This window comes from Macaca thibetana, chromosome 11 (assembly GCF_024542745.1).
Source record: "Macaca thibetana thibetana isolate TM-01 chromosome 11, ASM2454274v1, whole genome shotgun sequence".
Lineage (NCBI taxonomy): Eukaryota > Metazoa > Chordata > Mammalia > Primates > Cercopithecidae > Macaca > Macaca thibetana.
Genome location: NC_065588.1, coordinates 41,197,404 through 41,341,582, shown reverse-complemented (window position 1 = coordinate 41,341,582; position 144,179 = coordinate 41,197,404). Strand labels below are relative to the sequence as shown.

At 38.3% G+C, this 144,179-nt stretch overlaps 1 protein-coding gene and 2 pseudogenes across 1 annotated transcript; 2 read left to right on the top strand and 1 right to left on the bottom strand.

Moving 5' to 3' along the window:
• Nucleotides 1-75,411: 75,411 nt before the first annotated feature.
• LOC126931314 (lupus La protein-like) lies at nt 75,412-76,921 on the bottom strand (annotated as a pseudogene).
• A 5,714-nt stretch (nt 76,922-82,635) lies between these two features.
• Nucleotides 82,636-84,508, top strand: LOC126931307 (rac GTPase-activating protein 1-like; annotated as a pseudogene).
• Nucleotides 84,509-103,267: 18,759 nt separating this feature from the next.
• Nucleotides 103,268-142,821, top strand: DBX2 (developing brain homeobox 2). The gene is made up of 4 exons (XM_050749430.1): nt 103,268-103,808; nt 121,487-121,582; nt 134,741-134,928; nt 142,155-142,821. The coding sequence occupies exons 1-4, from the start codon at nt 103,406-103,408 to the stop codon at nt 142,485-142,487; spliced, it is 1,020 nt and encodes a 339-aa protein (XP_050605387.1). The 5' UTR covers nt 103,268-103,405; the 3' UTR covers nt 142,488-142,821.
• The last annotated feature ends 1,358 nt before the right edge of the window (nt 142,822-144,179 follow it).

Sequence of the window (144,179 nt, the reverse complement as noted above, 5' to 3'; positions counted from 1 at the left end):
TCTGGCCTGTGCTCATAGCTTAGCTTTCACCTGGGGCAGACCAATCAGGTCTTTTGCTTTTCAGATCATTCCCAGATGGCTTTCATCTACCACCAGGTTGGATCTCTATTGAACCTGTATGTTGTAATCTTGTGTTTTTATTCTCATTTGCTATGGACGTGAGGCCTTGTGGGTGTGAATACCAGAAAAGCTGGGAGAGAGAGTATCTGCAGTGCAAATTATGGTCAAAAGTAAACACTTCGAAAATCAATTACTCTATCCATTCAGGAAATTTAACCCCACAACTCAAAAGTGGAAGAATCACAATTCTAAGATAAAGTTTCTTACTTTTGGTTTTGTGCTCAGTCTACAAGCAATATCTCATTTTTTAGTGTTTCTTTTTAAACATTTCCTCCTTTTTTTCCAGTTTCTTGATTTCCTAGCCTATTTCTCTTTAGCCTGCAGATGAGATTAGAGAATGCCAGAGGAATTCTAGAGGACAGACATAGGTGAGAATTGCTTTTCTTATATGTTTGAGAGAATTTGTATAAAAGTACTTTAATGGTTGTGTGCACATTCCTTGTTTGATAGGTGCTGTAATATTCTCAATGCACAGTCCCTGATAATTCACATTGGGGTGTGGACAAGTGGGTTGAAACAGAAAGAAGCAGTCTATTTCCTGAAGATTCTTTCTTAACTGGTAAATCTCCCCATGAGAACAGACATTTTTTCCACCTTCCTTTGGGTAGATTCATTGGCCAATACAGTTGACCCTTGAACAACAGGGTTTGAAATGCATGGGTCCAATTATATGCAGATTTTTTTTTTCAGCCAAACATGGATGGAAATACAGTCTTGTAGGCTGACATACATGTATACCAAGGACCGACTGTGAGACTTGAGTATGTGAGGACTTTGGATTGTCCTGGACCCAATCCTCCTCGAACAACAAAGCATGACTGTAATAGTTTTTCAGCCAAACATGGATGGAAATACAGTCTTGTAGGCTATGACATACATGTATACCAAGGACCGACTGTGAGACTTGAGTATGTGAGGACTTTGGATTGTCCTGGACCCAATCCTCCTCGAACGACAAAGCATGACTGTAATACTTTTCCAGCTGGAGGGTCTTAGTGCTAACTTCTGCTTCATTTCCTCATCATCCACACCCTCACCTGAACCCACCTCCCTTAGTTTCAGGCTCAGTCTTGCCCAGTCCCAGAATTATTTTTTTTTAACCATTAACTTTTGAGGAAAAAGTACTATAAAACATTTCTTTTTTTAAATACTTTAAATTCTGGGGTACATGTGCAGAACATGCAGATTTGTTACATAGGTATACATGTGCCATGGTTTACATAGGTATACATGTGCTGTACCCATCAACCCATCATCTACATTAGGTATTTCTCCTAATGCTATTCCTCCCATAGACACCCCCAGCCCCCAACAGGCCCCAGTGTGTGATGTCCTCTCCCTGTGTCCATATGTTTTCATTGTTCAACTCCCACTTATGAGTGAGAACATGGGGTGTTTGGTTTTCTGTTCTTGTATTAGTTCACTGAGAATGATGGTTTCCAGTGTCATCCATGTCCCTGCAAAGGACATGAACTCATACCTATTGCTTGTTTTCCTCAAGTTTGTCAAAGAGCAGATGGTTGTAGATGTGTGGCATTATTTCTGAGGCCTCTGTTCTGTTCCATTGGTCTATATATCTGTTTTGGTACCAGTACCATGCTGTTTTTGTTACTGTAGCCTTGTATAGTTTGAAGTCAGGTAGTGTGATGCTTCCAGCTTTGTTCTTTTTGCTTAGGATTGTCTTGGCTATGTGGGCTCTTTTTTGGTTCCATATTAGCTTTAAAGTAATTTTTTCCCAATTCTTTGAAGGAAGTCAATGGTAGCTTGATTGGGACAGCATTGACTCTATGAATCACTTTGGGCAGTATGGCCATTTTGAGGATATTGATTCTTCCTATCCATGAGCATGGAATGTTTTTCCATTTGTTTGTGTCCTCTTATTTCCTTGAGCAGTGGCTTGTAGTTCTCCTTGAAGAGGTCCTTCACATCCCTTGTAAATTGGATTCCTAGGTATTTTATTCTCTTTGTAGCAATTGTGAATGGGAGTTTAGTCATGATTTGGCTCTCTGTTTGTCTGTTATTGGTGTATAGGAATGCTTGTGGTTTTTGCACATTAATTTTGTATCCTGAGACTTTGCTAAAGTTGCTTATCAGCTTAAGGAGATTTTGGGCTGAGACAATAGGGTTTTCTAAATATACAATCATGTCATCTGCAAATGGAGACAATTTGATTTCCTCTTTTCCTACTTGAATATCCTTTATTTCTTTCTCTTGTCTGATTGCCCTGGCGAGAAATTCCGATACTATGTTGAATAGGAGTGGTGAGAGAGGGCATCCTTGTCTTGTGCCAGTTTCCAAAGGGAATGCTTCCAGTTTTTGCCCATTTAATATGATACTGGCTGTGGGTTTGTCATAAATAGCTCTTATTATTTTGAGATACGTTCCATCAATGCCCAGTTTATTGAGAGTTTTTAGCATGAAGTGCTGTTGAATTTTGCCAAAGGCCTTTTCTGCAACTATTGAGATAATCGTGTGGTTTTTGTCATTGGTTCTGTTTATGTGATGGATTACATTTATTGATTTGCTTATGTTGAACCAGCCTTGCATCCCAGGGATGAAGCTGACTTGATCATACTGGATAAGCTTTTTGATGTGCTGCTGGATTCAGTTTGCCAGTATTTTATTGAGGATTTTGGCATTGATGTTCATCAGGGATATTTGCCTGAAATTTTCTTTTTTGGTTGTGCCTCTGCCAGGTTTTTGTATCAGGATGATGCTGGCCTCATAAAATGAGTTAGGGAGGATTCCGTCTTTCTGTTGTTTGGAGTAGTTTCAGAAAGAATGGTATCAGCTCCTCTTTGTACCTCTGATATAATTTGGCTATGAATCTGTCTGGTCCTGGACTTTGCTTGATTGGTAGGGTATTAATTATTGCCTCAATTTCAGAACTTGTTGTTGGTCTAGTCAGGGATTCAACTTCTTCCTGTTAGTCTTGGGAGGATGTATGTGTCCAGGAATTTATCCATTTCTTGTAGATTTTCTAGTTTATTTGCATAGAGGTGTTTATAGTATTCTCGGATGGTAGTTTGTATTTCTGTGGGATTGGTGGTGATATCCCCTTTATCATTTTTTATTGTGTCTATTGTATTCTTCTCTCCTTTCTTCTTTATTAGTCTGGCTAGCAGTCTACCTATTTTGTTGATCTTTTCAAAATTCCAGCTCCTGGATTCATTGATTTTTTGAAGGGTTTTTTGTGTCTCTATCTCCTTTAGTTCTGCTCTGATCTTAGTTATTCTTCCCTTCTGCTAGCTTTCGAATTTGTTTGCTCTTGCTTCTTTAGTTACTTTAGTTAGATCTTTCCTGCTTTCTCTTGTGGGCATTTAGTGCTATAAATTTCCGTCTATGCACTGCTTTAAATGTTTCCCAGAGATTCTGGTACGTTGTGCCTTTTTTCTCATTGGTTTCAATCTTTATTTCTGCCTTCATTTCATTATTTACCCAGTAGTCATTCAGGAGCAGGTTGCTCAGTTTCCATGTAGTTGTGTGGTTTTGAATGAGTTTCTTAATTCTGAGTTCTAATTTGATTGCACTGTGGTCTGAGAGACTGTTATGATTTCCATTCTTTTGCATTTGCTGAGGAGTGTTTTATTTCCAATTATGTGGTCAGTTTGAGAATAAGTGCAATGTGGTCCTAAGAAGAATGTATATTCTGTTGATTTGGGGTGGAGAGTTCTATAGATGTCTATTAGGTCTGCTTGGTCCAGAGCTGAGTTCAGGTCCTGGATATCCTTGTTAATTTTCTGTCCCATTGATCTGTCAAATATTGACAGTGGGGCATTAAAGTCTCCCACTATTATTGTGTGGGAGTCTAAGTCTCTTTGTAGGCCTCAAAGAACTTGCTTTATGAATCTGGGTGCTCTTGTATTGGGTGCATATATATTACGATAGTTAGCTCTTCTTGTTGCATTGATCCCTTTACCATTATTTAATGGCCTTCTTTGTCTCTTTTATCTTTGTTGGTTTAAAGTCTATTTTATCAGAGACTGGGATTGCAACCCCTGCTTTTTTTCTCCTTTCCATTTGCTTGTAAACATTCCTTCATTCCTTTATTTTGAGTCTATTTGTGTCTTTGCATGTGAGATGGGTCTCCTGAATACAGCACACCGATAGGTCTTGACTCTTTATCCAATTTGCTAATCTGTGTCTTTTAATTGGGGCATTTATCCCGTTTACATTTCAGGTTAATATTGTTATGTGTGAATTTGATCCTGACATTATGATGTTAGCTGGTTATTTTGCACATTAGTTGATGCAGTTTCTTCATAGCACCAATGGTCTTTACAATTTGGTATGTTTTTGCAGGGGCTGGTACCAGTTATTCCTTTTCATGTTCAGTGCTTCCTTCAGGAGCTCTTGTAGGGAAGGTCTGGTGTTGACAAAATCTCTCAGCATTTCCTTGTCTGTAAAAGATTTTATTTCTCCTTTGCTTATGAAGTTTAGTAGGGCTGGATATGAAATTCTGGGTGGAAAATTCTTTTATTTAAGAATGTTGAATATTGGCCCACACTCTCTTCTGGCTTATAGGTTTTCTGCCCAGAGATCCACTGTTAGTCTGATGGGCTTCCCTTTGTGGGTAACCCGACCTTTTTCTCTGGCTGCCCTTAACATTTTTTTCTTCATTTCAACTTTGGTGAATCTGACAATTATGTGTCTTGGAGTTGCTCTTCTCGAGGAGTATCTTTGTGGCGTTCTCTGTATTTCCTGAATTTGAATGTTGGCCTGCCTTGCTAGGTTGGGGAAGTTCTCCTGGATGATATCCTGAAGAGTGTTTTCCAACTTGATTCCATTCTCCCTGTCACTTTCAGGTACACCAATCAAACATAGACTTGGTCTTTTCACATAGTCCCATACTTCTTGGAGGCTTTGTTCCTTTCTTTTCACTCTTGCTTCTCTAATCTTGTTTTCTCATTTTATTTCATTGAGTTGATCTTCAATCCCTGATGTCCTTTCTTCTGCTTGATCAATTTGGTTATTGATAGTTGTGTATGCTTCATGAAATTCTTGTGCTGTGTTTTTCAGCTCCATCATGTCATTTATGTTCTTCTGTAAACTAGTTAGCAATTCATCTAACCTTTTCTCAAGGTTCTTAGCTTCCTTGCTTTGGGTTAGAACATGCTCCTTTAGCTCGGAAGAGTTTGTTATTACCCATCTTCTGTCAATTCGTCAAACTCATTTTCTGTCCAGTTTTGTTCCCTTGCTGGTGAGGAGTTGTGATCCTTTGGAGTAGAAGAGGCATTCTAATTTTTGGAATTTTCAGAGATTTTGCCCTGGTTTCTCCCCATCTTTGTGGATTTATCTACCTTTGGTCTTTGAAGTTGGTGACCTTTGGATGCGGTCTCTGAGTGGACATCCTTTTTGTTGATGTTGATACTATTCCTTTCTGTTTGCTAGTTTTCCTTCTAACAGTCAGGGCCCTCTGCTGCAGGTCTGCTGGAGTTTGCTGTCTCTGGCAGAGGCTGTAGACTAGCAAAGATTGCTGTCTGTTTCTTCCTCTGGAAGCTTCCTCCCTGAGGGGCACCTGCCACATGCCAGCCAGGGTTCTCCTGTATGAGGTGTCTGTCGGGCCCTACTGGGAGATGTCTCCTAGTTAGGATACATGGGGGTCAGCGATCCAATTGAAGAGGCATTCTGTCCCTTATCAGAGCTCAAACGTTGTGCTGGTAGATCCATTGTTCTCTTCAGAGCTACCAGGTAGGGACGTTTAAGTCTGCTGAAGCTGCACCCACAGTTGCCCCTCCCCCCAGTCCCTGACTGGGGCTGCTGCCTTCTTTTTCAGAGATGCCCTGCCCAGAGAGGAGACAGTCTGGCCACAGCTGACTTGCTGAGCTTGGGTGGGTTCTGCCCAGTTCAAACTTCCTTGCGGCTTTGTTTACACTGTGAGGGTGAAACCGCCTACTCAAGCCTCAGCAATGGTGGATTCCCCTCCCCCTACCAAGCTCCAGTATCCCAGGTTGAGCTCAGACTGCTACTGTGCTGGCAGCCAGAATTTCAAGTCAGTGGATAGTAGCTTGCTGGGCTCCGTGGGGGTGGGAACTGCCGAGCCAGACTATTTGGCTCCCTGGCTTCATTCAGCTCCCTTTGCGGGGGAGTGAATGGTTTTGTCTTGCTGGTGTTGCAGGTGCCACTGGGGTATGAAGAAAGACTCCTGCGGCTAGCTCAGTGTCTGCCCAAATAGCTGCCCAGTTTTTTGCTGGAAACCCAGGTCCCTGGTGGTGTAGGCACCCGAAGTAATCTCTTGGTCTGGGGTTGCCAAGACTGTGGGGAAAGTGCAGTATCTGTGTGGGAGTGCGCGGTATAGTCCCTAATGGCTTCCCTTGGCTGGGAGAGGGAGTTCCCGGACCCCTTGCGCTTCCCCACCCTGCTTTGGCTCTTGGGCTGCACCACTGGCCAACCAGTTCCAATGAGATGAACCAGGTAACTCAGTTGCAAATGCAAAAATCACCTGCCTTCTGCGTCGATCTCACTGGGAGCTGCAGATCTGAGCTCTTCCTATTCGGCCATCTTGCCAGCAACCTCCAAGTACTACAAAGCATTTCAAATGCACATAAAAACAGAATAGTACAATAAATCCTCACATACTCATCAGCCAGAATCAACAGTTGTTAAAACTGTGGCACACTGCACTATGTACTTTTTTCTTTGTTGAAATATTTTAAAAAGCGTATCCTACACTTAAAATCATTTCGCCTCTACACACTTCAATGTGGATTGAGGTACAAGCTATTAAATGTCATCAACATTCTTCTAAGAGGTGCAGAATGTATTCTCCAGGTTCCTCACTTTCCAAATTCATTTATACACATCTCACACATTTAGTGTCTAAATGTTGAACTCAACTATATAAATTATAAATTAAACAAATCAATCGATTGTGTTCACTCTAATATCTGGAAGAAAAAAGTCAACATAATTTAAAAATCAATCCGTGAGTCAACAGATTTATTGAGTAGTGAATCAGCTGGATGGAGGGGCTGGGAAACCCAGCTGGGATGGCTGCTGCTTCTCCAATTGGCTGCTGCAGAGCAGGAGACTCTGACTTCCTCCTTCCCCAGCCATGCCAGCAGAATGACTGTGATGGAATCCCTGGTCCCTCCTGCACTGTTTCTACTCAGCTGTGCAGAAATCTGCTGCCTTCCACAATGAAGCCATTCTCTAAGACCAGCCAGAGTCCCACCTGCTGACAGACTTCAGTGAGGTCTTTCCTAATTATGGCTTCCAGTTAGCACTGTCTTCAGCACACAATTTAGCAATTACTGCTTCATGCATACATCTTGCCTTCCTGGGTGGATTGCAAGACATCGAGGGTAAGAACTATGTTTTGCCTTCTATAATGTGACTTAAAATGCCCAGTAACGATGGCACAGCAGGCGCTCAATATGTATTGAGGAAGGGGCAAATGCAGCTCAGCTGAAGTTGCTTAGTGTCAGTTTTTTTCGGCTTAGAATCAACTCATAAGAGAGAGAAAAGAAATAAAAAACCTCGCAAAGGCATTTTTGCCTAAGAATGTGGATAAAAAGACATACTGCATTGTCTTTCATCCATCCACTTGTTCAACCTGCCCTACAAGTCCTCTTAAACCCTGTCCATTTTGTCTTTTCTTGAACAACATAAAATGTCTTTTTCTTTTTCTCCCCTTGTGCAAATGACCAGGGCAATTGTTTGTTGTTGGCAGGTACTGCGGTACGACCACATGTTTAAGAGTCCTAAAACCCTATGTAAGAAGTCAGTCTCTGAACCCATACCCAAAGCAACAGGCTCATTCCTGCAGCAGCACCATGGTGCCACCAAGTGGACAGCTTTTGAACAATTCAGCTCATTGTGAACTGGCAAATCATTTTAGAACTGGAGCATTTATGGCCCACTCACTTAAGTAAGTGAGTTGTAGATTTTATACTCTTTAATCTTATACCTTGTATGTTTGATGAATTCTAACAATTGCTTCACATGTGCTTCTTGAAATTTTATTCTCTTTAACTCCTATTTGTGATTTCTTTAAGAAAATTCTTAATGAAAACATTTATGATGTACAATAACATGAGCACATACCTTTCATTTCACTATATTTTGAGAGAAAGCAAGTTCTTCATTTTATCTGGGTCAGTTTTTAAAAGATTAATTATATTTCCTAGGAAAGTCTACTTAAAGGAGAAGAATGCTTGCTTATATGATAGATATATGGGCTATGTGCAGTTTTGTTGTTTGACATTTTCTACAGTTAATCTTACATCATGCTGTTCAGAACATCAAACAAATGGTGCTGGTGCAATTGAACATCCATCTACAAAAAATAAACCCAACTCTTACCTTGAGTCATAAACAAAAATTAACTTGAAAAAGATCTGATTGTCACAAACACTTTAAGTCCCAGCTGACTGCCCACTTTGAGAAAATCCTTGAAGAAACAAAGGCAGTTCTAGTACATTTTACTCTCTTTTACTTACCTGAAGCTAAAAGTATCTCACCTACATTTTCCTCAATGGAGATCCCATATGATGAATTTTCTTTATTAAAAATAAAAAGGTATTTGTTTATTTCAATATTAAATATTTTCTTTTTTTTTTTTTTTCTGAGACAGAGTTTTGCTCTTATTGCCCAAGCTGGAGTGCAATGGCATGATCTTGGCTCACTGCAGCCTCTGCCTCCCAGGTTCAAGTGATTCTCCTGCCTCAGCCTCCCAAGTAGCTGGAATTACAGGTGCATGCCACCACACCTGGCTAATTTTTTTTTTTTTTTTTTTTTTTTGTATTTTTAGTAGAGACAGGGTTTCACCATGTTGGTTAGGCTGGTCTCGAACTCCTGACCTCAAGTGATCCATCCACCTCGACCTCCCAAAGTGCTGGGATTACAGGCATGAGCCATCGTGCCTGGTCACTTATTAAATATTTCTAAAAGTCTATCTTGGCTCTATATAACTTAGGGAAGTGTATAGTTTTATCTTATATGGGAGGATTGAAAAAATTTTTAATTTATATCGTAAAACATTCATAAAATGTAGGCAAGTGCATTGGACTAGCAGCCATGAGATACAAAGTCTACTCTTAGGGATGGATGTTTCTTTCCTTCTCTTTTCTTTTCTTTCTTTTTCTTTTCCTTCCTTCCTTCCTTCCTTCCTTCCTTCCTTCCTTCCTTCCTTCCTTCCTTCCTTCCTTCCTCCCTCCCTCCCTCCCTCCCTCCCTCCCTCTTTCCTTCTTTTCTTTTCTCTCTCTCTCTTTTTTTTTTTTTTGAGACCAAGTCTCGCTCTGTCGCCCAGGCTGGAGTGCAGTGGCACCATCTCACTGCAGGCTCCGCCTCCTGGGTTCAAGCCATTCCCCTGTCTCAGCCTCCCGAGGTAGCTGGAACTACAGGCGCCTGCCACCACACCCGGCTAATATTTTTGTATTTTTAGTAGAGACGGGGTTTCACCGTGTGTTAGCCAGGATGGTCTCGATCTCCTGACCTCGTGCGTGATCTGCCGATCTGCCCGCCTTGGCCTCCCAAAGTGCTAGGATTACAGGCATGAGCCACTGCGCCCAGCCTTCTTTTCTCTTTTCTTTTTCTTTCTTTTTTTTTTTTTTTTTTTCCTTTTCTTTTGATAGAGGTCTTGCTGTGTTGTCTAGGTTGGTCTCCTGGGCTCAAGCAATCCTCTAGCCTCAGCCTCCCTCCCACCTCAGCCTCCCGAGTAGCTGGGATTACAGGTGCACCCAGCTCCAGGGCTGTTTCAAACTACTAGTTTGGCCACATATAAGACACTTAAGACTCTCTCTTTTGTAAAATGAGGTAGTTAATGCCCCCCTCTAAAAAAATTTGTGTATTCCTAAGAGCATTTGTTATGCTGTTAATAAGGAGGCCGGGCAGGATCTTTTAAATTCTTTCCTTGTCTCCTGTTTGTTTCTCATGACTGTGCGTATTTGCAAGTTATTATCCTTATAAAGTGAACTCTTTACTTAAAAGCTGTTATTCTTGAGACCTGAAACTAATTTGATGGACACTTGTGGCAAATTTCTCAGAGCTATATATTTCTTTCACATTTTCTAAATGCATAGTACGACAAATGTATTTCTATATTTTTGCCAAATTTTGAATATGTTTAAATAATAGCTTCAGAACCGTATATCCGAAATGTACCATTAAAAAATACCTGCACTATTTTCCATAAAAGGAAAGGCAGAGATTCACCTCAGTGCATTGCATATTGAGCCACCACACCAGGGTGAATGCCACCACACACAAGATTTGCAGGTATAAAAGAGGCATGAAGATGTAGTGAGCATGCATTGGACAAGCAATAAGAAGCCTTGGATTTCATTCAGTCTGAATCTACTACAACTAGGCACCTGAGTATGGGGGAAATCACTTAATGGGTTTGAGCCTCTGTTTCCTTACAGGTGAATCTGAGTAAATAGTGTGTGAATATTCTTTGTGCTGGTCTTCCTTGTGCAACTTTTCTGTATGTTTGAATTTATTTTCAAATAAGTTTTAAAAAGTAAAATAAATATTTTAATGAAGGCCTCTGAATGATCAAATATTCTGGCCCTTATATCTTTTAGTTATTAAAACAACATTTAACATCTACATGGCTCTTAGTCATTTATGAAGTACCTTGATATACTTTGTTTTCTTTAATCCTCATTAAGAAAGCCCCATTTCCCTGCACTTTGGGAGGCCGAGGCGGGCGGATCACGAGGTCAGTAGATCGAGACCATCCTGGCTAACACGGTGAAACCCCGTCTCTACTAAAATACAAAAAATTAGCCTGGCGCGGTGGCGGGCGCCTGTAGTCCCAGCTACTCCGGAGGCTGAGGCAGGAGAATGGCGCGAACCCGGGAGGCGGAGCTTGCAGTGAGCCGAGATGGTGCCACTGCACTCCAGCCTGGGACAGAGTGAAGACTCCGCCTCAAAAAAAAAAAAAAAAAAAAAAAAAAAAAAAAAAAAAAAAAAAAGCTCCATTTTACCAATAAGGAAACTGACAATCAGAAATTTCTTGTGAGATTTTGATAAACCATGTTTGTATCTTCATTGCCTCACTTAGTGAATGAAGGAAGGAAGGAAGGCAGGGATGATGAATGGACTTGTCCCAAATCACAGACCTAGACAGTTGCAAAGATAGGACTGAGAACTACAGTTTAGTACCTTTGTACTACTTTGCAGCTGTTAAGTACCACGCAACACACTCAAATCTTTGCAGCTGTTAAATACCACACAACATACTCAAATTGTAGTTCAGGATTAGCCATTATTTAGTTACTCTTTGGTGATTCACAAGTCATATAATCTTACAGTGCCTTAAGATTTAACTTTTATGTAGGCCAGTTATCACCCTGTAGCTAAGGGAAATGCCAGTTGAAAAAATGTTAAATTCTGGAAGAGTGAGACTTATCTTGTAGTAAACTTCAATACATTGCTTTTGTAGGAGATGCTATTTAATCCAACAAGGTAAAATTATTTTATATAGACATTTACCTAAACATGGGAATGAAAAAGATGTTATCAAGGTATCTATACTGCTTATTTTGGTGGTAAACCTTACCCCTAGTATGAAATGTTGTGTACTGTTATGTTGAGCACTTCAATTTTTTTTAAATTTTTTATTCTCAGCATTTGAAATGAAAATCCTAGATAGCTAAAGGAATTTTCTCTCACAGATGAAGAAGAGGCGCATTATCAGCAGCAGAATTGGTTTCTGGGAACTTGTTATCAGGCATCTTTGTTTTAATCAGTGCCAAGTATTTTTTGACATTTGCAGAACTTGATTTCCTTTTAAAGTGGAGGAAGTTGTAGTAATTAAAAGCAATGGCAGCACATAAATGAAGAAAAATGGAAGTATTCAAAATGAGAATGGAATCCTAGGCTGCAGGTGCTGGGAAAGACTGCCTAGTCTAAGCACACATACCTGGGTGGTGAAGAAAATCAGGTATCAGTGACAGCTGTGAGAATATGTCATGACTGAGTCTACATTCATAGGTGAGTCTTAAGTCAACCTGTTGACCCGCCTTTTTGTATTGAATAATGAATCCACTTCTGGATACTCATGTGGAGATGTGTTATAGTTGGGAGATGACAGAAATGTCATCGTGGAAAAATAGCTGGACATTTGACAAGGCTTGAAATGTGATTATCCCAACTGACCACTGCTTGGTAATCAAACTTCAAATGAGCAGTACTTTGGAGCAAACAGACATGGCTCATGACTCCCCAGTCTGCATTCAGCTCTCATCCCTCCTCTGATATATTGTATTGCTCTGCTCACCAGGCAATTAAAAATCAGTGGCCAGCTGATTCTTCTTACTTTTTTTTGAGACAGGGGTCTTGCTATGTTGCCCAGGCTAGTCTGGAACTCCTGGGCTCAAGCTTCTACTTTCCAAGTAGCTGGGATTACAAATGCCCACTAGTGTGCCCGGACTAGTGCTTAGCTAAAAGCAAATGTTTTAAGCAGTATTTTTATATACATTCTTATTTGAGTAATTAATAGCAAAATAATCTTCTCTGGAAAGTTATCCATCCTCTGTGAGTGCTCAGCTTGTAATTAGAAGCTTGTGCCAGTGTGAGCGGATAAGCCTATAGGGCTCATTTTCAGGAGATAAAATTTATTACTTAATTTGGTATACCTTATTCAGTATATTTTTATTATTCAGTAAACATGGCACCTACTGCATGCCATGGATTGAAGATTCAAAGTGAATAAACTAACTCCCTGCTTTTTATAATTGGAAGGACAGATAATTAAACATGATTACATATGGACACAAAACATTATATACACTAAGATAGGATAGAGTGAGCACATGTTTCTATGGGAGAATTTTTGATAGGCACCTAACCTACCCTTTAATAGTCACTTGACCACTTTGCAGATTAGAGAAAGGTCTGGGGGAGAATACAGTTAAGCAGAGCATTGAAGCACACATATAAGCCAGAAAAGGGGAACAGAAGAGAAGAAAAAAATTCCAGGCAGAAGGGCTAAAATGTGCAAAGGTCAGGAGGCAAAACAAAGAGCATGGTAGATTTTTGGAACTGCAAGAAATTGGTGAAGCTGAAGCTAAGGAAGGGCCAGATCATGAAGGTCTTCAAATGCTGTTCCAAGAAGTTTGGATTTTACTCTAATGGTTGTAAGGCAATGCTGAAGGGTTTTTAATAGGAAGGAGAATGAGTGAATGCACGGAGAATGCATTGGCATGTGGGTGAGCCTGGAGGCATGGATTCTAGTTGGGAAGCTATTGTGACAATGCCAGCTGAGGAAGCACAGCGCCTGAAGGACTACAGTTCAAATCCCCAATGTGACACGCCTTCCTGCAGCTGTGTGCTGGGAACTGAAAGTTTGTGAGAGAAAGAAAAGATGAGGATGGAGGAATTTTGAGCTCATCTGTGCTCTTTGCCCTTTTAAGAGTTGTTAAATCACGGCATCTTCATTTTTAAAGGCTCATGCACTCAGAATAGTGTGGTCTGAATACTGTAATTTGATAGAAGAAAACATTTCATGTTTCTCAACACTGAAATAGAGTAGTGACACTTGAATACCTAATAGGCAGATCAAACATGTTAGGGAGATTAACAGAGTTGCCAAATTTCACCAGTTGTTACTAATATACTCTTTTGTGTTTATCTTGTGACTTGTTCATTAAATATTTACAAATAAATACATTCATAGGTTAAAGATTAAAATTTTTCCTTCCTGAATTCTTAGTTTTAGAGGGAAGAAGACTGAATCTTGTTCTTCCAGTACTTCAGACAGGAACTAGCATATAGTAAGCGCTTAATAGGAGGTTGAAAGTCAAGAATTAAAAACATACTCCCTGAAATTAATTTTCTGGGACCTCTAATCATTCTCATAAAAATTATAAGGAATTTCTTTAACATCAAACAAATATTAATTGGATATAAAATAAGCAAACACCATATTCATTCGGTATAAATGTAGCTTCAGTTATATTTGTACAACTTGCAAAAACTCATTGGGAAATGTGTGGGTGCACCTGAGTGAAGAATTTGGTATTTTGAAACTTTGAACTATTTGAAATGAAAAAAGTTGAGTGGTTAAAATAATAGATGGGACAAACTAGAGGCTTAATGGTGATTCACGATTTTCTTCTCAAGGCTTTGACTCCAGAAAAACTATCTTCTAGATTCCTCTAATGCCTACAAAGATGATTCTAGATGAAGGACTGGACAGCTTTTGAATATAAGAATTGGAAAAGCCTATGTGTATACATATACCTAGCTATCAATTGTGTCCAAATCTTCAGACACAATTATAATATTTATATAATGTATAATTATAATTTATAATTATAAAAACCTCTTAGATTTAAGAAAAATCATATACTTAAAAAATTTTAATATTGCATTTTCCTGATCATTTTGAGTGATGATCTCGTAACATGAAACCTTTATTTTGTCTTTGTTTCTCTTTTTTTTTTTTTTTTTTTTTTTTTTGAGACGGAGTCTCGCTCTGTCGCCCAGGCTGGAGTGCAGTGGCGCGATGTCAGCTCACTGCCAGCTCTACCTCCCGGGTTCACGCCATTCTCCTGCCTCAGTCTCCTGAGTAGCTGGGACTACAGGCGCCCGCCACTGCGCCCGGCTAATTTTTTGTATTTTTAGTAGATAAGGGCTTTCACTGTGTGTTAGCCAGGATGGTCTCTATCTCCTGACCTCATGATCCTCCCGCCTCGGCCTCCTAAAGTGCTGGGATTACAGGCGTGAGCCACCGCGCTCGGCCAAAACCTTTATTTTTTCAACAGAAGAAAAATATTGCTGCACTTTATGTATCTGTTCTCTTATATAACAGTACAGGCATGAAAATTTATTATACCAAACAAATTCTGTACTGAATGCATGCTACCATTTTCTTTAAAATGTTCTTTGTATTTTAGTCATGAGAGCGCGCATACAGGAAAAATATTTTCATGGCGACTCCTTTCCAGATATTTAATAAAGATCACTCACTACCAATGATGTTTGTAACACCTTGCCCCAAGAAAATTTGCCTTTGAGTATATTATTCTAGATGCCTTTTTTTCTTACTGATATAGGATGTAATTTTATTTAGTTTTAAATTTAAGTTCTATGCATCCAAGGAGCTTTTCCATTTTTCTTTGCTATTGCCTATATGATGCCTTAGTTTATTTAACAAGAGTTTCCAAGTGGGGAACGTGGAGAATTTTGGTTTAAGTGGAAATAGTGGGTCTTGCATTTTCCTGTTGGTGGCAGCACTTCCTTTGCTTTCTGTGTCCAGGACAGGAAGGGTTTGAATTGAAAGTAATCAGATCAAACTGAGCATTCAGGAAGGGGATCTTTGAGTACAGAATGTCTTGAATCAATTAGGTGAATAATAATGAAAGGATTATGTATGTACAGTAAAGCAACTTCATTTTAAAAAAACAAATTCACAAAAACAAATTAATTTAGAGATGGTATGTTTACAGAACAAAAAAACCCCAGCAAAATCTTTCAGCTAGTGAGCTTTTCTACTGAATTTAAAGTTTGATACTGGCATTAATATTTTTTAATTTTATCAGTTTATTATGTTCTATTTTCTTTCAAGGAATGGCAGATGTTAACAGTAAGAAAAAGTTGTAGACATACCACAGTAAAGTACACTAATTTTGTATGATATAGAATGCTTTGCATTTAACAGCTTTTTGCAGTTCTATAGGCCTATTACTATGCCTCATCTCGTTTTCATTTTCTATCAACTATGTGTAATATCCCCAGCACAGGAAACAAAAGGTTAGAAAGGTACAGCAAACTCAAGGTCACAACTTGATATAGAACCCAGGACTTGTATCATCTAATCCAGCATCACTTCCACAAAACTTCATTCTTAGGAGGGGTTTTTTTGTTTTTTTGTTTTTTGTTTTTTTAGTTTTTTAGTGGAGGCATATGTCTATTACAAATTGTTTTGGACACCTGACTGTATTAAAATATTGTTGCAGAATATTGAGAAATGTCTTTTAAACTTGTAGATAATAGACACTTTTTGTATCACATTTAAAAATATTCCTTTCATTTAAAAATGTTTCAATAAATTTACTATACCCACATATAAATTTAGGATAGATGCTAATCTTCTTAATAAATCAATGAATACGTGACTGATATTTTACCCTACATTCTGAAATAATAATTTGACATTATTTTTCTTTATCATGAAAACTATTCACTCATCAGTTTACATCATGCCCTGATTTCGTTTGAGGAAATATTTTAAATGTGCCTTTGATCCAATGATTTAAAGAAATATACATAAAACACCAGCCAATTAAGTAGAAAATTTATGTGCAACATCTCCGCCTTGATTTAAAAAGAAGGGCAGAATCTAATTTTATTCTGTCAGGAACAAAACAAGGATGGAGATGTGCAGAAGCATCGGGCATCCAGGTGATGCGTACCCAGTATCAGTCTGTTAAACTGAGTAATTTTTAAAACTCCATTTAACCAGAATTTTGTACATAGCTGGTGCTCCATAGCACTGATTGATTAATTAACTGACTTTGGTAACTTACTGATCTGACTGGCTTTTTCCTTATCTGTTTTCCTATTTGCTGCCTACTGGTTCTATCTCTTGTCAATTTGTTTCCAGCTTCAGGCAAGGCTTTTCCCTTAAAACTGATTTTCTTGCTGTTCTTTGGTTTAGCTTTGGAAATGTTCTGAAAAGGGCATTGTTTTTGAGCAGGAGCGATGGCAAATGGTGACTGGACTTCCTGTTAGGTGAAGTGGCTCCTCCGAGCATGGGAGGGGTACAAATGCTGTCAATATAGAAAGACACCTGATTTTGTAGAGATGATTGGCTCCATTTGTCACCGAGTGGTGGCTGAACAGAAGTTCTTTTTCCATTTTTTGTTTTGAACAAAAAAGTTCTTAGTCCAAAGAAAAGTGTGAAATAACTGGTGCTGCTCCGTGGCTCTTACTCTGCTGTATTGCCCAGCTCTGGGATCCTCTGAGCTTGTCAAGTCCCTCCACCTTTCCAGCTTCCCCATATCTCTCAGCAATCTATTTAGCCTAAGCTACTCTGAAGTGGGTCCCATTTTCTAAAACCATTCTCCATGCCTCACCCCTCCAAGAGAAACATTTTAATTTCAATAGGGACTTTGCCAGCTGGTTGTTAAAAGAGCAGTAGTTAAACCAATTCCCACCAATATGTGTAGTAATCTTTATAATAATATTCACATTTTAGAAGGATACACTTTTAAATCAAGAAATTAATTTATAATGACAGAAGTTCATATAGGTAAAGATAGGTTTGAGCCAAGAGTGTACCAGATACTTATTAAGTGGAAATTTATTCTCATCCTTATTAAATCCAGATATTTTGAAGAATGAGAATTTATTGGGATGAAAGCTGACAATTTGCTTATGAACTGGTGCCATGCTTGGTCAAGTTCTGCTTGCATCTGGCTGCCCTGTCAATGGCTAAGTTGCCATGTAGTTTAGTCAAGGACAATCTCAGTAATTTAGTCAAGGACAATCTCACTGCCACTTCTGCCTCCTGAGTTCAAGCAATTCTCCTGCCTCAGCCTCCCGAGTAGCTGGGATTACAGGTACCCACCACCATGCCTGGCTAATTTTTGTATTTTTAGTAGAGATGGGGTTTCACCATGTTGGCCAGGCTGGTCTCGAACTCCTAACCTCAGGTGATACAACCTTCCTTCTCAGATATGAATGAAAGGGTTACTAATGTGTAAAATTTGCACCAGAGGGATATTATAGGCAATTTCTGTCTTTAGCTGGCTATGCGGCTTTGGAAGGCAAGTTATATAACCTTTCTAAACCACAGCTTTCGTATCTACTTCATGTGGCTGATGTGTATTATTCCTGGATAGGGAACATCATTAATATTCCTACATTTGTATGTAAACTTAAAACAATTATCAGAATTTCATTACTGTTATTTTTTCATTTAGACGTAGTTTTGCTCTTGTCACCCAGGCTGGAGTGCAATGGTGTGATCTTGGCTCACTACAACCTCTGCCTCCTGGGTTCAAGCAATTCTCCTGCCTCAGCCTCCCGAGTAGCTGGGATTATAGGTACCCACCACCACACCCGGCTAATTTTTGTATTTTTAGTAGAGACGGGGTTTCACCATGTTGGCCAAGCTGGTCTAGAACTCCTGACCTCAGGTTATCCACTCGCCTTGGCCTCCCAGAGTGCTGGGATTACAGGTGTGAGCCACTGCAGCCGACCATTGTTGTTGTTTTTAACTTGTCAAAATAAAGCTAATGTGAAGGAATAAGTATAGAAATATTGTCAAGAAAACTTTGAAAGAAAACAAATAGTAAAGGGGAGCTTACCATAGAGATTTTATTAAGTTGATGCAAAAGTAACTACAGGTTTTGCAATTACTGGTGTACAGTAATTTGCCAATGGCAAAACCTGCAATTACTTTTGCACCAACCTAATAAAACTCCCTATATGGCTACTACAATAAAAATAATATGAATATTGGCTCAAGAATGAACAAATCAATCAATGGAACAGAACAGAGAGCACAGAAACTGATTCGGGCATTCTTCAAAATAAATACTTAATATATGATGATGCTGACATTTCAATTTAGTGGGAAAAGGAAGAATTACCTTATAAATAGTGTTAACATAATGGAATATTCACCTGAAAGGAAAAAAAAATAGATTGGGAACTTACAGCAAATACAAAGAGAAATTCCAGCTGTATAAATGACCTAAGTAGAAGGATATATAACTAGAAAATATCAAACTATAATGAAAGAGACTATGAATGACCTTGGGGGTAGGATAGGGACCCTCATAGTCAAGGCAGAAAAATCCAGAAACCATTAGAAAAAATGGACAGACTTGACTACATAATAACATAACATTTCTGAACGGCAAAAGACACCATTATAAAGTTGAAAGACAAATGATAGATTAGGAAAGAAATGTGACAAGGTGTTAATTTTCCTTGTAACAGTGACTCTTGCAAATGGATAGAAGAAAAGAAATATAATAGAAAAATAGGTACACAATTTGATCTAGCAATTCTCAGAAGAGGAATAGGAATATAAATAGCCAATAAATATATGAAAAGATGCTGTACCTCAGTATAGTCAGGGATATATATATTAGAGGAGTAAAGAGAGATCATTTTTCATGTATCAGAGAAATAGAAGATTTTAAAAATGGATCAAATTCACTTTGGCAAAAGTGTGGGGAAAATGAATAATTATTAAGCACTATTGGTGAGTGTGTGACATGCTAAAACATTTTTGAAAGTCATCTGATAATATTACATTTAAATTTGCATATATTTGACCTAGAATTGATATTTCTCAGAATCTAGCTTACATAAATAAAAGCACTAGTTTTTGAGGAAAAAGACATGTAAAACTATATTTTTGCATTAAAAAATTGACACCCCCAAACCCTAGATACATCCTGCTTTGGTTTGAATGTGTCCCCCCGAATTCGTGGATTGGAAAGTTAATTCCCAATGCAACAGCGTTGAGAGGTGGGAACTTCAGTAGGTGATTAGGTCATGATGACTCTCATGAATGGATTAATGCCATCATCAGAGGAGTGGGTTAGTTATGTGAGACTAGGTTCCTGATAAAAGAATGAATTTGGCCCCCTTGTCTCTCTCTCATTGCTCTTTTGCTCTTCCACCCTTCTGCCATGGGATGATGATGCAGAAGGCCCTTGCTAGATGTGGCCCCTTGGTCGTGGACTTCGAAGACTCCAGAACCATAAGTCAAATAAATTTCTGTTAATTATAAATTACCCAGTCTCAAGTATTCTGTAATAGCAGCACAAAACACACTAAGACACACCCTGAACACCTGCCCATAGGAAAAGTATTGAATAGATTATGGCTTATTTATGTTATAGAATATTATGCAAATATTTACATAAGTCTATGCTCATTGACTTAGAAAAATATTCGTGATTTAAGGTCGGGGGCAATGGCTCAGGCCTGTAGTCCCAGCACTTTGGAAGGCCGAGGGAGGTGGATCACGAGGTCAGGAGATCGAGACCATTCCTGGCTAACACAGTGAAACCCCATCTCTACTAAAAATACAAAAAAAAAAAAAATTAGCTGGGCGTGATGGCGGGCACCTGTAGTCCCAGCTACTCGGGAGGCTGAGGCAGGAGAATGGTGTGAACCCGGGAGGCAGAGCTTGCAGTGAGCCAAAATCGCGCCACTGCACTCCAGCCTGGGTGACAGAGCGAGACTCTGTCTCAAAAAAAAAAAAAAGAAACAGAAAAATATTCATGATTTACTGTGAATTTAAAAAGCAAGCAGTTAAATAGTATGTATAACATGATTTAAATTTATTTGTTTTTAAAATATTTTGCATATTTTTCTTAAGCCTACAGCACTCAGTATTCCCAGGAGGTCTCCCATCTAAGTACTAACCAGGCTTGCCCCTGCTTAGCTTTTGAGCTCAGATGAGATAGGGATGTTCAGGATGGTATGGCTGTAGATGATTTAATTTTGATAAAAATAAAAAAGACTATACATATATTTAAAGATAAGACTGTATATATGTGTTGTGCATGCCCGTGTGTGTGTGTGTGTGCAGGCATGTGTTTGTGTGTCTGCGTATGTGTGTGTATGTGAGTGGGTGAGTGTGCAGACATAAGAAAGACTTACAGAAAGATACATTCCAAAGCAGGATTCATCTAAGGTTTGGGGGTGTCAATACTTCCAAAGTGTTAAAATTGGTCAAAGCAGAGGAATGAGATTGGATTTGAGGAGGAGACTATTTTTTTAAGCTTAATCTCTTCTAAAAAAATTATTTCCATAGGTTACGGTGAACAGGTGGTGTTTGGTTACATGAGTAAGTTCTTTAGTGGTTTTGTGATTTGTGATATTTTGGTGCACCCATCACCTGAGCAGTATATACTGCACACAATTTCTAGTCTTTTATCCCTCACCTCCTTCCCACTCTTTCTCCATGAGTCCCCAGAGTCCATGTGTCATTCTTATGCCTTTGCATCCTCATAGCTTAGTTCCCACTTATCAGTGAGAACATATAACATTTGGTTTTCTATTCCTGAGTTACTTCACTTAGGATAATGGGAGAATAATATTAGTTTTTTATATCCCTATATAGCTTGAAATATTACAGAGAGTCTTTATTACTGTTATGGATTGAAACTCATACCCCAAAATTCATATGTTTCAGTCTTAACCCCCAATACTTCAGAATTTGACCTATTTGGAAACAGGGTCATTGCAGATATAATTAATTCTGATGAGATAATATCAGAGTAGGTGCCCTTATGACTGGTATTCTATACAAAGGGGAAATATGGACACAGAGTCAGATGTACACAGAGGAAAGATAATGTAGAGACAGTGAGAAGGTAGCCATTTATAAGCCACAGAGAGAGGCCTGGAAGAGATCCTTCTCTCTCAGCTCTCAGAAGGAACCAACCCTGCCAACACCTTGATTTTGGCCTTCAGCCTCCAGAACTGTGAGACAATACATTACTATTGTTTAAACTATCCAATTTGTGGTATTTTGTTATGACAACCATAGCAGACAAATACAATTACTGTTGTAATGAAGAAACAACAAAGTATTTTTCAAAAAGTTGATAAACGAAAAGAACTTTATTCATTCAAGAAACATTCATTAACTATCTACAATGTACAAATGTTCTATTACAAATTTTACTTGATATCCCAGAAATGGTAGAGGGTAAGAATTATATCTGCATTTTACAAATGAAGTTCACAGTTCAGTAACTTTTCCATTGTCACACAGCAAATAAGTAGTGGAGTAGGAGTTGGATCCAGGGTTGGTTAACTTCAGGACTGGTGCTATAGCTGCTTTTCTATGCTGATTCCATTGCTGAATGCTTGATCTCATCATTGTTCATTTCAAATATTTAGTGAGCATTCCTTAAGAAGATAGTTGTCTCCCTCCCTCATGTCGATAATGTCAACATGAGACACAGAATGAAAATGCCAGAATGAGATTGCCCACAATGCATGGTATCAAAGTGAAATTATTTTATGGAATCTTGTTTTATTTTATTGTGTTGAAAGGAAAGGCAGTGAACAATGGTTGTTCTCAACATTTCATGTTCATTTTTATCTTGCCAGTTGTCTAAATTAGAAAGCTAAAAAATAGGAATACAGAAAAAAAGGTATTTCAGAAGTCATTTGACTTAAGGGTGGTTTGGCTTAATGACACATTTCAGAGTTTTGTCAAGGATAAATCAAATAGAAAATAACAATGACCTTGTGATATCAATGTTATACTTTCCAAATCTATTACTGTAGTCAGAAGGTTTCTTTGCTGTTCTAACTACTTGAAAAGGGCACTCTGATTCCCTTGTCTAATAAGTCTAGTGATGGCAATTAGGCATGTTGGATGCTAATTATTTTATGCTGCTATTTGTGAATAAACACTTATTCATACTTAACATCCAGCTCAATTATCACTTTCCATCATACTCTCAGGTCAGTTTCTTGCATCCTGTTTTTGCACCAATAACATTTTTGTATATAGAATGTATAATACATTCTTAACAGCATGTATATTCTTAATAACATATGATTTACATATCAAAATTTCCTGATAAATTATAAATTTGTGAAGTTTTGAGATCACTCTTGTTCATCAGCATCTCAAAACCTGACATATTATAAATGATCAAGAGAGCAGAGAGAATTAGAGGTAGAGGGTGCACTAGGAATGACAGAAAAGCAACTTTGCCATCAAACCTAAGACTGCCTCATTGTTTCTCTCTCCCAAATGCACTACACTTCCAGTTGGCATGGTTTGCAGGTCATTCCCTCTTGCAAATGCATTCTCCTCTTCCCATCCTTCTTCTGTCTCTCTCCCTGGGAAAATACAGTTACCAGCATTAGTAGTAGTACTAGTTCTATTACTAGTACTGGTAATAGCTACGCTGGTAATAGCCAACACTTCTACAACATTTATTGTGTCCGGTGTTGTTCCAAGTTCTTTATATACACTAACTAATTTAATCTTTAAGATAAATCTCTTAGAAAAACTATATTATTAGCCCCCTTCAACAAGTGATAAAACTAAGGTACAAAGAGATTAACTTGACTACTTGCCTGAGGCAACATAGCTCATAAGTGTTGGAACCAGAATTTGACCTATGCAATCTGGTTCCAGAGTCTGTGCTCTTAACCACTACGTCTTCTTAACCAAGGAAATTGGATCTGTATTTGATAGAGTGATCTAACTATCAATTGTCTATCATCTGTCTATTTATTTTATTAATTACCTTTTTCTATATATAAAAATTATTCGTAATTACGGTCAGGCACTGCATGATAATGCTTTGGCCAGTGATGAAGCACATATATATGATGGTGATCCCTCAAGAGTATAATGGAACTGAAAAAGTCCTATTGCCTGGTGATGTTATAATGTCACAGCACAATGCATTACCTTTTCTATGTTTCAATATATAAATACTATTGTGTTACAATTGCCTGCAGTATCTAGTACAGCAACATGCTGTACAGGATTGGTAGCCTAGGAGCAACGGGCTATACCATAGAGCCTTTAAGTACACTCTATGATGTTCACACAGTGATGAAATTACCTAACAGTACACTTCTCAGGATGTATCCCTGTTATTAAGTGATGTATGACCATAGGTTTTTTTTGTTTTTGTTTTTTTAAATGGAGTGTCACTCTGTCACCCAGGTTGGAGTGCAGTGACACAATCTTGACGCACTGCAACCTCTGCCTCCTGGGTTCAAGCAATTCTCCCACCTCAGCCTCCCAAGTAGCTGGGATTACAGGCGCCCACCAACACACCCAGCTAAATTTTTGTATTTTTAGTAGAGATGGGGCGTTTCACCATCTTGGTCAGTCAAACTCCTGACCTCAAATGATTTGCCCGCCTTGGCCTCCCAAAGTGCTGGGATTACAGGTGTGAGCCACTGCACGTGGCCTAGTTTTTAATTATTTTAAATTAAAATGTATAAATATATCATTTCATTGTCAAACTTTCAGTGTGGAGTCAAGGCTTTTTCTTTGCTGATGAACATTTCTGATATGGTTTGGCTGTGTCCCCACCCAAATCTCATCTTGAATTATACTTCCACAATTCCCACATGCTGTGGGAGGGACTTGGTGAGAGATAATTTGCATCACAGGGGCAGTTTCCCCCATGCTGTTCTTGTGGTAGTGAATAAGTCTCATGAGATGAGAATTTTGTCAGGGGTTTTTGCTTTTGCATCTTCCTCATTTTCTCTTGTCGCCTCCATGTAAGAAGTGCCTTTCACCTCCTGCCATGATTCTGAGGCCTCCCCAGCCACGTGCCACTGTAAGTTCAGTTAAACCTCTTTTTCTTCCCAGTCTCGGGTATGTCTTTATCAACAGCATGAAAACAGACTAATACAATTTCTTATAGTTCCTATTGCATTATATGTGTCCTTTTTGCATTGTTCTACAATTTTTAGTTTTGATTTCATTTGATTTCAAGATGAGTGGAAATTTAATGCCCTTGCAAAGTAATATGAGTGCAAAATCCATCTAGATGTTTACAAATTTCTTCCAGTTACTTACAGGTGTCTTACCTATACCTGATGTAACCACAATTTCATTTTTTTTTTATAATGGCTATTATATGAAGTCTTTCCAAAGCATTAGCTTTTACAGACCTTCGGTTATGTTCATTTTCATGCTGAAATAGAACTGGTTTGTATAATATTTAATTACATTGAGTAACTACAATAGTAAGTACAACTGGCATAAACACTGGGGAATCAACACTCTTGACTCTTGAAAAGCACATAAGTTCTCAAGTGAGAGAAGTTTGAGGCATACCAGTGGGTGGGGTCCTACACAAGCAACCACTAGCCACGCTTATCTGGCAGTCTGTTTATAGAGATGACAGAGATTCAGTTAGTCTGGTGTCAAGCGGAGTTGATTGAATGTTGATGTATTTTGTATCCACTGAGGCCAGTTATCTATTTCCGCCTCTGCAAGCCTTCTTTATCCAACTTCCTTCTCTATAGAGAGGTAATCACTTCCTTTTCTGTGACTCTACAGTAGTTTAAAATGTTTCTATTGTATACTTGTCATTTTTAAATGTAATTTAAAAAAATGTAGCTCTTCCCCACTAGAATGTGAACTAAATTTTACATCTCCAGTGGATAGCACATCTCCTGACACATCATAATTTAATGAAGACTTATTCACAGATAACTAAGAAAGACCTACAGCTATGATTATTGTGTGTAATTTTTACCCTAAGAACTTCTCAAACCTCAAGTAAAGTTGCTTTGTGAATTTCACAAAGTTCTTGCCCTACAACATTGCAGTTCTATGACTAAGATCTCTCTCCCTCCTTTTTGCATAGATAATTGTATTTAAATTGTATGACATTTTTCTCTCTACAGCTATGAAGTCTATTTCATTTTCCTAACTATAGATTCCCATATTTAAATTCTAGGTGGCAGAGTTTTCCTAGGAAACTGCAAATTGTCATCAGTTCCTGCTGTTTATTTATAAAGGGAGTCCAAGTCTTTAGAATAAAACATGAAATCTCATAGTTTTATTTAGCCTTTGATGGAAATATTGTGGGGAGCTACTGAATGTTTATGTCAAATAACTGATTGTTACTGCAATTTAAAATATTCAGTTTCCAAAGGAGTAAAAGATTGTATAAAACTTCTGTAGGGAGAGCATATGTTTTAAGGGTTTTGTTGTTGTTGTTGTTGTTTTTAAGAAGCCATTGGTATAGGCACACCACAATTTGGTGAAGAAACATTTCAGAAAAAGGAAGCAAACTTCGATGAGGTTGACCACTGTTTCGGCTAAACTGCTGACCTAGTGAAGTCTGCATTATTAGTGAAGTATTACTAATAAGCTTTTTAATGGGATTAGTCCTATATTTTTTCTCCTTTGCTGGTATTATAAAGTAACTATATATGTTTGGCTTCGGTCATAATATATTAACTATTTTTACAATGACTTCCTTCATATACCTTAGTGCTGGTATAATCTACAATTGATGGTTTGAAAGAGAGTAAAGAAATGAAAAAGACAAAAAAGCTTAGGAAATACAGTAGCATAATATTTACCAGAATTCTTTATCAACAAAATTATTTTTTGTTTTCAATTAGAGTAGTAATCTTGCTGATTGCTTTTCCATTTTAGTTTTATTGGGCTAAGACAACATCCTTTTCTTTATAACTTTACATTTTTTTTGAGACAGTCTCACACTGTCCCCCAGGCTGAAGTACAGTGGCACAATCATGACTCACTGCAGCCTCAACCTCCCCAGGCTCAGGTAATCCTCCCCAGTCAGGCTCCCAAGTAGCTGGGACTACAGGTGTATGCCATCACACCTGGCTAATAGTATTTTTTGTAGAGATGGGAGTTCATCAGGTTGCCCAGGCCAGTCTTGAACTCCTGGGCTCAAGTGATCTGCCTGCCTTGGCCTCCCAAAGTGCTAGGATTACAGTGTGATATAACTTGACATTTTAATATTCAGTAAATAATACTCTCATGTATACATATTTGTAAAGGTAAGAGTCTCATTTTGGTAACGTGGTTATGACAGAGTTCTCTAGAGGGACAAAACAAAGGAGAGTTTATTAAGGAGTATTAACTCACACGATCACAAGGTCCCACAAGGTCTGCAAGCTCAGGAGCAAGGAAGCCAGTCTGAACCCCAAAGCTGAAGAGCTTGGAGTCCGATGTTTGAGGGCAGGAAGCATCCAGCATGGGAGAAAGATGAAGGCTAGGAGACTAAACCAGTTCGGTGTTTTCATGTTCTTCTGCCTGATTTTTATTCTGGCCTTGCTGGAAGCTGATTAGATTGTGCTCACCCAGATTAAGAGTAGGTCTGCCTTTCCCAGCCCACAGACTCAAATGTTAATCTCCTTTGGCCACACCCTCACGGGCACACCCAGGAACAATACTTTGCATCCTTCAATCCAATCAAGTTGACACTCAGTATTAGCCATCACATGACCTCATTCAAGAAAACAAGTGAAGGTGGACCACAGAGGGTGAGGAAGGCCTTTTGAGAGATCCATCAAGTTCTCATTACAGAAAACTGAAGAGGACTGTCTGCAAATATAGTCTTAATTTCTTAGCTTCCAAACCAAAACCTTATGAGAAGATTCCTTTTGTTTCAAGGGTAAACATACAAATCTGGAAAACAGTATTTTTTGGCATTTGTCAGAACTATCCCTGGGCAATGGCAGATTGGGTCATTTTCCTGGATTCCTTGCATTACTTTCTTGCTGATGCTACCATTTCCACCTCCCTAAACACATGTACACAATGCCTGGAATGAGCTGGAGTGGAAAGGATAAATTTACAGACTGTTTATTTACAGAGCTTGTATTCTAGTTGGGGAGATAGCCAAAAAAAAAAAAAAAAAAAAAAAAAAAATACATGACATATATCAGGTAGGAATCAGTGTCTGAAGAAAATTAAATAGGAAGAGGGACTAGATAGTCATAGGGCACATGTCTGTATAGATAAGAATTTATATATGCATGCCTGCATACGTGTGTGTCTTCATGCGTGTGTGTGTGTGTGTGTGTGTGTGTGCAGGGGGTGGCAGTATCTTGTAAGGTGACATTTGAGCCAAGACCTGAAAGAATGAAAGGAGTGAGCTTTGTAATACCACATTCAGACTCAGGCAAGAGTGCAGCTTCCCTGGGCTCAGCACACTAGAGGTCCCCACCTATCACAAACACACACAAACACATTTCTTAAAGAATACATGGTGCTTCTGTTACCCAAGGTCAGGCATAGGTGCTGGCACAGCACAGTTCATGACCTTAAACATCTCTTCTTGTGAATGAAACTTCTCAGGCCCCAGGGAAACGCTTGTCAAAAATCTCTTGTTCTGTGACTTCATAACAAAAGGCAATAGTGTCCTAATGCCATAAAGACAAGTGAGTTGTGCTGAGGTGCTAAAATTAAAGAAAAAAAATAATATATTAAAATTGTAAAAAAATTGTATGTAGTTTATATGTATAAAAATATTTAGTACATTTTAAGTGAATTTTCAAAAAATGAAATAAAATTTTACCTTTATTTAAATAATTTTATTAAGATTTTGATGTTCATTTGTTATTGATAATGTACTTTCTACTTGTAATAAATAATTTAACATTTAAAAAACAACTTCTTTGAAAGCCTGAAGAATAATTTCAATATTTTTACATTTAATTTGACTTTTCATTAAAATTTATTCAAATTTTGTGCATTTTGAATATAATTACATTATTTTTTATCCTTTAGATCAGTATGGTCAATAAAACATGGATTGTTGTGAAAATTTTGATTATAAAACACAGTGATTTTCTGGAAATGAAAGGAAAAAAGAAGTTTAATGGATAAAACATAATAATTTCTGAATTATATAGGTCTTTAAATTATTAAGTCTCTAAACATTGCTGTTCCATCAACAGAACACCTAGAGATGCACAAAAATTATTAAAATTAGTGAACATTGATGTTTGGCCTACTATATTATATAATAACCACAGCTTTAGCCTTAAAAAATTGTCATCATGGGTCCAACAACAGATGAAGGGATAAAGAAAAGGAACTGGAACAACTCCAGTCTACAGCTCCCAGTGTGAGAGATGCAGAAGACGGGTGATTTCTGCATTTCAAACTGAGGTTTCGGGTTGATCTTACTGGGGCTCGTCGGACAGTGGGTGCAGGACAGGGGGTGCAGCCCACCGAGTGTGAGCCGCAGGGTGAGGTATCGCCTCACCCAGGAAGCACAAGGGGTCAGGGAATTCCCTTTCCTAGCCAAACAAAGCAGTGACAGATGGCGCCTGGAAAATCGAGTCACTCCCACCCTAATACTGCACTTTTCCAATGGTTTTAGCAAATGGCACACCAGAAGATTACATCCCGCGCCTGACTCAGAGGGTCCCACGCTCCGGAGCCTGGCTCATTGGTAGCTCAGCAGTCTGAGATCTAACTGCAAGGAGGCAGCGAGGATGGGGAATGGGCGCCCACCATTGCTGAAGCTTGAGTAGGCAAACAAAGCAGCTGGGAAGCTCGAACTGGGTGGAGCCCACTGCAGCTCAAGGAGGCCTGCCTGCCTGCCTCTGTAGACTCCACCTCTGGAGGCAGGGCATAGCTGAACAAAAGGCAGCAGAAACCTCTGCAGATTTAAATGCCCCTGTCTGACAGTTTTGAAGAGAGTAGTGGTTCTCCCAGCACAGAGTCTGAGATCTGAGAATGGACAGACTGCCTCCTCAAGTGGGTCCCTGACCCCCCAGTAGCCTAACTGGGAGGCACCCCCCAGGAGGGGAAGACCGACACCTCACATGACCAGGTACTCCTCTGAGATGAAGCTTCCAGAGGAACAATCGGCAGCAACATTTGCTGTTCAGCAATATTTGCTGTTCTGCTGCCTCCACTGCTGATACGCAGGCAAACAGAGTCTGGAGTGGACCTCCAGCAAACTCCAACAGACCTGCAGCTGAGGGTCCTGACTGTTACAAGGAAAACTAACAGACAGAAAGGACATCTACACCAAAACCCCATCTGTATGTCACCATCATCAAAGACTAAAGGTAGATAAAATCACAAAGATGGGGAAAAAACAGAACAGAAAAGCTGAATATTCTAAAAACCAGAGTGCCTCTCCCCCTCCAAAGGAATGCAGCTCCTTGCCAGCAGCGGAACAAAGCTGGATGGAGAATGACTTTGACAAGTTGAGAGAAGAAGGCTTCAGATGATCAAACTTCTCTGACCTAAAGGAAGAAGTTCGATCCCATCACAAAGAAGCTAAAAACCTTGAAAAAAGATTAGATGAATGGCTAATTAGAATAACCACTGTAGAGAAGTCCTTAAATGACCAGATGGAGCTGAAAACCATGGCATGAAAACTACATGATGAATGCACAAGCTTCAGTAGCCAATTCAATCAACTGGAAGAAAGGGTATCAGTGACTGAAGATCAAATGAATGAAATGAAGCAAAAAGAGAAGTTTACAGAAAAAAGAGTAAAAGGAAACAAACAAAGCCTCCAAGAAATATGGGACTACGTGAAAAGACTAAATCTACATCTGATTGGTGTACCTGAAAGTGATGGGGAGAATGGAACCAAGTTGGAAAACACTCTGCAGGATATTATTCAGGAGAACTTCACCAACCTAGCAAGGCAGGACAACATTCAAATTCAGGAAATACAGAGAATACCACAAAGATACTCCTCGAGAACAGCAACTCCAAGACACATAATTGTCAGATTCACCAAAGTTGAAATGAAGAAAAAAATGTTAAAGGCAGCCAGAGAGAAAGGTCGGGTTACCCACAAAGGGAAGCTCATCAGACTAACAGCAGACCTCTCGGTAGAAACCCTACAAGCCAGAAGAGAGTGGGGGCCAATATTCAACATTCTTAAAGAAAAGAATTTTCAACCCAGAATTTCATATCCAGCCAAACTAAGCTTCATAAGTGAAGGAGAAATAAAATCCTTTACAGACAAGCAAATGGTGAGAGATTTTGTCACCATCAGGCCTGCCCTATAAGAGCTCCTGAAGGAAGCACTAAACAGGGAAAGAAACAACTGGTACCAGCCACTGCAAAAACATACCGAATTGCAAAGACCATCAATGCTAGGAAGAAACTGCATCAACTTACGAGCAAAATAACCAGCTAACATCATAATGACAGTATCAAATTCATACATAACAATATTAACCTTAAATGTAAATGGGCTAAATACTCCAATTAAAAGACACAGACTGGCAAACTGGATACAGAGTCAAGACCCATCAGTTTGCTGTATTCAGGAAACTCATCTCACGTGCAGAGACACACATAGACTCAAAATAAAGGGATGGAGGAAGATCTACCAAGCAAATGGAAAACAAAAAAGGTAGGAGTTTCAATCCTAGTCTCTGATAAAACAGACTTTAAACCAACAAAGATCAAAAGAGACAAAGAAGGCCATTACATAATGGTAAAGGGATCAATTCAACAAGAGGAGCTAACTATCCTAAATGTATATGCACCCAATACAGAAGCACCCAGATTCATAAAGCAAGTCCTTAGAGACCTACAAAGAGACTCAGACTCCCACACAATAATAATGGGAGACTTTAACACCCCACTGTCAACATAGACAGATTAACGAGACAGAAAGTTAACAGGATATCCAGGAATTGAACTCAGCTCTGCACTAAGTGGACCTAATAGACAGCTACAGAACTCTCCACCCCAAATCAACAGAATATACATTCTTCTCAGCACCACATTGCACTTTTTCCAAAATGGACCACATAGTTGGAAGTAAAGCACTCCTCAGCAAATGTACAAGAACAGAAATTATAACAAACTGTCTCTGAGACCACAGTGCAATCAAATTAGAACTCAGGATTAAGAAACTCACTCAAAACCCCTCAACTACATGGAAACTGAGGAACCTGCTCCTGAATGACTACTGGGTACATAACGAAATGAAGGCAGAAATAAAGATGTTCTTTGAAACCAATGAGAACAAAGACACAACATACCAGAATCTCTGGGACACATTTAAAGCAGTGTGTAGAGGGAAATTTATAGCACTAAATGCCCACAAGAGAAAGCAGGAGAGTTCTAAAATTGACACCCTAACGTCACAATTAAACGAACTAGAGAAGAAAGAGCAAACACATTCGAAAGCTAGCAGAAGGTTAGAAATAACTAAGATCAGAGCAGAACTGAAGGAGATAGAGACATAAAAAGCCCTTCAAAAAGTCAATGAATCCAGGAGCTGGTTTTTTGAAAAGATCAACAAAATTGATAGACCGCTAGCAAGACTAATGAAGAAGAAAAGAGAGAAGAATCATATAGATGCAATAAAAAATGATAAAGGGGATATCACCACTGATCCCACAGAAATACAAATTACCATCAGAGAATACTATAAACACTTCTACGCAAATAAACTAGAAAATCTAGAAGAAATGGATAATTTCCTGGACACATACACCTTCCCAAGACTAAACCCAGAAGAAGCTGAATCCCTGAATAGAGCAATAACAAGTTCTGAAATTGAGGCAATAATTAATAGCCTACCAACCCAAAAAAGTCCAGGACCAGATGGATTCACAGCCGAATTCTACCAGAGGTACAAGGAGGAGCTGGTACCATTCCTTCTGAAACTATCCAATCAATAGAAAAGGAAGGAATCCTCCCTAACTCATTTTATGAGGTCAACATCATCCTGATACCAAAGCCTGACAGAGACACAACAAAAAAAGAGAACTTTAGACCAATATCCCTGATGAACACTGATGCAAAAATCCTCAATAAAATACTGGCAAACCGAATCCAGCAGCACAACCAAAAGCTTATCCACCATCATTAAGTCAGCTTCATCCCTAGGATGCAAGGCTGGTTCAACATACGCAAATCAATAAATGTAATCCAGCACATACAAGGGAACCTAAGACAAAAACCACATGATTATCTCAATAGATGCAGAAAAGGCCTTTGAGAAAATTCTACAGTCCTTCATGCTAAAAACACTCAATAAATTCGGTATTGAAGGAACATATCTCAAAATAATAAGAGCTATTTATGACAAGCCCACAGCCAATATCATACTGAATGGGCAAAAACTGGAAGCATTCCCTTTGAAAACTGGCACAAGACAGGGATGCCCTCTCTCAGCACTCCTATTCAACACAGTGTTGGAAGTTCTGTCCAGGGCAGTCAGGCAAGAGAAAGAAATAAAGGGTATTCAATTAGGAAAAGAGGAAGTCAAATTGTCCCTGTTTGCAGATGATGTGATTGTATATTAGAAAACCCCACCGTCTCAGCCCAAAATATCCTTAAGCTGATAAGCAACTTCAGCAAAGTCTCAGGATACAATATCAATGTGGAAAAATCACAAGCATTCTTATATACCAATAACAGACAAACAGAGAGCCAAATCATGAGTGAACTCCAATTCACAATTGCTTCAAATAGAATAAAATGCCTAGGAATCCAACTTACAAGGGATGTGAAGGACCTCTTCAAGGAGAACTACAAACCACTGCTCAATGAAATAAAAGAGGACACAAACAAATGGAAGAACATTCCATGCTCATGGATAGGAAGAATCAATATCATGAAAATCGCTGTAGTGCCCAAGGTAATGTATAGATTCAATGCCATCCCCATCAAGCTACCAATGACTTTATTCACAGAATTGGAAAAAACTACTTTAAAGTTCATATGGAACCAAAAAGGAGCCTGCATTGCCAAGTCAATCCTAAGCAAAAGGAACAAAGCTGGAGGCATCATGCTGCCTGACTTCAAACTATACTACAAGGCTACAGTAACCAAAACAGCATGGTACTGGTACCAAAACAGAGATATAGACCAATGGAACAGAACAGAGCCCTCAGAAATAATACCACACATCCACAACCATCTGATCTTTGACAAACCTCAGAAAAACAAGAAATGGGGAAAGGATTCCCTATTTAATAAATGGTGCTGGGAAAACTGGCTAGCCATAAGTAGAAAGCTGAAACTGGATCCATTCCTTACACCTTATACAAAAATTAATTCAAGAGGGGTTAAATACTTAATGTTAGACTTAAAACTATAAAAAACCTAGAAGAAAACCTAGGCAATACCATTCAGGACATAGGCACGGGCAAGGACTTCATGTCTAAAACACCAAAGCAATGGCAACAAAAGCCAAAATTGACAAATGGGATCTAATTTAACTAAAGAGCTTCTTCACAGCAAAAGAAACTACCATCAGAGTGAAGAGACAACCTACAGAATGGGAGAAAAATTTTGCAGTCTACTCATCTGACAAAGGGTTAATATCCAGAGTCTACAAAGAACTCAAACAAATTTACAAGAAAAAAAATCGAACACCCCCATCAAAAAGTGAGCAAAGGATATGAACAGATACTTCTCAAAAGAAGACATTTATGCAGCCAACAGACACATGAAAACATGCTCATCATCACTGGCCATCAGAGAAATGCAAATCAAAACCACAATGATATACCATCACACACCAGTTAGAATGGCGATCATTAAAAAGTCAGGAAACAATCGAAATGGAAAGGATATGGAGACATAGGAACACTTTTACCCTGTTGGTGGGACTGTAAACTAGTTCAACCATTGTGTAAGACAGTGTGGTGATTCCTCAAGGATCTAGAACTAGAAATACCATTTGACCCAGCCATCCCATTACTGGGTATATACCCAAAGAATTATAAATCATGCTGCTAAAACGACACACACACAACATATGTTTATTGTGGCACTATTCACAGTAGCAAAGACTTGGAACCAACCCAAATGTCCATCAATGATAGACTGGATAAAGAAAATGTGGCACATATACACCATGGAATACTATGCAGCCATAAAAAAGGATGAGTTCATGTCCTTTGTAGGGACATGGATGAAGCTGGAAACCATCATTCTCAGCAAACTATTGCAAGGACAAAAAACCAAACACTGCATGTTCTTACTCACAGTTGGGAATTGAACAATGAGATCAGTTGGACACAGGAAGGGGAACATCACACACTGGGCCTGTAGTGGGGTGCAGGGAGGGGGGCAGGGGGAGGGATAGCATTAGGAGATACACCTAATGTAAATGAGGAGTTAATGGGTGCAGCACACCAACATGGCACATGTATGCATATGTAACAAACCTGCACGTTGTGCACATGTACCCTAGAACTTAAAGTATAATAATAAAAATAAATAAATAAATAAAATTTAAAAATTGTCATCATGAACATTTGTCAGGGCAAGAGAATAGAGTACACTTTATTTGGCAGCTTGTTATCTTGCCTTATCATTTTAAACATAAAATAAGGATCATTTTTTTCACTTTTGCCCTGGGCCCTACAAACACAAGGAGTAAGTCTAGAACCCTGCAAAGATCTGAGGAAAGAATGTTCTGGATTGAGGAAAGAGCAAGCACAAAAGCCCCGTCAGTCCATTTGAGCAAGTGTAACAAAATGCCATACACTGGGTACTTCCACAACAGAAAGTTACTTTCTCACAGTTCTGGAGGCTGGAAGTCTGTGATCAGGGTGCCAGCATGTCTGGGCTTCAGGGTCGGCCATCTTCCTCACTTGCAGATGGCCATCTTTCTTTGTCCTTGCATGGCAGAGAGAGTGTGAGCAAGCAAGCTCTCTGGTGTTTCTTCTCATAAGGACTCTAGCCCCATGACGAGGGCTCTGCCCTCATGATCTCATGTAACTCTTAAGACCTTCCAAGGGCCCCATCTCCAAATAATATTGCATTGGAGGTTAGGGTTTTAACATATAAACTTGAGTTCAGGGCAGGTGGGTACAAAATTCAGTCCCTAGCAGGCCCTGATGTAAAAACAAGCATGGCATCTTTGAAGATCAGCAAAATGGCCACTTTCAGCCAGAGTTAGATGAGCAAAAGATGGTATGAAACAAACCAGATGAGCAGGAGGCCACAAATCCAAGAGGCAGGCAGTGCCAGGTGATCTAGGTGTGCCATTGTAAGAAATCCAGATTTAGTTCCAGTGTGATGGGAAGCCTTTGGAGAATTGAGAGCAGGGAAGTGACAATATGTATATTTTAAAGAAAATCACTTAGGTTGCTACAGAAAGACAAAACTGGAAATGAAAGGAGTCAGTAGTCTACTATAATAATCCAGACAAGAGATGATAGTGGCTTGAATTAGGATCCTAGTGGTAGAGGAACCAAAAAACCAAATAGCCAAAGCAATGCTAAGCAAAAATAACAAAGCCAGAGTCATCACACTACCTGACTTTCAACTACACTGTAAAGCCACAGTAACCAAAACAGTTTGGTACTAGTACAGAAACAGACACATTGACCCATGAAACAGAATAGAAAACTCAGAAATAAAGCCACACACCTACAGCCACCTGATTTTTGAGAAAGTCAACAAAACAGTGGGGAAAGGACTACCTATTCAATAAATGGTGCTGAGATAAATAAATGGCTGACCATATGCAGTAGATTGAAGTTGGACCCCTACCATTCACCATATACAAAAACTAGCTATAATATTTATATAATGTAATAAAAGACCTCAAACTATAAAAAGCCTGGAAGACAACCTAGGAAATACTCTTCTCGACATTGGCCTCGGCAAAGAATTTTTGGCTAAGTCCCCAGAAGCAATGGCAACAAAACCAAAAATAGACAAGTGGGACCTAATTAAACTAAAGTGCTTCTGCACAGCAAAAGATACTATTAGCAGAGCAAACAAATAACTTACAGCATGGGAGAAGATATTTGCAAACCATGCATCTGACAAAGGTCTAATATACAGAATTTATAGGGAACTGAAACAAATCAACAAGCAAAAATACCCACAAATAACCCCATTAAAAAACGGGTGAAGGGCATGAAGAGATACCTCTCAAAAGGAAACATACAGGTGGCCAACAGGCACATGATAAAATGCTTAGCATCACTAATCATCAGAAAGATGCAAATCAAAACCACAATGTGATACAATCTCATACCACCTGGAGTGGCTATTACTAAAAAGTCAAAAAACGACCGGGTGTGGTGGCTCACGCCTGTAATCCCAGCACTTTGGGAGGCCGAGGCGAGTGGATCACAAGGTCAGGAGATCAAGACCATCCTGGCTATCATGGTGAAACCCCATCTCTACTAAAAATGCAAAAAATTAGCTGGGTGTGGCGGCGGGCACCTGTAGTCCCAGCTACTTGGGAGGCTGAGGCAGGAGAATGGCGTGAACCTGGGAGACGGAGCTTACAGTGAGCCGAGATCCGGCCACTGCACTACAGCCTGGGCGACTGAGGGAGACTCCGTCTCAAAAAAAAAAAAAAAAAAAAAAAAAAAAGGTCAAAAAACAACAGATGCTGGAAAGGCTGCAGAGAAAAGGGAACACTTGCACACTGTTGGTGGGAATGTAAATTAGTCCAGCCACTGTGGAAAGCAGTCTGGAGATTTCTCAAAGAACTTAAAACAGAGCTACCATTTGACGCAGCAATCCCATTTCTGGATAAATATCCAAAGGAAGATACATTATTCTACCCAAAAGATACATGTACTCATATGTTCATTGCTGTGCTATTCACAATAGCAAAGACTTGGAATCAACCCAGGTGCCCATCAATGGTAGATTGGATAAAGAAAATGTGGTACATGTACACCATGGAATACTATGCATCCATAAAAAGTGAAATCATGTCCTTTGCAGCAACATGGATGGAGCTGGAAACCATAATCCTAAGCAAATGTATGCAGAAACAGAAAACCAACTACTATTTGTTCTCACTTATAAATGGGAGATAAACACTGAGCATACATGGACATAAATTTGAGAACAATAGACACTGTGGACTGCTAGAGGGTGGAGGGAAGGAGGGAGGGCTGGGTTTAAAAACTACTCATTGGATACTATGCTCACTACCTGGGTGATGGGATCCATACCGCAAACCTCAGCACCATGCAATATTCCCATGTAACAAACCTGCACATGGACCCCCTGTAAAAACAAAACCAAAAACTACTAGAAGATAACACAGGAGAAAAATCTAGATGCTCTTGGGCAAGGTGATGACTTTTTAGCTCTAGGAAATAAATAATTGATAAACTGGACTTTATTAAAATTAAATTTTTGTTCTGTGAAAAACACTGTCAACAGAATGAGACTAGGAGAAAACATTTGCAAAGGATATACCAGACAAAGACATTCAAGATAATACATTTGAGATATCCAGATAACTTTTAGAACATGATGAGAAATGAACAAACTAATGAAGAAATGGGCAAAAGATCTGAACAGGCCAGGCACGGTAGCTCACACCCATAATTGTAACACTTTGGGAGGCCGAGGCGGGTGAATCACTTGAGGTCAGGAGTTTGAGACCAGCCTGGCAAACATGGTGAAACCCAGTCTCTACGAAAATTAGCCATGTCTGGTGGTGCGTGCCTGTAGTCCCAGCTACTCGGGCAGCTGAGGCAGGAGAATTGCTTGAACCTGGGAGGCAGAGGTTGCAGCGAGCTGAGATTACACCACTGTGCTCCAACCTGGGCGACAGAGTAAGACTCTGTTTAAAAAAAAAAAGACAAAAGAAGATACACAGATGGCAAATAAGGATATGAAACGATACTCAACATCATATGTCATTAGGGAACTGCAAATTAGAACAACAAGATTCTGCTACACATCTATTAGAATGGCAAAAGTCCAACACACTGACAACATCTAATGCTTACGACGATGTGGAGCATCAGGAACTCTCATTCATTGCTGATGGAAATGCAAAATGGTACAACCAAGATTGAAGAAACAGTTTGGTGGTTTCTTACAAAACTAAACATGCTCTTACCATATGATCCAGCAATTGCATTCCTTGTTATTCACTCAAATGAATCAAAAAGTTAAGCCCACACAAAAACCTGCACCCAAATGTTTATAGCAGTTTTATTCATAATTGCCAAAACTTGGAAGGATGTCCTTCAGTAGGTGAATACATAAGTAAACTGTGGTACATTTAGACAATGGACTATTATTCAGCACTAAGAGGAAATGAGTTATCAAGCCAGGAAAGACATGGAGGAAACTAAAATACATACTATTAAGTGAAAGAAGCCAATCTGAAAAGGCTACATACTGTATGATTCTAACTATATATCATTCTGGAAAAGGCAAAATCATAAAGATAAGTAAAAAGATCAGTGGTTGCCAGGGGTTGGGGAAAGGGATGATTTTTAGGGCGGTGAAACTATTATCTGTGATACTATTATAGTGGATACATGTCATTAATACATTTGTCAAAACTCCTAGCATATAAAACACCAAGAGTGAACTCTAATGTGAACCATTATGGACTCTGATTTATAATGATGTGTCAGTGTAGGTTCATTGCTTGTAATAAATGTAGCACTCTGGTTTGGGATGTTGACAGTGTGTATTTGTCAGGGGCGAGGTGGGGGAAAGTAGAGGGTATATGGAACTCTGTACTTTCAATTTTGCTGTGAACCTAAAACTGCTCTAAAAATAAACTCTATTAAAAATCATTTCAGTCATCACTGTCCTTCATTTCCTAAAGTTAAATGTCTTGAAAATCATTGTTTTGTGTGTGTGTGTATATATGTGTATGTGTGTGTGTCTGATGGGAGGATAAATCTGGTCCCTATTACTCCATCTTAGCTGGAAGTGGGAGTACCTCTTTTCTAACATCTGTGTGAGTCTCACTTCTAAAAGTATATCAGAAGAAATGAATCACACACTTCTTTTAGAATAAAAACTGCCCCTCTGTATGTTTAAGCCAGGAAGTACAAATCTAAATTCCTAAAAGAGCTTCTAATTGTAGGGAAACATTTAGAAACAGTTTACTAGTAGGCATAACCAGGTATTACGGCCAATTTCAAAGAAGGCAAAGTCTTCAGCACAATGCCACTCTCCTAGGTTGGGTCTTCCTCCCCACAGCCATTGTCTTTGGGGCCTCCTGGCTCTCCAGAATTCCTTTCACATCCTGCTTTACTCAAGACTGTACTCTCTTTTGGTTCAAACAATTTGCTCTGGACCATGTCTTGTTCTTGGCTAATACATATTGGAGAGAAAATGAATATTATTGGGTAAATATATTGTGTCAGCATTTTAATGGACATCTATTAAAAACTGTCTTATTTTTTGACAGAGTCTCACTGTGTTGCACAGGCTGCAGTGCAGTGGCATGATTCTGGCTCACTGCAATCTCTGCCTCTTGGGTTCAAGACACTCTTGTGCCTCGTGCCTCAGCCTCCAGAGTAGCTGGTTCTACAGGCCCCCGCCACTATGCCTGACTAATTTTTGTATTTTTAGTAGAGACGGGATTTCATCATGTTGGCCAGGCTGGTCTCGAACTCCTGTCCTCAATGATCTGCTCACCTCGGCCTCCCAAAGTTTTGGGATTACAGGCGTGAGCCAACACGCCTGACCAAAAACTGTCTTGGTGCGCAGCAATGACTCCAATTACAGAAGTTCTAGATATTCTGGCAGGCTGTTGGAAATGATATTTTTACGTAGATCAGAGTTTTTATTTCCTGTATTACACACATTGGGCTAGCTCCTAGGGTTCTTTCTTTAGGGTCAACCTTATCAACAGATAACCTGCTTTTGGTTTTCTCTTCATTTTTAAAAATTAATTGGCTTCCATTTCTAAATTTCTCTGTATTTCTTTGAAAATGACAAGTAAAGTAAAATAATGTCATTTTCCCCCCATCTTTATTAGTCAAAGAGAAATGATTGCAGTTAACCACAGCACTTAAGAGCTTTGGTGTAGTTTTTGGTTTGTAAATATCCTTGCTTCACGTATTTGAATGTTGAAAGTAGTTATCTGAAACCTGTGAGGTTTTTCATCTAATTGAACCTAGTCTAGTTTTACAAATATGAAAGTGACATTCCACTAACTTCCAAAAATTAGTGGATGGGGCAGACTGCTGGAAACCAAATCAATAACACAAAGTGTAATGGGAAGTTAGCAGTAATCTACTGAAAGTTCGTGAGCATATATGTTAGCTGACCAATTTGACAATGTCCTGCCTGAAATTTATGAGTAAATGCCAATTTTTCACATTTGTGACAATCAAGTCATAGAAAAAGAGGGGATTTGGGAAGTTATGACTAACATTTCCTAAACATATCCATCAGGTGTGGAGTATGTAGACAATACTGTGGCTGTGTCTTTGGTGTTGGGGAATAGAAACATAAAACAGCAGAAGTAGAGACAGAGCCCTGTCCTCAAATAATTTATAACATATTTCAGTCAATTCCAAAGAAAAGTATTTCATTAACCCAGCAAGAAAATAAAAACATGAAAGGTGAACCAGCATACAATATTTTCACTCGTTCATACCCCTAGGCCTTCCCATTCTTACCCGTGAGAGAGTGAGTGGTGATGTTGTTAATGTTAATTTACAAATCAAACCATGGAGTGCAGATTTTTCAGATCCCAGGTCTGCAGCTTTCATTGCATCATCTGAACTGAAGTTCCACTGTAATAAAAGACAAGGGTTATTGTGATGAGCCAACAACTCCATGGATGAGGGAGTCTGGTGAAAGAGTCCTATATTTACACAAGTGGTTCTGCCTTATGATCTCATCTTCAGTGTGGTGATGCTTTACTTATTTCAAAGCAAGAATATCTGTCCTATCCTAAGGAAACCAGACTACAATAAAAGAAAAATCTCTGTTTCATTTTGAGAAAATGTTCATTTAAGTATATAAACTGTATAACCAATATGAAGAATACAATGCATTTTTCTTATATGAGTATTAGATACTAATGGTATCCTAATTATTTATATGGGCAAGAGATTTTCAATATCTAAAAATAATTACAGATTTACAGATAGTCACACAGTTGCATAACTTTCTATTGTAATTTATTATTTGCTGTTGGAAAGCAAATTCATTTATTGTAACCAAAAGATGTGTTACAGGGTTATTTCATACATGGGAGATTTTCAAAGTCCTGCAATGATGACATTGATATAGTGCCACTACTCTGTTATAACCTTTGTATATTATTTAAGTGTAACAAATACTTCATTCATTGCTTGCCCTAAACTTTTCATTTGGTGACATTCTTGCTGCTGTGTTAATATCAGGTCTTTTAAGCGGACCTCATGGTCCATTACCCTTTCTTTAGATTTGACCCCATGAAGTTTAGGGGTCTTGAGCACAGTGTGAAAAAGCAAAGGGTTTCACTCTCACCCAAGGAGCTCATTAGGACTTTATAGAAACACAATAAATACTCACACAGTACTAACATTTGCACTGAAGGATGCTCACCAGACACACAGCCTGGTGTCAGAAGGTGTTCATTGTTCCCTTTATTTAGGCCTGCACACTGATTTAGCCTGCTAACTAAAGAGAGTGCTCATTTGTAAGCTGGCATTTTTTTTTTTTTTTTTTTTTTTTTGCTTTGTAAGAAAAATTCATTTACTGGTATCTTAGCTTTGTGGGATTTTTTTCCACCTTTCTCTATCTTGATCCATTTCTTAATGCTTCTACTTAAATTTTGAATTGCATAACTTAAATCAACCTCCACAATCCATGATGAAATTCCAATGAGAACTGCTGACAGCAATATCTGTACTGGAGACCTTTATTATCTCATAAACTACAATGTATTATAATTCATCAATCCCATTTGTCTTATTAAATACAGTCTTATAATGCAAGTAAATATTACTAGGTTGGTTTAGAGGAGAACTGCCGCCAACAAAGCTACTTTAGCTTTAATTTTAAAGCTCAGTATGCATTAAGTCTCTGCTACACCTTCCAAAATTTTTATATTTGATAGTAAAAAGTTACGTCATTACATAGACCAAGGAAATTTTTATCATATTATTATGCTGAATTACTACCATAACAAAGGTTTCCCTCTTTAAAATATATTTCATTCTGACAGTGTCATGATTTTCTTCCAGGGTTGGGTAGACAGCATGAAATGGGATTTGTCTCCAGAAGTAGAAGCAGCTTGTGAGTGTGAAGTCCTTTTTTCTAGGGATGCCTTTTATGGGTAAGGTTGGAGACTCTAACTCTGCTATTGAAATTAATCAAATTTTCTTGGGCAGAATGCTTCTGGAACCCCCTGTAAAGACTCTTTTCCTCCTCAGCAAATTACTTAATGAAAACACCAGATTACACAAAACAAAAGCGGTTTTCCCATTTGTGTCAATCAAGCTTTGATGGTTTTGCTTTTATTTGTACAACAGGAAAATAATGGGACAATTTTGTTTTACAAAGTCTGGATTCATTGCCTCACCTCTGCATAACTTTCCAAGAAAATTTCACTGGAGGTTTGGGAAAAGTATTGGCAACTCAACAATTTCCAGTTAAAGACCTTGTGATGAGACTCAAATACAAGTTAAAATAATCATCTTATTTTACTAACTAGCTACTCTTTAAAGAGAAAAGTGACTTAGTATATAGGATGTGCTTCTCTGTGGCATATGCCAAGAACATTTACTGATCTTTTGCTACTACTAGAACTCTGCAATTCATAATATGGATCCAAAAATGAACACGACTACTCTAGCTGTCACCAGCCAGGTGGGTAGACCCAACAGACCATCAAATGACAGAGCAACATAGGCCATTAATGGAGACAGGGCTGGAGGTGGAAAAGGTAAAGGGGACAGAAGAAGAAGGGGAGAGCAAAGCTTTGAAAGAGAATTTCCCCGGCTGGGCGCGGTGGCTCATGCCTGTAATCCTAGCACTTTGGGAGGCCAAGGCGGGTGGATAATGAGGTCAGGATATGGAGACCATCCTGGCTAACACGGTGAAACCCTGTCTCTACTAAAAATACCAAAAAAAAAAAAAAAAAAAAAAAAAAAATTAGCTGGGCGTGGTGGCGGGCACCTGTAGTCCCAGCTACTCTGGAGGCTGAGGCAGGAGAATGGTGTAAGTCAACTGGGGCGGCGGAACTTGCAGTGAGCCGAGATGGCGCCACTGCACTCCAGCCTGGGTGACAGAGCGAGAGCGAGGCTCCGTTACCAAAAAAAAAAAAAAAAAAGGGAAAAAGAGAATTTCCCGAACAGTTCGTGGGGAAAAACATTCTGAGCAGGTGACACAGCAGGAGGAAAGACACACAGGTATGAAAGTTCATGATGTATTTAGGGAGTAGCTTGTACGGCATGCTGAAGCAGAAAGCTGGGAATTGGAGAAGTGATGAGAAGTGTACTTGGAAAAGTAGTCTGGGGCCAGAGTGCCAAGGGCTCTGGATACCACGCTAAAAAGGAATTTGGTATTTCCTCTTGATGGTGCTTAAGAATTTTGGGGATCCATGAAAGGGAATGAAAGAAACCACTAACATGGCCAGGTAGATGCTTTAGGAAGACAATTCATGGCAAAGAAGAGGATAATTTGGAGAGGAGCATGATTCATTTGCAGAGAATGATAGACTCCTGCAAGAATCCATGTAGGCAATCCATGAAGGCCTAAACCAAGGAAGTGGAAAAGGATAAGAAATTGTGTATTTAAAAGGCATTTATGAAGTGGAATTAATATAACCTATAATAAACTGCGTATGGAGATGGGCAGCAAGAGAGAAAAGAAAGTGGAGATAAGTCTGCAGTCTCTAGGCTGAGTGATCGTGTAGATAGTAATACCTAAGGCTAGGTTTTATGGGGTATATGGTAAGTAGGGTTTTGGACAAAGCCGAGTTTGAGAAAGTAAGTGGAAAAAGACTATAGGTTATTGGAAGTATGTATCTAGAATTCAGGAGAAATGTCAGGCTGGTGGTAGAGTTTGTGAATCATCTTCACAGAAGTATTATTAAAACTGAAAGTCATAGTAGATGAAATAATCCAGGGAGAGAGGGACAGGGCTCACAGAAAGATTTTATGTCACTTATCATCTCCAAATGATTGATAGCTTTCTCAGGTGCTGTGTTGGGAAAGAATTTATGGCTACCATCAGGCAGAGTGGGAAGGAGTTCCATGAATGATGAGTAGTATATGCCATTGGCTCCAGAGAGGGAAGTGATTGCACCTATATCAGATGTTAGATGTTAGAAGGAAGAAACTTCAGAGCAAACTTCTGGAAAACACCAATCCTTAAGGGATGGTGGGAAAGTTGTGCTGGCAAAAGAGAATAAAAAGAGCAGTCTGAGTCAGCAGGGAAACAAACCGGTATATAGTTCCTATGGATCTCATATTTAGTAAATATTTACTAAAGGAATGGATGAGTTAATAAAATCAAGTGTTGACAGTTGTACTGCAATTGGAGCAACAGAATAAGCCAGCAGCATGATTCATAACAACCAGCAATTACTTAAAGAGTGTAATTGGATTGTTTGTAACTCAAAGGACAAATGCTTGAGGGGATGGATACCCCGTTCTCTATGATGTGCTTATTTCACATTGCATGCCTGTATCATAAATATATACACTTGCTATGTGCCCATAAAAAAATTTAAAAAGTAAAATATCCACTAATTATAATAAATGTGGTGAGATAAGAAAGTCCAGAGAAGGAAGAATTCACATCTATTTTTACTGCAGAAGGGAAGATCACAAAGGCCTCTTCAGAAAAGGTAGGATTTGCATTGAGCCTTAAAGGAAGAACACATATGATTTTAGTCAACCAGTGGGTAGTAGGAGGTTAGGCAGTAGGGATAACTTGAACAGGGGTGAAGGAGGGAAAGTTGTGGCAGGTTCTGGGACAGAATATGAACCAATTGTACCATAGAAGACACTTGGGGAATCTTGAGTCTCTGACTCTGCTTGTCACCACGCTGTCTTACTCAACCTCACCCCTCTATGTCTCCTTGGCTTTGGGTCAGGCATTGACCACTTGGAGTTCTGCCAACAGAGAAAGAAGCATCCCGGCGCCCCCCGTGTCTGTTTCTATCTCTTATGCTTCATAATGCTCTATGATGACGCCAGCAAGAGGTTTAGGAAGCCAGCTTCCCCTAGCTGTTTGAAGGAAGAATTTTCTGATGTAGGTCTGAAAACCTCAGAGGACCTGAAACGAAAGAATGATCACTAAAAATGGGAAGGCAGAAATCAGTTATTTAGCCTGTGTTGTGAGGGGTGCTCAGGAGGGACTCCAATATTTCTGGTCTTTTGGTAGCTTTAATGATTTAAAACCATGATTTATCTTTGGATAAAGTTCTCCCTTTTTTTTTCTAGGAAGCAGACTTTTTTTTTTTTTTTTTGGTAAGCATTTTAATCATACAGATGTGATGATGCGCCCTACTTATTGTTCTAGCGGAAGCCCTGAGTTGGTAACATAAACTCAGCTTAGTAGCCTTGCTTGTGAGGAAATGCTGGACTTTTGACTTTCATTTTCCAGAATTTGGTATAAGCCTCTTGACAGCAAGATTTACATTTTATGCTTCTTTTTATCTTCCAAAAATAACTAGCATTTTACTTTGCTCAATACATTATTCTGTGTTGACTGAATATTGCCTGGCCATCTACTTTACTCAGCATTATTTGACCATATAACACTGAAGTAGATAAGGCTCTTGTATTAGTCTGCTCTCATACTACTAATAAAAACATACCCGAGACTGGGTAAGTTATAAAGGAAATAAGTTTAATTAACTCACAGTTCCACATGGCAGGGTGGAATTCAAGATGAGATTTGGGTGGGGATACAGCCAAACCATATCAGCTCTGAAAAAGGTTTACATCATCTTCTGGGGATAATGGTTTAAATGATAGTTATTTTTTAAAGGTATAAAATTAATACATATTTCACAATAGCCAAAAGTTGGAAACAACTCAAATGTCCATTAATAGATAAACGGATAAACAAAATGTGATAGATACATACAATGGGCTGTTATTCAGCTATAAAAGGAAATGGCATTCTGTTACATGCTATAACATGAATCAACCTTAAAAACATTATTCTAAGTGAAAGAAGCCAGACATAAAAGACTGCATCTTTTATGATTCTATATTTATACAAAATATCTGGAATAGGCAAATCCATAGAGACAGAAAGCAGATTAGTGGTTGCCAGGAACTGGAGAGAATGGAGAATGGGAAGTAAATTCATAATGTACAAGGAGTTTTCCTTTTGAGGTGATGAAGAATTTCTGGAACTAAATAGTAGTGATGGTTGCACAAGATCATGAATGAACTTAATACACTGAACTGTACATTTAAAAATGGTTAAAATAGCATATTTATGTTATGTGTATCTTACTAAAATAAAAAATAAACTGTAAGAGTTAGATTCATGGTCATTTAGAAAATTTATCTCCACAAAATTACATTCCTTGAGAGTTAGGGTTGCCAGATAAAATACTATACATATAGTAAAACCTATTCATTGTTTACCTGAAATTCAAATTTAACTGGATGTGCTATGTTTTTATTTGCTAAATCTGGCAACCCTATTGAAAGTAGAAATATTGTTTTTATCATTACTTTATCCAAGCTCTTAGGACAGTGTCTGGAAAATTGTAGTTCCTCAATAATAGTTACATGGATATAAATTTGAAGAGACATCTAAAAACAGAAACTATAGAAAGGAACTAAAAGCATTCATAGGTCTGTAAACCAAGGAAAATAACTCAGAATTTTTGTTTATTCCCCCCTAGAGCCTTTTTCCATGTTTTTCTTTCCCTCTTGGTTGTTGTCATTGCTATAGCATAACTGCACATCCCACTTTTTTCATTGGTGACTTTAACATAAGCAATCATCATAGCACCAAACTCTCCTAATAAACACAAAATCGTAAAGCTGAACAATAATGTATTTTGTAGATACATTGTAATTTATTTTTATATTGTCAAATCTGTTTTAAAAATTGTCAATGCTTTATAGAGAGTGCCAATAAACATGTTGGTCTCTAAATCTTTGTGTTCTATTTCTGTAAGATAAGTTAACAGAAGAGAATTTGGTTAGGGATACAGCGAAGATTTTACTAGATCAAGGAAAACATACATCTTTTGGTATTGCAAAATTAATTTCCAAAGGGTCAAGTTAATATGCACGTCTACCTGTGATGAATTCAGTGCTCATTTTACCACATTCTGGCTAGACTATTTAATAGTTTACAATCTTTGATAATCTGACAGAAAAAATAGAATCTTGTTGTTTTAACTCACGACATTTTAAAAAATAAAGAAGGAACATTTTCCTACATATTGGCCAATCAATCATTTATTCTCTGGTGACTAGCTTTTGCCAATTTATTAGTGGAAGGTCTTTCTGATCTCATTAATTTGTATGCCCTTATTATAGATCAGAGGTATGAATCCTTTGTCTGCCATTCTTTGAATAAATGTTTTCAGTTCACTTTTTAAATTTTGGTCGTGCCTTTTGTGACAAGGGCTTTATTAAAGGATAAGATTGCTGGTTTATTGTTAATGTTAACCATATCTCATTATTTCCTTTGGTCTGAAACACTGGCAGGGTCAGCATAACCTCAGGGCCTGGGTGTCTTGGGGAAGACAGAGGGAACGACATGGAGAAAAAATAACAGAATTTGGTCATTTGGTCATTGGAGAGAGTCACTATCTAAATTGGCTTTCTTTCTTCCCTTCTAGGTTTTTTGTTTGTTTTTGTTTGTTTCTTGAGACGGGAGTCTCACTCCGTCACCCAGGCTGGAGTGCAGTGGCACCATCTTGCCTCCGCCTGCCAGGTTCAGAGGATTTTCCTGCCTTCACCTCCAGAGTAGCCGAGATTACAGGCACAGGCCACCACGCCCAGCTATTTTTTTTTGGTATTTTTAGTAGAGATGGGGTTTTGTCATGTTGGCCAGGCTGGTCTCAAACTCCTGATCTTAAGTGACCTGCCCACCTCAGCCTCCCAAAGTGTTGGGATTACAGGTGTGAACCATGGTGCCTGGCGCTTTCTAGGGTTGTGTTAGTCCAAGTAAACCACAGCCTGACTCCTTGCTCCACCAACTCAATGTGTATAGCCTTATTCTTAAGAGCCCACCTGTGCCAGCATGTTTGACTTTTTCAAAGATTTTCTTTATTTTTTAAGAAATTCACTTTGCCTAGTTGAGGCTGGTCACTTTTACACTCGTGTGCGTGTGTGTGTGTTTTCATTACAGATCAATTTTCAGGGCACTTATATAATTAAAAGTTTAGTCTTAGAAAATTCATTTTAAAATATGGTTACCAAGAACACCTTATACTAAAAGTCCAGGACTGCCCTTTAGGACAATAAAAATGATGCACTAAGGAAGACTGGACTCAGATGAACTGACTATGTTGTGACAATAGATTAGTGCACAATATGACCTACTGGGGTTTGGGAGGAAAAATTAGAATGTCTGCTTACATTTTATTTATTTATTTATTTATTTATTTATTTATTTATTTAGAGATGGAGTCTCACTCTGTTGCCCAGGCTGGAGTGCAGTGGCATGATCTTGGCTCACTACAACCTTCTCCTCCCAGGTTCAAGTGATTCTCATGCCTCAGTCTCCTGAGTAACTGGGATTACAGGTGCATGCCACCACACCTGGCTAATTTTTGTATTTTTTAGTAGAGACGTAGTTTCACATTACATTTATTTTAGATCATTCTTTAAAGTCTTTATTATTTATTTCATAATATACATATTTTAGTAAATAAACATAAATTGAAGGAATGTATTAATTTTAAAAACAAGGATGCACAATAAAATGCTTACTTTGGAGATGACTGTAAGTAAGAACTATAAAGTATAACCATTCAGTGAAAGGGGTACCAAAGAAAAGAGGAAAAATGCTAAGAAAAAGTAAGTAAAGCTTCATTCACTGTATTAATTATTAGAGCTAAATGGCATCCCAAAGTTACTTTTTGTAAGATGATCTTCACTTCTTTTGAAAGTATTTGTAAATGAAACTGGAATGCATCGAGGAAACTTTGGAGGTCCAAACTCTGCAAGTGGTAAACCATCAGTAATTTTAGAGCAAAAGTTTTATGAGCTAAAATAGACTGATGTTATTTTAAATCAATTCAGCTGAGTTTTACTTCTAACCACTCTCCTGCTTAGTTACAAAGGAAGACAAACCAAGGAATAGTTAGGGTTTATGGGAGGGGAGTTTCTGATATATACTCTAATACGTTTCATTTTGTGAATTAAACTGTTTTTAGTATATTTTCTTATTATTCTTAATTTGCTTGATGACAAGTTTAACAGCAGTGTATGACCAGATATCTAGCATCTCTACTATTTCCTATTCCAAATTTGTGTTAGTCAAAGGGAAACTAGAGAAATGGTGGCTGTGACCACCTGTAGTCTATACGGTTTTTTTTTTTTCAACTTGGAGGTGACCGAGGTGAAAGTAGTCTATACTTTTTGTAGCATCTGCCAAGCTCACAGTGACCCTTACTTTCCTCCCATTCCACTGAGGCCAGGCCCCTGGATGCCATATGGAGAAATATGCCTTGAAGGGTTCCCCCACCCCACTTCAAGAAGAGCTTTCAGTCTCTTCGTGGGACTGAACCCAATATGGTGAGAGGACATATTCCTCCATGAAGATGAGGGAGCAGAGAAAGCTCATGGGGAAAGAGGAAAAAAAAAAAGAATGAAACAACACACAGCGGGAAGGAGAGCTTAGATTTGCCGGAGATTCCCATTTTCATGTGACTCTTCTTTCCTTGAATCATGAGACATCACTAGGTCATTGTAATAAATTCTTCATTTTCATTTTTTAAAGCTAGGCTTGGCTAGCCGCAGTGGCTCATGCTTGTAATCCCAGCGCTTTGGGAGGCCAAGGAAGGAGGATGGCTTGAGGCCAGGAGTTCAAGACTAGCTTGGGCAAGATGTTGAGACCCATGCTCTACAAATAAATAAGTAAACGCATAAAGCTAGCTTCACTTGGTTTCAATTACTAGCAGTCAGAGTCCTAATGAGTGCACGACTTATATCTGGGGCTTCACAGCTTTTGAGTATGGAGCAATATTCTGGCAAATGGAAGGCTGTGCACTCTTCTAACAGAAAGTCCAGGCAGTCTCTGTTCTCCTTAATTTAGTGTCACAGTTTCCCTCCAGTTCCATCACATGTCTGATGATAGTTTGTGTGATTGACTAAACTGCAGTTGCTAAGGTGGCCGAAGTCATTGGTTTAATCCCAACGACATTTATCTTTTCAATATGTTGCATGGCTAGAAACTTACTTCCTGCAATTAGTCAATTATATTACTTTAAATGTGTCTGTGGTTCTGTGGGAGTATTTTTCTGGAGAGGCTGTGGTCTCATGGGAGTCTGTCTACAGAAGTAAAGGAATAGAGGATTTGACAGAGGCCAGACTGGAATATCTTATGGGGTTACTTCTCTAATGGCCTGAAAGAGGATGTAGACAGCACCCTTCTGAGGAGCAATATGTTCCTTATAGGCAACTGGGAGCTCAGCTTATGTGGCATTTGGATAAATATGACATTATTTTTTAGTCAGAATGGTGAGTTCTGAACACATTAGTTACACTTCTACAAATAAGAGATTCTGCTGAACTCATCAGCAGATAGCTGCTTATATAATTTGAATCGAAGAAAACTGTAAGGTTTCTCTATCCAAGAAACAATTCTCTTATGAAACACATCACCCACTCCTACAGGAAATTCCAACCCTTTTTGATCAGACAACGAAGGAGGAGCCAGGAATTATTCCCAGAAGGTTAGTGTTAAACTGCAGATGTTATCTAGGAGCAAAGGAGAATCCTGGGGATTCTATTGATCTCTCATTTTAAGTTGGCAAGCATTGTGGTTTATTATTAGACTAGCAAACTGTTGCCTAGGAAACTGGAAAAGAGAAGAGCTGGGGTTGAGAGGTACGTGTGGGTGGGGAATAAGGTTAGGAGATGTTATTAAATAGCTTGGGGTAGACATGGATCCTCAGGGATGAGCATGGAAGGTTGGCACAACCAGTGCCCACACAATGACCTCGTTGTGGCTGGATGCCAGACAGGCAATAAAAAAGTTCAAGGACAGTGAGAAGAAATGTCCTGGGTGATGATTTAAAGGCAAAATGTTTCAATGACCTCAAAGGTTTACCTTGGCTATCTTGCTGATCAGAACAACTATCTATTTGAAGAAGTTATATTCATATCTGGAATGATAGCCCCTGAGTACCTCAAATATCTACTATGTATCTGTGAGAATATAAGAATCAAGTTAGAAATGACTGCCTTTGTTCTTCTGCTCATTTTCCCCTTTACATTCCCCTTACATGAAGGAATTCACGGTAGCTATACACACATTGCTATAGCAGAATTGGATGGGAACAGATTTATACCTACACAAATTCATTGTTGTCCAGAAGTTAACCATGGCAGTTGTGAAACTGACATGTCTTTGGACTAGGGTTGCCAGATTTATCAAAATAAAACAAAACAAAAGAGGATGTCCACTTGAATTTGAATTTCATATTCAAAATTTTACTGAGTGCCTATATTTTATCTGACAACCTTACTTTGGAACCAGTGAGTAGTACCTTTTTCTCATCGAGGAACTTGTCATATTTATATAGAAAGCAACTAAAATTGATCACTGCATATTCAATTCATGAAACAATTACTCAACACTTTCTTTTTGTGAAATATTGTGCAAGCTGTGGGGAAGCTGAGCATGATTAAAATACGATCACTATTTCACATATTCTCATAATCTAGTGGGAAAAGGCATTTATGTAAATAACAACAGAATGAAGCAGAAGGGAATGTGTCAAGTAGGTTGTTTTAAGACTACAGAGGAAGGAGTAGGATTTTGAAGAATAAGTGGGATCTCTGTCAAGGGAGAGGGGAGAAAGGACATTTGAGGCTCAGGGAACAGTAATTATGAGCAAAGCTTGTAGAAATGAATGCTCACAGCCCCTGTTTGAGGTAAGTAGACCAGTATTTGGAGTAGAAAATGTACACAGAAATGTAGTGGAGTTATGCTGCAAAAGGTAGGTTACAGCTAGGTGGAGAAGGGTCTTGAATATCACACTAATTGCGAAACCTTTATTTAATGAGGACAGAGGTGAATAAGTAGGAAGAGCCTAAAATAATTCTATTATGTGAAGAGCATAATCCATCCTGTGTTTGAGGATGACAACTCTGTAGCAATGTAATGATGGATTGGTGAGGCAAGAGTCTAGAGGAAGGGAGTAAGCTAAGTAGGGTGATGGCAATTATTGCCAAAGAGGAATTGTGCTCATGATTTTAATAAAAATTAATCACTGTCTCTTTAATGTACTGAACATCCTACTTTCTGGTTTTGAAGTGGAGTAAGAGCCACTTCAATACCCCTTCTGTTTTTGATCCTAGCCACTGAAGTCACATTGGCCCAAGCCTGCATTTCTCTCCCTGTAGCTGGCTGCTCCATGGATTGCAGGCTACAACATTCTCCTACATGTCTAAGAAGTGCACAGGATGCTACTTGGGATACCAAATGTCCCTGTACCTCTATAGATTGCGAACTTGAACTTACCACTATGTTCCCAAAGTAAAAGGAAGTGCATGATTGTGATGCTTACAGGAACTGGGGAAAGCATGAATAAATTAATCACCAAAAACTTGCATCCATACATTTTTGATTTGGGGTTCTTGCTAGAAATGACAAGTTTATGTTACTATTAAAAATATAACCTCAGGTCAGGAGCGGTGGCTCATGCCTGTAATCCCAGGACTTTGGGAGGCCAAGACGGGCAAATTGCTTGAGGCCAGGAGTTTGAGACAAGCCTGGCCAACATGGTGAAATCCCCGTCTCTACTTAAAATACGAAAAATTAGGTGTGATGGCACATGCCTGTAATCCCAGCTATTAGGGTGGCTGAGGCACGAGAATTGCTTGAATCTGGGAGGCAGTGGTTGCAGTGAGCCAAGATCATGTCATTTCACTCCAGCCTGGGTGACACAACAAGATTCTGTCTCAAAAAAAAAAAAAAAAAAAAAAAGATAACCTCAGAGTAATGGTAATGTTGTCTTTATTTAAACTGAGTTTCTTTATTGACCACATTTGTATCTGTAATTCAGAGAGATAAAACAAATCAATACCCATAATTATAACTAAAATTCATTAACTGTTATTTAATACTGAAGATTTTCTAGTCAGTGTATTAAGCATTTTATGTGACTTATTTAATTTTTCCATTGACCCTATGAAAGGATTAGAGATGTTATTAAGAGGCAATACATAAAGAAGAACAATGAAAGAATCATAAACATTATTAAAATTATAAAATGTGTCAAAAGCATGCACATTATTTTTTAAAGATGCCATTTTTACTTAATAATTTTGTACAGATTAAGAAGTGATAACATCAAATATTAGTTCTGATACAGTCCCATGTACTTCTGGGAAGACAAAAATTAGTAAGACTTCTGGAAGGCAATTTTAAAAATAAGTCAAATGTTCATGCCCCAATGATCTAGAAATTATTTGTGAGGGAATTTGTACCAGAGAAATAATTAGAAATGTACACATAGATTCTTATCTAAGGATGTTGATTATAATATTATTATTGGGAAATAAAAAATATCTGAATGTTTAACACTAAGAGATTTGTGAATCATTTTTTAATTCCATTTTTTAATCATTTGTCAAGATGTTGTATTCATTCTTCACATTTCCTTGGAAAAATAATATTAAGACATTTTTAAAATGGTCTTCATTTAATTAAGACATTACAGAATATAATATAATATTTTTAAAAATATTCAAATTTCTTTAGTTTATTTTTCTTTATTCTCTACTATATTATATTGATATATTGGAAGAATCAATATGGCTTAAAAGTTTAGCAGTTAACTTTTTGTCTCCTTAATTAGCAATTAATAGTCTTCACAACAAAACATAAATTTAAAGAATTATCATTACATAATAATCCCCGTATTTGTATCCATGTAATTCAATCCATCAGAAAGGTGTTATCATATTATTACTGAATTTTCTCTTTGAGTATTTGTCCACAGGCTTGATTCAGGCTGTAGCAAGCGAATGTTTGCTTTTTTCCTCCCCTTTTAACATCTGCTTTATTTTTGAGTGAGAAAAGAGAAGAGATTTGAGCACCTAGCCAGCCCATCAAAAATTTCCCCGTTTAAATAAAACACAAAAGAAATAATCATCTTGAGGTCTCTTGCTGCTTTAATTTAATTTTATCCTGTAAATTCTTTAGATTTTATTTCTTCTGCAAACTAAAAACTTGGTTCCATTTTGTAAACTCTAGTGGGCTCCCCGTCTAAATTTTTCTATCCACCTGATAGTCACAAGAACTCGTGGTTAGGATTAAGAACTCCTGGTAAGGATTAAGCCAGGAAGCAGTTTTTAACTACAACAAATTGAAACGTTTGCACAAGGAAGTGTTGCTTTTATAAGTGATGGGAAACTTCAAATTTGATTACAAGCAACCTTTGGCTTCCTATCTGTTCAACAATAGGCCATGTTGTTAAGGGCAATTTCCATGCACAGCATGTGGGTCCCATTTTTTCATCCTTAGACATGGTTGTTTACTGTTCAGCACTGTTTATGCATTTTAATCAGGCTTTTTCAGTCTCCCTTAATAAATCACTACAAAGTGAATGTACCAAAACAAGAACTATTATGCAGTATTGGTTGCCCTTACACATTATTTGCTGCCCTGGAGTTTTACTCAGTATCCACATTTTGAAAAATAATGACAGCAAGAAAAAAATCCATATCCAAAAGTGTTATATTTAGAATTGCAACATTTCTGGCTAAATGCCCTCTTTGAGCTCCATTCTTTAACAGTAGGAGCCTGACTTTAAAATTCAGTTCAAGCAAGAATGACTTAACAATTGGAACCTGCCATCGGTCCTTGGGACTGAAAGTCTTTTTGATGGGATGAAGCTGACAGCCTAGTTCCTGCTTGGCAGACATTCACATGAAATGAGCCTGTATTAGTATAGATAAATGTTTAGACATTCAGGTATCTTTCTGTCTGAGAACAGTATTACTGGTTAAGGCAATGGTAAGCAGAAGAAAAAGGAGTTTTCAGGCACTTATGCCTGAATGAGAAAGGACAATGACTTGTTAGCATCATCTGGCAAGCAGGCAAAAGAAAGTTTGATCTCTCTCTTCCCTTTTTAAGGCTAAACTTTCACTAGCTTTTAAATGAACTAAGAATAAAGCACATTTTTTCCCTCCAAATATTTTTTGTCATTAAATTAATGCATTTTCTTAACTTTGGTTTCTATCATCAAAGTCTGATTATTACTAAGCTATGATATTTGAAAGCCCAGGCTAGAGGAAAGAATGCCCTGAATACTGGATCACTGGATCCAGTATTGTTGTAGTGATACATAAGAGTCACTAGAAAATTAATAGCATATGTATGTATTATAATTTGAGGCTCAGGGGAGAGTTCAGCAAATACAGGAATTATAGGAAAATATTTTAAGTGAATGGATAGTTCCCAAACCAAGTAATTATTTGGAAATACCCATGCTAAACTGCATTGCAAAACATCTTGTATTACCCTTTGACATCACTATAAAATCCTCTGGAGGTGCTTTGTATAATTCTCCGCACAAACTCAGCTAGCCAAAGTGCTGTTTTGGATGTATCCTGGAGAAAATAATTCAGGAGTAAGAAACATATTGTTATGTGTTTAATTAAGAGGTAGATACAAGTGCTGGAGGACTTTTTTCTGAAAGTATTTATCATGAAAGCAACAGGCACACTTTTGGAGGTGTTTTCATTTTAATTCCTGCACAACTAATAGTGTAGCACAAAAATATTCCATCTAAAAAATATGAGCTTGGCATTTAATTTATAAGTTTTCTAAACTGTATCCAAATATCCAGAAATTTACCCTTCACCCATTCCTTTTTGCCCACAAATTTGTAATTCTTTTTCTTTTTCAAATTTTTTTCTGCAATCCAGGCTCTCAAGCTTTGATTTCTTTCCTCTAGTGCCTCCTAATGCTATTGGTTGCACTAGGATAAGGTGTCCCAGTAAATGTAATCTTTGCACGACAACTTCATTTAGTCTTTCAATAAATTCATTATAATTCTCTTTATTTCTTAATCCATAGTCCTTTGAGGCATAAACTTTTACGTTAACTCCTAATATTGATTCTCCCTTCCTCCTTAGTGGATAAACACTAATTTTAGCTGGGCACATTTTGCACAGGTAAAGAACCACATTGACCAATCTTTCTTGTGGCTAGGCATGATGATGTGACTACGTTCTGGAGAATAAAATGTAAGAAGTATTGTTTGGGTCCTCCGAAAAGACTTTTTAAGAATAAGGAGAAATGCTCTCTCTTCAACCCTTTTATTCACCTGCAAATCCAACTGCCTGGAATATAGGTGTGACGTTGGAGCTCTAACAGCTGCAGGGACCTTGAGGATTAGGATGACATCCTATAGATGAAGGAATAGTAAGCTGTAAAGAACCTTGACTCTCAGGGAACTTTATGTAGCTGTCATTCCAGTCCTGAGCTATGTTAGTTTTGCCTGTTATACACAACTGAAATAATCCTATACCCTAACCCAAGTATGAGAAAAAGTATGGAGGGTTTGACATGGGCTAGCTTCTAGGACCTGTTGAGGCTGGGGGGCTCTGATAAGCACTTTGAGTTGGGACTCTAAGGGGCTTTGCTTTAAAAAGAAAGGTGAACTATAAATAATCCAGCACTCCCATTTAGGATCTAGAAATATCAGTTATTGAAATTGAATAAAGGTCATTCTGGATTGCTAGCATCTGAAAGTGCCAACAAAAGCAAATGAAAATCCTCACTAGAGAAAGTAACATTATCCTATGTGTCAAATCATTTCACAAACAAATTTTTATATACAATTTGCGGTATGCAATCCAAGATAACCTGATATGTAAGTAGACTAGTTTGCCTAAAGACAATCATCAGAAACTACAAACAATAAAAATAGTACTGTAGGAGCTCCAGATATTAAATTAATAATATATATATATTTTGAGATGAAGTCTTGCTCTGTCACTCAGGTTGGAGTGCAATGGTGCAATCTTGGCCCACTGCAACCTCTGCCTCCTGGGTTCAAATGATTCTCCTGCCTCAGCCTCCTGAGTAGCTGGGATTACAGGTGCCTGCCACCATGCCTGGCTAATTTTTGTATTTTTAGTAGAGATGGGGTTTCACCATGTTGACCAGGCTGGTCTTGAACTCCTGACCTCATTACCTGCCCACCTTGGCCTCCCAAAGTGCTGGGATTACAGGAGTGAGTCACTGTGCCCAGCCGAAAGATTGTTTTAAAATAACTTGCTTGCCAAGTACAAGGAGATAAAAATAATATTCAAAAATTTCAGTTGAAAGCTAGAAACAATAAAAAATGTTATAGCACATTTGATCCCTCCAGAAGACCTTTATCCAAATAGAAATTTTAAAAGTAAAAAATATAATATAATATAAAATGTAATAATCAAAATTAAGAAATTAGTAGATAGATTAAATAGCATACTAGATACAGATGAAGAGAGAATTAGTGAACTGGAAAAGAGGTCAGGATAAAATATCCAGACTTATGATGGAGAGGTAAGACAGAACCCAGGGCAAAAGAGAAAGACAAACAAAACCCATAAAGGATAGAATATAAAGTGTAAAGATTTAATCTCCATTTAATTGGAATGCCAGAAAGAAACAAGAGAAAATGGGAAGAAGCAATGTTTGAAGATAGAATAATTGAATTAACAAAAAATTACTGAAAGACAGCAAATCATAGATTCAAGAGGTTCTACAACTGGATTCAGGAAAAACAAAATTATACCCATGAGGCACATCATGGTGAAACCAAAGAAAAACAATGAAAAAGATGAAAAACAGGAAGAAAGGAGGTTATTATGAAAGAAATAACAGCCTGAGAGCTGATCTCTCAACAGAAACAATTAGGCCAGAAGATAATAGTATGACATTTCTAATTTGCCAAAGTATAATTTTTTTACCCAATCAAAATATACTTCCAGAGTAAAGATAAAATAAATAAAAATGAAGTGATTTACTACCAGCAAATCCCATAGAGAATGAAACCAGAAACATATTCTTCAGGAACAAGGAAATGATACCAAATAGAAAGTGATTAAGGAACGGAAGAAAACAAAAGAAATGGTAAAAATTCAGATAAATATAAATAAATGTTAACTAAATAAAACAATAATATTCATCACGTCTTATGTAGTTTAAAATGTACATATAGAATTAAAGTATATGACAATGATAGCATGTAAATTGGGAGGAGAGTAAATACTGTTAAAGTATTCCGAAGTCCTTTTAAGGAAAAAAAAGGACAAAGCCACAATTATACTAAGTAACTGTTACAAAAAGTAAACCAAACATAAAACAAAAAAAAAATACAGAATATTCAAGCAATACAGTCAATAATCTAGACAAAATGGAAATAGATGTAACACTACCCTACATGATACACATCATTTTCAATAATGTACAAAATGTTTACAAAGATTGACTATCTACTGGACCATAAAGCAAGTCTCAACAAATTTCAAAGGATGTTTTCTGACCCAAATCCAATTAAGCTAGACAGAAATGACAGAAAAAATGTGAAAATCCCAACATATTAGGCAAATAAAAATACACTTGTAAATAATCCATGGGTCAAGGAAGAAATTACACTGGAAATTAAAAAAACTACTCTGAACTAATTCATAACGAAAATCATACAAATAAAAACCTACAGTAAAAAGCAGTGCTTAGGAAATATGTAGTCTGAAATGCAAATACTTAAAAAAAAAAGGTTGAAATTAATGAGCTGAATCTCTATTTCAAGAAGTTAGATGAATAGCAAAATAAAATGAAAGAAAGTAGAGAGCAGGAAATAATAAATATAAGAGCACAAATTAATGAAATAAAAAACAAAAACACTTATTAAGAAGAAAAAAGTAGACATAAATATGTTAAGAATAAAAAGAGCACGTTACAAACCACAGAGATATTTAAAAAATAGGAAGAAGATATCATAAATAATTTTATGCCACTTTATAAAAAATGAGGTAAAATAAATACATTCTTGGAAAAATACATTTAGCTCAATGCTGACCCAAAAGGAAATAGAAAATCTGAATATTCTCGTAGTGTTTAAAAAATTACTAATTTTTTAATTTTAAATTTTTCTACAAAGAAAGTTCCAGCTCAGAGAGATTAACTGGCAAATTCTAAAATATGTTTAAGAAAGAGACACTGCCATACTTTCAAAATAATTCCAAAAGATTAGAAATAAAGGGGATACTCTTATGATTTTTATGAACTCATTTTAGCAAGCCAGCATATCCTCAATCCAAAATCTGGCAAGGCTATGACAAAAAAGTAAAATTAAAGCCCAATCTTATTTATAAACATGATGAAATAGCAAGCCAAATCCAGCAATATCTAAAATAGATGATACACTAAGTATGTCATAAGGAACTTGGGTTTCCAGGAATTTTAGATTGAATAAATTTTGGAAGTTAATATAATGTGTCATATGAACAAAATAATGGAGAAAAATCATATGATTATTTCAATAATATAGAAAAATTCAACTGCCATTTGTGATTACAGAACTATCCCTTAAGTAAATTAGGAATAGGTTTATTGATATAGGGTATCTTCAAAATCCTATATATGTCATCATACTTAATGGTGAAATGTTGAAAACTTTCTCTTGAAATAAAAAACAAAGGTGTCTGCTGTCTTGCATCTATTCAATATTGAATGGAAGAATATATTATTCAATATATTTTTATGTGCAACTTATACCCAATTAAATGTGGTGAAATAACAAGGAACATTTTTTTATCTCACACAACAGGAACCTTGGTAAGAAGTTGTGAGTTTCATTGCCTCTTATTCTGTATTTAATAGGGAGCAAAATCTGTCCGAGAATATCTCTGGCAGACTTTCTTCACATCTCATTGACAGGATTGGAGCACAGGCCAATACCTAACTTCAAGGGAACGCAGGAAAATAGCTGGTATTTTTGGCCTCTCTAGGGGTGTGAAGGCTCTGTGAACCAGAAAAAGACAGAGAAGAATAGGTGAAGAATGTTATTTGTGGAGGGAACAATAGTGTCTGTCTTAGAGAGCTTAAGTAACTCACCCAAGGTCACACTTTTAAGGAAGTGGTAGAGCTGGATTTGAACCCAGGCAGCCTGACTGAAGACCACACTCTGAACTCCTATGCATTTACAGCCTAGTATGTGACTTTGAAAGCAAGGCCTCGCAACTATAACTTAATTTTCCACCCAGAACCATAAAATAATGTGGGTATATTGACTTTTAGTGCTACCCTCAGAGTCTTCATAGTACTCTATTAAAGATTTACAGTAATTAATTGACAATCATTGGGAAGTTAAATAAGCTAAAATTCATCTGTTTTCCACATAAAGTTTTTAATTTCACATAGAATTATTTTAGAAATAATTATTTATAACATTTGGGAATTTAGAAATCAAATCTACCATGGGTGTTTGAAGGAATGTGAGAACAGCTCATCAACTCTGAAAAGCAGTTATATGCATACAAATCATATAAAAGGTTTATAATAAGAAGTTTAAGTATCTCTAAGCAGAAAAAAAACCATAAAATACCAAGACACGTTTAAAAATAAAATAGGCACATCTTAAAATAAATCCTTTCAGCAAAGTAAAAATAGTAAAATATGCTTATTTAGGAAAAAAGTTTCTAAATTGTTAAATCATAATTTTTACTTTATAATGCATTTTAAATTATATACATACGAAAAATTCCATTATAACAAAATAATTTCACCTACCACCTGGTTGTAATAAACTCAGATGCAGTTGATTCAAAATGTACTCAAATAGTTTTAATTATTTAAATAAAAATTTGTTTTTTTAAAAGATTTATTTTATTTTTGTAGATATGGGATCTTGCTTTGTTGCCCAGGTTGGTCTGAAACTCCTGATTTCAAGTCCTCCCACCTCGGCTTCCCAAAGTACTAGGATTACAATCGTGAGCCACTGCACTTGGTCGCAATAATTTGTTTTTATAAATGTGGGTGTATTTAGTATTTATACACAAAATAGCTTTGTGAAATTAAGGTACCCTTGACTGGAGCCATTACTATAAAAGCAGTCTTTTGATCTCCATATTCCATAATTGTATCTTTATATTTTTAAAAAGAGCATGTGAAAACTAGGTTTCTAGTGTTCAGCCCAACTTGGGCAGTATTTTATTTATAAGTCTTGCATGGATACTTTCACAGTTGACAATTAAAAAGTGACTTTTCACAGCCTTAGGCTGTTTATTCCCCAGAAGACACTGGCTGGGCTAGTTTGGGATTGGGGAGAATGAGGCAGAGGCAACAGGTCCTCCTCTATCTGGGTCTTCTATGGGTAATCTTTACCACCATCTTGGACATAGTGCTGAAGTCTGGAGGCCTCAGGGGAAATTAAGCAGACAATTTAATTACTTACATTTCTATTGACCTTTGAGTACAGTTCTAGGTACTATGGAGAGTATGGGCCACCCCATATTTGCAGTTCAGGAGCTCAGAATCTTGTGGGAGAAATAATTATACATAAATGAACAGGTAAATAGCAGAATATGGTAGCAATTATATCAATAGAGGTATACGGAGAGATGCATACTGACTGGGTGAGAATATGGGAAAATTTATTTAGAGGAAGCAGGAGAGAGGAGGGATAAATCCTTATTAAGCAGAAGGATCAGTTTGAACAAAGGTTTATAGGACATATTGGGGCAGCAGTGTATCTGGTGGGTGGAAGATTTTAAATGTAATAGGTGGAGGATTGCAGGGAAGTGTGGCTGAGATCACACTAGAAAGGCAGAGAAATCCCCTACTTAATCCCTTTTATGCAATACTTCCCCATTCAAGTCATTCCAAGAAGTATAAACCCTTAAGGTCTTCCTGCATTGCCTGGACCTCTACTGTCACTGTATATGCAACAATCCAACCCAAATTCCACCTGTCATGGAACCCCAAATCCTTCCAGTACACCCTGTGGAGTTCATTGTCTTTAGCAAAGTCCTCTGTACCCTCAAATTCCTCCTTTGAAAGCTCCCTTCACCTACTTGCTCTAACCAAAATCTAGTACGCCCTTAAGAACACAGCATCACTTGAGTCTTCTCCGGGCCTGAGTATGGGATAGGTGCCTTTTCACTCCTTATTATTGTTTCCCAACCACTGTTCTTACCTCCTTCTCAATTTTTTTCTCTTCTTTTGAAGAACTATATTGGATTATCATCCTTCACTCTACCATGCTGCAGGCATCCACAATCCTTCTGGTCACTTTTCCCTATTCGATGAAGATTAGAATACATCCCTTATTGCTTTTTAGATGACTGCATGTGGCTCATCATTATAATCACTCCCTTCCATCTAACCTCAGCTTCTCTCCCCTCTCTCCCCTAGTGACACTCACTGGCAAAACGTGAACCATGCTTCAGTCCATCCCTCTGCCTTCTCTGGTCTTGTTCCTGGTGTAATTAAACTCAGAGCCATACAGGATGCTCTCATTTTAAACTACAACCACAAACCTTAAGCAGAAGTAGGATCCCCAACTTTTACCAAACCGGTTCCCTTTTTCATTCTCTGAGAAAACAAATTTAACATAATTTTGAATTAAAAAAAAAATAACAATTTTTTTCTTTTCAAATATAACACTACCTCCATCTTGACTCACTCATTGTTGATATTATTTCACTAAACAGAAAAGTAATTGGTTAAGAACTTGATTATTTTCTCACTGACTAATCTACTAACCCACTGATGTCTATTCTCATACCTGTAGTCTCTGCCTTTCTACCTGTTCAAACAGAAGAATTGTCCATTCTCCTGTATAAGGCCAAATAACCTGGCTGTGTGGGTAAGGATCCAGCTATTTCTGGACTTAGCTCCTGCAATTATCTCTCTTTCTCCTAAAATATCATGTTTTCCTTTGTATGGGGTTATTTTTGTTAGTAGACTGACCCAGCCTCCTTCACACGGATCTTATTCATGTAGAGAGGACAGTCATTAAATTTTTTAAAAAATTATTTACACTGAAAAGAAAATCCTCAGGGTGCTTCGACAGTGAACAACATGGGCTTTAACTCTGGCTGGCTATGAAATTGAGAGCTCCCAGGGAAGGCTTCCTGAGGAAGAGACATTCAAGCTGAGACCAGAAAGATAAATGAACATTTTCCAGAGACAAGGGACAGAGACAAGGCTTTGAGGCAGAGGGAACAGTATGTAAAAAGGCTCAGAGATGGGAAGGAACATTCACCCTGGAGGAACGAACAGAGAGCAGTAACCTAGTGGACAACGGATGGAGATGAGATTGGCAAGGTTGTCAGGAGTCATATCATTCCAGGCTTTCAAGAACATATTAATAATTTCAGATTCTATCTGGAAAGTGAAATTAAATAAAAAGAAAGAAAATCAATGAAGGGTTTTAAGTAGGGGAGTTATATGGCTAGGTTTATACTTCATAAAAATATTAATCTGGCTCCTGTTGAAAAATAAAAGTATTTCTATTTCTGAAAATATAGGAGAACTAAATATAATTAAAAACCGACTGGTATAAAACAAAAGTTAAATATTACAGGACAAAATATGACATATTGATTTTAAATACATAGCCTGGGTTTCAGGCAAATTCCTCAATTTGCCTGTTCCCAAAACTTCATCTTTGCAGGGTTGGGCAAATTGTAAGAAGTAGCCACAAAACGTCTCTAGGGTAATACTTGTTGAAGGCAAACTATAGTGGATTTCTACAAGATAAAACTCCATTAAAAATGACTTTACAATCTAAAGTACTTTTAATAAAATTGCAACACATAAGGAAACAACTAACAAAAGCAAATTTTATGACTCATAAAGTAACAGGTATAGAGCCTTAGGCTCTTTAGATAATAGAATTATTGATAGAACCTATAAAATGAGTATGCTTAAATTATTTAAAAACATTAGAAAAGAATTAAACATGGGAAATGATCAATACATTATTAAAATACCCAGGAAGATTTGAAAAGAGAACTAGTAGAACATCTAGAATTAAAATAGGAAATGTAAGCATGTCAGTAAGAGTTCCACTAGTTCAAATTAAACGGCAAATTAAACAGCTGAAGAGAGGAATAGTGTCTTGAATATAGAGATATGGAAATTAACCCAAAGGCTTAAGAGATAAAAATATAAAAAAGAAAATAAGAAAAATGAAAAACAGAGCAAAAGATCTAGAATTGGTCTAATAGGATTTGAATAGAGAGAGACTAAAGAATGGCTGCAAGAGAAGCAATGTTTAAGGAGATAATAGCTGAGAATTTTCCAAAATTACTCAAGTATATGAATCTTTAGATTCAGGCTCTGAAGAATACATTAATGATATGTTCTGAGGAAGTTCTGGGGAAGATTTTTTAAAGGAAAAAGAGTAATCAGTAGATACATCATAGTGAAATAGAGATCTTAAAAGCAACCAAGAAAACATTACCTACAAAATAATAACAATTAGACTTATGGCACACTTTACACCAGCAGCAGCAGAATCCAGAAGACAATGGAATGATACCTCCAAAAGTTTAGAGAAGACTATTGTAAATCTAAAATATATGCACAGCTCAACTATCATTCAAATTCAACAATGACAGCAAACTGAAGACATTTTTAGTAAGAATTGCCACTCATTGAAAAAAAGGATGTACTTCATAAGGATAGACTATAAATATAGAAAAAAGTTAATGATATGCGAGAAGGAATAGTAAGTTAAGAAGTTTGTAGCTAGATGAGTATATGTAAGTAATCATCATATTAAGGGTATAAAAACAAGATAGAAATAACTGCAGAAAGGTAATATGTGAGTAGAATTGTATTTAGAGGTAAATTGTTCAAGACAACTGTAGAGATATGCAATAACTTTAAACTAGTGTTAAAATGTTGAGATTAGCCATTAAAAGAATAGAAATAGAGTACATATCTTTTGGTCTAGTGGAGAAGGAAAAAAGAATAAATAAAACATTAATTTAATAGTAGTCAAGAAAGAAGGAAAGAGAAAGCATAATAAAGGGTAAGTAGAAAAAAATGAAATTATAGAAACAAATTGAAAATATAAGCAATCACATTGAATATAAATGAAATTATTCATTAATTAGAAGACTGACATCATCAGAGTAAATTTTAAAATTCCAGTTATAGCTAAAACATACATCTAAAACATAAGGACACAGGACATTTAAAACTAAGAATATGTAAGAATATACCAAGAAGGTAATAATACAAACAAAACTGATGCAACTGTATTAATAATAGCCAAAACAGATTTAAAGATAAAACATTATGAGAAGAAATATAAATTACAAATTTGTATATACAGTTACGTGTTGCTTGTTCTGAGAAATGCCTTGTTAGGGGATTTCATCATTGTGGGAACATCCTAGAATGTACTTACACAAATCTAGACGGTATAGTCTGCTACACACCTAGGCTATTTGGTATAGCCTATTGCTTCTAGGATGCAAATCTGTACAGCATTTTGCTGTACTGAATACTACAGGCAATTGTGACACAATGGTAAGAGTTTGTGTATCTAAACATATCCAACATAGAAAAGGCACAGTAAAAATATAGTATTACAATCTTATGGGACTACCATTATATATGTGGTCTGCCATTGACCAAAACATCATTATGTGGTACCTGACTGTAGGAATATGTGTGTGTGTGTGTGTGTGTGTGTGCATACACTTTCTTTTGGCCAACCAGAGAAGAAAATGCTCCTGGCCAACACTTCATGTAGTACTGAATTAACCCTTCAAATAAGGTAAAACGCTCTATATCTCAGCCAAAATAAAAGGCAGCCTGGCTATTTAAGATGGACTCAGGGAATAGTTGGGAATTGTCTCCTTAATCACCTCCAGCTGTGGAGAATCTTCTAATCTATTCTTAAGTACATTTATCTTCATGTATTTGTGTCACAGTTTTTCAATGTCTGTTGTTCACTGTCTCAAATACTTTGACACAGCCACTTTTCTGAAAAATGACTTAAATTACTCCAGAGAAACACAGGATAATATCACACTGATCAATGCTCAATCTAAAAATTAGTCCTCCGCAAACCAAGTCTTGAATCAACAACCATAGTAAAATCTGGAAAACCCTTGATTATCTCTTCCATAGCTCTAGATGAATGAGAAACCAAAGAAAGAACTGAGAATTAAAGTTTCCACAAGCGTTTTCTAAGACAGGTCGTTCTGAAACCGTGGTAACAGTTTGAAACCTGTTCAATATGTGAACAATAACTCCCCTCAGTCAACACACTTTTGCAAGTCAAACAAACAGGATCAGCAACTGGCTTCTGAGAGCCACCTAGTCAGGGGCAGATTCACTCCAAAAATGTCACATACCTCAAGTGCCAACAAACCAACCACTGTCTTACCTAAGTAGTCACACTACTACTATAGATGATGTCAACCCACTGATGCCTTGGAAAGTCGGCCCATCCCTGAACTCCATGCTGCAAAAACAGCCACGTGAGATCAACAGTCTCCTGTGCTCTGAGAGACCATACCTGACCAGCAATAAACTCAGCTCTTTGTCTCTTTTTTTGAGAAATGGTCTTGCTCTGTTGCCCAGGCTGGAGGGCAGTAGCACAATCACAGCTTACTGCAGCCTTAACCTTCTGGGCTTAAGCCAATCCTCCTACCTCAGCCTCCCAAGTAGCTGGGACTACAGGCTTATGCCACTACGCTGGCTAGTTTTTGTATTTTTAGTAGAGTCAGGGTTTTGCCATGTTGCCCAGACTGAGCTCTGTCTTTTTATGTCAGATATTGAATGGTGGTGTCATCATGCTTTGATGAAGTAATTTCCTTATATATCATACTATCCATAATTGCTGATGAATTAAATATTTACATGTGAAAAACAGAAAATTTAAACTTTTGTGGGAAAGTATGAGACAACAGTTAATACCTTAGGTTAGTTAAATATTTCATAAATCAGGTTTCAGTCATAAAGGAAAATAAGGATATTTTCATCTTATAAAAATTCAAAACTCACCAATGCAGCACCTCATTTGGATGTATTTGGAGTCTTGGAAGCTTGACTGCCCCATGTTCCCCTACAAATGGACCCTGAGAGCTTGTTTGGAGGTTCTAGCAGGAGAGTACAGCTACTCTTATATCCTTGACTGAAGACTGTCCTCCTCTATCAGGGATGATTGTCCTCTTTGATGGTCATTCTGTTCAACTGAGCATGCAGCTTCAGGAGTGATCCACATGAAATGGTGAGGGAAGAAGGGGACACCCACCTAGCCAGCCAATTCAGCCAAATCAACCCTGGCTATCAACGGGGTGACAGATACCACAGCCAGACAGCCCTCATATCTGACAATTATATTTTGATATAAAAATTTATGTGGTTTGCCAGTCAGAATGGCCATTATTAAAAAGTCAAGAAACAACAGATGCTGGTGAGGTTGTGGAGAAACAGGAATGCTTTTCCACTGTTGGTGGGAATGCAAATTAGTTCAACCATTGTGGAAGTCGGTGTGGTGATTCCTCAAAGATCTAGAACTGGAAATACCATTTGACCCAGCAATCCCATTACTGGATATAAACCCAAAGGAATATAAATCATTCTATTACAAAGATACATACATGCATATCTTCATTGCAACACTATTCACAATAGCAAAGACACAGAATCAACCTAAATGTCCATCAATGATAGATTGGTTAAAGAAAATGTGGTTCATATACACCATGGAATAATATGCAGCCATAAAAAGGAATGAGATCATGTCCTTTGCAGGGACATGGATGAAGCTGAAAGCCATTAGCCTTGGCAAACTAACACAGGAACAGAAAACCAAACACCGCATGTTCTCACTTATAAGTGGGAGTTGAGCAATGAGGACACACGGACAGAGGGAGGGGAACAACACACACTGGCGCCTATTGTGGGGTGGGGTGGTAGAGGGAGAACATTAGGAAAAGTAGCTAATGCATGCCGGGCTTAATACCTAGGTGATGGGTTGATAGATGCAGCAAACCACCATGGCACACGTTTACCTGTGTAACAAACCTGCACATCCTTCACATGTATCCCAGAACTAAAAGCAAAAATTAAAAATTTTTTTAAAAATCTGTGGTTTCTGTTGATACAAGTACTGATAATTCCACTGTGGTTTGTTGCCCATATGTTTTATGAAAGAAAATGCTTGTCTCAAGTAAAGTTTAGTGAAAAGAAAGATGCATATTTTTCCTGTCCAAGTTCATGGACCTCTCTGAATTACACACAAAATTCCAATGGTTCTGTGGACCTCAGGTTAAGAATCAGGTTCAGACAGAAATCTGGACTAGAGATATTTTAGATTCTCATCATGAAGATAGTGAGTAAAGCCATAGGGATAGATATAATTGTACATAATAATTAGAAAGGGAGTTCCTAAGGAACACTAATATTTAAGAGACAGGCAGAGGAAGAGACGGCAGTAAGAGAAAACGAGATGTAATGTTAGAAAAGTAAGAGTAAAATTAGGAGAGACTGGGGTCACAGAAGTTATAGAAGGGAACAGTTTCAAGAGAAGGAAATGGTTATCAGTATCACCAGTGTAAGAGAAATTAAGAAGACAAGGACAAAGAGTGATCCCTTAGATTTAGCAAGGGAGACCACGGATGACTTACACAAGAACTGGTGTCTATAGGGTGGAAGAGGAAGAAGTCAGCAATAGCTTGAGGGATGAATGGGAGAAAGAAGAGACAGAAAGTAGACAACCCTTTCCAGAGAGTTAACCTTAAAGATGCAAAGAGAGAGAAATGGAGTGATTGCTAGAGGAGATCTATAGGGTCAAGAAGGAGAAACTCAAATATGTTTAAATGCAGGTAGAGAAGACCCCATAAAGAGTGACAGATTAAGGTACATGTGGTGGTTAAGTGTGCAGACTCTGGGATCTCACTGTCTTGCTCCACACCACTTTTTATTTGTGTTACTTTGGATAAATTTCACCTTTTGTAAATGGAGATAAAAACAGCACCTATCTCAATAGGATTATTCAGAGGATTTCATAAAAAGTGTATAGAACAGTGTATGGTACATAGTAAGCCTCAGTAAATGTCAGTTATTTCTATTTGTATATTTTAAAAAGAGATTATTGATGATAAGTCCCTGAGGGGGCAGTAGGGATTGATGTTTGGGTCATCTATTGCTGTGCAATAAACTACTGCAAAATTTGGTGGCTTAAAACACAGTTCATTATTATCCCTCATGCTTTTGTGTATTGACTAGGCTCCGCAGAATAGTTCTCTTGGGGTCTCATGCTGTGACCATTAGAATGGTGTCTGAGGCTGTAGCCAACTGAAGGTTCAATAGGATTGGACATTGAAAATGGCTCATTCACATATCCATTGCCTTGATGTGTCTGTCTGTTTCATGATGATACTCAGCCCGCTTTCCCTTCTCTAAGAGGCTCATTCTCCAGAGCCTCTTCATGTGGCCTGGGCATTTCTTAGCATGGTGATCTGTGGGTAGACACACTTCCCATATGGCCACTTGTTCCAAGAGGCAGGAAGCAGAGGTTCCAGACCAGTTAAGGGGCTACTCACAGCACAACTGTCCATCAGCAACATCTGGGGCGACTGCAGAAGAGACCGATTCTAATTCTGATTCTGATTCAGAAAGTGTTGAGTGATGCCTGACATTGCATTTTTAGTAAACTCTACACAGGTGGTCCTAATGCACAGCCAGGCTTTAACATTACAGGGCTAGGAAACTAGAGGGGAACATAAATTGCCCCAGTTAGCTCTCAGCATCAACCTGCTCTTACCCTTCCTCATCAAACTTTCCTTTCCTTTTAAATATTATAAATGTCCTTTTTCAATTTCATGGTTCTTTCCTCACTGTGAATCATTCCTTTATTTTAGTACAATATTTCTAAAAGGAGAACACCCCTTTTTTTCTCAGTAATTTGGAACTATCAAATCAAACAAATTCAAAGTTAAACATGGATTTTTACAGAGTTTGCAAATAAATCAAAACTGCAAAACTCAATAGAATTAGGAAACTAGAAAAAAACTGTAGAAATTAATTTTTGTGTATGTGCTTAAAATGTCTATTGTATTTTACATGACACATTCTTACCAGAGAAATGACACTCTAAAACAAAGAGATTAACACATCCAAATCTGGTTCAGAAAGCCAGGATTCATAGCCTTAGAGTAGAGATTCCCAAAGGATTAACTTTCCTGGGTTTGCTTTATAATTTTGGCAGTAAATGTAAAACATTTAAAGTTCATCTGAAGGGACTATTTTGGTGTAAATATTGGAGAATATGACAAAATTCATGATGCAATATGCATCCTTTTGTTCAAAGCAGTAATTCAGGTCAAATTACAAAATGCAGTAGGATCTCAATATGAATGAGAGGCACCTGTGACTTTGAGGCAACGAAGATAAAAACAGCTGAAAAGACTCCTGCTCAGCAGCATCAGAGTAATTTCCTCAAAATCTTTCAGTAGTCTCACATTTCACTTTGGGCCAAGCAGCAGAATTGGGAAAGTGGTTAGAAATGATCAATGAGCAAGTAATGCCAAGGAAACTGAATGGCCTGGAAGGAAACTGGGAAGTTTCCCAGTAACAGAAGAAAGTCAGTAAAATAGAGTTTGAAGGTAGAATGCAGGGCACGGAGATGAACAATGCCTGGGGCAAGGCAAAATAATGCACAAAAAGTCAAATGGGGCCAGCCAGAAAAGGCATGTGCAAGAAAAGTAGGACAATAAGAGCATGAGTTCTGCCAGATCGAAATGGAAAACATATTTATACATGTCTTTCAGAGGTGAGCCAGGTTTTTAGAATTTATTTTGAAGACCCAAGAGTATTTGGGGGATGGGGTGGGGGGGGGGGTGGAGGGAATAGAAGAATATTTAAGAAAGTACAGAATTATAGAAATTTAATTAAGCAATGATTATTGAAGTGGTAGAATAAATTTCTTAACATGTTATTGTACTTTCTTTAAAAAATAAAAGGTTTTTTCTCTTTGAAGAGAAAATAACTCAAGGATTAAGACATAATCCGCCCAAGGCTCTGAGTTGTGAGTGGGTGTTAGGCTGCAGAGAGAATCCACAGAGTTAGCAGCTATTGGGAAATATTTATTTCTCCCTGAGTAATCATGCACCAGCCAGATTTCCAGCAGGTTACTAAAAAGGCTGCAATGATTCTCTAGAGTCTTCTCCTTTCAGTTGAGAAAAGAACCTAGCTCCTCACCATCTCCTTTTTAAAGGTGTCTGAATGTTGAAGCAGGATCTCAGATTACAGCTGATTGCAGCAGTGGGAGGTCAGCTATTCACTCCTGGAGTTCACCAGCCTGAGTTCATACTACAGGAGCTGTTGCTCTCCACCAAGCACAAAGATGTCTCCTGCCAAAGGGAAAAATTTAGCTGACTATGGAGCAACAGGGAAGAACTTCTTTAGACTCCATTGCAGAAGTCCAATTCTTAGTGGAACTATTGTAAGTACAGGCTGTTTTATTAAAAAAAAAAATGCCTGCCTGTTGTTATTTAAATTTTTAATAAAAATTTTTGTTGATACATACTAATGGTATATATTTATGGGGTATACATTGTGTTGATTGGTCACTTACAGGATTTGAGGAGGCACACTAAGTGGATACACATATTACCGCATTACAGAACCATCAAAGTAACATAAAATATCTAAAGTCAAATAGAGAGAGGGTGAAAATGAGAGAAATACAAACTAAGAATTGTTACGATAGAGCTCTTAAATTAGCTCAACTTCTTGGCAGCCAAAACATGATGGGCTATGTCATTCTCATCATGGCCTGATAAAATTAAGCACACTAGTTCCTCAGGAAAGACAAGATTTCCTCAGACTCTAAATTCACAGTAGAATAGACTCCACCTCCTAGATAACTCTCAAATTCTCCTGCTCCTATCCTCAGTGTCACAGATCCAGTCCAAAATACCAGCAGCTCTCATCTAGATTACTTTGGGAGTGTCCAATCAGTGTCTTCAGATCCTGGTACAGTCTCCACACCACCACAAGAGTGGTCCTTTTAAAATGCAAATATGATCATATCTCATTGCTGTGAAGACAAAATCCAAAATCCTGAGTGCTGCATGCAAGACCCAGCATGACGTGGTTCCAGCCTACTTCTCCACCCTAGTGACAACAAACACTTAGGCAAATGCTCTGCTCGGCAGGATCACATTTCCTTATCGTCTCCCCTTTAATTGCTAGCTCACATTCTCTATTATTTTACACCCGACGTACAGGTTTTACCCATCTGACCCTGAAGTCGTTTGACTTTTTGAGGTTGTTCTTTTTTGGCGGCCAGATTTCAGCACAGGCCAAAGTGTTTTTTGTTTTTTTTTGTTTTTGTTTTGTTTTGTTTTGTTTTTTTGAGACGGAGTTTTGCTCTTGTTGCCCAGGCTGGAGTGCAATGGTGCAATTTCCGCTCACCGGAACCTCCGCCTCCCAGGTTCAAGCAATTCTCCTGCCTCAGCTTCCCGAGTAGCTGGGATTACAGGCATGCTGGCCTAATTTTTTTTTTTTTCTTTTAGTAGAGACGGGGTTTCTCCATGTTGGACAGGCTGGTCTCGAAATCGCGACTCAGGTGATCCGCCGGCCTCCGCCTCCCAAAGTGCTGGGGTTAGAGGGATGAGCCACCACTCCCGGCCTTCCAAAGTGGTTCTTCAAGGAACTTCAGCAAAATGGCCTGAGCCTATTTAGGCATCCTCAATTATTATGCTCTTTTTCTTAAACATGAGTAGCCTCTAATATCTAATTAAGCTGATTAGGGGATATAGAGCTATCCCCATAACTCTACTGCCAGGCATGAAAACAAGGGTCAAACTGAATTTTATGATATATTTAAACATTTATGTGCTAGCAGGCAAAGAAACAGTCATATAACGTTTTGTAAACTTCGTGAGGTTCAGCTCTTGGTCCTTCCAAGTTTCTACCCTGTATAAAAGGTTCACTTGAGGAAATGTGACAATGTTCCAACATGAGATGCTAACATCATAGCTCAGTTTAGACAACAATTCTCTAAGTCAGTGATTGAACACAGGACTGATTCAGAATTAAGCCTTCTTTTCCATTCAGGAAGGTATAAGCTTTCATGTAAAAATAAAAATATTTTTCTCCGCATCTCTAATACCACTTATTTATCCAATGGGAAAAAATAATTTATTATGTCAGTAGTGGTAACTAAAAAACCCTCCAGTGTTAATTGAAATTAAAGATAACCAAAGTGCTTTTGGTAGCCTCTTCTGGATTACTGGCTTTTGGTTAAATATCAACTAACCAGCCCTGAGGTATGTATAACCTAAAAATAAATTATGCGCCTTTATAGATCCATTTCTTAGGCTAAAGTATTTAAAGTAAAATACTAACCACATTACAGATACATACCATTCCAAAGAACTACAGTAATACTAAAAGATAACTAAAGTAGAACATAGAAAATGCAGAAAAATGGATTTTTACATCTCTTATACATGCTATCAAGTATAATTTTTTCTCACCTGTATTTTTGACAGAATTCAGAGAGACATCAGTTCAAGACTGAATTCTCAAGCAGATATTCTCCTATGTAGGCTAAAAAATGATCGGTTTGCTTTGTACACCAAATATACTGGTAGAAAAGTTGATATTTAACTATAAAAATCTGGGAGAATGACTTGTGCTTTTGGTTGAAAAGAGCACTAAACTGTAAGTTGCAAGACTTTCCTAGAGTAGAGGGTTGATATTGCTCAAGGCAGCACAGACATCTGACAGTTTTGGCCTGGGATATTTTAAGGATAAATGCTCTTGTTTGGTCTTGATGAGAAAAGAAGTTTGCTTAGAATGTCTTATTTTGAACATTACTTCCAATGGGACAATTTGCTATCAAGTTGATTTTTGCAGAATTATTACAGAAATTATTCTGGTTATTACAGAAGTTACTTAGGGCCTACATTTTATCATTATCAACTTCAACATTGACAGCACATCATATGCAATGATGTATTTATCAAATGATTTCTAGGTATAAAGCTATGTATTAGATTATAGGGGTTTACAGAATATGTCAAAAATATGAACTTTGAGGATCTTTTAGTAAAAGTAAATTTAAATTTTGCTTCCTTAAGCAAATGTTTCCTAAGACTCTTATACACAATCTCTATTAAGCAATCATTTGGTGAAGAGGGAAAGTGTATGCAAGAACTGTCTATTCATGATTCCAAAATATGTATTATTTAATTCAAAAAAGTGTATGTATTTATGAGGAAGATTTTTATTAATGTAAAAATAACTATTACACTTTTAATATCACATTAAAAAACAGTCAAATCTGACAGGCTAGATTTATAGATGTTGACTCTCTCCTGCTCCAAAACCATTACACATACATATATTTATGTAAATATTCAGATGTTTGCTATTATGTAGACAAATACCTGGGGGCTTTAATTTATTTCATTTCATTTTATTTGTCTTATACAGAATGATTTCCATTGCTTTAAAAATGATATACACTTGCATATACATATACATATATAGATAGACATGAACTTGCCTTCGTATACATGGAAGATGTCTGGAAAACAATATAAAAAACTGTTAGTGGAAGTTACTTTCAGGAAATAATTTGTAGGTGATGAAGGACTTTGTTTTGCCTATTTTTATTTTGGAAATTAGACAAATATATATGAATGCAAGAGAATAGTTTAATGAGCCAACCTACCATTATCCAGCTTCAGCAATCATGCATTCCTTATTGCTCTTGTTCTGTTTCATTTATCACTTGCCAAACCCTGTGGATTATTTTGTTTTTGTTTTGTTTTTTAATAAAGAATATATTTTATTAGCTTGTACTAACATTATCATATTACAAAGGCAATTTAGGGGAAGACTGCTCCTTTCAATACTTGAATAATCTGAAACAACACATACAGAACTATGCATTTTTAAAAATCCTCATTTGGATAACAAAAAAAGACAAGTTAAACAACAAAAGAACTTCTCCTTTCTCACATATGGATATTGAAGTGGACCTAATTTGTTTTTCATTTTAAAAGCTCCCCAAAACAAAAGCAGCTTAAAACCTAATTAAAATAAATAAAAAATGTGTTTACTAAACTACTGGTTTACTAAGCTACTGACACAATTTGCTGTTGTTTTGATGCAGGTTCTTCTGTCTGTTTCTTCTCTTGCTCGTTTCACTAGTCTAGTTGCACCATTTTCATCCTGTTCACCATCATTAGCAGATTTAGTTTTTTTAAACTTGAAACGTACTTTTCCTTTAGCAGACCCAGGCCAGACAGCTTAATTACCTGTTCCTCTTCCTTTAAATCTGCAACGTTTTGACTTCTATTTGTTTAGGGATTCTTGTGTTGGTCTTCTAAGATTTTTTTCAATGCTTCTTTTTCCACCTCTCCTTCTAGTACTTCCCAATTCACTTCTTTGTTCCTTAATTGTAGGTTACCATTACTCGTGTCTTTGGCTTTACCCAATACTTCCTTGGCATTTACTTTAATTAGAATTATACATCCCCTGTTCTGCTCCTCTGACAAGGTCTATTCATTTTATTTCACCATGATTTGAGAAAAGAATGTGTAACTCTTCTCTACACGTCTGATCATCTAAGTCACCTGAAAATTTCAGCAAGCATCCAATCTTCTTCTAGATATTTCATTTCAGCATCTTCTTCTAACTTTTGTTTTTCTTCTCACTCTTTGTTAGCTCTTAATTTAGCTTCCACTTCATTTTGTTCTCTTTCTTCTTCTTCTTTTTTTTTTTTTTTTTTTTTTTTGTGTGGCAAAGTAATCTTCCTTGAAAAGTATTAGCAGGTCTGTGCTTTTGTATTTCTGGCCAGGGGTCTCTACAAATTTCTTGGCAGATTCAATGCTACCAAACATAGCAAAAACTGATCCCTTAAATGCTTTATGCAATGTTCCTCTCATCTGAATATTGTACTTGACCTTTATCTTTTAGCCATTCTTTTATGTCATCATGAGTTGCATCAGTTGGGAAGCCGTTGATATAAACAGATCTGTTTTTACATCAGTTTTAGACTCATCAGTCATTTCTGGGAGGGGCTTGCTTGAAGACCTTCTGAATTTAGTTTTATCTTCACTGATTTCCATGAGTTCTGCCTTGGATTTTCTAAGTGCTTCTGCAGTTACAGTAAAGTCTATTATTAGATGACTTGACCTGTTGAATTTCATTATCTTCAAAGGTACCCAGCTTTCAATCATAGTGCACTGCAGCCTCAAACTCCTGGGGTGAAGAGATCCTCCCACCTCAGCCTCTGTAGTAGTTGGGGCTATAGATGTTCACCATAGAACAAAATATGCCAGGGCCGAGTGCAGTGGCTCATGCCTGTAATCCTAGCACTTTGGGAGACCAAGGAAGGAGGGTCACTTCTGGCCAGGAGTTTGAGACCAGTCTAGTTAATATAATGAGGCCCAGTCTCTCTATATAAATAAAATAAAATATTCAACAACTTCTCCATATCATCAAATACTTAATCGATGTTCAAATTTCCCTAATTACCTCATGCCTTTTTATCATTATTTTATTCTAATCGTGATCCAAGCCAAGTCTATCTGTTGCATTTAATTGATTTAGATCTCTTTTTAATCTGTAACAGTTCCCTCTTTTTTTTTTTCTTTATTTATTTAACAATGAAGTCAGTTATTTGTTGTGTAGAATGTCTCACATTCTGGATTTTAGAGATTGTATACCTGAGGAGTTACTTAATATGTTAATATGTTTCTCTATTTCCTGCATTTCCTGTAGAGGTTTGATCAAAATATATAACTGCCAAGAAATTTGTGTGTGTGTGTGTGTATATATATATACACACACATATATATATATTTTTTTTTTTTTGGGGGGGGGGGTCTCATTCTGTCACCCAGGCTGGAGTGCAGTGGCACAATCTTGGCTCACTTCAACCTCCACCTCCCGGGCTCAAGCGATCCTCCCACCTCAGCCTCCTAAGTAGCTGGGATTACAGGTATGTACCACCATGCCAGGCTAATTTTTGTATTTTTTGGTAGATATGGGGTTTTGTCATGTTGCCCAGGCTGGTCTTGAACTCCTGGACTCAAGTGATTTCCCTCCTCGGCCTCCCAAAGGGATTACAGGGGTGAGCCACTGTACCCAGCCAGATTAAAGATTTATTTCAATGTTTTTGGCAAAATATATTTCAGAGGTTGGGATCTGGTTAGTCTAGAATGGTCTCAGTCGGATCAATTGAGCTCTACTCCATGTTGTCTCTCCTCTTTCAGGGGGTGACCCTAGGTTTATTCCCATAGAGATTGCAGGGTGTTCAAGGAAGGCTGATATTGTTTAGTTACCCTCATGCTGTTTTCATGATAGTGAGTTCCCAAAAGATCTAATGGTTTTATAAAGAGATTTTCCCCTTTACTTGGCACTTCTCCTTACTGCCACCATGTGAAGAAGGACGTGTTTGCTTCCCTTTCCACCATGATTTTAAGTTTCCTGCGGACTCCCCAGTCCTGCGGAACTGTGAGTCAATTAAACTTCTTTCCTTTATAAATTACCCCATTTTGGACAGTTCTTTATAGCAGTGTGAGAATGGACTAGTACTGTAAATTGGTACTGAGTAGTGGGGTGCTGCTATAAAGATACCCCAAAATGTGGAAGCAACTTTAAAACTTGGTAACAGGTAAAAGTTGGAAAAGTTTGAAGGGCTCAGAAGAGAGGAAAATGTGGGAAACTTTGGAACTTCCTAGAGACTTCTTTAACCAAATGCTAATAGTGATATGGACAATGAAGTCCAGGCTGAAGTGGTCTCACATGGAGATGAGGAACTTCTTGGTAACTGGAGTGTATTATTCCCTTTTCATGCTGCTGATAAAGACATGCCGGTACTGGGAAGAAAAAGAGGTTTAATTGGACTTATAGTTCCACATGGCTGGGGAGGCCTCAGAATCATGGTAGGAGGCAAAAGGCACTCCTTACATGGTGGAGGCCAGAGAAAATGAGAGAGACGCAAAAGTAGAAACCCCTGATAAAACCATCAGATCTCATGAGACTTATTTGCTACCATAACATTATGGGAGAAACTGCCCCCATGATTCAAATTATGTCCCACCGGGTCCCTCCCACAATACATGGGAATTATTGGAGTACAGTTCAAGTTGAGATTTGGGTGGGGACACAGAGCCAAACCATATCATGGAGTAAATGTGACTCTTGCTATGCTTTAGAAAAGAGACTAGTGGCATTTTGCCCCTGCCCTAGATATCTGAAGAACTTTGAACTTGAGAGAGGCAATTTAGGGTATCTGGTGAAAGAAATTTTTAAGTGGCAAAGCCTTCAAGAGAAAGCAGAGCATAAAAGTTTGAAAAATTTGCAGCCTGATGATGCACTAGAAAAGAAAACCTCATTTTCTGGGGAGAAATTCAAGCCAGCTGCAGAAATTTGTATAAGTAATGAGGAGCTGAATGGTAATCACCAAGACAATGGGAAAAATGTCTCCAGGGCATATCAGAAACCTTCACAGCAGCCCCTCCCATCATAGGCCCAGAGGCCTCGGAAGGAAAAATGGTTCTGTGGACCAGGACCAGGGCCCCCCCAGCTCTGTGCAGCCTTAGGACGTGATGCCCTGTATCCCAGCTGCTTCAGCTCCAGTCATGGCTAAAAGTTGCCAACATACAGTTCAGGCCATTGCTTCAAAGGGTGCAAGTCCTAAGCCTTGGCAGTTTTCACTTGGTGTTGGGCATGTGGGTGCACAGAAGTTCAAGAATTGAAGTTTGGGAACCTCTGCCTAGATTTCAGAGGATATATGGAAATGCCTGGATGTCTAGGCAGAAGTTTGTTGCAGGACCGGAACTCTCATGGAGAGCCTCTGTTAGGGTGGTGCAGAAGGGAAATGTGGGGTCGGGAGCCACCCTACAGAGTCTCTACTGGGGCACTGCCTTGTGGAGCTATGAGAAGAGGCCACCATCCTGCAGACTCCAGAATGGTAGATCCATTGACAGCTTGCATCGTGTGCCTGGAAAAGCCACAGACATTCAATGCCAGCCATGAAAGAAGCTGAGAGCAGGCTGTATCCTGCCAAGTCACAGGGGTAGAGTTGCCCAAGGCCATGGGAGCCCTTCTCTCACATCAGTGTGACCTAGATATGAGACATGGAGTCAGAGGAAATCATTTTGAAACTTTAAGGTTAATGACTGCCCTATTGGATTTGGGACTTGCATAAGGCCTGCAGCCCCGTTGTTCCGGCAAATTTCTCCCATTTGGAATGGGTGTATTTACCCAATGCCTGTACCCCCATTGTACCTAGGAAGTAACTAACTTGCTTTTCAATTTTACAGGCTCATAGGCAGAAGGGATTTGCCTTGTCTCAGATGAGACTTTGGACTTGGACTTCTGTATTAATGCTAGAATGAGTTAAGACTTCTCCTCCCTGCCACCATGTGAAGAAGGACATGTTTGCTTCCCCTTCTGCCATAATTGTGTTTCCTGGAACCTCCACAGCCCTGCAAAACTGTGAGTCAATTAAACCTGTTTCCTTTATAAATTACTCAGTCTTGGGCAGTTCTTTATAGCAGCATGAGAACAGACTAATACAAAGGCAGAAGAAACTCACAAGTGCTTTGTCAAGCCCTTGCTTACTGTCTGTTGGCCAAAGGAAGTCACATGACTGAGTTCAAAGTTGGAGTGTGAGACACTGGATGCATAGAGGTCACTAACCGGGGCCTTTATAAGCTAACATACAATACAATTATCAGGTTGTCTATTTTGTCATATTAAATTGATCAGTAGATTCAAGTGTTGCCTTCTCAATATGCCTATCTTTCAGGTAATGATGATACACCAATTCTATCATTACTTCTGCATTTATTGGTCTACACTTAAATTCTTCTGTAAAGGAGCACTTACCCCCTATAAATTATTTGCTTATGCTAAAATACACGATGAACATGTATTTCCATGTATTTGTTATTTTCATAGTAGTGAATTGGTACCATAGCATTCCAAAGGAGCTAATGAGTTTTTTTAAAAAAAATTATCATTTTCGACTCATGGATTTTTAACCTACTTGAGGTATTTTGGTCCATTATAGTCATTATTCCTTTTCATACTTGATATGGTTTGGCTCTGTGTCCTCACCCATATCTCATCTTGAATCGTATTCCCATAATTCCCATGTGTTATGGGAGGGACCCAGTGGGAGATAACTGAATCATGGGGGTGGTTTCTCCCATACTGTTCTCATGGTAGTAAATAAGTCTCACAAGATCTGATGATTTGATAAGGGAAACATGTTTAGCTAGGTTCTCATTCTCTCTCTTGCCTGCTGCGATGTAAGATGTGCTTTTTGCCTTATGCCATGATTCTGAGGCCTCTCCAGCCACGTGGCACCGTAAGTCCAACGAAATTTCTTTCTTTCGTAAATTGCCCAATCTTGGGTATGTCTTTATCAGTAATGCGAAAACAAACTAATACAATACTCAAGCTGCCCCATCTTGTCCTAGTGGCAGTACCTTCAATTGGGCTCCTGTGTCTTTTTGATGTGATCCCAGATAGCTTTCTTGCTTCCTTATATGGCTAGATCTTCCAAGCTCATCCTGCTGCAGAGGTGGATTCAGCTGTTTCTCCAGAGAGTCCTGGTTCCTTTTACTGGGGAATATTTAAAGACCACACAATATGGGTTCTAGGAGATAGGAGGGTTAAACAACAGATTCTGTGTGAACAACATTACAGTCTTGCAAATGTGGTAGACATGTAGGTGTAATTTGTTTGTTTTCTTTTGTAATATACTAACCTCCACTTCATTCTTCTGGGAACAGCATTTCATCTTTTGGGAAATTGGTTTTTTCTCACTTTAGTCATTTGTTTTTAGTCATCATACTCTTCCTCTCTAGGTCTAAGCACAGGCATGTCACCAAAGTCCTCTGCTAGAATCTTTTGAACTGGAATAGGAGAAAGAATTAAGTTACTAACAAAATTTTGAGAGGTGCTGGAGCTGTCCGTTAGCCGTAATGTCTACTGTGTGTAGGAAGCTGGTTTCATATCCCATATGGTTTGGCTCTGTGTCCCCACACAAATCTCATGTTGAATTGTAATTCTCAATGTTGGAGGAGGGACCTGGTGGGAGGTGATTGGATCATAGGGCAGATTTCCCCCATGCTGTTCTCCTGATAGTGAGTTCTCACAAGATCTGATGGTTTAAAAGTGTGTGGCACTTCTCCTCTTGTGCACTTTCTCTCTTCTGCTACCATGTGAAGAAGGTTCTTGTTTCCCCCTTCACCTTCTACCGTGATTGTAAGTTTCCTAAGGCCTTGCAATCATGCTTCCTATACAGCCTGTGGAACTGAGTCAATTAAACCTCTTTTCATAAATTACCCAGTCTCGGGTAGTTCTTTATAGCTGTGTGAGAACAGACTAATGTAACATCCTTGGTGAATTCAGTGTCTATGGGGATATTTCATCTATTGTCTCCACCTCAGATATCTCTTTGTCAAACGTATTGGCTTGGACTTGTTGCCACTTTAGCCTCTCACTCCCATTACCATTATCTTAGAATGTTTCATTAACTGGAACTGCTCTGCTTCTGAAATTGTAACATTTGCAGCCACCTCACTGATCACAATCATTTCTTTCACCAGTGCTCTCACTTTGGCATTTATGATTCACAAATTTTATACCCTACTGAGATTGCTGGTCCCCTAATTTCTCAGGGTTTCTCCTATCTTCCCTTTCCAGTCTACCCTACAAAATGCATATCTTTACTCATGCTCATTGCTCCTGGGTTATTTTTCCAGAGCCTGCCTGCAGAACTGTTACTATGAAACAGTCCAACTCTCCCTTCTAGTCTTGGGTCCTTTTCGAGAAAAGTACACAATAGTATGTGCCTATTAAAAAGCCACTAAAAATTCATGGTCTGAGGCCTCAGCTGAGATCTACTGTGTTATCTGGCACTTTCCTCTCTGATATGGTTAGATTTTGCGCTCCCATCCAAATCTCATCTTGAATTGTGAATCCCATAATCCCCAGTTGCAGAGGGATAGACCTGGTGGGAGGGGGCGCTGTTCCCCATGCTGTTCTCTTGATAGTGAGTTTTCACGAGATCTGATGGTTTTATAACTGTCTGATAGTTCCTCCTCCTCACGCTTGCTCTCTCTCATCTGCTGCCATGTTAAGATGTGCCTCAGGAGCTGGCCGCGGGGCCGCTGCTCTGCCATTGGTTGAGGCGCAGAGCGAAGTGAAGGGCTGCCCAGGTGAGACCAGGCTGACGGAAAAAGATGGATACTACTATACTGAATATGCAGAATCTGTTTGAGCAGCTTGTGGGCGGGGCGGAGATTCTCAGTGAAGGAAACGAACTGCAATTTATCCAGCTGGTGAAGGACTTTGAGGATTTCTTTAAAAAGTGGGAGAGGACTGACTATGAGCTGGGGGAAATACAAGGATCTTTTGATAAAAGCAGAGACTGAGTGAAATGCTCTGGATGTTAAGCTGAAGCATGCATATAATCAGGTGGATGCAGACATCCAAACGGAGAGCTGAGGCTGACTGCCAAAAGCTGGAATGACAGATTCAGCTGATTCGAGAGATGTTCATGTGTGACATATCTGGCCAACTAAGCGGGGAGCAAAAATCAGCTTTGGCTTTTCTCAACAGAGGCCAACCATCCAGCAGCAATGCTGGGAACAAAAGACTATCAATCATCGATGAATCTGGTTCCATTTTATCAGATATCAGCTTTGACAACACTGATGAATCACTGGATTGGGACTCTTCTTTGGTGAAGACTTTCAAGCTGAAGAAGAGAGAAAAGAGGCGCTCTAGTAGCCGACAGTTTGTTGATGGTCCCTCTGGACCTGTAAAGAAAACCCGTTCCATTGGCTCCACAGTAGACCAGGGGGAATGAATCCATAGTTGCAAAAACTACCGTGACTGTTCCCAGAGATGGCGGGCCCATCAAAGCTGTGTCCACTATTGAGACTGTGCCATATTGGATCAGGAGCCAAAGGAAAACAGGTACTTTACAACCTTGGAACAGTGACCCCGCCCTGAACAGCAGGCAGCTGGAGCCAAGAACTGAGACAATGTGGGCACGCCAGAGAGTAACAGAGGGATGTACCTGCATGACTTTGTCTCTAAGACGGTTATTAAACCCGAATTCTATGTTCCATGTGGAAAGCAGGTAAAATTTGGGAAACTATCTCTGAAGTGTGGAGACTGTTGTGTGGTCTGTCATCCAGAATGTCGGGACCACTGTCCCCTTACCTGCATTCGTACTCTGATAGGAACACCTGTCAAGATTAGAGAGGGAATGCTGGCTTACTTTGTATCCCAGACCTCTCCAATGATCCCCTCCATTGTTGTGCATTGTGTAAATGAGATTGAGCAGAGAGGTCTTACTGAGACAGGCCTGTATAGGATCTCGGGCGGTGACCGCACAGTAAAAGCTGAAAGAGAAATTCCTCAGAGTGAAAACCGTACCCCTCCTCAGCAAAGTGGATGATATCCACGCTATCTGCAGCCTTCTAAAAGACTTTCTTCGAAACTTCAAAGAACCTTTCACCTAAACAAAGCTTTTATGGAAGCAGCAGAAATCACAGATGAAGACAACAGCATAGCTGCCATGTACCAGGCTGTTGGTGAACTGCTCCAGGTCAACAGGGACACACTGGCTTTCCTCATGATTCACTTGCAGAGAGTAGCTCAGAGTCCACACACTAAAATGAATGCTGCCAATCTGGCTAAAGTCCTTGCCCTATAATAGTGGCTCATGCTGTGCCCAATCCAGACCCAGTTACAATGTTACAGGACATCAAGTGTCAACTCAAGGTGGTCAAGCGCCTGCTTTCCTTGCCCCTGGAGTATTGGAGTCAGTTCACCATAGTGGAGCAAGAGAACATTGACCCCTTACATGTCATTGAAAACTCAAATGCCTTTTCAACATCACAGACACCAGATATTAAAGTGAGTTTACTGGCATCTGTGACCACTCCTGGACATCAGCTTCTCAAGACTCCTTCATGTAGTTCCCTGTCACAGAGAGTCAGTTCCACCCTCACAAAGAACACTCCCAGATTTGGAAGCAAAAGCAAGTTTGCCACCAACCTAAGACGACAAGGCAACTGTTTTACTTCTTCAATGTTCCAGTGAAGTCACATCTGCCTATTACTCCCAGCACTGACTGACTATAAGAAAGGACACCTGTACTCTCTGCTCTGCAGCCTCCTGTACTCATTACTACCTTTAGCATTCTCCAGGCTTTTATTCAAGTTTAATTTTGCATGAGGGTTTTACTAAAATTACATGTATCTCCCCTTCCTTCTCCTCGAGTCACATAATATCAGTACCTTGTTCCGGTCATTGTTGGGAGCTTTTAGATGAGAGATCTTTCCAAGGGTAGCAGGGTTAGTATGGAATTGATTGTGATTCTTTTGGGGGAAGGGGGGTTATTATCCCTTTGGCTTAAAGTCAAATGCTGCTCATGGAATGAATGATCTTTCTCTAGTTTTATTTATAACTGATTTCCATGAGACAATGACAAAAACCCTACCTATCTGATAAGATTGACTTGTCTCAGGGTGGGAAGTGGGAGGGTGGGGCAAAGAAAGGATTACACCAGAAGATTTAGGATGCCTCCTTCTAAGACCTGGAAATTCTCATTCCCCATTATGAACAGAGCTATAATATGGAGCTTTCATAAAAATGGGATGCATTGAGGACAGAACTAGTGATGGGAGTATGCGTAGTTTTAATCTGGATGATTAGGTCTTTAATAGTGTTGAGTGGCACAACCTTGTAAATGTGAAAGTACAACTTGTATTTATCTCTAATATGCCATTGGCTGAACTTTGGGTTAACTTGGGGTCAAAGTCAGTTTTTGTTTTAAAATTGAATTCATTCTGATGCTTGACCCCCATACTCCCAATCTTGTCCAGTGGAGCCCAACTTCTAAAGATCAATATGTGATCCTTTGGCATCTCTACTAACAATAAAGAATAGGCTATAAGGAAGATGGTAAATATTTTATGTGGTAAGAAAAGCCACAGTCATTTTTTCTTTGCACTTTGGATGCTGAAATTTTCCCATGGAACACAACCACATCTAGACAGATGTTAGGGTTTTCTTTTGTTAAAATTATTCTTAATTTCTGTAAAAATGATTTCCTTCTATAGAATGTTTAACTTTATATTGAGCCTTATCTGTAAAACACCTATTTAGAATAATATTTGGAAAAAAGTAAATGGCTTTTTCAACATGGAAAACAAAACAAAACAAAAAAGATGTGCCTCTTCCCCTCCCGCCATGATTGTTGTAAGTTTCCTGAGGCCTTCCCAACCCTGCAGAACTATGAATCAATTAAACGCCTTTTCTTTATAAATTATCCAGCATTGGGCAGTTCTTTACAGCCATGTGAAAACAGACTAATACATTCATACATTCTCGTCTCAGATGGCTATTCCAGACCTTCCCCTAGCTCCTCTCCTTACTACAGCAGACTCTAGTCTCTTGCCCTCAATCTCAGCTGATGACCTCATTTTAAACTTTCTGTTAACAATTACTCTGATTTGCTTTTAAGTGTCAGACACTGAGCAAGATGTTTTGAATGCATTATCGTATTTACACATCAAAATAGTGCTATGAGTTAGGGATAAATATCCCATTTCACCTAAGAGAGGTTAAACAACTGTCCCATGAGTGTCCAGTATACTTGTATAACAAACCACCCCAATTTATTGGCTTAAAATAATTAACTAGAGTAATTTCTTTTGAGTTCTGAGTCCATTGGCTGGTTCTGCTGCTCTGGACTGGACTCAGTCATGCATCTGCTGTCAGCTGGCAGGTCAGCTGGGATCTTGGGACAATCCTGCTTTGCTCCATGTGGTCTCTTATCTCCTCCCATGGGCTACACCAGGTCTATTTTCACATATTAACAAGAGTTCATGAAAGGAAGTAGAAACACACAAGTGTCCTTCAAGCCTCTGCTTGCTATCCCATGGGATGAAATAAGTCCCATGATTAAGCCCAGAGTCAGAATGGGAGTGAACTACAAAACTGTAGTGGGGAGGGAACTCATAGTTTGGACTATAAATGAAATTGATCTACCACACATAGCTAATCAGTTGTACAGATGAATTTCAAACCCAGATCTCTTAACACAGAGCCCATTTTCTTTCCTCTATACTCACAGCTGCTTCACCACAAAAAAATCCAGAAATCATGAGGCAAGAATTCTAATGTTTTTCTTCCCCCTTCTCACAAAGTCTCTCTGAATCCATTTTTATCTCTTTTCTCTCATGTGAGGAAAAGTGTTGCCCCTTCTTTGTTCAATTTTAATTGCCCCACTAGGACTATGGATCCTACTTTTTCCTTCCTCCTCAAGAACTTTGCTTCCTTAAACACCCCCATCTATCCTTAACCTTCAGCCTCTCCTCTGCAGTGCCCCTTTTCTCTCATCATATAAATATCCTTGACTCTTCTTTTAATCACATGATTTCCTTTAGCTTTCCCTTTGTGTTTCTTCAACCTCCCCATTGCCACCTTTTTACCTTCTACTGGCATTCAGCAGTCCACAAACTAGTTTCTGGCTCCCTTGCCCCCATGAAAAGAGGCTCTTGCCCAAGTCACTCATGATCAAGTTATTTATTTTTTTGGTCTGAGGCATTTTTAGAGTTAGTATATTAAGGTCGGTGAGGATAAGCTGTGGAAACCAATTCCTAAATCTTAATGGGATTGCCAATAAAAGCTTAGTTTTCATTTAGGTCATGATCTCCTCATGTATTTGCTTGTTGGCATTCCCTGTGGTGACCTGGGTCCTTAGGCTCCTTTCATCTTGTGACTCCACCATCTCTTATGGACTTAAGGCCCTCCACTGGAGCTCTGCATCTGGCAGCTGAGGAGCGAAGAGTGTGGAAGATTGTTTGAGTTGTTAGAAGGGGGCAGGGCCAGGGAGAAATTTATCACTTCTACCTTTATTGCATTGGCCATAACACAGCCTGCAAGGAAGGCTGGAACATGCATTGCAGCTGTCTTCCAGTTGGAAAATTAAACTGTTGAGTATACAGCAGTTCTTTACCAAAGTCTGCCATCGTTTCTTTCTGAAACTCTCTCCTGTGTCTTCCATGACACCATTTTCTCTTGGTTTGTCTTCAAATCCTGGCTGTTTATTTTCAGTCTCTCACAGATCCTCTTTTATTCATTTCCTTAAATGTTGGCATCCTGCTGCACTTTGTTCTTAAGTCATTTCTCTTCTCACTAAATATTCTTCCTGGAACATTCCATAAATAACCAGCAGATCTATTTCCATCTTTTTGTTCAGACCCCGATGTAAAACCTGCTGTTCTTCCTTTAAGTCTCCATTTTGGTAAGTGGGCATCTTCTCCGGTCACCAAACCAGAAAATGAAGTGATCCTACATTCTTCTTTATCCTCTGTAACTGAAGGTTTCAGTCTCAGCACTACTGACATTTTGGGCCAGATAATTATTTGTTGCAGGAGAGGTTCTGCACATTGTAGAATGTTTAGCAGCATCCTTGGCCTTTACCTGCTAGATACCAGTAGGGAACCCCTTCCCACGTTGTGACAATCCCCAAAAATATCCAGACATTGCCAAATGTCCCCTGGGGAGGGGGAGACTGTCTCCAGTTATCTCCAGTTAAGAACTGCCCTATAAAATCATCCAGTCCTACAGATTCAACCCTGTAGTTCAACATTTTCTTTCTTCATTTAAATCTTTTTGCCATTCATTTCATCTTTTTTTTTTTTTTTTTTTTTGAGACAAAGTTTTACTCTGTCACCCAGGCTGGAGTGCGGTGGCACAATAACAGCTCACTGCAGCCTTGACCTCCTGGGCTAAAGTGATCCTCCGACCTCAGCCTCTCAAGAAGCTGGGACCACAGGAGCATGCCAACACACCCAAATAATGTTTTTGATTTTTTTTGTACAGATGGGGTCTCCCTATGTTGCCCAGGCTGGTCTCAAACTCCTGAGCTCAAGCAATCCTCCCACCTCGGCCTCCCAAAGTGCTAGAATTACAGGTATGAGCCACCTTGCCTGACACATTTCATTAAGTTTCACATAATTTCGCCTCTAGATGTTTCCAATTGCCTCCTCTCTGGCTGTGGCAAGCAAGTTTGCTGAACCAACAGTAATTCTTGACTCAAATATTCGTTGCTACTATGCACTAAAGAAAAATGGAATACTTGTTTTTCAGCCTCATTTCCATCTAAGGATAACCAGTTGACACAATGTAGCATGGAATATTAGGTTCATGAAGGGAAGCTAGTTGAACTTAAAGGTTAACAGCAAAGCTTTGGAATCATCCAGCTTGGATCATTGCATCCAGCCTCATCACTCTGACAATTGTGCCACCTTAGGAAAGTTATTTAAATTCTATGTGCCCCATCAGCAAAACTGGGATAATAGTAGTACCAACCTTATAGTATTATTGTGAAGATAAATGAGTTAATATGTATAAAGTGTTTAATACAGGCATTCCTTGTTTTATTGTTTCATTCCACTTTGCTTCATTGTGCTTCACAGAAATTGCATATTTTACAAATTGAAGATTTGTGTCAACCCTGCAAGGCTATCACTGAGCAAGGCTATCAGTACAATTTTTCCAACAGCATGTGTTCACTTTGTGTCTCTGTGTCACATTTTGGTAATTCTTGCAATATTTTGAAAGTTTTCATTATTATTATATCTGTTATGGTGATCTGTGATCTTTGACATTATTATAATGTCAAATTGTTTGTAATTGTTTGGGGGCACCAAGAACTGTGCCCATATAAGACAGTAAACTTAATAAATGTTGTATGTGGTCTGACCACTCCACCAACTGGCTGTTGGTTGTTTTCCCAGCTCTCTGCCTCTCCTCATGCTTTCCCATTCCCTGAGACATAACAAGATTCAGCCAATTAAAAGGCCTAGTTTGTAAATGTTCAGGTGAAAGGAAAAGTCACACAACTCTCACTTTAAATCAAAAGCTAAAAATGATTAAGATTAGTGAGGAAGGCATGTCAAAAGTCAAGACAGGCCAAAAGTTAGGCCTCTTGCACCAAACAGCTAAGTTGTGAATGCAAAAGGAAAGTTATTGAAGGAAATTAAAAGTGCTACTCTAGGGAACCCAGACATGATAAGGAAATAAAACAGCCTTATTGCTGATATAGAGAAAGTTTAAGTGGTCTGGATAGAAGACCGAACCAACCACAGTATTTCCTTAAGCCAAAGCCTTAGCCAGAGAAAGGCCCCAACTTTCTTCAATTCTATGAAGGTTGTGGGAGGTGAGGAAGCTACAGAATAAAATGTGAAACTAACAGAAGTTGATTCATGCGGTTTAAGGAGAGAAGCCATCTCCATAACATAAGAGTGCAAAAGTGAAGTGCCAAGTGCTGATGGAGAAGCTGAAGCATGTGTTCCAGAAGATCTAGCTGAGATCATCGATGGAGGTGGCTACATTAAACAACAGGTTTTCAATGTAAATGAAACAGTCTTCTGTTAGAAGAAGATGCCAGGTAGGACTTTCATAGCCAGAGAGGAGGAGTCAGTGCCTGGCTTTGAAGCTTCAAAAGACAGGCTGACTCTCTTGTTAGGGGGTAATGCAGCCGGTGACTTTAAGTTGAAGCCAATGGTCATTTACTCTTATGAAAATACTAGGGGGGGCGGAGCAAGATGGCCAAATAGGAACAGCTCCAGTCTCCAACTCCCAGCACGAGCGACACAGAAGACCGGTGATTTCTGCATTTTCAACTGAGGTACTGGGTTCATCTCACTGGGGAGTGCCGGACGATCGGTGCTGGTCAGCTGCTGCAGCCCGACCAGCGAGAGCTGAAGCAGGGCGAGGCATCGCCTCGCCTGGGAAGCGCAAGGGGGAAGGGAATCCCTTTTCCTAGCCAGGGGAACTGAGACACACAACACCTGGAAAATCAGGTAACTCCCACCCCAATACTGCGCTTTAAGCAAACAGGCACACCAGGAGATCATATCCCACACCTGGCCGGGAGGGTCCCACACCCACGGAGCCTCCCTCATTGCTAGCACAGCAGTCTTCGATATCGCGGCAAGGCAGTAGCGAGGCTGGGTGAGGGGCACCCGCCATTGCTGAGGCTTAAGTAGGTAAACAAAGCTGCTGGGAAGCTGGAACTGGGTGGAGCTCACAGCAGCTCAAGGAAACCTGCTTGTCTCTGTAGACTCCACCTCTGGGGACAGGGCACAGTAAACAATAACAAACTCAGCCGAAACCTCTGCAGACGCAAACAACTCTGTCTGACAGCTTTGAAGAGAGCAGTGGATCTCCCAACACGGAGGTTGAGATCTGAGAAGGGACAGACTCCCTGCTCAAGTGGGTCCCTGACCCCTGAGTAGCCTAACTGGGAGACATCCCCCACGAGGGGCAGTCTGACACCCCACACCTCACAGGGTGGAGTACACCCCTGAGAGGAAGCTTCCAAAGCAAGAATCAGACAGGTACACTCGCTGTTCAGAAATATTCTATCTTCTGCAGCCTCTGCTTCTGATACCCAGGCAAACAGGATCTGGAGTGGACCTCAAGCAATCTCCAACAGACCTACAGCTGAGGGTCCTAACTGTTAGAAGGAAAACTATCAAACAGGAAAGACACCTACACCAAAACCCCATCAGTACATCACCATCATCAAAGACCAGAGGCAGATAAAACCACAAAGATGGGGAAAAAGCAGGGCAGAAAAGCTGGAAATTCAAAAAATAAGAGTGCATCTCCCCCTGCAAAGGAGCGCAGCTCATCGCCAGCAACGGATCAAAGCTGGACGGAGAATGACTTTGATGAGATGAGAGAAGAAGGCTTCAGTCCATCAAATTTCTCAGAGCTAAAGGAGGAATTACGTACCCAGCACAAAGAAACTAAAAATCTTGAAAAAAAAGTGGAAGAATTGATGGCTAGAGTAATTAATGCAGAGAAGGTCCTAAACGAAATGAAAGAGATGAAAACCATGACACGAGAAATACGTGACAAATGCACAAGCTTCAGTAACCGACTCGATCAACTGGAAGAAAGAGTATCAGCGATTGAGGATCAAATGAATGAAATGAAGCGAGAAGAGAAACCAAAAGAAAAAAGAAGAAAAAGAAATGAACAAAGCCTGCAAGAAGTATGGGATTATGTAAAAAGACCAAATCTACGTCTGATTGGGGTGCCTGAAAGTGAGGGGGAAAATGGAACCAAGTTGGAAAACACTCTTCAGGATATCATCCAGGAGAACTTCCCCAACGTAGTAGGGCAGGCCAACATTCAAATCCAGGAAATACAGAGAACGCCACAAAGATACTCCTCGAGAAGAGCAACTCCAAGACACATAATTGCCAGATTCACCAAAGTTGAAATGAAGGAAAAAATCTTAAGGGCAGCCAGAGAGAAAGGTCGGGTTACCCACAAAGGGAAGCCCATCAGACTAACAGCAGATCTCTCGGCAGAAACTCTCCAAGCCAGAAGAGAGTGGGGGCCAATATTCAACATTCTTAAAGAAAAGAATTTTAAACCCAGAATTTCATATCCAGCCAAACTAAGTTTCATAAGTGAAGGAGAAATAAAATCCTTTACAGATAAGCAAATGCTTAGAGATTTTGTCACCACTAGGCCTGCCTTACAAGAGACCCTGAAGGAAGCACTGAACATGGAAAGGAACAACCGGTACCAGCCATTGCAAAAACATGCCAAAATGTAAAGACCATCGAGGCTAGGAAGAAACTGCATCAACTAACGACCAAAATAACCAGTTAATATCATAATGGCAGGATCAAGTTCACACATAACAATCTTAACCTTAAATGTAAATGGACTAAATGCTCCAATTAAAAGACATAGACTGGCAAACTGGATAAAGAGTCAAGACCCATCAGTCTGCTGTATTCAGGAGACCCATCTCACATGCAGAGACATACATAGGCTCAAAATAAAGGGATGGAGGAAGATTTACCAAGTAAATGGAGAACAAAAAAAAGCGGGGGTTGCAATACTAGTCTCTGATAAAACAGACTTTAAACCATCAAAGATCAAAAGAGACAAAGAAGGCCATTACATAATGGTAAAGGGATCAATTCAACAGGAAGAGCTAACTATCCTAAATATATATGCACCCAATACAGGAGCACCCAGATTCATCAAGCAAGTCCTTAGAGACTTACAAAGAGACTTAGACTCCCATACAATAATAATGGGAGACTTCAACACTCCGCTGTCAACATTAGACAGATCAACGAGACAGAAAGTTAACAAGGATATCCAGGAATTGAACTCATCTCTGCAGCAAGCAGACCTAATAGACATATATAGAACTCTCCACCCCAAATCAACAGAATATACATTCTTCTCAGCACCACATCGTACTTACTCCAAAATCGACCACGTATTTGGAAGTAAAGCACTCCTCAGCAAATGTACAAGAACAGAAATTATAACAAACTGTCTCTCAGACCACAGTGCAATCAAACTAGAACTCAGGACTAAGAAACTCAATCAAAACCGCTCAACTACATGGAAACTGAACAACCTGCTCCTGAATGACTACTGGGTACATAACGAAATGAAGGCAGAAATAAAGATGTTCTTTGAAACCAATGAGAACAAAGATACAACATACCAGAATCTCTGGGACACATTTAAAGCAGTGTGTAGAGGGAAATTTATAGCACTAAATGCCCACAAGAGAAACCTGGAAAGATCTAAAATTGACACCCTAACATCGCAATTAAAAAAACTAGAGAAGCAAGAGCAAACACATTCGAAAGCTAGCAGAAGGTTAGAAATAACTAAGATCAGAGCAGAACTGAAGGAGATAGAGACACAAAAAACTCTCCAAAAAATCAATGAATCCAGGAGTTGGTTTTTTGAAAAGATCAACAAAATTGACAGACCACTAGCAAGACTAATAAAGAAGAAAAGAGAGAAGAATCAAATAGACGCAATAAAAAATGATAAAGGGGATATCACCACCGACCCCACAGAAATACAAACTACCATCAGAGAATACTATAAACACCTCTACGCAAATAAACTAGAAAATCTAGAAGAAATGGATAATTTCCTGGACACTTACACTCTTCCAAGACTAAACCAGGAAGAAGTTGAATCCCTGAATAGACCAATAGCAGGCTCTGAAATTGAGGCAATAATTAATAACCTACCAACCAATAAAAGTCCAGGACCAGATGGATTCACAGCTGAATTCTACCAGAGGTACAAGGAGGAGTTGGTACCATTCCTTCTGAAACTATTCCAATCAATAGAAAAAGAGGGAATCCTCCCTAACTCATTTTATGAGGCCAACATCATCCTGATACCAAAGCCTGGTAGAGACACAACAAAAAAAGATAATTTTAGACCAATATCCCTGATGAACATCGATGCAAAAATCCTCAATAAAATACTGGCAAACCGGATTCAGCAACACATCAAAATCTTATCCACCATGATCAAGTGGGCTTCATCCCCGGGATGCAAGGCTGGTTCAACATTCGCAAATCAATAAACATAATCCAGCATATAAACAGAACCAAAGACAAGAAACACATGATTATCTCAATAGATGCAGAAAAGGCTTTTGACAAAATTCAACAGCCCTTCATGCTAAAAACGCTCAATAAATTCGGTATTGATGGAACGTATCTCAAAATAATAAGAGCTATTTATGACAAACCCACAGCCTATATCATACTGAATGGGCAAAAACTGGAAAAATTCCCTTTGAAAACTGGCACAAGACAGGGATGCCCTCTCTCACCACTCCTATTCAACATAGTGTTGGAAGTTCTGGCTAGGGCAATTAGGCAAGAGAAAGAAATCAAGGGTATTCAGTTAGGAAAAGAAGAAGTCAAATTGTCCCTGATTGCAGATGACATGATTGTATATTTAGAAAACCCTATTGTCTCAGCCCAAAATCTCCTTAAGCTGATAAGCAACGTCAGCAAAGTCTCAGGATACAAAATTAATGTGCAAAAATCACAAGCATTCTTATACACCAGTAACAGACAAACAGAGAGCCAAATCAGGAATGAACTTCCATTCACAACTGCTTCAAAGAGAATAAAATACCTAGGAATCCAACTTACAAGGGATGTAAAGGACCTCTTCAAGGAGAACTACAAACCACTGCTCAGTGAAATCAAAGAGGACACAAACAAATGGAAGAACATACCATGCTCATGGATAGGAAGAATCAATATTGTGAAAATGGCCATAGTGCCCAAGGTAATTTATAGATTCAATGCCATCCCCATCAAGCTACCAATGAGTTTCTTCACAGAATTGGAAAAAACTGCTTTAAAGTTCATATGGAACCAAAAAAGAGCCCGCATCTCGAAGACAATCCTAAGTCAAAAGAACGAAGCTGGAGGCATCACGCTACCTGACTTCAAACTATACTACAAGGCTACAGTAACCAAAACAGCATGGTACTGGTACCAAAACAGAGATATAGACCAATGGAACAGAACAGAGTCCTCACAAATAATACCACACATCTACAGCCATCTGATCTTTGACAAACCTGAGAGAAACAAGAAATGGGGAAAGAATTCCCTATTTAATAAATGGTGCTGGGAAAATTGGCTAGCCATAAGTAGAAAGCTGAAACTGGATCCTTTCCTTACTCCTTATACAAAAATTAATTAAGATGGATTAGAGACTTAAATGTTAGACCTAATACCATAAAAATCCTAGAGGAAAACCTAGGTAGTACCATTCAGGACATAGGCATGGGCAAAGACTTCATGTCTAAAACACCAAAAGCAACAGCAGCAAAAGCCAAAATTGTCAAATGGGATCTCATTAAACTAAAGAGCTTCTGCACAGCAAAAGAAACTACCATCAGAGTGAACAGGCAATCTACAGAATGGGAGAAAATTTTTGCAATCTACTCGTCTGACAAAGGGCTAATATCCAGAACCTACAAAGAACTCAAACAAATTTACAAGAAAAAAACAAACAACCCCATCAAAAAGTGGGCAAAGGATATGAACAGACATTTCTCAAAGGAAGACATTCATACAGCCAACAGACACATGAAAAAATGCTCATCATCACTGGCCATCAGAGAAATGCAAATCAAAACCACGATGAGATACCATCTCACACCAGTTAGAATGGCAATCATTAAAAAGTCAGGAAACAACAGGTGCTGGAGAGGATGTGGAGAAATAGGAACACTTTTACACTGTTGGTGGGATTGTAAACTAGTTCAACCATTATGGAAAACAGTATGGCGATTCCTCAAGGATCTAGAACTAGATGTACCATATGACCCAGCCATCCATTACTGGGTATATACCCAAAGGATTATAAATTATGCTGCTATAAAGACACATGCACACGTATGTTTATTGCAGCACTATTTACAATAGCAAAGACTTGGAATCAACCTAAATGTCCGTCAGTGACAGACTTGATTAAGAAAATGTGGCACATATACACCATGGAATACTATGCAGCCATAAAAAAGGATGAGTTTGTGTCCTTTGTAGGGACATGGATGCAGCTGGAAACCATCATTCTTAGCAAACTATCACAAGAACAGAAAACCAAACACCACATGTTCTCACTCATAGGTGGGAACTGAACAATGAGATCACTTGGACTCAGGAAGGGGAACATCACACACTGGGGCCTATCATGGGGAGGGGGGAGGGGGGAGGGGGATTGCATCGGGAGTTATAGCTGATGTAAATGACGAGTTGATGGGTGCAGCACACCAACATGGCACAAGTATACATATGTAACAAACCTGCACGTTATGCACATGTACCCTACAACTTAAAGTATAATAATAATAAATAAATTTACAAAAATAAATAAATAAATAAAAAGAAAGTTTAAAAAAAAAAAAAGAAAATCCTAGGGCCTTTCAGATTTCTTTCAAAATATTATTGCTCATTGACAATGCATCTCGTCATCGAAGAGCTCTCATGGAGCTATACAAGGAGATTAATGTTGTTTCCATGCTGCTAACACAATATCCCTTCTGCAGCCCATGGATCAAGGAGTCATTTCAACTTTTAAGTCTTATTCTTTAAAAAAAATTTGTAAGGCTATAGCTGCCATAAAGGTGATTTCTCTGATGGATCAGGGAAAAGTAAATTGAAACATGCTGGAAAGGATTCACCATTCTAGATTCCATTAAGAACATTCATGATTCACGGGAAGAGGTCAAAAGAACATTAACAGGAGTTCAGCAGAAGTTAATTCCAGCCTTCATGCATTACTTTGAGGGGTTCAACACATTAGTGGAGGAAGTAACTGCAAATGTGCTACAAGTAGCAAGAGAACTAGAATTTATAAATGGAACCCGAAGACATGACTGAATTGCCCCAATCTCATGCTCAAACTTGAACAGATGGGGAGTTGCTTCTCTGTGATATGCAAACTGGGTTCTTGAGATGGAACCTACTCTTGGTGAAGATACTGTGAACATTTTTGAAATGGCCACAAAGGATTTAGAACACTGCATAAACTCATTTGGTAAAGTAGTGGCAAGGTTTAAAAGGATTGACTCCAATTTTGAAATAAGTTCTACAATGGGTAAAATGCTATGGTATCAACCAGCATTTCATGGTACAAACAAATCTTTCCTGAAAGAAAGAGTCCATTGGTGTGGCAAATTTCATTGTTGTCTTATGTTAAGAAATTGCCACAGCTACCTCAATCCTTAGCCACCCTGGTCAGTCAGCAACCATCAACATCGATGCAAGACCTTCTACCAGCACAAAGATTATAACTCGCTAAAGGATCAAAGGAATATTAGCACTTTTTAGCAATAAAGTATTTTTAAATTAAGGTACGTACTTTTTAAAAGACATAATGATATTGCACACTTAATAGAGTGTAAACATAACTTTTATATGCTCTGGAAAACAAAAAAAATTGTGTGACTTGGTTTTTTTTGATATTCACTTTATGGTGGTGGTCTAGAACTGAATTCACAATATCTCTGAGGTATGCCTGTACTGTGCCTGGCTGCATGGTCACTATTATATAGTGATGACAATAAGCATGTAATCACTCTTTTCCCTGCTCAATCTCAAATTTTACCACTTCACATCCTATCACCAACCGCTATTCACCTTTACTATTCACTTCAGGGCCCAGCGCAGCAGCTCATGCCTGTAATCCGAGCACTTGGGGAGACCCAGGTGGGAGGATTACTTGACCGAGGCCAGGAGTTCCAGGAGTTCGAGAATTGTGTCTGCACTCCAGCCTGGGTGACAAAGTCAGATTCTGTCTTTAAAAAAAAAAAAAAAACTGAACAACAACAACAACAAGAAGCAAACTCAGTTCAGTGAGACTGCCTTTATTTCTGGGTTTTTTTTTTTTTTAGTTTCCATAGGTTATTGGGTAACAGGTGGTGTTTGGTTACATAAGTTCTTTAGTGGTGATTTGTGAGAGTTTGGTGCACCCATCACCCGAACAGTATACATGGCACCCAATTTGTAGTCTTTTATCCCTCACTCCCCACTCAAGACTTTCCCCTGAGTCCCCAAAGTCCATTGTGTCATTTGTATGCCTTTGCATCCTCATAACTTAGCTTCCATATATGAGTGAGAACATACAATGTTTGGTTTTCCATTCCTGAGTTACTTCACTTAGAATAGTCTCCAATCTCATCCAGGTCACTGCAAATGTCATTCATTCACTCCTTTTTATGGCTGAGTAGTATTCCATCATATATATATATGATGGAATACTATCATATATATATGATGGAATATATGATGGAATATATATGGAATGTGTGTGTGTGTGTGTATATATATATATATATATATATAAAACACACAGTTTCTTTATCCACTCATTGATTGATAGGTATTTAGGTTGGTTCCACATTTTTGCAATTGCAAATTGTGCTGCTATGAACATGAATGTTCGTATAATGACTGGTTTTCCTCTGGGTAGATACCCAGTAGTGAGACTGCTGGATCAAATGGTAGTTCTACTTTTAGTTCTGTAAGGAATGTCCACACTGTTTTCCATAGTGGCTGTACTAGTTTACATTCCCACTAGCAGTGTAGAAGTGTTCTCTGTTCACCACATCTGTGCCAACATCTATTATTTTTATTTTTTATTTTTCGATTATGGCCGTTTTTGCAGGAGTAAGGTGGGATCACATCGTGGTTTTGATTTGCATTTCCCTGATCATTAGTGATGTTGTACACTTTTTGATATGTTTGTTGGCCATTTGTATATCTTCTTTTGAGAATTTTCTATTTATGTCATTAGCCCACTTTTTGATGAGATTTTTTTTTCTTGCTAATTTGTTTGAGCTCATTGTATATTCTGGATATTAGACCTTTGTCAGATGTAGTTTGTGAAGATTTTTCTCCCACTCTGTGGATTGTCTGTTTACTCTGCTGACTGTGCCTTCGCTGTGCAAAAGCTCTTTAGTTTAATTAAGTCCCAGCTATTTATCTTTGTTTTTGGTGCATTTGCTTTTGGCTTCTTAGTCATAAAATCCTTGCCTAAGGCAATGTCTCGAAGGGTTTTCCAATGTTATCTTTTAGAATTTTTATAGTTTCAGGTTTTAGATTTAAGTCCTTGATCAATCTTGAGGTGATTTTTATATAAGGTGAGAGATGAGAATTGAGTTTCATTCTCCTACATGTGGCTAGCCAATTATCTCAGCACCATTTGTTGAATAGGGTGTCCTATCCCCACTTTATGTTTTTGTTTGCTTTGTCAAAGATCAGTTGGCTGTAAGTATTTGGGTTCTCTATTCTGTTCCATTGGTCTACGTGCCTATTTTTATACCAGTACCATGCTGTTTTGGTGACTGTGGCCTTATAGAGTTCGAAGTCAGGTAATGTGATGCCTCCAGATTTGTTCATTTTGCGTAGTCTTGCTTTGGCTATGTGGGCTCTTTTTTAGTTCCATATGAATTTTAGGATTGTTTTTTCCAATTTTGTGAAGAATGATGGTGGTATTTTGGTGGGAATTGTATTGAATTTGTAGATTGCTTTTGGCAGTATAATCATTTTCACAATATTGATTCTACCCATCCATGAGCATGAGATGTGTTTCCATTTATTTGTGTTGTCTATGATTTTTTTCCAGCAGCGTTTTGTACTTTTCCTTGTAGAGGTCTTTCACCTCACTGGTTAGATACATTCCTAAGTATTTTATTTTATTTTTTTGCAGCTATTGTAGAAGGGGTTGAATTCTTGATTTGATTCTCAGCTTGGTCGCTGTTGATGTATAGAAGAGCTACTGATTTGTGTATATTAATTTTGTATCTGGAATCTTTGCTGAATTTTTTTTTATTATCAGTTCTGAGCGCTTTCTGGAGGAGTCTTTAGGGATTTTTAGGGAAACAATCATATCATCAGCACACAGCGACAGGTTGACTTCCTCTTTGCTGAGTTGGATGCCATTTATTTATTTCTGTTGTCTGATTGCTCTGGCTAGGACTCCCAGTACTACGTTGAAGGGAAATGGGGAGAATGGGCATCCTTAAGTTGTTCCAGTTCTCAGAAGGAATGCTTTCAACTTTTCCCCATTCAGTATTATGTTGGCTGTGGGTTTGTCAGAGATGGATGGCTTTTGTTACGTTGAGGTATGTTCCCTGTATGCCGATTTTGCTGAGAATTTTAATCATAAAGGAATGTTGGATGTTTTTGAATGCTTTTTCTGTGTCTACCAAGGTGATCATGCAATTTTTGCTTTTAATTCTGTTTATGTGGTGTATCACATTTACTGACTTGCATATGTTAAGCCATTCCTGCATCCCTGGTATGAAACCCACTTGATCATGGTGGATTTTTTTTTTTTTTTTTTTTTTTTTTTTGCTATCTTGTTGGATTTGGTTAGATAGCATTTTGTTAAGGATTTTTGCATTTATGTTAATCAGAGATATTGGTCTGTAGTTTTCTTTTTTGGTTATGTCCTTCCATGGTTTTGGTATTAGGGTAATCCTGGCTTCACAGAATGATTTAGGGCAGATTCCCTCTTTCTCTATCTTGTGGAATAGTGTCAACAGGATTGGTACCAATTCTTTGGATGTCTGGTCAAATTCTGCTGTGAATCCGTCTGGTTCTGGACTGTTTTTGTCAGTAAATTTTAAATTGCCATTTTAATCTCACTGCTTATTATTGGTCTGTTTAGGATATCTAATTCTTCCTGATTTATACTAGGAGGGTTGTATCTTTCCAGGAATTTATCCATCTCCTCTAGGTTTTCTAGTTTGTGTGCATAAGGATGTTCATAGTAGCCTTGAATGATCTTTTGCATTTCTGCAGTGTCAGTTGTAATATCTTCCATTACATTTCTAATTGAGCTGTTTGGATTTTCTCTCTTCTTTTCTTGGTTAATCTTGCTAATAGTCTATCAATTTTATTTATCTTTCCAAAGAACCAGCTTTTTATTTCATTCATCTTTTGTATTTTGTTTGTTTTAATTTCATTTAGTTTTGCTATGATCTTGGTTATTTCCTTTCTTCTGCTGGGTTTGGGTTTTGTTTGTTCTTTTTTCTCTAGTTCCTTGAGGTGCGACCTTAGATTGTCTGTTTGTGCTCTCTCATACTTTCTGATGTAGGTGTTTAGGGCTATGAACTTTCCTCTTAGCACGCCTTTGTTGTATCCCAGAGGTTTTGATAGACACCTAACACTGGAGCTCCTAATTTTGTAAAACAATTACTAATACACCTAAGAAATGAGATAGATAGCAACACAATAGTAGTGGGGGGGGGGGCTTCATATTCCACTGACAGCACTGGACAGGTCATCAAGACAGAAAGTCAGCAAAGAAACAATGGATTTAAACTATATCCTGGAACAAATGGACTTAACAGATATTTACAGAACATTCTATCCAACAGCTGCAGAATATACATTCTATTTATCAGTGCACAGAACTTTCTCCAAGATAGCTTCAATAAATTTAAGAAAATTGAAATTATATCCAGCACTCTCTCAGACCACAGTGGAATAAAACTGAAAATCAACTCCAAAGGGAATCTTCAAAACAATGCAAATACATGGAAATTAAATAACCTGCTCCTGAATGATGATTGGGTCAAAAATGAAATCAAGATGGAAATTAAAAAATTCTTCAAACTGAATGACAATACAGGCTGTCTTTAGAAAGTTTTCTCTCACATTTTTCCTTTCAAATTAGAAGCCCTTCCTCAGATGTTACTTGTTTTTCTTCCCGCAGTAGGCTGTGAATTCCCACGAGGCAAGGACCAGATCTTTCTTCTATGTATTCCCAAGACCACCACAAGTGTTCAATAAATATGAAATGCTCAGTAAAGGTCTGCTGACTAAATCAACAAGTGAACGAACATTGGCAGTATACATCAGTCTTCCAAATAACTTTCCTCCCATTTAGTAGCAGGTCATAAAATTGTCCACCCTCTTAGGAAAAAAATCCAAACTTTATTAATTTAGTTACCTATGCTCATCTTTGATGAAGCTGGGCATTTAAATTCACCATAAGGTGAACTTATGAAGAATATTTATCTCACTAGCCTGGCAACTCTGGCCAGATTTTGACTAAATTGAGGCCACAGACCAAATTATTCTTAGGATAAAGAGGAAAAATATAATGTGACTCCAAACTTCACAGACATCCTTAAAAAATCTCACTCTAAATAAATTCATCTAAATTTGGACAGGAGAGTAGCAATGGTAAGTGTTAATTGGCAGAGAGTTCACAATTTTAACACTCCACTGTTACACAGAGTTTCCTAAAAGAGCAGCCTTCCCAAAGTTGTCTTGTGGTTAAAAAGCAAGCTTTAATTACACACACACACACACACACACACACACATCCCCACCCACCCAGCCATGCTTTTCATCTGTCCAGTTCCCACTTAGCAAACTGTTAATACATTTTAAAATACTTAAATTTTCAGAGTTAAAAAAAAAGAGCAGCTGTAATCCTAAGTAACGCAGTGTTTTCATCCCCGTCTCCCTGCAGAGACGTACCCAACTCCCAATGTCTAGGAGGACCTGGTGGTGGTTTTTTCCCTCTAGGTTTTGGACACAACCATCTGTCATTTGGCATTTAACCAACCCCGACTTCGAGCTCCTTCTCTAGATCAACAAGTATTAGCTCCTCTCTTCTGGAGTGAAGAAGCTGTAGGCACCTCTCCCCACAACCCTTAAAACAAATCTTATTAAAAGGTGACCGGAAATGAGTCACTGGAAACAGAAATTTCTTAAAAGATCTCTGAGAAAAACACATCTCCTTCCCCCTTACAACATAAGGGCCTCATTTAATATGCAAACAACCCACTCTTTGAGAAGTAACTTTTCAACGGCGGCACAGCTACAACAGTCTCGGTGATATCCTTCCACTGACCCTGACAACAGCCCTTCCAGCCACTAGCGACTCCGTTTACTTCCCCCGGAAACCCATCAGTTGCTGAAGTGACAACCAACACTGGAATGCCAGGGTTCGCCCAACAGGTAGTACGGGGAGGCGCCCCAGACGACAGGGCGTTCCCCCCACCCCACCCCGCCCTCTGGGCGCTCCACGCCGGCGTCCACCTGACCCCGCGCCTGGGGGATTGCGCGGGCTCCAGCGAGAGTGCCAAGGCTCTGCACGGCCGCGGGGAGGAGGTGAGCGCGCCCGATTCACGTCGCTTCCATGCCCACCTCCTCCCACTACGAGTCCCCTCCCCTTGCCACAGCACTGCCCTTATTGTTGGCCGCGTCTGTCACTTTGTAGGACTGGTGACATGAATGGATGGGCTGGACACACCTTCAGTCCTTTCAGAAAAAACACAAACCAGAAAAAACCGTCCAGATCTGCATAGAGAGGGGGAAAGACTCCCCCCGACGCTCCCAGAGCCTAAGCCGTCGGCCAGAGAAATTCACAGCTTCCCCCTCCCACACTCACTCCTCCCATCCCTTAAAAAAACGCCCAACGCAAATAAATAATATCGTTCCAAGCCCGCCGCCGTCCCGGGCGGCCTCTTCTCCCCGCCCGGCTCGGCGCGCTCCAGCCCTGCGGCAGGCGGCGACGAGAAGCTGCGGCTCCTTGTGCGGTGCGGCGGGCGCGCAGCAGGCCAGCCGGCGCCGCACTATGCTCCCCAGAGCGGTGGCAGCCCACGCCGGTGCGTACTGGGACGTGGTGGCTTCCTCCGCGTTCCTCAACCTCCCTGCTGCGCCCGGCTTTGGCAACCTGGGCAAGAGTTTCCTGATCGAGAACTTGCTGCGGGTCGGGGGTGCCCCGACGCCCGGGCTGCAGCCGCCCGCGCCGCACGGCCAGGCGACCGCCTTGGCCACCGCGGGCGCGCAACTCCGGCCCCTGCCCGCCAGCCCGGTTCCCCTAAAGCTGTGCGCCGCAGCCGAACAAGTTAGCCCCGCCGGGGCGCCCTACGGTACGCGGTGGGCTTTTCAAGTGCTCAGTCCCTCTATGGACAGTGCCAGGCTGCCGGGCCGGGCTCCGGGGGACCGAGACTGTACCTTCCAGCCTTCAGCGCCAGGTGAGCCAGCTCTCCCCTCCCTCCCCAGCCGCGACCGTGTCCCCAGGCCGGGCGGTCACGGTATCTGGCAGCGCCGGCGCTGCGCACTGTGCCCGGGGAGCGCTGGTTTGGGACCTTCCTGGAGCATTTCAAGCTTTAGTGGAGATGCCACTTTGGGAGTCGGGGGCCCAGGCGGAGGCGCACCACTTTCTGTGATTCTTTTTTGCCTCATCCCACCCATTCCATTCCACCAGCTTCCTTGCTGTTCCCTTCTTTCAACAGGTGGTAGGGCTCCTTAAGTTTTTGGCCTTAACTGGGAAACTCTGAAGGTTCTTCGGCCTGCCTGGATCAGTCTCAAGGGGTTTCACCAAGTTCAACGTTTCTAACCCGCCCGCTCTTGTGCCCCGGGCCGCACGACACCAGCTCTCAGAAAAGTTACTGACAAGGAGAGCTTCGCGCGGCCCAACTAGGGGAGATTTTGCCACTCAAACTGTTAGGATTGTCGGGATAGATCAGGAACGCGCGCAACGATCTTTGGAAGGAGAGTTGCACAAAGTTCTGGCTTTCTCCACTCTTAAATTTTGGATCACGTTAGGAGCAAAGAAATGAAGGCCGGCTCTTTCTTCGTGCTGAGCTGAAAAACAGCTGAATTGGCAACTGGAATAGGAAGTTCACCGATAAATAAGAATTTACCGAAAGAAGGGCAGTTTGGGTTTATTTTAATCACCGTATTAAACCTAACTAGTGGGACTGGGAAGAAGGATGCTGACAATTTAGTCAAATATTAGCTAAAGCTTATGTGGGGCTCCCTGAAATTGTCAGTGATAAAAGGGAAAAAGCCTCTTAGAGACTCGGAAACTGAGATCCAATTGGATTTTTTTTTTTTTTTTTTTTTTTTGGCTGCGTCCTTAAACGATCTTAACTCATTCTTTTAATCCCGATGGGTTTGTCCAGAATGACTAATAGACGCTTTTTCAGCAGTTTCCATTGTCCCAGCAAACTGCCGGATCAAATTTATTGCTAATGGCTTTATAGAATTTAACATGTTTAGAACCTGTCCTAGTCTTTCAGTTTGAAATGGTTACTAACAGAATGGAACAAATGTAACTATATGAACACCGGTCTCATTCACTTAGTGTAAAACCTAAATGCTAGGGAGCCTTTTTTGCACCCTGAAAGAGGAACAAACAGTTAAGGCAAAGTTTATGGAAATTTGGGCCTCTCTGTTCTTTTTGAAGTATTAGAAAAATTAGGCATAAAGCAGGTTCACTTGGACAAGAGTTAATAAATTATATTTCATAAAAATAACATTTTCCAGAAAATTTGTTGATTTGCATAACTTTTGGTGGCTTGTTTGTATTGATAGAAGTTATCTTTCAAGGATTCCTACGCTGTTTCTAATCATAATTGTCTCAGCCATGAAAAGGTATTTAATTTTAACCTTTGCAGATTTTACAGATTACATTTAAATAAAATAAATGCAAGTCAAGTGCAGTTATTTCAATAACCCTCGAAAGTAATTTCCCATATCTATTTATTTATTTCAAAATATTGCAACTAAAGGTTAAAAGTTTTCATAACTACATTTTTTATTTTCAAGAACATATTCATTCTTGTACACGTATTAAAGTGTCCAATTGCAAACATTGTTTTTGGAATAATTACGAGGGTTGTAAGAATTTTTATTCCCTTTTGAAGTATTCTAATACAGTTTAAGCATGTGTTTTTCCAAATATTTTATTCAATACTCATTGAAGAGATGATGTTCTAGATTTTCATTTGAACAAACAACCTTTGTTTTTTAAAAAATTATTCTTGTAAAGAAAACATTAGGTTCTGAAACTAGAAAAACATCTAAAGAAGAAAACTAAAATCTCATGAATTTGACCCCACAAATATGCTGCTTAAAACCAGAATTTATATTGATATATTTTGATAATTGGATAAAGAATGTAGTTTTCTGAACATTGCCCCGGTTTTATTTAAATTACAGATTCTTGCCTTACCAAATGTGGGAATTATTTTATGGAGTGTACAATTATGAAATTATAATGGAGTGCCAACAATTTTTTTTTTCCTATCAGGTGGAAATTAGGTGAGGATGAAATAGTGATTTGGTGTTCTGGGGGAGAGCCTAAGAGTTGGAGTTTTCGGGAAGATAATACTATATTTTTCTGAAATGTTGTCGAACAACCAGTTCTGATCCTTTAGACGTTAACTTGGGAGTGGACCACAAAATCTGATTTTAGTAATTTCTGCATGTTGACTGCCCGCTTTTTTCCCAGCCTTAATTTGTTCAGTGCACTACATCTAAATTTGAATAAGAAAGCCCCAGAGTTATTTCTAAGTTCATTGGTGAAATATACCACCATTTAACTGCGGGATTTCTGCTTCTGTATGCATTTTTGTTTCATTATTTTTCGTTATTTTTGTTACCTACTTTAAATATACCATATATTTCATTCATTCAGCACATGCTTACTGAGTGTCTCCCATGTATCAGGCTCTGTTCTAGGCCATTGGCATAATCAGTTAACAAAACAGCTGACTGACTGGGCCCTTGTAGAGCTTACATTCCATGTTCTGTACCGCTTTATAGGTTAGCAGCCATTTTCAAAACAGCTCCCTTAATCCTCCTAATAAGCTAATGAGATGGCTATGGGGATTCCAGTTGTTTTTCTTAATGATTATTTCATTTGCTCATTTTGTTTTTGTCCAAAGTATCACTTTAATCATCTATGAACTTGTGAAAGAGAAAAAAATTACTCCAAATCTTCAGACTCCTACCTTAGGTTAGTCTTTCATTGACTAGAAGAAAATAATGAGGGCCAATTGGATCACCAATTACATAGTATCACAATAATAAATCAAATTGTGATTTTGTACCTCTGCCCATAATGGAAGAAATTAGCTTTCCCTTTCCTCTTGTTATGAAATATATTTGAAAGGTGGTGACAGTTAAACACGGTAACACAAATTTACAGCTCATGGGCGAAAGTAGAGTTGTCAGTGCTTCATCCCTGAAAGTTGTTAAGGTTGAGTATTTACAGCAAGAAAAGCCACACTCCATAGCTATATGTTGTCAAGTTGTTTATATAGAATAGTTTTAAAACTTTAAAAATCAAAGGACTCAGAGCTAGGGAGGGGCACATTTAGGGCAATATTGGATAGTAAATAGGTTCTCCTGCAGGGCTTATATCTGAAAAAAGAAAAAATGTCATAAATGTATTATAGTTTATTAGTGGAAACCAAGAGGTTTTTGGAGTAAACTCTGATTATCAGACATCCTTCCTCAGAAGTTTGCCGATGCCATTATTTGTGACAATATTTGGAAAATATTATGCCTGATAAAAATATTCATGTCTTTGTATATAAAAGAGGGCCTGAAAATGTAAAATGCCGAAAGATTTAAATTCTCCTGGCTACAGAATGACATCAGTTTTCCAATTGGTGGTTATGCCATCAGTTCTCTTCAAAATAAGTGGAACAAATAGTCTTGCTTATTAATAACATTTGTTATTTTAAGCATTTTAGAAAATGTTTGACATAAAAATAATTTCCTGAATATAATTTCCTTTATTGTTTATTAAATCTATTCTTGTGCTGCGTATGAAAGGACTGGAAAGCAAATGTTCATTCTGGATAGGTGAGTTGAACTGCAAAAAGTAGTTTTGCCAAGTAAGTCATTCTGTGTAGTAAAGAAATAAAAGAGCATTAGTACTTTTTTTTTCTGGCATCCGGTTAGGATTTTTTCTGACCATCAATACTTAATGTGCACTCTGGTTTTCTTGTTTGTCTCCCAATCCCAGGTACTGTTTACTCACTGATTGTTGACTGTCTGAAACTATTCACACTTGTGTCTGGTGCTGCAAATGGTAGTTTTTTCCTCCACTGAGATACACTGAAAGTGTGAAATAAAATGGCCTCTCTTACATTTTAGGCACCTAGGGGAGGGAGAAAAGGGATTTGTGCTCAAGGTGGGGATTCCAGTCTAAGTAAAGACTTTGTGACCTTATTTTTTAAGCCTGAGTTTGAGCTTTCTGTTGTTGACACTATGATTTAGATTCGTTTTGACAAATTAAAATCATAGAATTTTGAGTGTTGATGCTGATTCAGAACCAGGATGACAAAAGGGGATTCCGAATGGGATAGTGATGGGACCCATGCTAGTGGTTCTTTGCTGAGGCCATCACTCCAGTCATCCTTTGGTGGAATTTTTTGAGAATTCCAGAACCATATTCTTTCTATGTCTGTATATTTTTCTGTAATCTGCTCAACATACCTTTTTATTTAAAATTAACATATTAATAACTTTTACCTAGTTTGTGAGTAATCAACTCTATGGTCCCTAAGTTAATAAACACCTTCAGGTTCAAGGAGAAGTTCTTGCAGTGGATGAAATAAAAGAGACTATTAAAACCAATATCTCTACCTCTCTTCTGCCCCAACACATGCTTCTCTTCTCTTCTTTGCTGTAACAACAAGCAAATTTCAATCTGGTAATATGTACTGAAACTCTTGAAGTTTAATAGTAAAACAGGAGTACATGGAGCAGGCAAATAAGAATGTTTTAGAACTTTCCACTTAGCTCCCTTCCTTTAGGGATTTGAGGGTTATTTTAAGAGATACGATGGTTTGAATGCCCGTAAATCTACGTATGGACTTACGTAGAATTAAACGTAGAATTTAGAGTGTTCAGGGTTATGCTACATGAAGTCAAAAGGATGCCGTATGTTTTGGGCAATTTAAAGGGATTGCCGAGATCGCACCACTGCACTCCAGCCTGGGTGACAGAGCGAGACTCTGTCTCAAAAAAAAAAAAAAAAAAAAAAAAAAGTGGGGGGGGATTGCCAAGGGTGATTTTATTTATATTTGTTTGCCATGGATGTGTTTCCAAGGTTTATATTGGAATCTAAGCTGTGCTTAGACTCCATGATAGTCCTCTTTGGGTGTGCTACCTCATTCCTGTTCTTGTTGACCAGTAGGTATCTTTTTGCTGTAAGAAGATATTTTATGGTTAGATTTGCTGCTGAACAGTGAAACGGTAGCAACTTAAAAGTGAAGGACCTAACATCCATGCATAATTTCTGTTTAATCGTTGTGTTCATAACATCCTTTGAGATTCTTTGCTATGAAAGTTTATACAGAAATGAAATTGTTATTTAAACTATTTAAAGAAATGTGTGCTTATATTAAGATGGGCGTTAAATGCGAAGATCTTTTGAGGATCTTGCTTTGCAACCCTTAATACAGTGTTTGTCTATTTAATTTTCGGTTAGAAGAAGCTCTAAGTAAAGTTTTTCTTAATTACAGTAGTTTTTCTTTATATGTACAATGAAAGGACACAACTTTTAAGTCAGTTTAAGTAACCTAAGTTTTCATTCAAATACACCTGGAGTCTGTCAGGAATAAAAAGGCAAGTTGTAAAATGAAACTATGATTTTTATCTAGGAATGCTTGTTAGAATCCTCATTTTAGACTTCATTAGATCATGTTTCTATTTTATACTCTCTTAGTAAGAAATTGGATTTTTGCCTTAACATATAACATACTTACCAGGCCCTTGTATTTTATTCCAAAATATTTTATTTTACTTTCAGTAGTGTTTCCACTTTTAATGAAATCTCTCTCTTTCATTCTTTTTAGCCTCCAGTCAATACTTAACTTGGCAATGCTGAGTGATTCATCACTCTATATAAAGTTACCATAGCTGATTTCATTTTTAATAGCATTATTCATTTTGTCAACCAGCTATTAGTTGAGAATATTTCAGGGGCACAGTTTTGTGAGGTATGTGAACAGTCAACTTAAGGTACTAAAATTCTCTCTGAAGTCAAAGATCAAAAAGCCTATAGGAGTTTTTAGACTTTTAGAACTGAAGCATTCAGGAAAAGGAAAGGAAAACAGAAAAAAACTTGGGTCTTTTTGTAAAAATTGCTGACTATTTTAATGCCTTCTTGTTTATAAATACTCCCCAGATGAACCAGGTTTTTCACTTTTCTTTCACATGTTCAGGGACCATGCCATAACAACCTTAATTTTTTGTTAACTCTAAGCACCATCAGAAATAGAATATACAATATATAGATTTCCACAAGGCCTCTTGAAAAGACTCAAAATTTCTTGTTCTTTAAAACTTTGTCTCTATTACTTTTAAAATTAAAATATGGGAAGGAGTTAATAAGTCATTCTTCGAGAAAATTTATGTACATTAAAAAAGAAATAAAAACTGTGACTTCTGGCAAGTTTTTAATAGATAACCTAGGGCTGGATTGAGTTTAGGTGTATTGAACAAGTTTTGTGGTTATATCGGGTCTGAAACAAAAAAGACCATCTGATTGTTTAAAGCTAGAACAGAATAACACCTATTTGTTTACATATTTCGTATAGCTGCTTCTCTATTGAATAGTCATAATGGAGACTGTGTAGCTCACAAACCGTAAAGTATTTACTATCTTGCTTTTTATAATACAAGTACGCCAGTGCTTGTTGCGACATGTAAATGGCAAATTGGTTAAATTTAAAACTACCTATAGCTCTCTGAACATTCCTGTATTTAAGTCTAGATTCAAGGTCTTCAGATTACTGATTCTGTAACCATAAGGAATTCATATAACCTCACAGAGCCTCTCTTTCTTCATTTCAAAATGTGAACAGTGGTAGACTCAGTATTTGACTTTAAAGCACATACCTCAAAAACCCACTGGTAAGATACAGGAAAAGATGCGCAGGACTCCTTCCCACCATTTCACCATAAGCAAAATATTGGTAAAAGGGATATTGTTGTATAAGAAGCCATCCCAAAACTCAGTGGCTTAAAGAACAATTTGTTATTTTCTCTTACAGTTTTGTGGGTTGACTGGGCTCAGCTGGGTGGTTCACACTTAGAATCTTGAGTAATGTTAGATGTCAACTGGGACTAAAGTCATGGGAAGATTTGACTGGGCTGGATGTCCAAGATGGCTACTCACATGGCTGGCGCTGATACCATCTGTTTACTGGGTGCTCAACTGGATCTGTTTATTGCAGCATTCATACTTGGGCTCTCCAAGTTTCTTGGCCTTTTTATAGCAGAGTGGCTGGGTTCTGAAAGGGAGAACACCAAGAGCACACATTCCAAAAACCCATGTGGCTTTGGAACTTTGGACATTCTGGTACTTCCAACACTAGGTCATATGAAGTCTTGCAGTTTCTTATGACTTAGTCTTGGAAGTGACATTCTGGAACTTCATAAGACTTAGTTGTAGAAGTTTCAGAATGTTATCTGCCATATCTCTTGGTTAAGCAAGTCACCGAGGCCATTCCGAATTCAAGAGAAGAAGAAATAGACCCCACTGTCAGTGGGAGGAGTACCAAATAATTTGTGATCATTTAAAATCTGTCCCAGGATGAAATCAAGATAACCAATATCAGATGCATTTCCTGGTAGGTCTATCTTCTGCTGGAGTAGACCAGTGCAGGAATTAATCACACAGAGTACTATAGCCGGGAGCTCAGGGAGCCTTCACAAAGGCTTGTAGTATTCTCTTTTGTGACATAGACTTTATAATACAAAGAGCAAGGAATCTCCTCAAGTTTAGATCATTTTTTTCAGAGTGGTCTAATTGAGACTCCCTGAGGGTAAGGCAGCAGAGGTGATGACCCTGGGCACCTGTGATGATCACAGTGAACTAGCGTCCCATAGCTGGAGGGAAGCCAGACCCTGTCAACTTGTTGGTGTTGTGAGGATAGATAAGATGTTGCTGGAAGTGTTCACACAAATGCTTGTCATCACCTGTTGCTACAGCACGTTGTTACTGCATAGCAGCTTTCCCTTTGGCCCTTCTTTTTTTTTTTTTTTTTTTTTTTTTTGAGACGGAGTCTCACTCTGTCGCCCAGGCTGGAGTGCAGTGGCCGGATCTCAGCTCACTGCAAGCTCCGCCTCCCGGGTTTATGCCATTCTCCTGCCTCAGCCTCCCGAGTAGCTGGGACTACAGGCACCCGCCACCTCGCCCCGCTAGTTTTTTGTATTTTTTTAGTAGAGACAGGGTTTCACCGTGTTAGCCAGGCTGGTCTCGATCTCCTGACCTCGTGATCCACCCATCTCGGCCTCCCAAAGTGCTGGGATTACAGGCTTGAGCCACCGCGCCCAGCCTGGCCCTTCTTTATTCCACTGCATCCCATCCACCACTGCCAGGTGAACTTTTCTCAAATGTAGTTTTCATCATGTCACCAAGCTACTCAGGAGAATCCAAATTATCCAATTTGACTACAGATTAAATGAAATTACCTAGTTTGGCCTTTAAGACCTTAATTCCATCAACTGCATTTAACTCTTCTAGCCACATTGCTTAATGTTCACCCCTTGAACCTTGTCCCAGTAGCCAGGCTGGTCTCCTTCACCTGCCCCATGTGTTAACACCATCTTTGCCTCTTTTCCTTTGTCCCTGCAACCTTTTCTTTTTGGAATGGTTTCATTCTCTTCTTTTGCCCTTCCAAGTACTTTCCAAATCAAGACCCTGATTAAGATGTTTCTCCTGCTTAAAGCCTTCTTTGAACAAGCCTTTCTTAAAATATCCTTTTCTTTTTATTCTGTATTTCAGTAGAAGTCTGGACAATACTGCTTTTTTATATGCTGTTTTAGTCTTGATCTCAGATTATATAGTAATGGCAAGAGGAGAGGCTAACATTTATTGATTGTCTACGATGTGTCAGGTGTTGTTTTATGTTCTTTTCATGGTCTCATCCTTGCTCTATTTTATAATTACCCACAAAGTGAAAAAATGCTGTGCGGGTGTCCAATCCTAGCCAGCCTGATTTAAAACAATTGGTGTAAGGGCTAGGCATCTGTATCTTTGAGAAGCAGCCCAGACAATTCTAATGTGTATTCAGGGTTGAGAACCACTGGCTATGGATGTGCACAGTATGAATTTTGTTAGATTGCATTTCCTTGGGGAGTGTGTCAGGTTTCACTGAACAAAATTGAATTTGGAGTAACTGAGAAATTTACATTTCATTTCATTAACCAGCAGACTCAAATCTGTAAGTTAAAGAATATTAAAAAATATAAATTATTCCAGCAAGGAAAACTCCTTTTTCAATCTTTGTAGTCCCGGCACACAGTGCAGTGCTCAGCAGTTGACGGATAGGCAATACATATTATTTGCCCTAAGTTGAAAGGACAGAAGCAAACAAGTAGACACTTCATTCGATTTATCTTCTCATGAGCTGTACCGAAACATTAAGACCTTTTGTTTCTCTGTCTTTAAAACACCTTTGAGGCAAAAAATGCAGGCTTCTCTTGTTTTCTGATAAACAGAAAGGTAAAGGATGAATTTACCTAACTTGTTATGCCTGGTGATTGAAGGCAAGGTTTGCAATTAGATCACATGAATGAATTACTTTCAGATGTACTAAGTATTAAAATAAATCAAACCTCATTAGCTAATTGATATATTTCTTTGTTCCAACTACTCAAGACAGATGTTTGCTGTTCTTTGGAGTCTTGTTTTGGGTCTATCCCACCATAGACTGTCTGTTCAATTGTGTATTACTTGCAAGTCGGAAGTTTAGATTTTTAACTTCTCAATGGCCATGTACCTGGCATGTGAAGGAGGTCATTAAAACCATCCTTTTGGAATTATTTACTTCTCTGTCATTATTATTATTTGTAATCTATTTATTATTTATTATTAAATTATTTATTTTAATTATTAATTTTAAATAATTAACTATTAATATTATTTTTTTATTATACTTTAAGTTCTACGGTACATGTGGATAACGTGCAGGTTTGTTACATATGTATACTTGTGCCATGTTGGTGTGCTGCACCCATCAACTCGTCAGCACCCATCAACTCGTCATTTACATCAGGTATAACTCCCGATGCAATCCCTCCCTCCCCCCTCCCCCCTACCCCCTCCCCATGATAGGCCCCGGTGTGTGATGTTCCCCTTCCCGAGTCCAAGTGATCTCATTGTTCAGTTCCCACCTATGAGTGAGAACATGCGGTGTTTGGTTTTCTGTTCTTGCTATAGTTTGCTGAGAATGATGGTTTCCAGCTGCATCCATGTCCCTACAAAGGACACAAACTCATCCTTTTTGATGGCTGCATAGTATTCCATGGTGTATATGTGCCACATTTTCTTAATCCAGTCTGTCACTGATGGACATTTGGGTTGATTCCAAGTCTTTGCTATTGTAAATAGTGCCGCAATAAACATACGTGTGCATGTGTCTTTATAGCAGCATGATTTATAATCCTTTGGGTATATACCCAGTAATGGGATGGCTGGGTCATATGGTACTTCTAGTTCTAGATCCTTGAGGAATCGCCATACTGTTTTCCATAATGGTTGAACTAGTTTACAATCCCACCAACAGTGTAAAAGTGTTCCTATTTCTCCACATCCTCTCCAGCACCTGTTGTTTCCTGACTTTTTAATGATTGCCATTCTAACTGGTGTGAGATGGTATCTCACTGTGGTTTTGATTTGCATTTCTCTGATGGCCAGTGATGATGAGCATTTTTTCATGTGTCTGTTGGCTGTATGAATGTCCTCTTTTGAGAAATGTCTATTCATATCCTTTGCCCACTTTTTGATGGGGTTGTTTGTTTTTTTCTTGTAAATTTGTTTGAGTTCTTTGCAGGTTCTGGATATTAGCCCTTTGTCTGATGAGTAGATTGCAAAAATTTTCTCCCATTCTGTAGGTTGCCTGTTCACTCTGATGGTAGTTTCTTTTGCTGTGCAAAAGCTCTTTAGTTTAATTAGATCCCATTTGTTAATTTTGGCTTTTGTTGCCATTGCTTTTGGTGTTTTAGACATGAAGTCTTTGCCCATGCCTATGTCCTGAATGGTATTACCTAGGTTTTCTTCCAGGGTTTTTATGGCATTAGGTCTAACATTTAAGTCTCTAATCCATCTTGAATTAATTTTCGTATAAGGAGTAAGGAAAGGATCCAGTTTCAGCTTTCTACTTATGGCTAGCCAATTATCCCAGCACCATTTATTAAATAGGGAATCCTTTCCCCATTTCTTGTTTTTCTCAGGTTTATCAAAGATCAGATGGCTGTAGATGTGTGGTATTATTTCTGAGGACTGTGTTCTGTTCCATTGGTCTATATCTCTGTTTTGGTACCAGTACCATGCTGTTTTGGTTACTAAGCCTTGTAGTATAGTTTGAAGTCAGGTAGTGTGATGCCTCCAGCTTTGTTCTTTTGACTTAGGATTGTCTTGGCAATGCGGGCTCTTTTTTGGTTCCATATGAACTTTAAAGCAGTTTTTTCCAATTCTGTGAAGAAACTCATTGGTAGCTTGATGGGGATGGCATTGAATCTATAAATTACCTTGGGCAGTATGGCCATTTTCATGATCTTGATTCTTCCTATCCATGAGCATGGTATGTTCTTCCATTTGTTTGTGTCCTCTTTTATTTCACTGAGCAGTGGTTTGTAGTTCTCCTTGAAGAGGTCCTTTACATCCCTTGTAAGTTGGATTCCTAGGTATTTTATTCTCTTTGAAGCAATGGTGAATGGAAGTTCATTCATGATTTGGCTCTCTGTCTGTTACTGGTGTATAAGAATGCTTGTGATTTTTACACATTAATTTTGTATCCTGAGACTTTGCTGAAGTTTCTTATCAGCTTAGGAGATTTTGGGCTGAGACAATGGGGTTTGCTAAATATACAATCATGTCATCTGCAAACAGGGACAATTTGACTTCTTCTTTTCCTAACTGAATACCCTTGATTTCTTTCTCTTGCCTGATTGCCCTAGCCAGAACTTCCAACACTGTGTTAAATAGGAGTGGTGAGAGAGGGCATCCCTGTCTTGTGCCAGTTTTCAAAGGGAATTTTTCCAGTTTTTGCCCATTCAGTATGATATAGGCTGTGGGTTTGTCATAAATAGCTCTTATTATTTTGAGATATGTTCCATCAATACCAAATTTATTGAGAGTTTTTAGCATGAAGGGCTGTTGAATTTTGTCAAAGGCCTTTTCTGCATCTATTGAGATAATCATATGGTTTTTTGTCTTTGGTTCTGTTTATATGCTGGATTACGTTTATTGATTTGCATACGTTGAACCAGGCTTGCATCCCGGGGATGAAGCCCACTTGATCATGGTGGATAAGCTTTTTGATGTGCTGCTGGATCAGGTTTGCCAGTATTTTATTGAGGATTTTTGCATCGATGTTCATCAGGGATATTGGTCTAAAATTCTCTTTTTTTGTTGTGTCTCTGCCAGGCTTTGGTATCAGGATGATGTTGGCCTCATAAAATGAGTTAGGGAGGATTCCCTCTTTTTCTATTGATTGGAATAGTTTCAGAAGGAATGGTACCAACTCCTCCTTGTACCTCTGGTAGAATTCAGCTGTGAATCCATCTGGTCCTGGACTTTTTTGGGTTGGTAGGCTATTAATTATTGCCTCAATTTCAGAGCCTGCTATTGGTCTATTCAGGGATTCAGCTTCTTCCTGGTTTAGTCTTGGGAGAGTGTAAGTGTCCAGGAAATTATCCATTTCTTCTAGATTTTCCAGTTTATTTGCGTAGAGGTGTTTATAGTATTCTCTGATGGTAGTTTGTATTTCTGTGGGGTCGGTGGTGATATCCCCTTTATCATTTTTTATTGCGTCTATTTGATTCTTCTCTCTTTTCTTCTTTATTAGTCTTGCTAGCGGTCTATCAATTTTGTTGATCTTTTCAAAAAACCAACTCCTGGATTCATTGATTTTTTGGAGGGTTTTTTGTGTCTCTATCTCCTTCAGTTCTGCTCTGATCTTAGTTATTTCTTGACTTCTGCTAGCTTTCGAATGTGTTTGCTCTTGCTTCTCTAGTTCTTTTAATTGTGATGTTAGAGTGTCAATTTTAGATCTTTCCAGGTTTCTCTTGTGGGCATTTAGTGCTATAAATTTCCCTCTACACACTGCTTTAAATGTGTCCCAGAGATTCTGGTATGTTGTATCTTTGTTCTCATTGGTTTCAAAGAACATCTTTATTTCTGCCTTCATTTCGTTGTGTACCAGTAGTCATTCAGGAGCAGGTTATTCAGTTTCCATGTAGTTGAGCGGTTTTGATTGAGTTTCTTAGTCCTGAGTTCTAGTTTGATTGCACTGTGGTCTGAGAGACAGTTTGTTATAATTTCTGTTCTTGTACATTTGCTGAGGAGTGCTTTACTTCCAATTATGTGGTCAATTTTGGAATAAGTGCGATGTGGTGCTGAGAAGAATGTATATTCTGTTGATTTGGGGTGAGAGTTCTGTAGATGTCTATTAGGTCTGCTTGCTGCAGAGATGAGTTCAATTCCTGGATATCCTTGTTAACTTTCTGTCTCGTTGATCTGTCTAATGTTGACAGTGGGGAGTTGAAGTCTCTCATTATTATTGTATGGGAGTCTAAGTCTCTTTGTAAGTCTCTAAGGACTTGCTTTATGAATCTGGGTGCTCCTGTATTGGGTGCATATATATTTAGGATAGTTAGCTCTTCCTGTTGAATTGATCCCTTTAATTAATTTAATTAATTAACTATAAATATTATTTATTATAATAATATTCTTAATTATTTACTTCCCTGTCATTCTTTCCTAGAGGGTTTTTTCCCCCAGTGGTTGCCTTAGTAAGATACTTTGGAACTTTCTGTTATTTCTCCTCATCCTTCTTAAATGCAGTGGGCTCCTGAAATTTATTTGAAAGTTTTATTAGTGGTCTTTAGTATTCTTCCTTCCAAAAACAGTTCAAGTCAGTTAGTACCATAGTTTGTATTGCCAATAAGAATGTGGTTTCACACCATTTAGATTCCTGATGTTCTTCTGCTTTACTAAAGGAGAATGAAAAGAACAAAAAACAATTTAAAAAATTATTGTTTTCTAGAAAACAGAATAATTTCTCAGTAGCTAAACTTGTAACCTTGCTTGGCTATGGGATACTTGTATCACAGAACCATCTAGTCAGCTAAGTTAAAAAAATCAGTCCAGTTCACCATTAGGTTGGCTAGAAGTTCCCATCTTAAATAAACATGCAAAATAAAAAGTATCTTGAATCTATATCTTCAAATAAGTCATACGGAAAGTTCATGAAGTTTTCTCTGAATACATAATTTTAGTCATTTGGATTCAGACAGGCCCCAGTTTAGTTCCAAAGATTTTAAGTCATTTTGTTTGTCACTCATAACAGTTTCACACAGAAATTGAAAGCTTGATTGGTAGGTGTATCAGTCAGGGTTCCCTAGAGGAACAGAACTCATAGGATATGTAGGCATATATGTAAAGGGGAGTTTATTAAGTATTAACACAAGATCACAAGGTCCCACAATAGGACGTATGCAAGCTGAGGAGCAAGGAGAGTCAGTTTGAGTCCCATAACTGAAGAACTTGGAGTCCAGCGTTTGAGGGAAGGAAGCATGGGAGAAAGATGTAGGCTGGTAGGCTAGGCCAGTCTAGTCTTTTCACTTTTTTCTGCCTGCTTTATATTCTAGCTGTGCTGGTAGCTGATTAGATGGTGCCCACCCAGCCTTTCCCAGCCCACTAACTCAAATGTTAATCTCCCTTGCAACACCCTCGCAGACACACGCAGCATCAATACTTTGCATCCTTCAATCTAATCAAGTTGACACTCAGTATTAGCCATCACAGTAGGATATGAAATTTGGAGTGTCTCAAGATGTTGTATTAATATAAACTGACGTCATGCTGTAGAACCTGACCTGTTTATATTTTTTTTCCAGAGGAAAGGCCATTTTTTTTCTTTCTCATGGAAATCTTGGGAGATGTGTCAGTTATCCAGGGTCAAGCTCTTATTGAATAACTGGCAGAGTCATGGTGCATGAAATCTCTCTCCCTCATGGCTAGTAATTAATTATTATATTAAATCTTTATTGTTTTTCTCATCCTTTTTTCTTTTAATTTGCTGTGAGCGGTCATAATCACATTTCAGATGTGTTGAATGTTAATGAATCAATGAGATAGCATGTGTTAAATTTGTAGCTAGTCCAGTGCCTGATATATAGTAAGCACTCCTTAAATATTATCATTATAAATATTGTTCAGTGAGCCTACAGTTAATCATTTCTAACATGATAAATGATTAAGCAACTGCATCTAGATGGCACGGATCAGGTTTGAAATGCATTTTATATAGGATCAAATTACCTTTTCTACCTTTTTCAGAGCACCTTCCAAGTAGTTCTTGAGGGTTTATGGCACGTCTATCAATTTGTCACTTTGTTTTCTTCAAAACTGAGTTTCCTGTTTTGGTCATTACTTAAAAAATGTATATGGTTCACTAAAGTTAAAAGTGCTACATATATAATATATATATATATATATATATATATATATATATATATGGTATGTATATATGTATACCTTCAATGCAGTGCATTGTTTTAAATGGTGATTTCTTAAGACCATTCAGTGCTCCTGCAATCACATGCTCACTGGATTAGCATTTGACTTAGGTCAAAATAGGAACACATTAAAATAAAAAACCACTTAATTGGAATTTTACAGTGATTTTCACATAAACCAGCTTAAACAAGATGTATTTGTGTATAGCAATCAGGAATTGACTTAAACTCATGTGTAAATATGTGTGTCAAAAAGATGATTTAAAATGGTGAAAAATTGTACACAATAGAATTTCAAGCCTGGTCATGTCACAAAATGTGAAGAAGTCCAGTTCTTTAGTCAAAACTAGAATTGTTACTGTAGATTATGATTAATTTTTTTGCAATTACAGATTTTGATACTGTCATTTTGATTACAGCTTTTATATATTAAGATAGGGTAATGTAGAGCGATATAGACTATTCAATTAAAATGGTTTTGCTGGTTAATTCAGCATTAAGATCAGACATCTGTAAACCACATTTATCACTAAGAATTTAATTGATCATTTGAAACAAACACTTGATTTAATTGATCATTAAAACAAACACTTGATTCTTTAAAAGCCCAAGTATTTAAAAAACCTAAAAGCATTAATGTTAACAACTTCCCATTGTGTGCTAGGAAGAAAACTGCATTTATGATTAATCTGCAATTTTAAAGCACCCAGGACCCTGAAATACTATAATAATTCTTATTGGGAACTATACTTATTTTGATACATCCTTCACAGAAATTGTGAAAATAAACATGAACATAACTCATCAGTTCGTTAAAATACAAGTCTGAAATTACTGTGTTCTTCAAAAAGGTATGTAGTCATATGGAAACAATATTCACTGAATGTGATTAAGAAAAGGAAAGAATTTGTCACTTGAATATGAAAGGAGAATCATAAAAATATTTATTTTCAAGTCATGTTTTAGATTTCAAGGTCATCAGTTATGAAAGATGCCATGTTTTAGGATGGGTCAGGAAGCAGGGGAAGGATTAATTCTTGACCCTCATTCTTTCCCTAAGACCAGGGAAGTTTTCTGTTTGTTAGTTTGGAAGACCATTTGCTCAATTACTAAAAAAGTTTTGACTATTTAGAATGTGCTAGGCACTCTGTTCAGAGTGTGTCATGGTATGGGCAAGTGCCCACTTTAGGCAATCTCCACCTACAGTTATATTGTATTAAACACATTCTATGAAGGGACATGGTGTGTCTAAGGCACATAACCAAAGCATGGCATACAGTAAGTGCTCAGTAATGGAGAGTTATTATTCATGTTTTATCCTTTATAACTGTTGTCATCTACTGAGGAACAGAGTTTAGCTTAAAATGTTAAATTCAAAGAGGATGATTCATCATTTCTATGATGGTTTTATAGTTAAAATAATAGAACAACTTATACTAATGAGACTTCAAAAAATTTTATTTTAAAATTTTATAGAAGTTTTTAGTCACCAAAATGGGTCTCTTTTTCATACTTTTGCACAGGAGTAATCATAAATAGTTCATGCGTCTCTCCTGAAAATTTTATGAATAGATTATTTTAATAAAACTATGCAGAGCAGAATTACACGGCAACTCACTATACTAGAAACACATATCTTCAGGGTGACTAGATTTCTCTTGAGATAAGATGGGATTATTCTCAAATACTTTAAGTCATGTAAATGTGATCAGAAACACTACTTTTTGTTATGGAATCGCTCAGTAAATTTACTCTTACCAACTTTGGAATCCAAGTAACTATATGTTTCAAAGAACCATCTGAAAATAAGCAAAGTGATACAAACTTTAACAATCAAATGTAAGCACATAAAATTTAAATCGTTTCTTGGTAAGTAGCATATCTAGAGCTGTGCTATTTAATGTAACCCCTAGTCGTATGAGTCTATTTAAATATAAGTGAATTTAGATTAAACATTCAGTTATTCATTATATTAGCTACATTTTAAGTGTACAGTAGCTGTATGTGGGTAGCAGATACCATTTTGAACAATGCAGATGTAGACATTTCCAATAATCACAGATAGTTTTCTTGGACAGTGTTGCTCTAGGGTATTTTAAATAAAGGAATATTTGATGTTTACTGTTTACAATGATGACTGCGCAGAAAATGATCTAAGAGGCTTGGTGTTTCATAGTCTCTTTGCGTCTTTCCACCACACCTCTCAAATCTTGAGATTATTTGGCATGCTCTTTGACAGACAAAGGCTACTTTACAACAACTTTAATTTCAAAACAAAACTAAGCAAAGTATTTACTCAATGACTTTTAGGAAACTGGAGTTTTGAATATTGTCTTAAAGAAATGGCTAATCAATGAGATCAATGCTTTCTCCGCAGCACCTTCCAAACATTTTCTTCTGAGCGCGCCGCCATTCTACTCGGCGTGCTGTGGTGGGTCCTGTCGGCGCACTGCATCCTCCGCTGCTTTTCCAAGTAAGTTTTTATGCTTCATCAGCAATGCCTCAGTTACTCTGTAAACGAAAGCTGCAGGATTTAATGTGCTCTGGAAAACTAATTGGTAATGCAACGGCAAGGAGCTAATTCCTCACTAAAAATCACAGCAATCCTATTCAGGAGCTTTCCAGAGATTTATCAAACCTCAGCACACTGAGCAATTGTGAGCAGTTCTAATGGCATTGAAACCCAGGGCCGACACATCACCAAAAGCAACTTGTTTTCCATTTGATATAAAAGATCTCGGAGGGACCAGTTTGGCTTTTCTGAAATGTGTAGCAACACTCCTTTAAAGAAGAGGAAAAAGGAAAGGAAGGAAGGTGAAAAAGTTGTGCTGTGTAAAATTTCCATTCCGCTTAAAATGTAACACAGAAAGTCACTAAGTATCTATGGAGAATAATTCCCCCTTTAAAATTGTCAAGATCATGAGAGGAGATAAATCTCTCATTTTTGGCATCTTGAAGGTAACCAACCAGAACTGTTGGAAATATTTTCAAGAGAACTCTTTTCTCCCAACATTATAAAAGCAAAATTTTAGTAGAGTCTGGGGGTGGAGTGAGAATGACAGACTTTCGAAATCTCGCAGCGTGCACACACACACTCTCACAGGCAAAGGAAAAACACAGGCATAAAAGTAAAGTTCCCCTTGGTCTTGAGATTTCTGGGTCAGATGAGAATCTCTAGGCAGGGAATTTGAGTTTATGGTAAAGAGATCCAGTGGAGGGGTGCATTTCTTTCAGCTGCCCAAGAGAAAACACTTATTCAGCTTAACAGCTCTGTCAGGTGAAAAGTGAAATAAGAGTTGAGTCCGGCTCCTGTGCCGAACCCCATCACGGTTCAATTCAGATCCCTGCTGCCTCTGTGCATGTGTCTTGGGAATGGTTCAGGAAAACAGTTGCTCGACAGAATAATTCCTGACAAGTGAGGCAGCAAATGCTGGCGGTTTAATGAGCTGCAGGCTCTGAGCATCTCTTTAGGGGGCTGATACTTTCCCACAGAGCACTTTACATGGCTGAGACCCGGCCACAATGGGTGACAGACCCGTGACCAATCGTCACTTTCACTCGACTCATCCACACGCGACCTCACCACGATTTTTCACTCTGCAGATGAACTTTAGGAACCATTTCACATGGAAAAGGCTTGGGCAAGGGTCAGTTGCCCTTTTGTATGGTCATAAAGCAAGGCTCTGTGTGTCAGTCTTTTCTCCTGTCTCACATTCCAAGTGAATTTCTGGACACCATTTAAAACACTTGACTGAAAAATAAAGCAGTGAATGAAACTGACTTTTATAGACTCATTCTAGCTCATCTTCCCATATAACCCTGTCTACCTGAAAAGGGATTTAGTCGATGAGCTGAGTGTATACAGGGACTTGTTGAATACATAGGGCCCATTATCAACTGTGGGGATTGTTTATTAACCGAGACTGATACACTACTATTTTGGAAGTGACCTATTAATTGTCCATTTAACTAGAATGTATTGAATTCAAACAGAAAAATAGAAACCATGACTAAACCTTTTACTCGCTCCTTCAAGGTGGTCTCCTATGAGGACAATTGAAAACTCTTGTGCAAATTAAGGAGACATTTATCACCATATATGAGGGTATCAGGAAAAGACTTCTGGAGTAGAGACCTAAAACCCAAATATCTGGTACCGTATCATGGTGGCATCTCTGTGGAATTAAGTCTTCAGTGTTAGATTTCGGGAGTGGAGATCAAAAGAGGTCCCACACTTAGCTTCAGTTATTTCATCATGATATGGTACTGGGTTTTTACTTCAGAAAATCTCTGGCAGTTCAGGTAAGTGGAAATGGACAAAAAATTCCATTTAACAGGTGGACAGACATTCATGTGCATGTGTGTATGTGTGTGTGTGTGTGTGAGTACTTATTTTATAGGGATGTTTGAAGAGTCTCAAGCTATCAAAGTTTGGGGCAGTTTACTAGATAGAAAAGAAAGGCTGGGCCAGTTCAATAAATAGAGCATGTAAGAGTAATGCTAAAGACATTTTCTAGATGACTTTATCTTCTCTACTGCTTGAAAAATTACTTTAAGCAGGTCTTATTTTTCTCCATCTGCTTCCCAGTTTTTCCTACTTTGTGCCTTTTGCATAACTCTTGTAAATTATAGTGTTTAACCCTAGAGGTTTATGAAGTCCTGTGTTTATCTTTTTCTTAAAAATAAATATACAATCTGAAAGTCAGTGCAGCTCTAATCAAGGATAGAAAATGATTCACTTGATTTGGTTTCATTTCTAAAGTTGGCATTTTAAAACAGTTTAGAGATCCCACAAGTGATTTTAATAAATGATAGTTTCTCATATTATTAGTTATAAGTCTAAAATGAATTTCATATTTTCTTATTTATAATGTTCATTTGTATTGGCAGCAAATAATCACATGGTAGAATTAAGCTGTCAATAAATAATTTTACATAAATAAGGTACAGTTAATAAGGTTTACATCTGTACAACAATTTTTAATAAGACATTTACTAGTTTTTCTTTTTTTCTTCTTTTTTAAATAATAAGAATGATTTTTATGCCCAGGTCTTTATATTATTTTCCATTGTACAAACAAAGGAAAGTGGACTGTCCAAATAAACTTGTCCAAATAAATAAAGTTTCAGCTCAGACAGCCAAAATTAGGTTTATATTGAAAAGTGTAATAACTGATTAAATCAATGGCCCTCATCATTGTTTCACTATATTGCTTCACTCTTTCCAAAAGAGTAGGATCAGACCAGCACATTTTTAACTATGCGAGTGAAGTATTATTTTGACTCTTTACATGATTCATTTATTTAATAATTGGTTTAGTTTTTCTTGTGAACTTCTTAGATTTACGACTAACTTCTTGTTGCAATGTGGAAACAATCATTCAATGGCCTTCTCACATATAGTAAATAGTTTAATAGGCTATTTAAGTACAACACTTACAGTGGGGAAAAATTAAAAGGCAGTGCTAACAGTTCTCCCCTCACCCAAAGCAGTGTATGGAAAATCTTTGATATTACAACCACAAGGTTCTTTTCAAAATAACGTATTTCTCAAATAACATGAAATGGAAAGTTGTGGAAATTATGTAAATAATGACTTTTTAAAAATTACTTAACGTATAGGAATCCTAATGATGTAGACTAGCTAATTGAATTAATCAGATAATTGTTTTGTTTCGTCTTTGAGTACCCAACTTGAATTTGACCTTTGAATTTTATGCCTTAAAAGACAAAGCTTAAATTTGGAGCAGCGTTATAAAAATTTGAGCCAGGAAAGTATTTTTCTGGGACAAACTGCTCTGCCTTTTGGGAGATGAACTTATATTCTACATTTTAAGATAATTGTACTGTCTTATTCTTCTTGTTAAAACTTAAAAAAAGTAATACACTTTCCAAGTTTCAATTTTTAGGATTGTGTTGAAGGCAGAAAGGAAGGGACATTATTTTTCTAATTGTGAATGTAGGTTGGTTCTATGAGTTTCATGGTCAAAGACGGGGAATGCACTGATTAGTATTCTTACCACCTGTCCTGACTGTGTTCTCTTTTACTGCTCTCAGCTGGAGTGGCCAGTGGACTGAGGACACTGAACAGGATCTGTGGAAATCTACAAAAGATTGCATACAATTTTTAAATAGGGATTAATCTTAGCACTATAAGATCTTCAAAGGGATGCATAATTTTTTTCTAATATAAAAAGAAGGCTAATTATATTGCCTAAAACATAATCGAGTTTATGCAATAAGTTGAATAGGTGTTGACTTCTCAAAAGTACAGGGAGGGCTGTTCCATAGATAAATGGCATTCAGTCAACCAAGAACAATGTTTAAAGGGGTCAGAGACTCAAAGACAATGGATTTTCCAAGTTGATGGCTCTATTCAGCAGTTCTAGAGAGGCAGTGAAAGTATTGGAGTAACATTCCTGGAATGGAGTTCCTTTTCTCCCCAAATGTTCTTAAGCAGTTAAAGGGTGGGTGATGGGTGGGGGAGGGGAACTGCTTAGCAATATGGGGTGGTTGTCTCTGATCTTGTCTATAGCCCTAGTCTGAGCATAACATGAAACCTAACAGGGCTACTTATAAAGTCCTGATTTTTGGTTTCCAAAAACAAGTGAAGAATAGGGGAGGGGGAGAATGGCTGAATAGAACAAAGCAGGAAAGCGTTGTACTGTCAGCTCAGTATGTGTCTACAAAATGATACAGGGTTTTTGGATTGTGCTTTTGGAAATAGACCATCCAGAACAAGAGACATCAGAGTGCTACTGGACTCTGAATGGTCAGACTGCCTGCACCTGTTCAGTTCTGGAGACCCACTTTAAAAGGTACATTGAACAAACTCTCATATGAAAACCAGGTTAAGAGGTATACAGCAACTTAAAATAGCAAAGACTCTGTATGACTGTTAGGAATTTTGGGGAAAAAATTGAGTATTTTTGTCCTGGAGAAGAGAAATGCTAGGGAGAACATGAGAGTTTTCTTTAACTCAGGTCTGCTGTATTCATATAGATATGAAGTGTAGAACTGGGACCAATGAGTGGAGTTTAGGGAAAGTTAATTTTTGGCTTGTTTTAAGGGAATGATTTCTAGCAAATCAAGCTGTTTGATAAGTGTTATCATGTGGCACCCCCAAATACAAGATTATATAGAGACAGAAGGATAGACTTTTAATTTAAATCACACGGGTTTGGCAAATGCTGTGTCTTTTCTCTCTGAACTTCAAATCTGCAAAAATTACATCTCTCTCTCTCTCTCTCTCTCACACACACACACATACACACACACACTTGAAAATAAGAAGGGTAAGGAAGCTTTTCATGGAAGAGAAGCCCCTGAAAGGTAGGAGGTAGGAAGTCTCAACTGTGAGGAATATTGCAGCAGGAAAAGGTGAGCACACAGACAAGAAACATCTCCCATTTGAGGAAAACTGACTCCAGGAGGGAGAGACACAGACTCAAGGTTTGAAATGAGCTACTTTTGAGGAAATAGTTAATAGAAGCTGATGGTGTTGTAGCTAGCCTGTTGGAGAGGCCTGGATTAAACAAATGACCTCTTATCCCTTTCAGTTCTGAAAAGCTATTGAATCTATATAAAAGGATGAAAGAATTCTGTTTCTGAAAGTGTTATTGGTAGCCCCCGGCTTGAGTTATCCTGAAATAATCCTATTTTTTACTAAAAGCTTTGAGAGGTTTAGATTCAATGGTGCTTCAAAGCCTTATGCTATTGTTTTCCTTACAAAGTCGGGGGATACCGGGTTATGAATTAGTTTTTAATATGGAAAAACTGTAAACTTAGAAAGCAAACATTAAACAACATGACTTGTTAGAAGTGGACTTTATATAGCACTCCTTGGCCTACCTCAGGGTAGCCCAGGTTGCAAGCAAAGGCTGGAACAGAACAGGAAACAGAGAGAAGGCCAGTGCCATGGCAGGTGCTGGAAACTATACTGGGGCAAAGAGCAGCACTGGACATGCATGATCCAGAAGCCTTTCTAGAGCTTCTCGAAGCAATAGGTGAAAAGATACAGGAGAAAGGAAGTGTCCCCGAATGGGATCAATGATCCAGAGATTAACATGAGTTCCTTGTGAGTCTAAACATTACACACATTACCCGCAAGCTGTTCACAGTACAAGATGCTTTTGAATTGCAATGGTAGATAGGCCAGAGCTGCAGCTATTTGCTCGTGGTCTGATGTTTAGAAAGTGACTGGATAAGGTCTCTCTGTTTGGTAGTGTTTGCTGGCTGCTACAGACACCATTGCCCTGTCTTCAGAGTTAAGTCATGTTTTCTGGAAGTTGAGGCAATAGAGAGAGGCAATGATGACCACTAGATTGTCCAATGCTGTGTTTCTGTTTCTCTGTCTCTCTTTCTCCCCCCACCTCCCCTCCACAGCATACCTCCATTTGTAGCACCCTTCACTGGGCCCTCATACAGGGTTGCTGGGGAAGACAGTGATTAGGGAGCATGTCAGGGTCCAGGGAATCATACCTTTGAAAAGTTTTCTATCCCGGGTCACTCTTTTTTTTATTTTTTTAAGATGGAGTCTTGCTTTGTCATCTAGCCTGGAGTGCAGTAGTGGCACGATCTTGGCTCACTGCAACCTCTGCCTCCCAGGTTCAAGCACTTCTGCCTGCCTCAGCCTCCTGAGTAGCTGGGATTATGGGCACACACCACCACACCCGGCTAATTTTAGTATTTTTAGTAGAGACAGAGTTTCACCATGTTGGCCAGGCTGTTCTCAAACTCCTGACCTCAGGCAATCCGTCCACCTCGGCCTCCCGAAGTACTGGGATTACACGCATAAGCCACTGCACCCAGCCTATCCTGTGTCATTCTGCTATTTTAATGTGACTCTTCCCACTTCCCCACTTCTTTCCTTGCCCACTCGTACCTTTGATGATCTTTGATGTAATTTGACAAAGGCATTGATTTGCCTCCCTCTGCTTTGATGTGTGACTTTAATTGCACAACTTAACTTTCTAGAACCTAGGTTTTTCCTGTAAACAATGGGGGAAGTAATTTCTTCTTCCAGGGATTGTTGTAAAGATTACATGACATAATGCATGTAGTTGGCACATATGTCAGCACATGTAAGCCCAAATATATGTGGAAGCTGCATAATAATAATAATATCCTCGAACTGATAGAGACTGTAGCTCCTTGAATTGGTGACTCCAGCTTTTAAAGCCTCATTTCTGCTACATGCCTTATTCTCCATGCCTGTTTCTTTTTATATTGTTTGTTTATTTTTGTTTATCTGGAAGTATCCATAAAAGTCAGACATTTGTCATAAATTTATGAATAGTTGGACATGTGTTATGGAGACATAAAATTTAGGGGATTATATGTATATTTAGAAGGTATGAAAGTGGTATGGGTTCATCAATGTGGTTAGTGGTTAGATCCAGAGATTGCCCATAAAAGACATGGGTGAGCCATGGGAAGGAGCATCAGTGGTGGTTTAGGAATAGCAGCATTGTCATACGCTTCTTGTAGGAACCACGTTACATCACTTTATGAGAACAAGCTTAATTTGTGTATTGAAGTCAGTACTAAAAGAAACCAGACAACTAGTAAAGAAGGAAAAAATACAATATTCTTTATTTTTGGTGTTTTGTTTTTGCTTGTCTATTGGTTGAGTTCTTGTTTGTTATAGGGCACTGAAACTTGAGGACCAGACCCAGTAGTTAACCCTTTGATCCTTACAGCCACTCCAGGTCTCACCTTTCAAGATCAAGGGCTAGTTTGGGTTGATGATGCCCCAAATGTTAATATATACCACAATGGTAAGAATAATTTATTTGTAGGCTTTCTTGATGGGAATCTTTATTGGGGGAACCCACCCCCAATATTTCAATGTAGATTCTTTCTATTTTCCCAAAGTGTCATCTGGCTGAGAAATAAAGAGAAAGAGTACAAAGAGAGGAATTTTACAGCTGGGCCTCTGGGGGTGACATCACATATCGGTAGGACCATGATGCCTCCCTGAGCTGCAAAACCAGCAGGTTTTTATTAAGGACTTTAAAAGGGGAGGGGATGTACAAATAGGGAGTAGGTCACAAAGATCACATGCTTCAAAGGGCAAAAGAGAGAACAAAGATCACATGCTTCTGAGGCCAATAAAGATCACAAGGCAAAGGGCAAAGCAAAGATCACAAGCAAAGGGTGAAATCAAAAACTCCTGAAGAGGGTCTATATTCAGCTGTGCATGCATTGTCTTGATAAACATCTTAAACAACAGAAAACAGGGTTCGAGAGCACAGGACTGGTCTGACCTCAAATTCACCAGGGTGGGGTTTTTTCCCCACTCTAATAAACCTGAGGATAGTGCAGGAGACCAGGGCGTATTTCAGTCCTTGTCTCAACTGCAGAAGACAGACACTCCCAAAGCGGCCGTTTATAGACCTGCCCCCAGGAATGCATTCCTTTCCCAGGGTCTTAATTATTAATATTCCTTGCTAGGAAAAGAATTTAGCAATATCTTCCCTACTTGCAATCCATTTATAGGCTCTCTGCAAGAAGAAAAATATGGCTGTATTCTGCCCGACCCTGCAAGCAGTCAGACCTTATGGTTGCCTTCCATTGTTCCCTGAAAATTGCTGTTATTCTGTTCTTTTTCAATGTGCACTGATTTCATATTGTTCAAACACAGGTTTTACAATCAATTTGTACAATAGTGGTCCTGAGGGGACGTACATTCTTAGCTTACAAAGATAACAGAATTAAGAGACTGAAGTAAAGACAGGCATAAGAAATTATAAGAGTATTATTTGGGAACTGAAAAATGTCTATGAAATCTTCACAATTTATGTTCATAGGTTAAAGTAAAGACAGGCTTAAGAAATTATAAAAGTATTAATTTTGGGAACCAATAAATGTCCATGAAATCTTCACATTTTATGTTCCTCTGCCGTGGCTCCAGCTGGTCCCTCCGTTTGGGGTCCCTGACTTCCCACAACAAATCTTTTTCTTTACTTAAAAACAACTTGTTAGGGAAACCTATGGGTTGCTACTAAAAGTTTTAGGGGCATTTAAATGAGTTTTATTTCCTTACTATTTTATTTTAACTTGTAGATCTTGGTTAGGAAGAGCCACAATGAATAGAATCTTGAGCCTTACTTATACAAATTCTACTTAGAAAAAAAAGGGTACATATTTTTTCCATTACCATAAATTTGTTTTAGACTCTGTATATAGACATAAAAGGTTTTTTTAACTCAAGAGGACATTTGCCTTTCTAAAATGCTAGGTTGGTTATGTCCTTCTTGAAAGGCTTCCCTTGACAAGTTATAACCTAAACTTGTTTCAGGCACCCTTGACAGTAATCTGTCTTTCCAGCTTTTCTCCTGTGTTCTTTCCAGTCATACCCTGCAATCCAGAAATACTAGGTTGTGTGAGATTCTTAGGTCTGCCATGTTTCACACTTGTCTTCACCTGGCTTCATGCCTCTGCAAATGCTAATTCCTCTACCTGCCTTTCCCTTGTGAGCCAGCAAGAGGAATTGCTGTTCTTCTAGGTGCTGCTCTCTCTTAGGACCTACTTTGTTGACCATCCTAATTCAGTGGCTTCTTATCTGGTGCACTAATGCCTTCTGTGCTGTGGTCTCATCCCACTGTATTGTGGCTGTATTCTTCTTGGACTTTTCCTTATCAACTGTGAACACCTTAAGGATGGATTTGGATTCATCTTTGATTATTGCTCAACAATGACTTGGTAACTGACAGGTTATTCCCAAAAAGGTTGCTACAATGCTTGCCTGTTTTCATTAGAAAATAGAACCAAACTTAAAACATGGACAGTGGAGATGAATTATTTGTCCAGAATTCTATAATGCAATGACACAGTTTTGTGTTTACTTTTGTCTTTTCCATTTTTTCTCTGCGTTTTTGCTTAGTTGTGAACATAATATGTATCTTAAATATCATACTTTTAAAAATCATAGTGTAAGTACTTTCTTTGCTGCTGCCTAATCTTCATAGTTCTCATCTTTAATGATTCATTTAAATTTTACCAAGTGGATAATTTACATATGCATTTCTTTACCAGTGGATATTTATTTTTCCTCCTAATTTTTAATACTTATTGCTGTAATAATTATATATTGGATACATTTAGAAATTAAGAATGCCAGAGTGCAGAGGAAAGAGCCACTGATTTGAATTCAGAAGATCTTGGTGCCAGCTTTGCTCCATGTCCTTTGTGTGTCTTTGGACCTTGACTGCTCTGAACACGTCTTCATCTATAGTGAGGGATATCTGTGGCATATGATTCTGGTAAAGATCAAATAAAATCCAACAATGGGAAGCGAAGTAGATTTGTAGGATCCTTAATGTGAGCTAACCACTGAAATTTTGCTATCTTATTTCATTGAATCTTGGGAGCAGCCTTATAAAATCAGCTGGAAGAGACTGAATAACTTGCTTTAAGACATGCATGTAAGGGCTGAGATCCAAACCAAGGAATGCTCAGAGAAGAAACACACTTAGGAAAAGATGCACATATTGAGATATTCAGAATATTTTTATTATTGATCAATATTTCATAAAACTGCTTAAATCTCTGATAAAGAATAGTGAATCTAGTTGTCAAAGTCTGACTTCAAGATATGATCTTGGTATGAGACAGGCAAAAAGAATTAGTGATGTAACAGGGGAAATAACCAACATCCTATGTGAAGATGAATGGAGGGGCATCAATGAAAGTAGACCTTTATAGAGAATTGGGCTTGATGACATCTCAAGGTTATGGCAATTCAAAGAAGATACAGAGTTACAGAGCTGGAAGAAAAGAGGGAGAAGTTAGTGGTTCATTTTGCAGAGTGAGGATGAATTGTAATGAGATGTAACCCGGGGCTTAGCCAGGAGATGTTTGTAATCTTTTAGACAAATAGAAAAGGAAGCTGCCACATTGTAGAAGCCAAATTGACAAGATTTGTTGTCATTTTCCGTCTACATGTCAGATAACGCCAGTATTGTGTAGGGTTAGTACATTTATTGTGGTATCTGTCTCCTGGGTTTGAAACCCTAGCTTTGTGACCTTGAACAAAGTTACTTAACCTTCCTAAGTTTCATTTTATTTCTGTAAAATGGAGAGAGTAATAGTAGCATTCATTCCATAGATTCAATATGAGAATTAAATGAAATAATGCATGTCAGTGGCTTAACACAAAGTAATCATTAATAGTGGTGTTTAGTGTATGTTTATTATTATGTCCTGTCCTACTTCTATTGATCTTCATTACCTGCCCAAACCCTTGCAGTTCTCTATTATCTGACTCCATTCCACTTTAGAGGTCCAAATGTCTTCAAAGGCCTGGCAGGTAAAAAACAAGCTAAGCAAGACTGTGGCAAACTGGGGCCACATGTTCCATATAAAAAAGAGGCACCTGCTACTCACTTTAAGCCCAGTGTGGTTACCTTTGAAGAGGTGTCAGAAACCTGGACTTTATGTGGAACTTCCCGCTTTTTAAATGTGTATAACTAAATAAGAATTCTTAACCAACATGCTAAGACCAAAAAAAGCCCATTTGCAGACTGGATATGGTTGCCCTCTTGCAGCCTCTGCTTTATGCCTTTCTGCAGCCTTGATGACTGCTTACTTTTCCTTGCATAGACTTTATTCCTTGTGCTTTCAGACATACTAGTAACTGTTTGAATTGGCTTTGGTTCTTTCTCTCTTTAACGGTATTGTTCTTTTAGACTTGACTTGACCTATTTTCTCTGAATTCATCATTTCCTCCTCTGTGGTGCCAGTGCACTTTGCAGATCTTTCTATTCTAGTACTTAAGACATTCATTTACTTGTTTATTCAGTAAATAATTATTAAGCAGCAGAATGCATAGTAGCTATAACCGTAAGCCTGCCTTCCTGGTGCTATGTTACAGAGTTAATGTTCATGAGTCACCCCTCCCATAAGAAAGTGAGCTCCTTTAGGGTGGGAACCATGTGCTCTTTGTCTGGTTTCTTCAGCAATTGGCTCTGTGAGCCTGACACCCAGTGTATTAGTTTTCTATTTTTGCTGTAACAAATTACCATGAACTGAGTATCTTAAAGCAACAAGTACTTATTATTTTATAGTTATAGAGGTCAGACCCTGAAATGGGTCTCACAGGGCTAAAATCAAGCAGGGCTGTGTTCGTTGTGTAGGCTCTGGGGAGAATCTGTTTCCTTGTCTTTTCCAGCTTCTTGAGGCTGCCTGCATTCCTTGGCTTCTGGCCCCTTCCTCCAACCTCAAAGCAAGAATGTAGCATCTTGAAATCTCTCTCTGACTAGGACCTCCTAATTTGCCTCCCTCTTCCAATTGTAAGGAATCTTATGATTACATTGGGCCCACCTGGATAATACAGGATACTTCATCTCAAGGTCAGTTGATTAGCAACTTTAATCAATTTGCAACCTTAATTCCCCTTGCCATGTAACATAACATATTCACAGGTTCTGGGGATTAGGACATGGACATCTCTGAGAGCCATTTCTCTGCCTGCCACACCTGGGAAGCAGAATGAGTGAATGAACCATGAAAGCCTATAAACTCTCAGAGCATGGGAACCAGTATTGTGCTAGGCACAAAAAGGCAGAAAGAGGAGTTTCTGCCTTTTTGACCTCAAGGAGTTGATGATCAGTGGAATTGCAGGGGAGTGACTGAGAGCCCTTCAGTTCTCTCTTCTCTTCTCAGATTAAACATCTCTGACTTTTGCAAGTTTTCCCTGTGCCAGGTTTATTTTGTGTTCCCAAATCTCCCTCTTTAGGAATGCAACACATTTGTGATGCTAGTTCAATAAATGCCCTTCTACAATATTTTACAGGTAAGGAGGGCAATTAAACATATCTGTCTTATTTCTCATTGTGTAGTATTGAGCAGAGTGTCTGGCATATGGTAAGTGTTCAAAATTTTGTTGAAAAAATGAGTAAATAAACAAATGAAGAATTAGAGAAAAATGAAGTTTTTAAATCACCTACTACTTAATCCATATTGGGGCTTTGTAACCGGGACCTTGGGCTGTCTGATGTGGCATGCAAAATTGGAAGGATGAGCAAATGTACATTTCCCCTGCACTGTGGAGCAAAGAGTATTTATCAGATTCTCGAAGGAGTCTATATTAGTCTGTTCTCATGCTGCTAATTAAGACATACCAGAGACTGGGTAATTTATAAAAGAAAGAGATTTAATTGACTCATAGTTCAGCATGACTGGAAGGCCTCGGGAAGCTTACAGTCATGGCAGAGGGGGAAGCAAGCGTGTCCTTCTTCACATGGCAGCAGGGAGGCAAAGAATGAGAGAAGTGCAGAGCAAAGTGGGGAAAAGCCCCTCACAAAACCGTCAGATCTCATGAGACCTCATTCACTTTCATGAGAACAGCACGGGGGAACCACCCCCATGATTCAGTTACCTCCCACGAGGTCCCTCCCTCAGCACGTGGGGATTACAATTCAAGATGATATTTGGGTGGGGACACAGAGCCAGACCATATCAGAGTCCATAGCCAAAAAGAGATTAGGAAGTACTGCTTTAAGTGAGCAGAGTTGAAATGAGGTCATTTGGCCATAGTACAGAGTAGGAGGATACCATATTGTCCCACGAAAGACTGACTTCTTTCTGAAGCTAACTGGGCTTTTGTATCTTTTTCCCTCGACTCTAGGAGAAGAGAGCGTGCTGCCTCTCCTGACACAGGACTCTAATTCCAAGGCTCGGAGGGGCATTTTAAGAAGAGCTGTCTTTTCTGAGGACCAGAGAAAGGCTCTGGAGAAAATGTTTCAGAAGCAGAAATATATCAGCAAAACAGACAGAAAGAAACTTGCCATCAACTTGGGACTGAAGGAATCACAGGTACTAATGAGCACGAAGATGTCTACTGCCTCTGATTTCTTGTGCGATCAGATGAAATCAGTTGTGTTCAGGGTGGTGGGCCATAGGAAACTGCTTCTGATTTCTTAAGGCACACAGTGGAATCCATTTATTTGGCAAATGTTTCTTATACCAGGCATGGTGCTAGAGCCTGAGGTGTTCTTGAAATGCTTTTCATATTTTTTTAGTGGGTGGAGATATATGTCCCATTTCCTATTTGGAAACAGATCCATTTGCTGAGAGGTCTAGGTTTTTGCCATTGGGCTGCTTAGTTCTTTTCAAATGAAGAGAAATGCTAAGGATGTGGTAATTACGTTATAAATCGTTTGCTCTGTGTTCAGAGAAACAGGTTAAATAATTCTTCAAAAAGCAGGAACCACTTTTCCTATCTTTCTTTTCATTTCCAATCCAAAATCAAAGCATGAATGAGTGACTCATGAATACTTCTTAATGGGTTTCATGATTTTGTTCTTTAGGTTTATGTCAAGTTCAATTAAGCAGTTTCACATTTGCAACACTTACATAGCTTTCTTGTTCATTGAGGTTTTGTATAATTGTGAATGGGACTTTCTGGCTTTTGGAGTTGTATAATACTCCATTTAACGTTTGACCTACTTGTTGCAAATAATCAATATCATAAGGCACTAGAAGTTTCCTATTTAACCCTCCTTATAATTGTCGTGTGAAATACACATTATAATAATCCCTGTTTTCTAAATGAAAAAATAAGAAACTGAATGTAGGTTCTATATCATGTAGTAAAGAGGTTTCGGAGGTAGGCTCCCACCTTAGACAACCTGACTCTGGGGTTTGTGTTCTCTTTAACCTAAAAATACCACGTACAGTTGTGCATAGAGTTCACTGTACAAAGGCGTCTGGCCAAAAGGAATGGTGGCAGCTGAAATGCAGCACGAACACTGTTTGCCAGGTTGAGTTTTCTGGTGCAGGCCTACATCTGCCTGGAATTTTTGAATTAACATAAAGGGACTAAAGAGTTAGAGGAGGCTCTGGGCTAACCACCATACTCTACTGTTGTTCCTCACTACCGATGACTTGGTGGTTAATTTTGGATCTTATTAAAACCAGTTATTGGCTGGATGCGGTGGCTCACGCCTGTAATCCTAGCACTTTGGGAGGCTGAGGCAGGTGGATCATGAGGTCAGGAGATCGAGACCATCCTGGCTAACACGGTGAAACCCTGACTCTACTAAAAATACAAAGAAAATTAGCCGGGTGAGGTGGTGGGCTCCTGTAGTCCCAGCTACTTGGGAGGCTGAGCAGGAGAATGATGTGAACTCGGGTCGCAGAGTTTGCAGTGAATCGAGTTCGCGCCACTGCGCTCCAGCCTGGGTGACAGTGTGAGACTCCATCTCAAAAAAACAAAAAACAAAAAAATAAACACAGTTATTATTGGACTAAACTCTCCTTGACCCTAGGGAAGTGTCTTCACAAGCTGCTTGCCCCAACTTTGTCAAGTAGTAGGAAGCTGCACGAGGTGTAGTAGAGGGTAATTGGCCTATCTTAGTCAGTCTGTGCTCTCCTAGCTGTGTGGTACTAATGAGTCCATAACCTTAATTGGTTGTTCTGTGCCTCAGTTTCTCACTTAAAAAAACAGAAACAAATATAAGAATTCTGTCTATGTCACAAAGCAGTTTTGTGTATATAACAGATAAATCAGCAGCCAGATCTTGATGGTCTGTAGTGTGCAAGACACTGTGCTAGGTAGGCAATAACAGGGAATATTGATAAATACTGAATAAGACACAGTCTGTGCACCTCAGAAGCTTCCACACCCCATGGAAACTCATAAAAAGTTTGATAAAACTATATAATAATAGAGACAGTATCACGTGGTAGGTTAGATATACTGCCCAATAAGGGGATCAGTTCTCAAAGTTACTTATCTCTCTGAAGCCTTTTGTTGATCACCATCTCTGCAAAGGACAGCCGTGTGATGGGTCCATATACGACTTCTGGAAAGTCTAGTGATGGAACTCTCTGATCTCAGAGGAGCTGTTGGGCCTGAGAGAGGATATCAGGGGAGCTCAGTGGGCCTGGCCTGCATCTCACTGGTGTAAGAAGCTCCTATTATCAGAGGGGAGACAACAGGCAGGTTTGGGAGCTTGGAGAGCCTCTGGTTGAGTTGAAACTTGAAGTAGGTGTTAAAAGATGGAAAGCAGTGGAAAGTAGCTAAGTTCCATCTGACAGTGCTCTGAGAAATTGTGAAAATCTCTGATAGTACATATTGTGGTCCCAAAAAGAGACTTCTGAAAAGAGAATGCAACAGACATATATAAAAATTATGGGGTATGACCACAATCTCTCCTCCTGCCTCAAAAACAACTATTTTCCTATTTGTATGCTATCTTGTTCTTATCCATAGGCATATGGTTTTACATAGTTAATTATATTGTGTTTAAAATTTGGTGCCTCAGGAGTGAGTACTTTCTGTCTTATTGAATCACAGAAGTAATTTAACATTTTCTTATTTGTAAATCTATCCATTACACAAATGTATCAATTACACAATTGTAGTATATCAATTATAACATTACAATTTGTAAATATATCAGTCTTATTTGTAAATGTATCAGTATATCAGTTACAGCATCTCAGAATTTAACATTTTCTTGTTTGTAAATATATCCATTACACAAATGTATGAATTACACAATTATATCAATGATAACATTACAATTACAATTTGTAAATATACCAGTCTTATTTGTAAATATATCAGTATATCAATTACAGCATCTCAGAAGTAATTTAACATTTTCTTATTTGTAAATACATCAATTACAATATATCAATTACATGATATTTATTGTGGTAAATTCAATTAAAAAGGAAACCTGTAAAGATAAAAGTGAAAACTCATCTTACTCTCCTCGAATCCAATTCCTTGGTTACTTCTGTCATTCACAAATGGCCCTTGTTTGAATTTTTGACACATCATGTATTATTTTAAAAATAAATTTATATGTGTATTGTATATGCATGAACATATAGTAACACAAACACTTGCATGCTTACCATGTGCCCTTACATTTTGTGTCAATTAATTCATACAAAAATTTTATGAAGTAACTACTTTTACTACCTCTATTTTACAAGTGAAGAGGCTGATAATTGTGTTTGTGTATATATATACATATATATACATATACATACTTACATAAAAATTTAATCATATTGTGCATGTATTTTGACATTTTCTAAAGAACAGTACAAATCACCTGTATATCCAGCTCACAGATCTAGCAGTAGAGGCCAGAAGATCCTCCAAGTATCCCCTCCCACTCACTATCTGCTCCTTCCAAGGGTATCCTCTATCCTAACTTGTAACTTCTTAGTTTTGCCTCTTTTTGTACTTTTATATAAGTAGTATTATTCAGTGTGTAGACAGAATGTGTTATATCCATATAGTGGAATATTATTTACCCATAAAAAAGAATGAATTACTTACTGATAATACTACAACATGGATGAACCTTGAAAATATTATACTGAGTGAAATAACTCACTTACAAGGACCACATATTATATGATTCCATTAATTTGAAGGTCCAGAATGGGGAAATCTATACAGACAGGAAGTAAATGAATCTACTTAGGGCTGGGGGAAATAGGGAATAGAACAGAGATAGCCAAAGGGTGTGGGATTTCCTTTTGAGGTGATGAAAATGTTCTAAAATTGGTGATGGTTGCGTTATCTGTGAATACATGAAAACCTTTGAACTGTACATTTTAAATGGGCGAATTGTATTGTATGTGAATTATAGGCTCATAGAGCTATTAACAAATTTTAAAAAATAGTATCATTCAGTATTATTTATATAAATAGAATTATATATGCTTCTTTTACTTAACAGTATGTTTGTGAGAATCTTCATGTTGTGTGTAGTAACAGCTCATGTGTATTCATTGCTGTGTAGTACTACCATTATGTAGTATACCACAGTTCATCCATTTACTGATGGTGGGCATCTGTATTGTTCCCAGTTTTGGGCTATTATGAATAATGCTACTGATAATGTGTATTGTTTGGTGCTTTTTTCCTTTTTGAATATTATGGATTGCTTCCTTCCATGTCAGTACATACGGATCTACTTCATTCTTTTTTTGTGTTTCGTAACAGACCATCATTTCACCATCCTCAATTTTAAGTTACTTCCAATTTTCACTATCACAAATTTTTATGCACTTTAAAAATATTTTGTAAGAAGAGAGTGTGAGTGAGATTTATGTGTAAAAGTGTACGGACATTTAAAATGTGGCAGATTAAAAATTCCTTTCCAAATACAACATTGTATCAAATTAGATACTGACATATGAAAATTTCATTCTTACTAACAAATAGTTCCATTTTGCAAAACCTCTACCATTTATGATTTGAAAAATGTTGCCACTCTCATGGGCAATGCTATTTGTTATTTTTCAAGTTGAATTTTCCTAACTACCAGAACGTGAGGGGCTTTTAATTGTTTTATTGGCCACTTGTAGTGTGTGAATTGGCCTTTTCATGGCTGCATCTTTTTTTTTTTATCATATTGTCTTTTTATTGATATGTAGCAATACTTTGGCTGTTAGTCAAGAATTATGGAATATTATGGTTAGGAAATTTTTCCTGTTTCAGATGTTGCAAAAGTCCTTTCTAAGTTTGTGACTTTTTTTATTGAGGTAAAATATGCATAGCAGAATTTATTATTTTAACCTTTTTTAAGTGTTCAGTTCAGTGACATTAAGTACATTGACATTGTTGTGAAACCATCACCACCATTCATCTCCAGAAACTTTTTCATCTTGTAAAACTGAAACTCTGTATCTATTAAACAATAATTCACCATTTCCCCCTCTCCCACCTCCTGGCACCCACTATTGTACTTTATGTTTCTATTAATGACTATTCTAAGGCTCTCATATGAGTGGAATAATATGGCGTTTGTACTTTTATGCCTGGCCTATTTTATTTAGCATAATATCTTCGAGGTTCATTTCTGTTGTAGCATGTGCCAGAATTTCCTTCCTGTTCAAGGCTGAATAGTATTCCTTTGTATGTATATACCACATTTTATTTATCCATTTATCTGTTCCTACATGCTTGGTTGCTTCCCATTTTTGGCTATTGTGAATAATGCTGCTGTGAACATGGATGTACAAATATCATTTAGATTTCTTGCTTTTAGTTTTGTTGGGTAGTTTCTGGCTTGTTCATATGTTTGTACAGAAATTTCTCATTTTTATGTATTCGGCTCCTTTATATCTTTTCTTTTCCATGTATCCTCTGTTTTATGTCATGCTTATGAAAACATTCGTCTCCCCAAGACTATCATGATAATCTCTATTTTCTTTTAAAACTTTTGCAGTTTTATTTTTATATTTAGCTATTTAATCTATCTGGAATTTGTTTTTGCATTTCTTGAGAGCTAGAACTTTCAATGTTACTCCCCATATATGCATTTGTCTCAACACGGTTGATTGTGAGGAAACTCCTTTTATGCTTTTTTTTCTTTGAGATATCACTTAACAACAAATATTTATAGATATACAGAAAAGCTAAGAGAAGAGGAAATAACGAATGTGATGATAAAGGAAAGAATCACCATTGAAAACAAAAAACTGTCTCAGTGAAAACCCATTAGAAATACTTGGCATGCTTTCTAGGAATAAATGCCCACTGCAAACAATAAATGAGCTTATGAGTAGAACCAAGTGCTGTGGTATGTACACATTAGTTCTGTTTTCATATGAAAAGCCTTAATCATGGTGTTGTAACTGAGATGACAGTCTTTTGCACTGAATTGCCTGGGGTAGATTTCTTCCATTTTGAACACTGCCAATCAAGTTGAAAGAAAGAAGAAATTGTTTTTCCAATCTGGAATGAGAGCCTCAGATAGAATTTTTTTCTTCACTGAGAGAAATACTTGGTTGATATAATAATTATTTCTTCAGGTAAAAATTTTCTAGTTTTTGTTTTAAAAATAGAAATCAACTAAATTGTTAGTGTAAGGATGTGATGCAATACACAGGAAAGAATGTGATTGGCTTTTAAGCTTCCAGGAAACCAGTTGTGAAGTTGTCAGCTCAGGCACAGTTGACTACACAGTGTATAAAGAGGGAGGTTAGTAATAAAGACTCAAGTGGCATGGGTTGGGGGTAGGTATGGTTCAAATTAGGAACCACCATCATAAGCACTTTTGGCTTAATTACAATTAGTTGTTATTTATTGAGCCTAATTCTTACAGTTTGATAAATCCTGGGAGTAATCAAGACTTGGAAACTGTATAAAGCCTGCAATTTATCAAAGCATTACAGAATGCATTCTTAATTTAGTCTCAGAAAGCTCCTGATGAGGTCTGAATGTTTATAAGAGCCTGGGCCCTGGAGTCAGACAGTCATGAATTCTAGTCTCAGTGCTTCCATTTCACTAGCTGTGTGACCATGAGCTAGTTAATATCTCCAAACTTCAGTTTTTTTAACATGTGAAATGAGGACTTCTTACAGCCATTCTGAGGATCAAATTATAAAATCCATCCCGAGTGCATAGCCTGATGCCTGGCACTAAATAAACACTCAGATGCTAATACTAGCCCATCCATTTTCTTTGAATAAATAATTCAGCACAGACTAGATGATATTTTAAAATATCTAGGAGTTAAATGAATTTTGAAAGCTATCAGACTTACAGGGTGTAACCAATTTATCACAGTTGTTTTGTTTCAAATGTGTGTATGGGGATATTAGATTAAGATATTTTTGGCAGGGTGTGGTGGCTCATGCCTGTAATCCCACCACTTTTGGAGGCCAAGGCGGACAGATTCTTTGAGCTCAGGAGTTCAAGACCAGCCTGGGCAACATGGTGAAACACTGTCTCTACAAAAAAAATATAAAAATTAGCCTGTTGTGGTGGTGCGTGCCTGTCATCCTAGCTACTCAGGAAGCTGAGGTGGGAGAATTGCTTGAGCCTGGGTGGTGGAGGTTGCAGTGAGCTGAGATTGCACCAGGGTAACAAAGAGAGACCCCATCTCAAAAAAAAAAAAAAAAGATATTTTGAAGGAGTTCATGTGAAAAGCCACAAGGACTTTTTGAGGTCGGCTCTCATAAGGTATTCTGTAGAAGGGATAGTAGAAGCAATTACAGTTTAAAATGCTGAAGTAAAATAACCTGGAATAAGTGATCATTTTGTGCAATTATTTTGTCAATAGGTGAAAATTTGGTTTCAGAACAGAAGGATGAAATGGCGGAATTCCAAAGAAAAGGAAGTGCTTTCCAACAGGTGTATCCAAGAAGTAGGTCTTCAAGAGGATCCCCTCTCACGGTCTGCTCTGGGTTTCCCTTCTCCATGTCCTTCAATATGGGATGTCCCCCAACAGCACTCAAGTCCAAGATGGAGGAAGAATTCTCCAGAACCTTCAGAAAGACTAATCCAGGAGAGTTCAGGGGCACCACCCCCAGAAGCAAATTCACTGCAAGGTGCCTTGTATTTATGTTCTGAAGAAGAAGCTGGAAGCAAGGGTGTACTTACTGGGGCCATCTGAATGGAAACATTCCTCCACATCAATTTAAAAGAACGCTTAGTAGTAACATTTGGGCTCTAATGCCAGCTCACCTGTACCTCATCAGTGCTTACAGCCTAACAACTTTGGAGCGATATATGAACTAATGCTTTAGGAAACTCACTCCAGTGTTCTCTTGTTTGGCCCTAGACTCAGGCTTAATTTGTAAGTGGAGTAGAATCTCCCAGGAAGTATGATGGAACTGAAAAGAAGGACAGCAACAGCTGGCTCGGTCCCTGCTCTTAGTATGTGTATATGTGTGTGTGTCTCTATGTGTGTAGATACATAAATATCCATTAAAATGTGTTAGTAGAAACTAGTTTCTCTTTAACTATTGCATTGAGTAAATTCATTTCCTTTTATGTGAAGAAAAATACCATTGACAGAATGTTATTAATTTTTTGAAAATAATGTAAAATTTGGACTTTGGTGCAAACTTTCATACCCCAAAAACATGTTTTAAAAAATTCTCTATTTTCCAACTTCTTTTGGTATCCAGCTAAGTGAATTTTAACACCTTGACTCAGCAGTCCTCATCAAATGAGCCGCTGCTAGATACATACACTGAAAATATATATTTAAAATGAACCCGACAAGCAAATTAGAAGAATTTCTATATATAACTATTAGTATCCTTAATCTCCAAGTCTCTGGACCATCGGGCCATCGGGAGGCCCATTTAACTAATAAGTATTTTTTAATCTTTTCTCTGTAAATATGGGCCTAGACCAGGGTTTGCAAAATAAAATGCCTTTAAGACCCTGTCAGGTAAATAAAAGCTATGGCTCACCCAAAGATATTTGAGTCAAGTAATTTTTCAAATACTGTATTGGCCAAACAGAATATCTATGCCAAGAAGTATGTGATCTCTGGCCAAGACTAAAGAAAGCCGTGGTGTCACAGTTCTTAAAATTTTTCTAACTGGACTTAAAACCACAATAACTAACAGAATCAACGATGATTTCTGTTTGCGCTTCTAGTTAGAGACTCAATCTTCCACTTAGGTGATATACACTTTACATATTAGGTTATTTTTATGTATTAACAAACACTACACAGATGTTTTGTGTTTTTTGACTACCCTGAAATCGTATCTTTCTAAAATTGCATTTCTGGTAATGATCTACTTAGTTAATCCAGAAGTTTTTACTCCAGGACCAAGAAGAAATTATGTTTCACTTTGAAGGAAACGAAACAAAAATAGGAAATGATGTGGTTTTGCCTTGAACTCTTATCAATCTGTGGACAAGAAACACTCTGAGAAGTTCATTAAGTGGCATTTTGTTAGTGAGTAAGCTGCATAATGATGGTGGCTTCTAATTTGCTGAACTCCGCTAGTCTGAGAAGTTAACGTCTTTTGAGGGTTTAGTGTTTAGAAAAGATATTTCAGAAGATAATGGTTTTAATCAACAGCAGGAAATTATTTTATATGAATAGAATTGGACTTGGTATGTCAACCCGTGTCTTTACCACATGATCTTTTACTTAAAAGTCATTTTAGAAGCGTGTCTCAGTGCCTCATTGTGGGGAATGGGAGCACGGATCTGCTGACAAAAATTTGAAATTTAAAACCAGTCTTAAAATGATTTATAGTATGGTTTCTATTCTTATAATGTTAACCTCATTTACATTTATAGGGTACTTCCTATGTGCTAGAGACTGTGCTAAGCATTT

Bases quoted from the DNA above. Each gene is read 5' to 3' on its own strand.
- DBX2 (XM_050749430.1), top strand. From the start codon at position 103,406: ATGCTCCCCAGAGCGGTGGCAGCCCACGCCGGTGCGTACTGGGACGTG. The intron at 103,809-121,486 runs GTGAGCCAGCTC...CTTTCTCCGCAG, and splicing joins CTTCCAGCCTTCAGCGCCAG to CACCTTCCAAACATTTTCTT. The intron at 121,583-134,740 runs GTAAGTTTTTAT...CCTCGACTCTAG, and splicing joins ATCCTCCGCTGCTTTTCCAA to GAGAAGAGAGCGTGCTGCCT.